The 144179-nt window shown below is 36.7% G+C and overlaps 3 protein-coding genes and 1 non-coding gene across 6 annotated transcripts; all 4 read right to left on the bottom strand.

Moving 5' to 3' along the window:
- Positions 1-29204: 29204 nt before the first annotated feature.
- Positions 29205-29352, bottom strand: LOC149087803 (U4 spliceosomal RNA). The gene has a single exon (XR_016192622.1). It is a non-coding gene; the product is annotated as a U4 spliceosomal RNA (small nuclear RNA).
- Positions 29353-52239: 22887 nt separating this feature from the next.
- LOC149087802 (uncharacterized) lies at positions 52240-52749 on the bottom strand. The gene has a single exon (XM_089231969.1). The coding sequence runs from the start codon at positions 52747-52749 to the stop codon at positions 52240-52242; it is 510 nt and encodes a 169-aa protein (XP_089088095.1).
- Positions 52750-54652: 1903 nt separating this feature from the next.
- Positions 54653-118243, bottom strand: LOC149087801 (uncharacterized). Of its 2 annotated transcripts, none has more exons than XM_089231718.1 (9): positions 99196-99777; positions 72350-72599; positions 68562-68671; positions 66711-66806; positions 65402-65509; positions 63306-63368; positions 63114-63186; positions 57508-57598; positions 54653-56290 (listed from the first exon to the last, which is right to left on the bottom strand). In XM_089231718.1, the coding sequence occupies exons 1-9, from the start codon at positions 99265-99267 to the stop codon at positions 55942-55944; spliced, it is 1212 nt and encodes a 403-aa protein (XP_089087844.1). In that variant the 5' UTR covers positions 99268-99777; the 3' UTR covers positions 54653-55941. The 2 variants fall into 2 exon arrangements, with proteins under 2 accessions (XP_089087844.1, XP_089087843.1); XM_089231717.1 differs by lacking the exon at positions 99196-99777 and adding an exon at positions 118093-118243 and having other exon boundaries at positions 55845-56290.
- A 4692-nt stretch (positions 118244-122935) lies between these two features.
- Positions 122936-142134, bottom strand: LOC149087800 (uncharacterized). 2 transcript variants are annotated; one of them, XM_089231876.1, is made up of 7 exons: positions 141880-142134; positions 137009-137081; positions 133649-133734; positions 129106-129201; positions 126569-126652; positions 126426-126486; positions 122936-123144 (listed from the first exon to the last, which is right to left on the bottom strand). In XM_089231876.1, exons 1-7 carry the CDS (start codon positions 141952-141954, stop codon positions 123080-123082), a joined length of 540 nt encoding a protein of 179 aa, XP_089088002.1. In that variant the 5' UTR covers positions 141955-142134; the 3' UTR covers positions 122936-123079. The 2 variants fall into 2 exon arrangements, with proteins under 2 accessions (XP_089088002.1, XP_089088001.1); XM_089231875.1 differs by having other exon boundaries at positions 122951-123144; positions 129094-129201.
- Between the last annotated feature and the right edge of the window lie 2045 nt (positions 142135-144179).

The raw sequence follows: 144179 nt of genomic DNA, 5'->3' as shown, positions 1-144179 counted from the left end.
TATTTTCTTTCTTCACTAGTATTCAAGCTTTTCAAAACTAAAAAAAAGTGCTATCAGCGCATTTTCGGAAAGTATCAGAAAATATGTTTGTCCAAAGTTAATAGCGTCTTTTTCTTATTTTTTTTCCTTTTGCATTTTCTCTCAAAAGATGGGCATTAAAAGGAATAAAAAAACTTTCTTTGCTGCTTCCTCGTTTCTTTCATTTTGAACATAAATTTATTCTTATAATGTAACTATAAAGTATATTCAGAGAGAAGGTATTTTCATTACAGAAAATTTAAGGAGTATATATATTTCTATTGGAATATTATAACGATTACGAAATACTTACAAAATTATATTTACATGTACCTACAAAAGGATAATGTTTAGAAGTGTTTTTTTTCTCTGTGTTGGGTAATTCATCGCTCGTATTTTGTAGGACTTGGGAATAGGCTATCGAGAGCCATTTATTTTAATATTTTAAATTTCATTACTACTGTAATGGTTGATAATGTTTGTAAATATTTGGAGGTAGGCAAAAAAACTATTGCTAAATTTATGACTTTATATTTTCATTGTATTTTGTTAGTTTTATTTCATAAAATTATTTTTTTTCTATTGAGAAATGTTTGGGGTCGTAATCTGAGAAGTCAGTGTTTACAATAAAATGCAGAGATTTCGTCACATGTTGCGTATCTTTCTAATTAATTGGGTAATTATGATTTCTTTTTTCTTTTCATCTTCTAAATTCTTTCTTTAAATATAGATCTTTTTCATTAGTTTTCGTTTCTTAGTTGACTCAATTTATGTTGGATCAATTTTTCTGCAGTTTCAGATTTGTTTTGTTATAGTTTCCCTGCTGATATTTTATCATTTTTCTAATTTTCCGTATATATATCTTTTTTATTTCCTATTTATTTTTTTAACTTAAATTTTTAAATAGCACTTATTTTCTTTAAATTTCTTTAATTTCATTTTTTCTTTAAATTTCTTTATTTCACTTTTTATCTTTTCTTAATTTTTTTCTTTTCCAATAGAATTCACTATTCCCAAAAAATTGTAATCCATCTCTGCATCCACAGACTGTTTCAAATTCAGTTTCTTTCCTCGAACAATAACCGATCGGAACAACCTCTTAACATTATTGATTGTGCAGCAGTTTCTGAATTTTTTGTAACGTACAGCGTTACCTCTGTCTAATTTCAACACCGCCTTTTCATGTGTAGGCCTCCTCGGCCAAACAATATCGAACAAATAAAAGGAATTAATAAATATTCATTGTAATTTTTAAATTTTGTGTAACTTTTAATTATTTCTAGCATTTCTTCCTTGTTTTCTTTTTCATTTTTCATTTTTTCGGATTTCTCTAATTTTAAATCTTTCTACATTTTCTTTTATTGATATTTTTTACTTCCTTTTTTTTATGATAATTTTTTCAAGTAATAGTATAGTTTTTGTGGTGATTTTCTCAAATAAATTGATCACAGCTTCACTCACACCTGTATCTTTATGGATTTATACTCAAGAATTTTTTCGAAAAAAAAATTAGTACTGTATATGCTCGATATAAGCCGAGTTTTTTTTTGTTCAAAAAATCTTTCTTTTATTGGAAGGGGGTCGGCTTATACACGGATCAGTTTTTGAGGAGAAAAAAGTTCAGCCCGAGTTTTATCACACAACCCCTTCTCTTATAGCGAAGTTCACTAATTCTGGCCCGCAAAGCGGGTTCAACTCAACACACGAAATCAAAGCCGTGTTTTATCATCATCATGGGTGACTTCTGACCTAGAAATACACTGAGACCTTTGTAAGTTGGAAAAGAATTTGTGGTAATTGCTAGGCAAGGTCATATAGCCCCCTCCCCCCCATATACCGACATTCGTCCTACAGACAGTGAAGTTCCTTAGACGGTCCTACATCAAAGGGGTTTCCAAAAACAAAAGCACCAATCGATCCAGCACGATAATTACAACAGTTCGTTGCCCGCGAACGGTAACCATATCTTATATACGGCCTTCAGACGGAAAATTTTGTACAACCGTGCATTTTTGATCACGCTGAAGGCATCTATGAAATAAAAAACATTTTAATGCTGTCTCGTAATTTGCGTGTAGTGGAGAATGACTAAGTGGGGAAAGAAAAATATATTTGGAAGATTTTTATCGTTTTTCATTGTAAAAAACTTTCATATTGAAATTTATTCTCCCAAAAATGTGTCAAATTTCTTGGAATCGACTACTACACAAAAATTTCTAATTTTCTATCGTTTTTGGTGGTCCTCAAGTTGGGGGGGGGGGGGAGGGGGGGTCGGCTTATACACGAACGGGCTTATACACGAGTATATACGGTAATGTGTTTCATTGTTTAAAACTCATCATAAACTATAAAGTTATCACTTGGGTGTGAGCGTTCTTAAAATTCATTTCAATTTGATGTACAACTTAAGTTCTTTTACTACTTAGGTAGTTACTTATCGCGAAAGAAAAATCTTTGCCTACATTATTCGTGTGATGAAAACGCTGAAATCATTCAAATTATTACTTATGTTATATCATGTTGTTCATCTCGTGTTTTCTGCGTTGTAAAATATAGTTAACACTCTTAAAGTTACTTCACGTGTGTACTCGGTAAACATAATTACGCTGAAGTTAATTTTTTGTGAATTGTTTACGCTCCATAAAACTCAGTTCCTCAAACACACCGAGACGCAAAAACTATAGTGTGTCTTCGAGGACAGAAAAGAACGTTAATTGCTTTTTCGTAAGTGTTTTTTCACAAACAAACAAAAAAGCGATGCATCGTCATCGCATTCCCAAGCAGTTATAAGACTAAAAACAAAAAAAAAGGCTCACCTTATGAATAATTAATCAAATGCATATGAGATTCAAAATTTGACGAATTTTCCCGGAAACTTTTTCTTTTTATAATTCGCTTTAACTTTCGAGAGAAAAACGTTAATTACGAAAACGACGTGATTTGATTCGCGAAAAAAGAAGTCAGATTTTTAAAAAAATTAAAATATGGAAATTTTATTACATAGTTTTATCTGAAGGATTTTTTGTTTTAGTTTTGTTTTCTTCGAATATTTTAACACGAGATGATGATCAGAACACATAAAAATAGAAGGAGTAACAAACAATTATGATTCATTAGGACACATATTTCTCAATGCCTTCAATAAAATTGTAGAAAAACGATTTTTTTCTAATTGTTCTGTAATAAAGGTATTGAATACCTTTCTTTGCACTTTTCTATAAAATGGTACTGGAGGGATCTTTAATAGTATTTTTTGATATAAAGTGTCTCAAAATGGTGAAAACAATAATAAATTTTGAATTACATATTTTATTTTTTATAAAAAAAAAACTCATTTATATCAATTTTTAAGCAAAATCCATGTAATATTCCAATCGCGATTGCAAAACATTCTACGGATGAAATATTTTGTTATTTTCACAGTATAATCAGCTATCAATAGTGCAGTATATGAACTTAAATTTAAAGAATTTTACGGTATGTTCTTAAGTTGCACCTAAATCTGTTGAAGTACGTGTGAGTATTTTAGAATTGCATTCAAGACATCGTGTAATTAGACAAATACATGTGACAGACCTTAAATTTTAGTTCACAACCTTAATTAACATTATAAAGCAGAATCTGATTTTAACATTTTGTAATGATACAATCAATATAATGTACATTTCTAGAAAAATCGCTTTTCAAACTCAAGTAAAATGTCAAAAATTGCATTCTTCGTAAAACACGTTTAAAGTTTTTATTCACGGATTACTTTTATGTAAAAATTCCACGCTGAACTGAATTGAACTTCGGTTCTAAGCATCATATAAACAAAACAAGGCCTGTTTTGGAAATACAAGAAATAGGGCTTTCAGAAAAAATGAAAAAATAAAAATCGATCTTTGCATCTGAAATTACGTTTTGAAGCACCGAAGGCACGTTAAGCACCGAAAGGCCACCAGTGGGCAAGAAGGCTCGAAATTAAGTTTACATTGGGCAGGTGCTTACAAACATACACCCTTCACCAGCAGGGTCGAAGGGGTCAGCGAAAAGCTATAGGCATATATACACTGTATATACAATATTCTATGTGCAGTTAAAAAATAAACACAAATGCAGAACAAAAACGCTATGCTAATGCTAGGGGTTACAAAATACGACGAGTGAAAAATTACATGTAGAAACACGCTATGCATGTAAGAAGCAGGCGAGAACACGGATTCGAACCTTACCGTTGCCACAGTGGTGGTCTGCTGAAGTTGGTTTTATGTAATCCCGAACTTCGAGGAGCGAACGCCATCCGATCTCCCCGTCTCGCCACAGAGACCAACAGGCTCACAATGACACAATTATTCAATCATTAAATTTTACTCATAGTTACAAAAATTTATGGCACATGAGAGCACTACACATAACAAGCATTTATACAGAAACAAACTTCATGCCAAGTTCAGAACACGTACTCACTGCTCATTCCGGTGTGTGCCAATTCGTTAGAAATTCCATAGAGGAATGTGTACTAGGTGCATGTCTACTGCCTTTAAGCAGCAGTAGTAGTCGGATACCTTAAGAGAAATTAGGCTCCTTTTATATTTTTCTTCGGATCGCTTATTTTCGCAATATCCTAGGTAAACAAATGTCAGGGATCCTACAAAAACTTACTATTCTTTTCGAGGAGCCACAATCATAAACGTCAGAGATTCTGACCCGTTTCCCTTCCTTTTTCATTCAACATTTTTCACCTGACCCTATCATTTCTTCCACCATTCTAATATTATACTAGGATTTAAACTTAAAAATATGAATACATAATAACTCTGCTGATACTATAGTGGTTTTATTTATCTTTTCAATTCTCGGCACTCATAGATCAAAAAGAATAGCCACTCCTATGTTTTGGCTCACTGTTATAAGCCACTCTCCCGATATAATCAAGTTATTCAACAACTATATCAAGTATTTTATACTTGTCCTCGATGACTAACGCCCGGGGTAAATTATTGAAATTTTCGGGAAAAGGCGGCTTTTATGATTTTGTAAAACAAAATTAGTCAAAAATGAGAGGTCGAAGCCTTTATCGTAATGCGATAATATTCAGCAACACTCGAAGTTTCTTCTTGCTAATTTCACGGAGGTGATTTTTCACTCGAACCAATTTTCTGCCACTCGTGGCAAAACGTATTTACAGCGTTGCCGTCAGTGGCAGTTGTAATTTTTCAACAGAGTCGGTCAATAAAAATGCATGATACTGGTGGGGGTCAAATCACCATCGCCCTCTGGAAAAGCCACACGTGAAAAAAATTTGACGCTATTGAAGATCGTGAAAATCCCTAATTGCACCTTCGCCGATCCAAGCAAGAGGCTTCAAAAACTAGTGCGTCAAGGCGCCTAAATGATGAGTGATATTTATATTAACGATATGCATATTCATGTTTCCAACAGGTCATGAAAGTAACTTAATGAGAATAACATTGCATTTGTCATTTATAGCTAATTTTTCAAAAAATTCCATTTCTTTTGACACAATGATTTCATCATTTGTATCGAATCATTCATTTTTAAGTCATTAAATATTATTGCATTTGATTTTGAAGAGCCAATCAGGGTATCAAATACAGTTAATTGAAGAACGCCATTACACGCCATCCTTTACAGCATACATGCTCAACCCTTGGAGTCTTCTGATGTGAACTCAACACTAATTTTTTATAAATGAACTAAGAAGCATATTTTTACAGCTAGCTTGTTTAAGTGGCCGCGGCACATTTACACTTAAGGGATCTGTGCAGCTTACTAGATGACTGAATCTACCCGCCACACATTTACAAATCCCTTTAGTGATCCCCGACACACTTCCATGACAATCAAGCGATCCGCGACACAGTTTCAGAGCACTTGAATGACCCACGGCCCTTTTCCAGATCACTCAATTAATACGCGGCATATTTACGTAGCACTTAAGTGGCCTGCGGACTGCTTCAGATGACTTCAGCGGCCCGCGGCACATTTTCAGACAAATAACCCAAAAGGTTGAGCAACCTAACTTTACATGTTACACTGGATTCTGCTTCGAAAATTCTGAGAAAATAATCTACATCTCATCATATCTGTACGCAATGGTTTATGTAAAAACAGTTTTCCAGCCCTCTAAAACGCCCCCCCCCCACAATTTCCTCCAGTGCATTGGCGTACGTAAACGGTGATAGGGTTTTTTCTTGGGGGGGGGGGGGGGGGGTAGTAAACGTCTCCCTCCTGCCAAGATTATTATGTATCTTTTGCAGTAAACAACGTAACCCCCCCCCCTCCCTGTCCTTGGGGATAAAAAAATGTTGAACCCCGCCCCCACTCCTTGAGAGAATCCCGCGCACACTACTACTTCAGTGTTCATGAAAAACCTAGTGCACACCAGGTTTACATTGCACTCGAGAAGGACTATCAAACCACTATTTCATGGTCATCAAGTGTGCCCCCCCCCCCATATACTTAAGGGTTGGCGACTAGATGCTCTTTCAACTGAGAAAACATGCATTATGCTCCCCCAAGCTTAATTTTTAATAATTTCTAAAGAATTTAGCGTCCGCCCCCCGTTGCAGCTCCCGGAATTCCATATCTACTTGCACCCTTCTCTTTCTCACGGGAGGAGAGTTCTGTTAAAACTCTAGGCCAGAGGGTTCGATGTCTGAATTTGAGAGGTCTTGGAACAGAATTTTAAGCTATTGCTTCGATAAAAAGTCAAGGTCAAAATATAATCAAACTATTTTTATCCCGTTTTGCGGCCCCTAAAATTTAGCGACCCGGTACGGTTACACCCTTCGCACGTGCCCAAGTCCAGCCCTGGGTTTATGAACATACATATGCATATTTAGTCTGCACAGAATATTTATTACACATTTTTCTCCATAGACATTCAATGTCCAATGCATGTCTGTATTATCAATACAATAAGACATTCCTCGCCATATCTTTTATACGGCGAAGTATATATATCTCTATTTTTATTTTATTTTCTCCCAAAAAAAGCCAGAGATAGGCTGTCATTTCCTTTGTACAGTACGTGAGAATGATTTATGTCCAAGAAGGCGAAGGATAAAAAGAAAGACAAATAGCTTGGTGCTTTAAAACGTATTTTGACTGTAGATAAACTTCGTATCAAGGGCTCTGAATATCACAAGCGTCAATCAAATTCTGTTCTCTAAGAAACCGAATTCGCCATATCCTTGAACAAAATCTCGGTCATAAATCAAAGTCTTCTTACTTCAGAAACATCTTATACATCCATACATAAGAGATTCTTTCCTTGCTCGATATCTTCCATCAAAGTCAGTCCACAGTTTGCTTTAAATTAATTAATTTTTTTTTTAATGATAATTAATAAAAAGTTATAATTAAATTGAAAATCACTTCTCTCTCAACGCAACCGGAACAGACAGATTTCCCCTTAATTGCCATACGGAAATTATGAAAGAGGAAAAGTTTCGGTAAAAGTGGAAAAAAATAAATCCTTAAACAGGGCGTCCTGTAAGTCATAATTCGGTCTTTATCTCATCAACCATTCGTTGTAGAGATATGATTCCAATTTAAAAAATGCTTAAAATATGTTAAAAAAAATCACCTTCTACCAGTTTTGAGGGTGAAAACACATTGTCTCAGAAAATAAAAAATCCATATTTTTTTTATACGGGACACCTTGTGCTCAAAAAACCCAATTAGAAAGTTGTTGCCCTGTCTTCCCTGAGGCCCAAAAAAATAATCCTACGTGTCTAACAAGAAAAGGGTCCCAAAGTGACGTCTCTGAAAAGGTTTGAAAAAAAAAATACCCCCACTGGGATTCTACAAATACAACTACAACACCACAACAGGCAAAATGCCCGAGGAGGTGGCTGAGGAAATAAAAAAAAATCAAGGTCCCACCAAGATTTGAACTCGGGTCGCTGGATTCAGAGTTCTAACCACTACACCATAGAACCAATCTTCCCACGCCGGGAATCAAACCCGGGCCGCCTGGGTGAAAGCCAGCAATCCTAACCACGACCACATGTGAGTTACATATTTAAATGTGCACAGAAATATAAAATATCCGGTGGACTTATAAAGGGTCACTCAGAAAAAAATTTCCAAATATTAATGTTTAGAAACCCAATGAAAGCGAAGAATGAATCTAAAAATCCAACAACCCTAGAGTGACGTCATTCAAACAACACACGATCTATAGCCACTAAAGTAAGGGTATCAAGTCGCCTTAACACGATCAGGTACAGTACAGAAAAAGCAAAACCCACTTTCTGTGGTTCCCAACTTCAAGGCGCAAATGCGAGCCGATCTCCCCGTTAAAAAGTCTCGCCACAGAGAGCAACAGTCCTACAACGGTAAATCATTCAACCATAACACTTCACTCATAGTTAGTAAAACTGGGGGCAGATGACAGCACTACACATAACAAGCATTACACAGAAACAAACTTTACGTCAGGTTGCACTACACGTACACGCACATTCCCGCATGTACCGAGTCGTTGGGGGGTTCCGCGGGGGGGGGGGGTGCATGTGTGGTGTAGCAGTAGTAGGTAGGGGCTCGGGGATCCATGATGTTCTTAAGTCAGCCACCTCGTTGGGCAATTTGCCTGTTGTGGCGTTGTATTTGTATTTGTATTTGTATAAAAGAAAAAAAGAGAAAAGAATAGAAAAAGGAGAGCCATAGAGTGTGTAAAAATAGGGGAAAAGAAATTTTTTATAGATATCGCCAAGAAGTGCGAGAGGCGGTAAGTAGCCAAATGTTGTTATTTTAATAATTTTTTGCGGCTTTAACTCTTTTTACAACTTTAAGAATGCAACCGCCGCAAAATAAAAGTTTTTTTTGTTTTTATGTGTTTCTAGGGTTTTTTTCCCTCAAACTACAATAGCCCAAGAGTTTTGTGTGTAGTCTTTTTCCTGTCTTTTTAATATTTTTCTCATCACCCTTCACAAATCCAAAACATACCCATACTCCCTAACGGGGCCACCTTCGGGCATTTTGCCTTTTATAAATACAAATACAAGATATACAGAAGACTGGATGTTGTATATCTTGTATTAACAAGTGGAGAGCGACATTCATGCCAAATACAAAAACAACGCCACAACAGGCAAAATGCCCAAGCAGGATGACTATAACAAAAATATGGATGTCATAAATTCCAAAAACACAGCAACCTAATTAAAAATGCAATCGCCGCAAAATAAATGGTGTTTTTTTTTTAATGTGTTTCTAGGTGAGATGCATGTACTTGATTTTTTTCAAATTTTTTGAGGATGACACCTCGGGTCCCTTTCTTTGTAAGTGCAATATTTTCGTTAAGATTTTGTATTTCAAAAATTGGAGAAAAGTTTGAAAAGAACAGCATAAAAGAGGGGAAAGGAACGTTGTCTGGAAGTTTTCGCTGTTCTTTCCCAACTTTTCTCCGATTTTAGAATTCGAATATCTCAGCGAATATTGCATTTAGACACGTGATTTTTTTTTTGTTATCCTCAGAGGAATGAGAGGGCAACAACTTTCTATTAGGGATTTTAAGGACAGGATGTCCGTATAATAAAATATATTTTTTTTATTTTGTGACACATTGTATTTTCAATCTCAAAACTGGTACAGGATGATTTCTAACAGCCTTACACTTCAGAGAGCCAGCAAACATCTGCGAATGTCTTGGCTTGAGTGCATCCTGAAGCGGGAAGATTCAGAAAATAAAATAATATAACAATAATATATAACAAGTCCGCTTCTTGGAGCCACATCCTGAGGAAATCAGTCACAACTCTGGAACTGGAACCTAATAGAGAGCCACTCCTACCTGTTAGGATATCTACTAGAATAAGACGTCAAGTGCACCCAGACAGCGACCACATACAGTTTAGAGAGGAGGAAGAGCGTGATTGGAACAACCCTGATACAGCTGATTCAGTTACCATAGGAGGCCGCAAATGAAACCACATTCATATATAAGAATGCACTCAATGAAAATCCCTAAAAAGATTTTCAAATTATATCAATTATTTTCAAGGTCTATTCCCGATTAAGAGGCATTGTGGGATTTACAACCCGTGATTTATATCTGTGTTTCCTGGAGGCACTCGAGTCCTCTAGAACAATGTGCTTTTATCACTTAGTGTGACAGAGTCTCTGCGTGTCTCTCAGTTCCTATCACTACCTCTATCATGACCTATTTTAAAAAATTCACAAAAATTAAAAGAAAAATTGTAATAACTTTTTATGGCAACAGATCCGTTCTCACAGCATTCTAGAATATACTCACCTAGCATGTTTCTGCATTTATCGATTCTTTAGAGGAATATGTACGGGGTGCACGAACTGTTAAGTAATAGCAGCGTTGATAATGCTCATCCCACATATGTTACAGCAAAACTTGAACGTGTCAATCTTCTCACCAATTTCTCTCGCTGCAGGAAAGTACTGGAACATCCACTTTAAATCCTGACGTGCTCACCAAATGACTTCCACTTGTTAAGTAAATGATAGGGATTGTGGCATTGGAATATGAAGTGAAAGACACTGGGGGAAGGATTGGTAGCTCTCATAGCATAGAGTTTCCTTTGAAAAGGACATACCTTAAAAAACAATGGACTATCTCTTTTAAGCTCGAAGTAGTTGCTTCTAACAGAGACATATAATTTACCGTCCGGCACTCTCGTCATATTTAATTTCGCCAATCCACATACAACGATGAAATTATTTAACGAGATAGGCAACATAAAATAGTAATAAAAGTATGCTATTCACTTACAAACACAGTCAACACCTCTTATTATACATTATTCACGGATAATGCATTATTCGGGTTTTAATCACATTGGCAAAGTGAGTAACGGATCAATATAACAGCATGGGAAAAATTCGTTTAAAATTATCCGGACTTCGATTTATGTTATCAATTTTTTACTGTCAAAAATATTTCTTTTTTACATATTTTGAAGCTAAGTTCGTTCGAACCAGACACATTTTTTCCCTATAAGTAATGGTTATGAACCTGCATGACTACATGGGAGGTCAGAAGGCTCCTTTTGTTGACGAAAGTTCCCATACATATTCAGTTCATAATAAAGCGCTAAAAGTTTCAACATTTTTATACCAGTTATGTGGGAAAGTAAAACAGAATTGTCCCGTTTTCATTCGTCCCGCTCGACCAAACAGGACGCATGGTCATCGTACTTACTAACAGGATTTTTTTTGGGACATTTATCAATCGGTCATTGTTATCAAAAACCCGATGTAATTACATTAAAGTCCCGTTTATATGTGCAATATTCCGGTGGCATTGGAAGTTTTTTTCACCCACTTGACGATTTTTTTCCCTCGTAGGGAAAGAGTAGTAAAGAAAGAAGAGTAAATATTTACACCTTCTTTTCTATATGAGGATTTTTGTGGTGCATACCCCCCTTTCCCATAACCCTTAACGATTTTTCCCTATCGCAGAGTGAAGGAAACCGTATTTTTCATTTCCGATGTAAACGGGGTGGTGTACATTGCATTAATTTTCAAAGAAAAATGATACGCTCGTAATTGTAACGCGATTCCACATGAATTTAAAAGCGAAAGAATTCGAGGAACACTATATTTGTTGCAATGATATACGTTCTTGCATGTTATGATTCCATTTTCTGCCAGAAACTTATAGGGAAAGTAACTACTCGAAAATTGAAAGATGGAGTCGAGTCGAGAAGCAAGACATTCATTCTACTATAGTATTCTTCTATCTCAAGAGAGAATTTTCCAAAACTCGAAAAGCGTCAATTCGTAGCGAATGAGACGCCGATGCAAATCTCCGATTCCATTTGCAAATCAAATTTTCATTCATCATTTGAAATGGGTGTTCACCCCTTCACTGTATCACGTTCACATCGAATAGAAAGAAAGAAAGAGACGAGAACGTTTCACGAATGTGAAATCACGAGAAAACTCTCGGTTTCGATTCTTCCTCGTTCAGTTTTTACGATTTCCTCCAATATTCCCATTTTCGTAAAAATTCAAATACATTCGCATTCATCTAATCGGTAATTTCATCAAAATTCTCAAGTTTGTTTTTTTTTATATTAGATGTGTGACAAACTGTTTATTCCGTATGTTATTGCGTATTTTATATTGAATGTAATAAAAATATATCTTAGTCCGGGATGCACATTTTTCGCAAGTGCACCGCTATTCCACGATTGTACGATTTCTTTCAGTGAAGAGCCATATTCAGCCAATCACGTCGCTTCTTGGTTTACAATAATTCCCACGACCGTGATATCGTATGATCTTGGGCTTTCTGTTACAAGGCTTCGTTATGTAATTACTGCAATGTTATTCTAACGGAATATGTGCCATGCAAATACTGTTTACTTGAATCCGCGTGAAGAAAAAAATTAAAATTCCGTGGTGTGTTAATTGGTAACGAATGACGAAGGTACCACAATGCATTTTGAAAGAAGGCAAAAGTTTCACGCTTGTAGGCTACTAAAAATGTATGCTTTTAGTCAGGTCCGTAACTAGAGGGGGGAGGCAGAAGGGGCAACTGCCCCGAGCGACGGAATTTAGGGGGTGGCAGTTTTAGGTGGGAACAAAGAAAATATTACAAAATTATCGATTTTTAAAGCTGTCAGAGTGGCAAAATAATGTTTGCTCCGGGCGGCAAGTCTTAGTTATGGCCCTGCTTTTAGTAGTAATTAGTGTTAGGTAAGTACTTGTGAATTGTTGTAGGTGGTAGTCAGACTGTGAACTTAAGACCGTGAGAGTTATCAATTTGTTTTTTTTCACTCTTCATCCGAAAATGATTTAAATCTTTCAATTTTTCTTTGCTGATACAATACGTTACAATATATTTTGCCGACTCTTAAAATGTGAATACATAATTTCATCAATTAAATATATTTTTTCACAAAAACATGGCGAAAATGTTATCAAGACCAATGATAATATTCTAAAAAATGCAGTTTCTTTTCTAGCATCTTTACTCTTCCGATGTTCGGATATTTAAATAGATGTTCACAAATATTTTATAGCTGTTTGCGATTATTAACGAATGCATGGTACGTTTCTTCATACTATAATTTATCTGTTCATTTTTAGTCGATTTGCTATCGAAAAAACTGGTTGATAAATTGGAAAAAAAAATTCAAAAATTTCCAATGTTTTTCTATTGCATTTTCAGAAATTTGAAATCATGATCCACCTTTAACTGTTTGAATATTTCAGTTTGTGCTCTCAGTGTATAAATTTGTTGGTTTAAAAAATAGAATCGTTTATATTGCGTTGAAAACAGCACGACAGCGCGTTTGAAATATCTCGGGGATGAGCGATGGAAATAACCACCTTGTTTGCTCCGCTGTTTGGTGATCAAATACTAAAAAGGAAAATATATCGTAGAATTACGCAAATTACCGGAATTTGCACATTGAAATCGCTGAAAAAGTTACGAAAAAAAATCGTACAACCACGGAATAGCGGTGCACTTGCGATATATGCATCCGGAATCGCACTATCAAAGTTTTATAAAAGAAGCTCTTTTCTAAAACTTAAAAAGAACGACCAATAAACCTATTAGTTACATTCGAGCAAATGTAAACGATACGCTTATTGGCTGCATTTTCAAGTTTTATGAAATACCTTTTAGCAAACTTTTATAGTGTAATCCCCGTTTTATACCAACAGTGTTCAACCTTCACAAGCATGCGAGCCACTTCATTGATTTGAAAATGTATCGTGGGCCACTTAATTATCTGTACTGTAATACCAGTGCAGGTTATTTAAGATATCTAATCCAGCACCGCAGGTTATTTAAGTGATCTGTAAAATGTGCCGCTAGTGACTAAAGTTATCTGAGACTATGCGGCAGGTCATTTAAATGCTCTGGAATTGTGCCGCGGCTGGTCTTTAAATTTGCCACAGGCCCCTAAAGTAATATAGAAACTGTGTCGCAGGTCACTCACATGATCTGTAAATGTGTCGCGAGTCATGGAAATGTGCCACGGATCACTTGAGGGCTCTGAAAGTTTGCCACTGTGATCTGTGAGTATAACGTGTGTGACAAGTAATTAAATAAATAAATAACGTGATCCTAACGAGGATCGGTGAGGTCTGTTCAGGGAACTTCTTAGTGTTAGTAGACAGCCATGCCCGAACCGAGATTTGAACCCAGACCTGCACAGTCAGAAGCTAGCTCCCTAACCAGGGGGGTTAACCTGCTAACTCTGCAGAGCCCCAAGTGATCTGGGTATGTGTCGCGGAACACTTAAGTGCTCTGGAACTGTTCCGCGGTGGTCTTAAATGTGCTGCAAGTCACTAAAGTGATATATAAGTGCAACGCGGGTCACTTGAGTCCTCTGGAACTGTGCCACGGGGATCGGTAAATATGGCGCTGGTGACAAGGGATTTGGGGAATGTGCCACGAGAGATACCTAAGTGTTCTGGAACTGTGCCGTGGTGGTCTGTGAATACGCCGAGAGACAAGTGATCTGGGAATGTGCCGTGAGACACGTACTCTAGAATCGTGCCACAGTGGACATTAAATGTGCCGCAATTCACTAGTTATATGTAACACAGTTACAGGTCACTCAAGTGAACTGTAAATATACTGCGAGTCATGGAAATGTGCCACGGGTCATTCAAGCGCTTTGGAACTGTGCCACGGTGATCTTTAAATGTACCGCAGGTTACTTAAGTGATCTAAGACTGTGCGGTGGGTCACTTGAGTCCTATGGAACTGTGCTACGACGTGAATATGCCGCGAGTGACAAGTGATTTGGGAATGTGCCGCCAGAAACTTAGGTGTCCGGAACTGTGTGGCATTGATTTGTAAGTATGCCATGAGTAAAAATAGATCTGGGAATACAAATACAAATACAAATACAACGCCACAACAGGCAAATTGCCCAACGAGGTGGCTGACTTAAGAACATCATGGATCCCCGAGCCAATTTTTTGGAGGCCCTACCTACTACTGCTACACCACACATGCACCCCGCCCACACAACCCCCCCCCCCGCGGAACCCCCAACGAATCGGTACATGCGGGAATGTGCGTGTACGTGTAGTGAAACCTGACGTGAAGTTTTTTTTGTTTCTCTGTGATGTGTGTCGCGACGCACGGAATTGGTCTGGAACTGTGTCGCGGCAATCTCTAAACATTCTGTTGGTGACAAGTGATCTGGGAATGTGCCGCGGGCCACTTTAGTTCTAGAAGTGTGTTGACTCAAGTGATTTTTAAATGTGCAGAGTGCCACTTATGTGATTTGGGAATATGTCACGGGCCTCTCAAGATGTAGAACTGCAGCACGGATCTGTAAATGTGCCAATAGTTCATTCTCACAAAATTATTTTTGAGATCACAGGCCACATCAATCGACTCCATGGGCCACATTTGGCCCGTGGGTTCGTGTGTGAGTTGAACATATATATTTCTTAGACAAAATCTTTATCATTTTCTTCTCAACAGAAATTGAACACGAACATTTCGAAAGAACTCATGAAAATTCATGTTGAATATATAATCATGATAATAACAAAACCCTATAAACGAACGGACGAATTTTTCACTAATTAATGCATAAACTGTGATCACACAGTTGACGATGAATATTTCAAAATAAGCGATGGAATAATTACAATAAATGATTGCGAAACACTGAACCAGATGCGGAACGAAACGTGAATAATTAAACACAAAAGAAAACACCGATTAAAAGGTTTTCCGACTTCTAAAAAAAAAAACTGAAATGCAATTCTCGTAATGGAGTCTGTAATAAACAAGATTAAGACTCTTGAACTGTGTAAGGGGAAAAATCGGTTCTAGAGATAATAAGCTTCTGTTTGATTGCGCCAAATTAAAATACAAAACCCACACCATATCTGGGGAATGTTCAGAATTAATTTATTATACGTTAATTACTCCACTTAAGCAAATTTAAGATACTTGTGCCTTGATTCACTTTTTTTTTCCAGCCTAAGATATTTCAATCGTTCCTTTCAAATTTTTAATAATTTTATGAATTAGAATATACTAGGGAAACCCCTGTTCTCAGGAAATCACGTGTATTTCAAGACTAAGTATAATACAAAATTTTTCCTTGGCGGAAACTCTCTCAAAGGGTTACTCATTATCAAAGAAGGCAACGAATATACAATTTCTTCGTTGCAATCATGTACAATGAAAAGCAAATAAATGTAAAAATGTTCACGGTGTTTCAGAAAAAATGTCCAACTTTTAAAAATGGCATAACTTAGTAACAGCGATAGATGGAAAGATGAAACAAATAGTTCGCGCGCGTTTAATGGGCGGGTTTGGAATCTCAATTACGCTGACTTTTGGAATTATTACACGTTTGACTAATAGATGGCACCCCAGTCTCTGTGCAATGCAAAGCTGCTTTAAGAGTACTATACACTACACTACACCAACCGAATTCCCCTGCTCCGTCGTCCTCGTCCCCATATACGTATTATTTCTATTCATAGAATAAATAGAATGACCCAAAATCATTTTTCAGGTACATCAATAATGGATAAGTTGGCCTCTTATATTAGAAGGATCTAGGCTAGAAAGCAGTGTAGGCATGTTTGGTGCTTTCAATGGTACAAATTCGCAGTATGGATTGGTAGCAAATTCGCAGATGACGTGAAACTAAGTGGGGCAGTAGGAAATCAAAGCGATAGGGAGTTGCTTCAGACTAACTTAAACAAGATTGCAGCATGGGCAAATGAATGGAGTATGACGTTTAGCGTTGATAAGTGCATGGTTGCTCATTTTGGTTCGAACAACCCACGTTTCACTTACGAGTTGAATGGTATCACTATTCCGGATGCAACTACGATTACCGATTTGGGAATTGTAATTGATGAGTGGCTTAGGTTTTCTGAACATTATTCAGCGGTTCTATATCTATATCGTTGGTGTCTTCTTAATACAATAGATAGAGTGGGATAAATCGAGAAGCTATCCATACTTAGGTAAGACAATCATAATTTTTTTATGGGTAGTATATTATATATTTTTTGTTTGGTGATATATGTTTTTATATTGGGTCGCTGTATTTTGGTTATATTTGACATCCATATTTTTATAGGCATAATGTTTTCAGCCACCTCATTGGGCAATTAACCTCTTCTCTCATTTGTATTTGTATTATATAATTACTTTTTATTCATTTTTTTGAGAGTCCGCAAAATTATTTTTCCTGTTTATTTATTTTTTGCCGGTCCACAAATAATTTCTCATATTTCCGTTGGTCTGTGAAACTGTATAACTACTTTCGAAGGTCCGGAGCTGTAAAAATGCTGAAGAACACAGCATTGTACGATTGGTAAAAAAATTGTGCAATCAATGCAAGCTCCTACGAAGCTCTCATCCCACTTGATGTTTATTACAACCTTCACTCGTTATTCCATGCACTTTCACAAGGAAATATCTAACTTTGAGGAAAGAAAATAATTTCAAAATAAAACTTTTTAAAAGTCAACATAGACTATCAAAGAAATTTAATTTACAACTCCAATACAATGAAACCTCGATATAACAATACTCTGTAGTCCAAGAAAAAATATCGTTGTATAGCAGTTACCATTATATAGGTATCATTATCACCAGGCCTCACTGAATTTATGATGTTGTCGGCATCTCTTCTGAATTGGCGTTATTAGTACCACGATGAAATACATTTATAAATATTTATTCGCAGGAACTGAATTTATTATTTTTATAATAAATTTAATGAATAAAATTCAGTTAATTTTTCTATCCTGTAAAGTATTTTCTTGCACAACACATTTTGTACTATACAAAAAGTAGCTTCATGGCAACTTCATTAACACTTTCGGGTGGTATATAGGAGACGGTAGATAGTGCAAATTACCGATGCTATTAAATACCCTCGAAAGAACAAACGCTAGTGAGGAATTCAATAATATATATCGAAGGTGTGATTTTGAGTGGAATATAAAAGATATCGTTGAAGAGAGAGATCGGTTTCGAAATATCCTTAAAAATGTATCGTTATAGAGAGATTTATCGTAGTAAAGGATATTGTTATATCAAGAGGAGTTTCATATTAGACTATAGGTAATTCCAAAAAAAGATTTTAAAAAATATAATTGTAGAGTTGTATCGAGCATAGTTTTATATAGCAGATTTCACTATACTGGATTTCAGATTGAACAATTAAAATTTCAGCTGTCTGCTATTGTTTAGCTTGCCTAACCATTTTAATTTATAATTATTTCTGTTGATCAAAGTTATGGACAGGAAATAAGAATTTATAATTCATTCTATCAAAGAATGATATTATTCCTATAGCTGGGATTGCACTATAAAATTTTGATAAAAGATCTTTTGAAAAACTTGAAAAAACAACCAAAAAGCGCATCGGTTACATTCGAGGGAATGTAACTAATAGGCTTATTGGTTGTTTTTGTTTCAGGTTTTGTAAAATATAAAAAGATCTTTTATTAAACTTCATAGTGTAATCCCGGCCTATGCTTTATTTTATTATTTTATCAAAAGAATTGTGAAAGTTTAAGAATGTAAAGCCAGGACGCTGGGATTACAATATAAAAGTTGGATAAAAGATCTTTAACAAAACTTGAAAAAGAAAACAGTAAATATGACTATTGGTTACATTCACTCGAATGTAACCGATACGCTTATTGGTTGCATTTTTCAATTTTACCTAAAAGTTTTTCTAGAACTTTTATAGTGTATAATGCCGGCATTAGAAATAGAAACTCCTCTTTCGGATTAGCTTACAAAATTTTCTCGTTCTATACCATCAATAATCTATATGAAATGACATCAATTACACATTGTATTTCAAAGATTGAATATCGTAACATAAATCTTTCTTATCATTAAAATTAAACTACGTCACCACAAACACAATATTCACTCCATTTTTTGTGACTCCCATTTTACGACACATTAATAATCTTAGTTAATTATTTTGAACCAAAAATATAATTTAAGCTCTTAAAGCTACTTCAAATTTAAGTAATAAACATAATTACAGCCTCGTTAAACTTTAATTTTTTTTCCCCTATGTTGTGTTTACGCTCCATAAAACTTGGTTCTCGAAACACACGAAGACGATAGTATTTCTTCGAAGAAAAATGGCAGATAGAGAAGAAAAAATAACAAAATAAGAACCTTAATTGCTTTACTTAAACGTGGAAGAACAAAAAAAAAACCAATCCCGTCATCACATAATTCTCCGAGAAGATACGAAAATTTATTTTAAAAAAAGAAAAGAAATAAACCGCCTTATGAATGATTAATTAAAAGAACACGAAATCCAAAATATGACAAATTTCCCCACGAAATATTTTCTCTTTTTTTACTCCCTAATAATTCGCTTTAAAAGTAGTAATTACGAAAAAAAAATACGACGTTACGGGATTCATAAAAACAAAACTAAACGGTAATATGATTTTAAAAAAATAATTAAAATGAAAATTGCATTTCCTTAGTTTTTTTTTAATATTCCCCGTTTTGATAGATTTGATCGGATATTAAATTCGCGTAAAAGTATTTCTATTAATATGTTATTTATAAAAATGTTGACCTGCGTGAAAGATTTATATTTTTAGCGTTATTTTTATAACTTTCATTTTAGAATAAACTCATTTTTATGCCGGTTGTTTTTCCACATTAGATAAAAATGAAATATGCGAGTTTTTTGTACTTTTCCCTGCATTTAACACTCATTTTGATCCGGGGCTGTATATTAATATGCCCGCCGACCAAATGCGGAAAGCTATGGGGTTCAGTCTGGCCCTTGGAAGGTGTTTCGGTAGAAAAGTATCAATACACACAACACGATAAATACACAGCTGACCATATTTCCTTCATAAAAATGCGGGAAATTGGGGCTTATGTAGGATATCGCCAATCATCACCAAAAAATTTTCTAAGGCCGGGATTACACTACAAAAGGTTGATAAAAGATCTTTTATAAAACTTGAAAAATCCAACCAATAAGCATTTTGGTTACATTCGAGCAAATGAAGCTGATGGTCTCATTGGTTGCGTTTTTCAAGTTTTATAAAAGAATTTTTCTAAAATTTTTACAGTGTAATCCCGGTCTAAGGCAAGTAAAGTTTTCAATTATCGCCAAAAAACTGTCTAAAGCAAATAAAGTTGCCATTTATGGCCAAAAATTGTTCAAGGCAAATAAATTCGCCAATTTTAGCCGAAATAATTGTTAAATACAAGTAAAACAAAAAAAGAAAATTGTCAAAGGCGAATATTGTTGCCGATTAGATCCAAAAAAAATGTCAAAAACAAGTAGAGTTGTCCATTGGAGCCAAAAAAGGCAAATAAAATTACAAAATATCGCTAAAATGCTGAAAAATCGCTATTAAGAGCTACTGCAAGTCGCAAGATGCAAAAATGCAACTCACCAATTAAAATAATATTTTTGGCAAATATGTGAAATGAACTTATATGACTATACTTCATTATGGTAATTGGAGTCATAATTATCAGAATATAGTTTATAATTTGTGACAATAATCTCAATCATTTATTTCAGTAAAGAATAAAAATTCAAGTGAGCTTCGTTCACAATACGGAAAAAAACAAGACATTTAAAAAAAAATTCGGGATGTCAAAATTTCGAGAAGGTCCGTAAAATACGGGTCACGGGGTCCATTCTATATATTCCAGTTTCTGGCTCGCCCGCGGCATAAAAACCGCATACCTGTTCCTCGCGGACAGAAAACGTTGTGCACCCCTGTATTAGATCGTCCCGAATGTTAGCGTTAAAGCTCTCTTAAGTTATTGCATTGAAGAAAAAAGTTTGAGACTTTTTTAAACTTGAAAGAGATGACTATGCCTATATAATATGCGTATATGTAGGGTGTCAATTCCAAATGTCCCTTTTTTTGAGCAGCTCCTGCTCTGCACAGGCAGTTTGAAAGAATGAGAAAAGTACATAAATAGAAAGCAACACTTAAAGTTATTGTAAAAAAAAAAACCTATGTAATGTAACACGTGTTCCTTTTGTTCCCTGGATGAAGTATAGCCCAATGACCATATTATGCGAAAGCAAGCACCACGCATTGATTTCCAGATTTTTTATTTCTCCTTTGAAGATTGCACGGATTTTTTCTGAGCTCTAAATTCGTCGATTGTGATTATTTACCGTGTTGGACATATATGGAATGCTGCCTCGTTTTTGAAAAAAAAATATCCTGGAGAGAAATTCAAGTTCATCGTTGACGAGAGCCATAAAAACCCCGCAGAACAATTTGTGCCTTCTCCTGCGACACCGTTCTTCCCTTTGTTTGCCCGTAACAATGGCAGCTTACGTAATGACGCTTTCAGAACATTTGTCGTCAAACTTTCAGAGTTGAACAGTCAAATTTCTCTAATATCATCACCCTACATGGCATCACTGATTTGTAATCGCTATTTGAAATTACAGACATTTGATCCGGATGCTCTGATCTACCTATGCTTAAAAAGTGTCCTCTCTTTTTTTTCCTATGACCTTCAAGGTGCTTTTCTTCTTTTGATATTCATTCCTTGTAGAAAATTGCTGGTTCAGAGGTTTAAAGGTCATCTATAAAGGCTTTACAGCATTACATCATACAGTATTCCGCTGTACTATATTTACTTCTACTTAAGGGATTTAGAAGGAAGTGAAAGTCGCAGATAATATAATGTCTCGTGAAAATGATTATAGTAGCATGATAGTAGGCCTAGTCCAGTGGTTCTGAAACTTCTGTCACCCGTGGACAAGCCTTTTCAAATTTCCATATTTCGTAACAATACTTATTGAAATATATTTTTATACTAAATAGAACCCGAAATTATAAATATAACCAAGTACCTTCGTACGTGAAGAAATACAGCTTAAAGAAATGGTAACTGAAATAATTTTTTAAGTATTTATAAATCTATGATTAAGTGTACTTGTATTTGATGCATTTTCCCGAATGTCTCATTCGTACTTAAATAGAACTCTCAAGTCATTTACTTCTGCGAATTTTGTGATTAAACCAAATTAAGAAGCAAGTGATTAAGGAAAAACGCTATGTTATATCATTTTAAAGCCATTAAAGATCATCTCGTTAATTTTTTACTCCATTTTTATGTAGTATTTACGTTCCCCATTTTTAAATTGCATTAAAAACGCGTGTTTTGCAGCTTGAATAATATAAAAAAAAGATCAAATAATGATGAAAAAAAAATGTTTTTCCAAATTACGGTTGAAGTACGTTAAAAAGCTAATCTACCTCAACTATAAAATAACTTGTTTATTATGTATAATCCAACGAAATTAATTTATGTATTAATGGAATAAAAAGACACGACCGCAGTTGAAAAACAAGCCTACCCAGAAACGCTCAGAATTTTTTTAATGACGACGATCAATATTTTGCACTAGTGAAAAATAAAATATTCTATCGAGTTTTCATCAGAATCACTCAGAAAAATCCCCTATATTGAAACTGTTATTGATCACAAACTCTAGTGATCTAAAACTTAAGAAAAGAAATTATTTACCCAGAAAATACATCCACTTTCTCCAATATATTTCTTTATTGATAAGTAGATAACACAGTAGATACCTATTGATGAAGTTTTGCACACAAAAATCATAGCAAAACCAATTCTTACAATGGCTAATTCTCTATATGATGCATAAAAAATTGCAACAATTTAGGAAAAAAAATTATTATTTTATACTAAATACAGCTTGAAATTATCATCAAGGCATCATCGCAATTCAAGAAATACAATGTAAACAAATGGTAAATTAAAAGATTTTTTTAAGTATTTAAATTTATGACTAAGTGTACTTCTATTTGATACATTTTCCCCGAATGTCTCTCATTCGTACTTAAATAGAACTCTAAAACCATTTCCTTGTGCGAATTTTGTGATTAAACCAAATTAAGAAGCAAGTGATTAAGGAAAAATGCCATATTACAGCATTTTAAAGACATTAAAGATTACCTCTTTAAATTTTTTCTCATTTTTATATATTTACATTTACATTTTTAAATTGCAGCAAAAACGCAACAACGCGTGTTTTGTAGCTTGAATATTATAAAAAAAAAAGAGATGAAATAATAGTAAAAAAGTGAAGTGTCGTTCCAAATTACGGTTGAAGTACGTTAAAAAGCTAATCTACCTTAACTAGAAAATAACTTTATTAGGTATATAATCAAAGAAAATTAATTTCTCCCCACGCGCGTTATGTCGGCCGTTTCCGAAACAGCTTTAGAAATTCTGTGAAACAAGCGAAATTAGATTTCCCTTTTTTTTTTAATATATACAAATGCATTTTTTTCCTTATTCATATTTCTTTTTTCTCATTTATTTAAAAAAAATGAAATCATTAAACGCATGTGCGTATGTATACGTCGGTGACTCTCACTGCTGTTGCTAATGAACCCAGAGGATATTTTTGTGCCCTTTCATCCCAATTTAATTACTTTATGGAAGCTATTACAATTTTTCCAAAAAAATAATAAAAAATTTCTTCGACGAGGAATTTTTTCTGTCTGTTATTATTTTATTTTTTCCTGTGGGAATGAACTTGATTTAATGATATGGCTTTGAAGACTAATGATGTGAATCGCACCTGACAGAAATCCGAACATAATTACTAGTAATAAAAGGGAACAAAACCAAAAAAAAAAATCAATATCGTGGTTTTTTTTTCAACAACTCCGAGTTGTTTCGGTTCAATTATTAAGAATTTTTGTATTAATTTTTTTTTTTTGGTTTGAATTTCTGCTTTTAAAGTATTCGTATGTTGATATAAGTTGTGTGGAAAACCAAATGTACCTGGTTTGTTTAATTGGTTAGGGGATTTTAGTAGGAGAATTTTACAGTCGACGCCGCTTATTAGAATCATGTTGATTTTATTTTTGGTTATTGTTATCAGTTTTGCAAAGAACGGAACGTGCCAATATCATATCAAAGAAGAAACTCATTTATAGTTATCGGGACATCGAATAATGTTACCATTTTTTCCACCCGAAAATTTTTTTGCGCATTCTAAAGCTAAAGTTTAACAAAACTTTTTTGTTTTTCATGGAAATTATCGTTATCAGGCTGCAAGACTAGGAAAGAACAGCATAAACTAACGGACAACACCTTTCCCTTCAAATTTTCTTCGACTTTTGTATTCAAATATCTTTGTAGCACTTGATCTCTCTGTAGCATCTCTTATGTTGCCCTTGAGAACATGATAATATTTTTGTTGGGCTCAGGAAAGACTAAGCAACATTAAATTTGTAATTGGGTTTGACATAAAAAAAGAAGGGGGGTGGGCGCATAAAAAGTTAATTTTTATATTTTAATAACTATGCAACCCTTTGCAATATAAATGACATATCTGAGTTCTAAACGTTATTTAAACACCTTTTCTAATTGGAAATGAGCCTCTACGATCATCGGTTCGCCAGTAAAATATGGCAAGTGGAATTACGGAATCACCCTGCATAGCAACCGAAAGAATGGTATCGTGATGTTTTTGTTACATGGATGATATGGCTAGAAAGTGCAACGTACAGCGTAATGATAATGAAACTGCTTGGGTTGAGCAAGGTGACAAAAGGCGTCATAAGCTTATTGTAGGGGTTTGTTACAATCCACCGAATAGATGATCCAAACTACAGGATGATTAAAAAAAATCATTGGATTTTAAAGTAATATACAGTAAAACCTCTCTTTTGCGGACCCCGGTGGGACAAATAAATTTGTCCGTAAAAGAGGGGTGACCGTTAATCAGGGGTTTGAGATGCATACTTTTATTATAACGAGGAAAATTATAATTTGGCCGTAAAAGATGGGAGACCACATCTGATGGTCGTCCGTTAAGGGGGGTGGGGGGGGGGGGTTTAACTGTATTTCAAAAGTATTACAGATAGTAAGATGGTAAATACCTCGTAAGCAGCAGAGATATTTCAAGTTTTGTTTTTTCCCACTACTTATAAGTGTTATATGTGTTTTCCTTTCGTTGCGCGGCACACACACGGTATACACGGTAATCCAATTCATCCCTGATACAGCATGTCAGTAGCCTATTGATGTTCGTAAAAGAAGTCGTAATTCGGTTCGTGAGCTCATTCAAAGTGGCTGGCTGTGGAGGCGCGTGCACAGCGTCTTAAATAAAACCCCAAAGGATAAACTCAAAAACAGTAAAAGATCCAGGAAACCTCCAAGTCCAATCCGATGGTGATGGGACGGCGACTGTGCTCCATATTTTCTTCGGTACGCTCGTTGTACTGAAACAAGCGATGAAGAGAAGTCGAATATTCCAGTACACAAAACACTTTTGGAATATTTTGAATGTGTGCGATCAAAATAGTTTAAGCTTTTCTTCTCCATTCCCCGTTTATTACTAAACAGTACAATTTATGTTCCAATTTAAAAAATTTTTTTACCTGATGATTACTTTTAAATCACCCTGTATATATACATCGCTAAACTTCATGATGAATCACGTTGTACTGCTTCTGTATATTGAATCGATTTTCCTTTTTTTTCATTTTTCATGATAAAATTTGTCACTGAATCGAATCCTAGAATACGATCAGGTAATTTTTTAAATTGGATATCGAAGTTTAAGTCCTGAGAATATGAAACAAAAAATTAATGAGCAATGACATATGAATTTTATTTAGCATTTTTGAGCATTCAAATTACTATTAATTCAGTATAAAATGATCGATTACTAGGTATTTTAGATCTGCACATTGTGATGAAAGTTTTCGTTCCATTTGAATATCTTTCATAAATCTTTCGCTAATTAGTCAAAATCCTCAAATTAAGATGATCTTCGACGTCTTAGTGACATACAACGGGAGGTGAAAAGAAACTTTATTAAAACGTTTTTCTTGCGATTTGTATTATTATATTAAAATTTATTAAGGAAGTCTTATTAGAAAATATTCTTCTCTCGTTCATTTTTCTGAATTATGAAATGAAATACCTCACCTAATTATCTCATTCTCGATGGGTTTTCCTCGAAAGTTCTTTAGGAAATTCATTTTCTAACCAAAAAAACAACTGTTTTACTGTCCGTCACAAATAATTAGCCACAAAATTTCCGACGTTTCCTTAAATTAGCCGCAAAAACTGAAAATTTATTTGTATATAATTTCTCCTCTCACAAAAGTTCTACGCAATTATAGTTTGCATTTCTAAAGATTTTTTCTGGTTATTTTTCTGAATTTTGTTGATAAAAGTCTTGGCTAATTTTTCTAATTAAATAAATATACAGGGTAATTACTTAATTCCTCTTGTCGCATTTTACTGACGAACCATTGATCCTAGAAGCAGACTTCGATTTAAAAACTATCTATAAATAACGTTTAGAACTACTTCATTCATTCATACAGAAATGTCCTCTCCACTTGCCAATACAAGATTCATTGAAAGACTGGTTATTTGTGGAGATGAAGATTTTGCTGTTATTATGGAGATCTTCATCCTAGTCTTTCAATGAATCTTGTACTTCATTCATGTTGCAAGGGGTTTTACAGTTACTAAAATAAAATAAAAATGACTTTTATACGGACACTCTGTCCTCAGAAACCCAATTAGAAAGTTGTTGCCCTTTCTCTCCTGAGGACAACAAAAAACTTCACATTTCTAAATGCATTCATTGAGATATTTGAGTACAAAAATTTAAAAGTATGGAAATAACAGCATAAATGAGGGAAAAAAGCGTTGTCCGTTAGAGTTTTTGATGTTTTTCTCCTCAATCTTTCTCTAACTTTTCAATTCAAATCTCTCAGCGAACATTGCAAATAACGTGGAATTTTCGTTGTTGGCCTCAGGTGAGAGTTCAACAACTTTCTAATTTGGTTTTTCGGACAGAGTGACCGAATGAAGCGTCACTCTTATTTTATTTTCATGACTATACAACCACTTGCATCATGAATGACGTATCTGAGTTCTACACGTTATTTGGATACATTTTCTAACTAGAAGTATGCCTCTAGGATCAACAGTTCACCAGTAAAATACGGCAAGGAGAATTATGGAATCACCCTGTATAAATCCCATATTTTCTAATATTCCCCCCAAGTATTATTATCATCAAATTATGTTGTTTTTTCTAGTATATATTGACTTTGGCATTTTCCCCTTCTCTGAGCATAATAATTTCATCATACCATTCTGACACTTTTTATGACTATTTCAGTCCATCTAATCATATAGGCAAATTTATATGTATGTGTGTTTTTTATAATTAAAGTAAATAATTACAAAACTACATTCTTCCATATCTGTAAATATTTCATATTCAAGAAATCTCCGTGTTTGATAGATAGCCCAATAGTATGACATCCAGTGTGTATTAGATAGTCCCTTTATCCTGGAATAGCTCGCAAGCTCTGTTGATCTTAGTAACATACTTCCAATTAGAATAAGTAAAATGTTAACTTTACATACGTCATTCATGTTCCCCAGAGGTCATATAGTTATAAAAATAAAAATAAAAAACTTTTATTTGGTCATCCTGTCCTAAAAAACCAAATATTCAATCATTACACGCAACTCATAGATGGCAGCACTGAATATTCAAAACACGACCCTAGATACGCACTCAGACTGTGTGTGTTGGGTACCTATACACACACATACTTCCACCACAGTTCAGACGGTAGTAAATAGCCCATGGCGATAGACCGGAGTTGTGCTCGGTTTGAATGCCCCAAAAAAAAAAAAACATATATATATATATTTGAATTCGAATATCTCTGAAAATGAAGGAAAGAAACACGAAAACTAACAGACCGGCTCACACACACACACACTCTACGCTTCCTACGCTGTTCTTTCCTTCATTTTCAGCAATTTTTCAAAATCAAATACTTCAGTGAATATTGCACTTAAAATCATGAATTTTTTTTAACTTCTGATCAGTGCTCCGGAGCGACAAGGCAACAAATTTAAGTCTCGGTCGAACAAACAGATCGAATGTAAAGTTTGCTGTATTCAACAGTCGTTGGACACGATAGAGGATTCGGGCCTCAAAAGTTATTGTGTATGCCACGGTAGTGAGACTTTGCGATTGAACTCGCTCGCCACTAGATGGTGCTTTCATGTCATGCTTCACTCGTGATGGTGCTTCACTTCGCTTTTCATGTCGTGTATTTAAAAAAATGTTAGATGTTAGGGCTGCTACGTGGTTAGCGGTTCAAGCGGGAAAAAGAACTAATAATTCATTCCAGTGAAAGCGGGTTGAGTGGGTCAGAGCAAGTAGGCAGAACACTACGACCGTCTTCAATAAGTTTTCGCTGATTTTTTTCCCCTGCTTTTTTTCCCGCCACGATAAGGCGAGAAGCAGTGCACTATGCATTACGTCAGTGGTTATTGGTCAGTGGTTGTGGTCGGCTGAAGTTGGTTTTCTGCGGTTCCCAACTTCAAGGCGCAAATGCGAGCCGATCTCCCCGTTAAAAAGTCTCGCCACAGAGAACAACAGTCCAACAACGATAAATCATTCAATCATAACACTTCACTCATAGTTTGAAAAAACTGGTGGCAGATGGCAGCACTACACATAACAAGCATTACAGAGAAACAAAAAACTTCACGTCAGGTTTCACTACACGTACACGCACATTCCCGCATGTACCGATTCGTTGGGGGTTCCGCGGGGGGGGGGGGGGTGCGGGGGGGATGCATGTGTGGTGTAGCAGTAGTAGGTAGGGCCTCCAAAAAATGGCTCGGGGATCCATGATGTTCTTAAGTCAGCCACCTCGTTGGGCAATTTGCCTGTTGTGGCATTGTATTTGTATTTGTATTAACCTTTGAAAACCCGCGGCACGGTAAATCGCTTTTGCGTAAATAAAAGGCCCATTCATACACACAACTAACGAGGAATGAATGGAAAAAATGAACTGCAGATCACTCACGGTCCGGTGTGACTAGTTTTAGGGCCCGGTATTGGGCCGCAGCCTGGCGATCGAGAAACACTGCATTAGGTCACGTACCCTTAAGAATATGCGTACACGTTGGAAAGTTTTCTTTGAGTTCAGTGATCGGCGCTACAAAGGAAAGAAAGTGCAACAGGGTGTGTTTTTTCTCGCTTTGGCATCAATTGTCTTGGGGGTTCAGAAGAACGTGCGTTGTATAGTCCACGAAACGCTGCACGCGAAAATACACAGCAGAATGAATGCCACGATTACTCTTGTGGTATATTCACAAGCCCATCCACCCCACACAGGGGGTTCCGAAAATTTTCAAAGCCGATGATATTTCACGCCGTCGTCGTGGCGGGGTATTAGGAAAAGATTTCAACTATATAGCAATAGTCAGGCCTAGGTATGACCTCATTGGTTATGACACTGCCTCTGCGCAAAGCTAGATGTAGGTCATACATGGCAAAATGTGGCACTTGGAATCATCTGATGGTGGAAGAATCAAACCTCAAACCTCATTGTGTAAAACTGAACTTTCGTGAGAAATAAACATGTCCCTCAAGTGAATCGTGGCACAGTTCCAGATCCCTCAAGCGACCTATTACACATTTTCAGATCACTTCAACGACCCACGTTGCAATTCGACATCACTTAAGCGACCCACGGCACATTTCCAGATCACTTAAATGTATGTGACGAGGAGCTCCAGCGCGAAAATTCTCGATCCAGGGGGCAGTTCCGGATCACTCAAGAGTGGTCCGCCGCACATTTACATTTCCCTTAAGTGACCCACGATGCAGTTACACATCACTCAAGTCCATTTTCGGATAACTTAAGCATGCCGCGGTACATTTACAGATCATTTAAATGACCCGGGCCACCGTTCCATAGCACTCAAGCAACCTGCAAGGCAGTACTTCACCAAACACTAACTCTAGCCATATCACTATATTGCAATTTAGTGCCATCAATGAGATGGGTTGGAAATGAAGGCGCTGTCTATCGGTGGTCGCCTCGGGTTCATTAGGGAGAATATCTTACCGATATCCTTCTTCGAGTTCGAACCCGGGACCGTGACAGCAACCTTGACGGTGGTAGACGAGCATCTTACCACCACGCCACTCGGGGGTGACCTGCAAGACATTCATTCATTCATTCAAACCGAGCACAACTCCGGTTTATCGACATAGGCAATTTACTACCGATTGAGTTGTGCCGGAAGTATGAGTGTGTGTGTGTGTGTGTGTCCCCCCAAATACCCCGGGCCACGAAAGCGACTGTGTACTAAGTGTACAACACACAGAATGCATTCAACTGCCTGACACCTGGCCAGCCGCCACCTAGCCCTCAAAGTCCAGCCGCTCATTCGGCATGGTTTCAAGGAAGCTGCCTCGCGACCTTTGCCTACAAGGAACAGCTTTCGCCCTCTTATTTAATTAAAGACTAATTCGTGACTTCCTCCTTCTTCGCCTCGTCCTCATTGGAAGTCGGAGTCGGAGCCTGGATCGTCTGCCTCTAGATCGTCGTTTTCCTACTCAGTCCATTCTCTCTGTCGTCCTGTCTCCTGACGTCTTCTGATTCTCTCACTCCTTCTCCTGGGTGCAGGTGGGCTCGTCACTCGATCTGCCGCTCCCGTCCGCTTATTATGGAGCCACTCCATGTTCTCTTCCAAAAAGCCGACCAGTTAGTTCCTTGGATTTCCCTGAGTGCTTTATCATCCTTGGCCATTCTTTTAAACCCCTCGTTCTCCAATTGTGGCTTAACTAAGTGGAAACGACTGGTGTGGACACATTCCGCGGCAAAGTGAATTGGACTTCCCACTCCTTCGCATATACATTGCTCGTTGTCGGAAATTTTGAAACGCTTGAAGTTGGTGGGAAACGGTCCATGGCCCCGAGAAGAAGATTGTCTTTCCCTACTCCAGTAACGTTCTTTCCACTGGACTTTTGGGATGACTGACCTGCAAGACAATCACAGATCACTTGGGCGACCTCTGGTCAGGTTGCAGAGTATTTAAGTGGTCGGGGGGGGCACATTTCTACATCACTTAATCAAGTGGCCCGTGGAAAGTTGAGCACCCTTGCTGTAGGTGGTCAGAGCGAATCGTTGATGTGATATTGCCTTTGAGACGGATGACCGTTACTGAAAAAGATTCTCGAGCGTGTTCGTGAGCAACAAATCGGGGGGAGAACTTCGACCATGGTCGAATTTTCGGTCTCTCAAATGGGTTTTTTTGGACAGGGTGACCAAATAAAAACTTTATTTCTTTTCTTTAATAACTATAAACCCCCTTGCAAAATAAATGACGTATCTGATTTGGTCTACACGTTAATTAAATACTTTTTCCTAATCGGAAGTACGCACGCTTCTAGGATCAACTGTTCGCGAGTTATTCCAGGATAAAGGGGGTTTCCTATGGGCCCTGTATATAAATAAAGTCAGACACACAAAAACAGGGATTTCTATGGTCTTGGTTTATTTCTATAATATTTCGGGGATGTGTTATGAACAGATTATTTGGCACGCGATGGTGTGTCTCCATAACGTGAAAACGATGTCGCTGTCATTGTAACATCCAGTTGTCGATCGCGATTTGCTCATATTCTCAGGACTCATATCTAGCAAACAACGCGGTAACGTGTTTGCGCAACCTGCGGGTCACCCACTAATGGAACTTCCCCCACAAATGCAACTGTCTGAATTTCGGCCAGTGGTCAATCTCAATTTTCCTCCTCGTCCACGACAGTTAGATTATGCCGCACAACATATTATCCCCTATACAGCTGCTGTTATATGCTTCGATATTTCGAATACATGACTAGGTGACATCCAAACATTTTCTATGTATTTGCATGTATATCTATATATAGTAATTATCCATAAATTAGCCACATTAGATCGGTATGATAATCAGTAACTCGAAATAAATTTTTATACGTTTAATAAAAACTTCCACGAGACATTGCTTTCAAGGGTCTCATACCTTTTAACATGATCAGGTAGCCTAAAAAAACATGATCAGGTAGCCTAAAAAAACATGCTCTAATAGTAATAGTAGCATTAAAAAATATATTTAACCTAGATTTATTTCAAATTTGGTACATCCTTACACATGTTATGGATTCTAAATTCTATGCTAACACTATTTTTTACTTGTCTTTGATACTTAACTTTTTGCAAATTTTCAAACATTGAGAAAAAATCGCATTGCTTACATATTGTGTTCAGGATAAATTATCATGACATCAGTGTAATTGAACAAAAATTGATTAAAAATGAAGAAAACACTGTTTATAGGTCTTGGAAAAAAGGCAAAATATTGAAATTTCATTGACTTAATGCTAGATTTAAAAGTGAATTCAAAATTTAAAAATTTAAAAAATTGAAACAACCAAGAATAACTTTTTTTAATCCGGTATTTATTTAACTGATCCTAAATATTTTGCCTTATTTGATGAACTGAACAGTTTTCTTTATTTTGAATCAAGTTTTATTCAGTTACATGACGTCATTTTGTCATATTCGGCCCTCAGTATTCTTAGTTTTTGTATTTTGTCATGCATGGAAGGTGCTAACCCCTTTAAGCGGCAATTAGATATCAGTAAACAGCCCCCTCAAAATGCCATATTTTTTTAATGGATTAGTCCCTCTTTCAGCAGCCGTAAACTGAGGGGTGTAAGGAAAGTTTTTCCATCGAAAAATCATTTTTACAAAAAATCTGAGTTTGTCAATGCTAAAATAGGAGACTTTTATGGAGGCGAGATACCTCGTGGTTGCCGCTTAAAGGGTTAATGAAATATTTTTTCGGCACCGACATTGGCATTGAACTTCCGCAAGGCGTCAGGACGGGTTTCAAATAATACATTTAAAAAAAGGCATACGTATGAATATTGCATATCAGTTGGAAAAACGGGGGGGAAATAAAAATAATAATTACAGAAAAACAGAAGACAAAAATTAAAAAAAAAAGTCAGATCTATCGAATAAAATCTCACTGACCAGGTAACATATACAGGGTGGTCATAAAATAACTTTTCCGATATACAAACTCCTAGTGGTCGCAAAAGTCAATGAATTCGAATGAAATTCGAAATATAGTTGGTTTAGCGCTCGAGAATGAGAAGAAAAACAAAAACCTTTCTCTCTCGGTTATGGTTACAGCAATAGAATTTGGGAAAGTTGAAATTGCAATGCTCATTTTTATTCATTGCAAAATGATCGGAGCAGTCAAAAACCATAAATGACGGTGAAACGATACCTGTAGCACTATAAACGCTGGCCGCAGGACGCAGACAAAGAATGATCTCACCAAGTTGTCGGTGTGCTAAAAGCTCGGTCAGATCTACATACAAATACAACGCCACAACAGGAAAAATGCCCTACGAGGTGGCTGAGAAAAAGATGCCCATAACAAATATGGATGTCATATATTCCAAAAATACAGCAACCCAATTAAAAACACAATCCCTACAAACCCTACGTCTCAGAAATGTACACATATAGACAGTTAACATGCAGTTTTTATTTGAGTTAGTATTCTAGGGTTAAAAAAAATAAATACTTTTTTGTTCACTAAAAATCAGTTATTGCGACTGACACATTTTTCTTAATTGCAAAGTGAAGTGATGAGACAGACAACTTTGTTTTGTCTGTGATTCAAACCATGGTTGGAGATACGGGTAAGACGGCATGGCAGAGCAATGCCTGATTATGTGTCGGAATAAGGTAGAAATATTCTAATAACAAAAATGATGAACCAAGCATAAGAAGGATACTCAAGGTCAAAATACCATGTCATAACAAAAAAAAAATTTGCATACAGTAGACTCTTGTTAATCTGGCCACGTGCTAGTCCGGCACATCCTGTTATCCAGCGTTTATAGGGAAGTTTACTTCAAGCATATAGGTGGAATACATGCGCGGCATGTCTGGGCACAGAAGTTTATATTATTTAAATGAGCTTTTTCAATTACCTTTCAGTAATCCAGCAATTTCGGTAATCTGGCACACCTTCGTCTGATATGTAACAAGATCAGCAAGACAGTGTCCGAGTGGCACAGTAATGATGCTCGTCTTCTACAATGAAGGTTGCCATCAAGGTCCATGGGTTTAAATCCAGCCAAAAGAACATTAGAAAAAGTTCTTTACCTATCGAGCCAGGGGCAATCACTGATAAATGGCGCCTTCATTTCCCACCCAACTCCACTAGCTGGAAATTGCCATATGGGGATATATGTCTGGAGTTGGTGCGTGGTAAAGTAGATCAGCAAGACTGTGTTTGTGTAAATTATCTGTAGAAAGTTCCCGACCAAAAGGTTAGTGCACCAACCCATTGATGAGATCTTTCTTTGTCTGCATCTTGCGCCAGCGTTCATCATGCTATATGCACCGTTTTAACGCCATTCGTGGTTTTTATTGCACCGTTGATTTTACGATGCATAAAAATGGGTGTTGCAATTTGAATTTCTCGAAATTTTGTTGCTGTAACCGTAACAGTGAAAAAATGTTTTTTTTCTCATCATTCATGAGCTCACCTTCTGAAAATCTATGTTTGGAATTTCCATTACATTCGGTGATTTTTTTCCAGCCGATAGGGGACTCGTACATGGACAAATTTATTTCATGACCACCCTGTATATGAGTTTCATCACCAAAATCCAAAAATAAATAAGGCAAACAAAAACAAGGTACCACACATTTTGGAGCACACCAAACAGTAATTGCAGAAATTTTGCGTCAAGCATAAAATATCAACTGGTATTCCATTGATGTTTTACACCGGTTTAAAACCTACAACCAATTTTATTTCAAGAACTTTAACAAATACAGTCGAATCCCGTTTTAACGAGTATCGTTATAGCGAAAATTTCGTTTTAACTAACACTTTTCTAATCCTCCAGATACGTTTAAGTAGGGACATTTTTAAATAACCTGGAATTCTTTTATTACGAAATGATTTCTACGGTCTCTTGGAGTTCGTTATAACGGGATCCGAGTGTAGTTTTGTTTTTATTTTATGGGTTGTAGCAGAGTCCCAGTTCAACGTGATTTCTCGCATGGATAATAATATAAAGCATAAATCTAAATTTAATTACTCAGAAGGGCCGGTTTTATCACCGGATCGCTCATTGATCATTTTTGTCGCACCGCGGTCATTTTCTGCACACGAGGGCAAATTAGACCGGGACCTACAATTTATTGCCGATTCCTAACGGCAGCCTTTTTTATGCTCGCCGAGAGGTTATTGCGCTAACCCTCCCCACCTCAATGTGGGATTCCCTACTGTAGAAATATTTTTCTGTGGTCATGTCGTCGTTTCTGTTGTATCCATGACGGTATCTGGACGAACCAGATATCAAACTCACGACACGTCTAAACATCCTTTGGCGACACCTCCAAACATGCACTTTAGGCGAGTACCTTATCGATCTGGGCTACCGTGCCCTCACCAGCTCGCAAATTATTTCTCCCATTCTTGAAGGTGTTCAATTAATTTGCACGCTTGTGGCCGGTCCCCGCAAGTAGAAAAAAGGTCACTCTTGTATAAGAGACCCTAAATACTGAACTAATAATGTGACTATACACTAAACACCAAAATCCTAAATAAAAATAATTGCATGGTATAGTCCTTATTCACTTGTCATTTCGTCTCTCCTAATCTCTTAGCTTTTAATTTCATCGCTTATATGGTAAATATGTTGGCTGTATTTTTGTGTTCATATTTAAAAATTTCCAAAAAAAAATAAGTAATTGGGACATGAATCACATTGTGCTGGAATAGTATACCACATACAATAGAAAATATGTGTATAAAATTTCAAATAAATCAATATTTTCAGAGATATTTCCACTTGGACCGTAGTTTTTGAAGACTTTTGGAAATGTTAAAAGATAAAAGAGAACGTTCGTTGGAAATGGCAATAAGAATAATAAACTGATCAAATCTAAATTCGTTTCAAAATACATTATTTTCAGATGTATCGTGTAATATAATTGTTATATATCTCAAGTGAAGGGAAAAAAAAGGAAAATTGAGCGAAAGAGAAATAAATGGTTACATTTATGACGGAGTTAATTCCCGAAACTAATTTATCTTATTTTATAGCATAAAAAATGTTCGTCTTTTCAGATTTCCATGATTCAACATTCTAATATAATTTGTGAAAGCAAAAGAGAAATGCAGAAATGATTTTTTTTACAGGTTTGTGTACTACTGCATAGAAAGGAAAGAAATTCTACGTGTAAATGTAACGTGATTATTCTGCTAAAAGCAAATGAGGAAAATTACTCCAATCCTGATTTAATGTCTTTTTTTGCAATTTTTTTTCTCTTCCTCTCTTCCACAGTAAATATTCTTTTTTTTTTCCAAAAAAAAAAATTACTTTTTTTCCAAAATTAGTCTTTATTTATTTTTTTAACTTAAATCAGGGAATTGCGAAGAAATTTATAAAAATGTTCTCCAAAGTGAATGAGGATGATAAAATTTCAGTGCGAGAAAACTCGTCGTATTTCCGATTTTTAGACTTGAAAGAGTTGATTTCATCAAGTACCATTTCCTTAAAACTGGAACTATCAAAGACATAAGAACTAGGGTTGCCTATCTTGAAATCTTGTCATATGGGGATTTCGTGGACACGAGAGTCCCCAGAGGCTCCAACCCCGTGAAAAAATAATATGTTTATATTTTTCGAATTCATATTGCGCATTATTTTTTGATTTCAGAATGTAAATTGTTCCACAAGAACCAAGTGACACCCCCCCCCCCTTTTTGTACTCAGGGGTTTCCATACAAAAGAATTAAGGTTTACTATGGATGCCAGACATCTTGTACATAAGGGAATCAATAAAGCAGTCGGGGGGGGGGGATTGAAGGTAATACATACATTGGGGACCGTTCAAGTATTACGTCATCATCGATGGGGGGAGGGGTTTTCCGATTTGCTGACTCTTGATGACAAGGGGGGGGAGGGTTTGGATAATGCTTACGTCATCAACCACCCTCTATGAAAATATGAAATATTTGAATATATGAAAAATATGAAATATTTTTAATGGCATCTTACTCGGTGCGCCAGAAACGAGAAAAACTTTTCGATAGTGTGTGGGCAATTGAAGTAACATCCCCCTATTGATAAGTGCCCTACAGGAGCCACTTTAGTGATCTCAATGTTTCGCGGATCCAAGTGATCTGGAAATGTGTCTGGGCCGCTTAAGTGCTCTGAAAATGTGTTCGGGTCAATTAAGTGCTCTGGAACTGTGCCACGCATCACGTAAATAATCTGAGAATGTGCCGCGGGTAATTTGAGTGATGTATAGCTATGTCTACACTGGTGCGTCTTTTCTGCGTCAATGCGCTTTCCACTGGCACACCTGTCATCAAGCGTGTCGTAAATCACTCAGGCGTGACTCAAACTTGTTGAAAGGCGGCCATTTTTTAAGAGGCATTCCTTTTCCTTCTGCTCCACCAGGTTTGGATTTTCGTTCAATTTCCCTTTCCTTTTCGTGAAGATTCAGTGTTGTTTTCATAAGGTTTTTCTCGATTTTTGACGTCAACAAAAAAAAAAACATTGACACTTTTGAAGGCTTCAGGTCACGTAGTGCATTACGTGATATTATTGAAGGTAAATTTAAATTAACGGTAATTATAATTGTAAAATTATAAATTAAATGATTGTCTTGAAAATTATTTTTTGGTAGAATTTCATGTTAAAATGCTGGTCGATTTCTTTTTCATGTTTTGGCGAAGAGCTCGCGTTACGGAGGTTTGCTGTGTAATTATAAATAATTCACGAGCTCTTCGCGGGGCCACCCAGACACGGCGTTAGAACTTTAACCAGATGTGTTGGAGGGCTATTTATAATAAGATCTAATGGTATGATTTTTCAAAGTATATAAATTGGTACGCCCTCCGAATATCACTTTCATCGAAGGTCCACCGTGCTGTTGAAACTCTTGACTCCACATTTTTCTAAACATTTCGTGGAGGCACACGAATAATACTTAGTCAACTGTTGGAGGATCACCCTTACCGGATGCAAGACCCCTTTACCAGTGCCTGTTTCTTGCATGGGCAAACGAGGGCAAGTGCCCTTCGCCCTTGCAATTTTAGGAGGCCCACAAATTTGGATTTTCTTTCCTTTATTTTTTTTAACCTTCCTTTCCGTAGAATATTTCCAAACGTGGAATTTAATTTGAGAGTAATTATGTAAACTTTTTACATAATTGTAATCTGTAGCAGACATATTCAACCTACTGCTCGCGGGCACTGTGGTGCTTTCAAAGTGCTTGATGCTCGTGTCCGATTTCATGTTTGCGAGTACTTGATTAACGTCCCAATTTGAACACTTTGTACAAATTACATTCAACGATTAAAATCATCCTGATTTCAAGCAGTCGTATGCCAAACTTGATAAGGGTACACCCTTTTTGATGATGGGAACAAGCATTGTGCTTGAGACTGGAAAAAAGTTGCTTCAAAGAACGTTATATAAAAGGGTGGGGGGAGGGAAAAGATTAATGTTTGCACAGGGCCCGAATTTATGAGGAACAGACTGTGCCCTTCAGCACAGTAATAATCTTCGCTATTTTCTCAAAAACTGTACAGTTTTATACAGATTTTATTTTCATGAATATTATTAGAGCTGCAACCGGAAGCGTACGCAGGACCAACCTTTCGAGTAGCACGCCGAGTTTAGGGATGAGCGTACAAGAAACTCTCTTCTAGGGAAATTTTCTGTTACTGACTGTCGAAAGTACGGTATTTCAAGTTTAAACATTGTTTGAAACAACATATTAAATAATTTCCTTTTTGATATTCGAATTGTGTGCGAAAATGTTTTAAATCTGATCATCTTGGGCTATCATATTCTGCTACTTTTTATTATGAAAATTTATTTAATTTGGAAATTTCAAGTTTTTCACTTCTATTACCACGGATTTAGTGCTTTGATGTATGAATAAACACTTGAGAAAAATAATGCGCTGACTATAATTTTGAACGAAAAAAATTATTTAAATACGTATTAGATTGCGACTTGGCAAAATAGACGTATACAGTTTTCTTAATTTCTTTGACTCGACTATATTCGGGTAAAGTTGACGAAAGACTTGATTTAGTTTTTAATTTATTCCGAAGTTGAGTAATTTTGAGAATGATTTCGTCTAAATATTCCGTCTTTTATAGAGCAATTTTCCCCCCACATATTTTCACATTAAAATGTGGAAATTGCATCCACTGCGACAGTTGCATCGGCATCTGAATTGAAAGGTTTAGCCGTATAGGTGAAGACAGAAAAAAGGCACGCCACTTGAGGCATGCGATAGAGTTCAGCGGTAAAGAAAAAAAAAACGAGATTGAAAGTTGAAAGCTGCTGAAAGAAGACGCACCAGTGAGGACATACCTTATAACCGCACTGGGGGCCAGTTAAGTGCTTTAAAACTACGTCACATGTCACTCAAGTGATCTCTAAATGTGTCACGGATCGCTTAAATGTTCTGGAACTGTGTCTCGGGTCATTTAAGTGATCTGAAAATATGCCACGGGCCGCTTAAATATTCTGGAATTGTACCACGGGCCGCTTAAATGTTCTGGAATTGTACCACGGGACACTTAAGCGATCTGTAAATGTGCCGCTTAGTTCATTTTTACAAAATTAGGTTTGAAGAGGGCAGGCCGCATTAAGTAACCCCAAGGGCCATATTTGGTCCGCGGGCCAAGGAACTTTATGTGATTTATCATTAGGCTAAGAGGGTGGGTCGCAATGAATTTATTAAGGATAAATTTTGAGTTCATAGCCTTCAAATGACATTGAAATTAACAGAAATTGATTATAATAACATATAAAGGTATTTTCTTCCGAAATTTCAATTTTATATGGAGGTCTGATTTCAGATCAAATAGGAAGAAGTTATTTCGTGGGTATTCGGAAAAATTCGTGAAGTCCGAGTTCCTTATATCCTGTTCAAACTCTGCCCACAAGTAAATAATAAATCTTGCCACGACAATGCGTCCAATTGATCGTATTTACCAATATGAAATAGCGATTATGCATAGTTACCGGATTTAACGCATTTACCGACTGTAACATATTGATTTTATAATAAATATTGACTCCATTTTGATTATTATTAATTGATAATTAAACTAGAGGATATTTTATAAGTGATAGAAACAAAAACCCAAACACACACACAATTTCTTTTCCCTTGATATTAGCGTGTTGTGACTTTTGGAATATCTTGAAAAAGATAAAAAAAAAACTTTGATCTCAGGACATGTAAAGTTAGTCATTTTACTGTATTTTGAAAAATCAATTTTCCTAAAACTCCATCATTTTGGCAGTTCACCCCCTCCCCAGTGTTTGCTTTCAGAACGGATCGATAGTTTTGTGTGTGTTGTGTGTGCATAAGGCGACGGTTATGTTTCCTCGCTTTCCATGACCACCATTAATCATTAATTAATTTAATTAATATCCGAAAATCGTTATCTTTAATTAGATACCGTGTCACCGCAATGCGATCAGAATATAGATGATGATAACGGACTTTCGCGCGTTCCGGAACAAGGTTTACACTAGCCGCCGAAATCAATCTGCAATGTTTGCATGTACAAGAATCGGCGATGTTGTATACAGAGTGATTATAATTGAAGTTCTGTCTACATTTCTTTTGTCGGAAGTTTTGCTCTATCTCTCTTCGTTTTGGTATCCAATGGTTAGGTTCCAGAATTTGTCTTTGGGAAGGGGGGTCAATTTACTATAACGTTATCCGAGTTGCATAGCTGTAGCTCTTTCCGTTCTCAAATGAAGGTAAAAGGACCTTTCCTGGATATATTTCATTCATGTTTCTCTAACATTCAAATTTGCGGCTCCTTTTCACTTGTGCGATCACATAGTACATGATAGAAGTAAAAGTTTAAGATAAAAGGTTGCATTTTCGTTTATCAGAGGCATTTTTTTTTCTCTCGGCACATATTTCTTGATAGAAGCTTTTAGCAGAAAAAGCTAATGGGCGAGAAAGACATGTTTCATGTTAAACACATGTTTACTGAATTTATTTACATTTTCATTCAACACACTGAAATCTACATCTTTCGTACGTATTTTTACTCCACTGATTATTTCCGTTTAATATTTCGAGCGTTACTTTTTTTAAGAAACTTCAAATCATATCGACGCTGAAGAAAAACATTGAAAACACGTCTTTATGTAAATTAAATTTATAGATGCACTTTTTTTTTTTTTCATTCCACATTTGCGAACACGCGAACTATTTGCGTGAACAGGTAGTAGCCGTTTGTAATGGCGTGAGCTCTCTCCATCGTATTTCTCTTCCATGTATTTGTTATCGAGGCGCATGTTTGGTGAATTTTCATATTGGTAAACGAACTGAATGTTCGGCTTCATATTGTGTTTTGGGGAAAACATTCGATACCTTTTCTTATTCCCGAATTTTCTTTCGGCTTCCTCTCTCTTTTCCTTTCAACGGATGCTTTCTTATCTCGTGTGTGTATCGTATCTCAAGAAAAAGCGAAGAAAAGACCCAAAATCCAAGCGTTGCTCCGGGTAGAATTTATGCATAACTTTTCTTCCTAATTTACATATTTATCAAAAGAAACCGCATAAAACCGAACACGAATATGTGGCATAATATGAGTTATCTGAGGAAGACAAAGTTTTCCACAGCATAAAACGTCAAAACTTTAAATAAAAATTTATGAATAAGAATTTTTCTTTCCTTTTCAATTACATTATGCATTTGCTTTTCTCTCATTTTAGCTTCAAATTTAATTTATATTCCAGAAATCACATTTCAGTGTTTGCCTGATACGTGGTTAAATTCAAAAGATCGGAAATTCATGTTGAATATTTATCACTGATTTTTTTTTCAAAGATATATTCAGATTATATGTTATTATAATGTACATTTATTTATTCAAACATCTATTATACTTATTCGAATGATGAAAGATGGCAGCTCATTTAAAAATTGAAAATTTATTTTCCCAAATATATCTCTAATCTAATATTTTAATAAATTTACATTTTTGATTTTAAAGGTTAATTTATTCCATTTTTAAATATTTATTATACCATTTAAATTAAATTACAAAAATCATAAAATGAAATTGAATTGGAAGAAAATTTTTTCATTGTTTTTGATCGTTTTTTTTTAATTATTCATTATAGAAAATTTCTGAAAGTTTATTTATATTAAATTAATAAGTAAACTTGATCATATGTTTTCAAAATAACAGTGAATCTTATTAAGGAATGTTCTATGAAAAAATAATAATAAATTGAAATAATTTAATTATTCTATTCAAAAATGATATTTTTATTATATCAGAAATAGTGTTACCAATACATAAAATACCGTAATTCTTATAATAAAAATTCACTGGAACATAAAATTGTTTGTTATTCACACAATTTGAATTTTTCGAAACTATCAGACATGATTCAATTGACATCAGTAAGAAAATTAAATGTTGGTTCAGTCCCAATTTCGAAATATATATGTTACGGTAAATGTGATAAAAACAGGTTATTGCATATAATAACCGGATATTATGCATACTTACCAATTGTCTTGGTCAGTTTGACAAATTTATCACTTTTACCGGAGACTATGCATAATACCCAAACATTTCGTTCAAATACCAGTGGAATAAATTCAACAAGGTTCTGTGTATATTCTTTCCTCTCTTATCATCATCGTGAAGTTTTATTGTAACCCTATGAACCAAGGTTGTTTTTTCTCTTTTTTTCTATACTCCTGTTAGTGATTTTTCCCCCACACATAATGAATTTTTCTAAAATAAACACGTGAGTGTGAAAGAGAGCACGTGGGGGTGAGGGTGAAAACAGAAATCTCTACTGTATTCGTCTCTTATTTACTTATCTATACTGTTTGGCTTTTTTATTTGTCTTTGTTCCTATTTTACTTCATTTTTCTTCTTTTTTTTCTTCCCTTTTCCTTCCTATTTCTAACGCGCGGTTAGGTTAGGACGAGGTTACCAGATTTATCGCTGATTCGTCAAATAGAGATCATCCAAATTCGCTGCCAAGAGCTTGTACGCGAACGGGCTAAAAAAGCCCTCAGCACTACAATTATTCAAGGCAACACCAACCAGAACACGAAATAAGCACAATTCTGTCAATATAAATATATACACGTTATGGCCCCACACACACACACACTCAGGACGTACGTTCCGCATGTACCAATTCATCAGAAATTCCGTAGAGGAATGTGCTCGGGGTGCGTGTACTTTTAAGTACTGCAGGCGACGCTCGTTAATAACGACTCCACGTTATAGTCACCACTCCATTCTAACGACCGGTAGGATAAGTCCCATATATTTTCATAAAACGACTACCATATATTTTACTTTCGATATAACGACCCTCCCAATATAACGTCCGTTTCCGACGGGGACGAAGGGGGTCATTATATGGAGCGTAGACTGTATTAGTTATTCAAGGCACGACACTCTTGAATGACTTCGTCGTTCCTTTCACCATGCATATTTAGACTTACTTATACAATACAGGCTCGTATGTATCATACTAACAAACAACTTACGCTATGGCATACGACGACCATGCTTTATTCCACGTGAACATTATGAATACATAACAAGCAAATGCCTATATCTCTTCTCCTCTTTCTGAGAAAGCTTAGATCAGAAATCCTTTACACTTTGCACATTCCAAAGAAAAGCATCCCTATTTTTTTGTACGATTTCCGGGTTTTTTTCCCATCATTTTTTTTATATATATATACATATAAATGATCTTGGTTTTTCGTCTCTCTCTCTCTCTCTTGAACATTCGTTTCCTCTTCTATATCATCAACCGCGTGCGGATCTCAAAAGCACCTCCTTATTTTGCATCAATGAGTTATGTATGAGGTTTCTCATTTCCATATTCACAAAAGAAAACAAGACACGAGAAGAAGAAAAAAATACATATATAACTAAAGTAAAATGTCAAAGAAAAGATAAGAAGATGGAGAAACGAGAGGTAATCTGCACAAAGCGATCGCTTCGATGTTATCTTTGGAGAAAAAAAAGATATCTCAAGTCATATGTCATGCTTTGAATAAAATTTTTGCCTTATTTCTGTGGTTTTTTGGATTTTTTTTTATCTATTTTATTTATGTTAGCTTCTTAAAGGAGTGAGTTGTTTTTTTTCGCACCATCCGATAAGGGTTCAAAATACAAATATTTTAGCTTTGGTGGTTCTTTCGTAACCGAGAATACCATTAACCAAGACGTTTTGTTCCCGAGTCCCTTTAATACTTCAGAGGACTACTTCAAAATGATGCAATGACTATTTAAGAAGATGGAAAAAAAAAATAATGGAAAAATTACTCTTTGAAGTATATATAAAACTTAGAAGAAAAAAATTTTTATTCAATAAATTTGAAATTTCTTTAAAATTTTTTTTTTTTGAATCAAAGTATCTTTCGATTTTTTTTTTATGATTCACTCGGGGAAAAAATATGTTTCCAAAAATCTGATTTTTTTTTCTATTCACCATTTGTTCAGAAGGTTCCGAGAATTAGTGACGTTTCATTGCTTCTATCTTATTTATTCCACTTAAGTTTAACCTATTCTTAAAAAAAAAAATTCAAGATTATCTTTTTATGTTCGATTTCAATTTATTAGCTTTTTTCATTGTTACCGAACATGTACTTAAAGGGTATTTACGTTGAGGTAAATATAATAAATCCGGTAATTATGCATTGTCGCCAACCGTTTTGGTAAGTTTCATAAATTTCCCTAAATTTCGTCATGTTTACCGGCTATTATGCATAATACCAAGCGTCGTTGGTAAACGTATTAAATCGTACTAAATTTATCACATTTGCCGGTTATCACGCATAATCACCATTTCGTTTTAATAAAAATGATAAATCGGTCCGATTGCCGTAATATGATTTATTATCTAAATAACAATAATTTTTCTACATCTCCCCCAATTCAAGTCAACCCATAGGATCCTATGTAATTTTTGTATCTTCAACCACCTCCGAACAATTCCACCTCCCATTTTGGGACACCGATTTACATGATCATATTTGTGAGCCAGAGTCTGAACCGGATATAACGGACTCTGGTTTAACGAATTTTTCCAAACATCCTCAGAAAAACTCCTATATGACGAATTCTAAGAGAAATCAGCTCAAAATATAAATATTTCAGCTTTGGTGACCATAAGCCAATACGTTTTGTTCTTGATTCCTTTCAATACTTCAAAAGTCTTGAATGATGCACTGACTATTTACCAAGATGGAAAAATTACTTTTAAGTAAATATAAAGCTTAAAAAATTTTTCATTGGGTAAATCTGAAATTTATTTCAATTTCTTCTTTAAATAAATTTTGTTTTGATTTTTTTTGATTAAATAATGGAAAAAACAGATGTTTCGAAAAATCTGATTTTTGTAAATGTGTTTGTGTTTTTCAATTATTCGTTGTTTGTTCAGAAGTTTCTCAGCATTAGTGACGTTTCATTGCTTCAATCTTTTTTGTTATACTGAAGTTTAATCAATTCTCCTAAAAATTATTTTTCACGTGATTTTTTATGTTCTGATCTTATCTCCTTTGCATGCTCGATTTTGATTTATTAACTTATTTCAGAGTTGTTATCTGACGTGTACTTAAGGGGGGGGGGGGGGGTATACAGTGAAACCTCGCTACAACAATACTCGATGTAACGATAAACCCCGCTACATTAATTTTAACTACATCCCGTGTTTTCATCCTCCCAAGAGTACCTAACTAATAACATCGGTGTTTTGCTCCACATGATCATCAAAAATGTTGATGAAGCTGTTGGTGTTGTCACTTTCTCTGTAAGGCACTATAGTGCAATACGTAAAACTTCTTTACAGGGATAATGCACCTGAATGAATTTCATTAATCAACTACTTAATAACAGTTTTTGGCGATGAATTAATGCATTAAAGCATGTTTACTGAGGGTACTAACAACCCAGATTTAGAAAACATGCCAACATCAGCATAACTATGGTGGCACTTGATGACAATGTTGCCTCTCTATACAAGGATGACGTCACTCTCCTCTACTATACGAAGGTATTTAACAACTGGCAGTTGCGAAGATATATTTCGGAAAGAGAGAAAATTCAACTGCCCCTGCGGGGAATCGAACCCACGTCCTTCGTATGTTGCCTCTCGTTATAAAGCGATATTTTTTCTTGGCCCGCAGAATATCGCCATATCGGGGTTTCACTGTCTATGTTAGATATATGTATGCGATAAATCCCGTTATAACGCATAATAATCGGTTATTATGCATAGTCAATGACCATTTTGGTAAGTGTTTGATAAATTTCCCTGATTTCATCACTTTTACCGGCGATTATGCATAATATCCAAGATTCGTTGGTAAACATGATAAATCTCGGGAATACTACGAGAATCTTCTCGTACGAATGAATTACTAATGAATTACGATCTCGTACTAAATGAATTTAGTATGAGATCTTCTCGTACTAAATTCATCACATTTGCCGGTTATTATGCATAATCGTCATTTAGTGTTGGTAAATATGATAAATTGGCTCCATTACCATAATAAGGATTATTGTTTAGATGACCGTAGTTGGGAATTGAGTCTGAATCGTATATAATAGACTGGTTTAACGAATTTTTCCGAACATCCCCGATAAAACTCCTATATGACAATTTTTGAAATCGTGTCCTGATGTAACGAGCTCCTATTTAATAATATTTACAATCTTACCCCGTTATAACGCACTTTCATCGAACAAAATCTTTGATTTAACGAATTTTCAAAGGTTTTGTGAGCATAAAAACAGACAGCAATGTAACAAACTCCTATTTAACGAATTCTACAATCAAAACTCGATATAAAGAACTACTATTCAACAAATTTTACGATTGTCCTCCGATATAATGAAACTCTCATTAAACAAATTTCACGAGACGAATTACCCCGATATAACGTATCATTTCATCAAATTATTATTACTTGAGCCCGGAAGTTTAGGCACAAAAAATGGTCAAAATAAACAGGCAAATGGCACTAAAAATCCCTTTAATAGGCACTAAAAAGACAAAGAACAGAGAAAAGACATTTATTTAATGGGAAAAAGAGGAAAAGTATCTGTTTGCGATATTAAGTGTCCGAAAATTAGAAAATAAATTGAATGCTCTCACTGAGATAATAATAACTGCATTATATATTAGCTAAGTTGACTATTTATGCCAAAAAAAAGGTGTTAGTCATCCTTTAAGGTTAGGTCATAACTCTATTCAATCGAATACTTACTATTTAATTTTCTGACATGCAAAACAGTGCTAGGTGGAACGAAAGAATAACTACATGAAAAGTAAAACATTTTCATATGGAATTATTTAAAAGAAATATTTAATAATAACGCCATTTTTTCTCAATTTTTTTAAAATATCCAGCTTTGTATTCGGTTTGCATCGATTTAAAAAAAAAACATCTCTCAAATTCTAGAGATGATTTTTGCACATCTAAACAACTTGTCGTGGTTGTTTGCTGTTTGCAATGCTTTTATTTATTATGCAAAAATGTGAAACCAAGATAACGTGGGCCTCTAGTGCTACAGCCATGTCAGCTCCCACCCCTCTCTGTTGAATTTTTTACATGCCCCAGAGGCAATAGATTTGCCCCTTCCTCCCTTTCCGCATTTTTGGTTCCTACATACATAAACGCTACGAGAGAGAAATAGCATACAATTGCAATGACCACCAAATCTTTTCAGCGTTTTTTTTTTAATGGTTGTGGCTTATTAAGGCAGAAAAAGCATCGTGTTGACAGATATTTAACTATATCCGATTATTTTATAAGTGAGTAAAACTCATCAAAATAATCAGTTATTTGGAAATTATTGAGAAACTGGTTTCTCAGATTAAAAAAAAACGATAGAAAGTGAAAAAAATGCTTAATAAACTTATACGTAAAATTTGAAAATTGTATATAAACTCAAAGATAGATGGCGCTAAAATATAAGTCTAATTTACTTCGAGACGCACAAAATCGAAACTTAAACTGTCTCGAAACGGAACAAAGTTTGCCCAATTCAAAAATATTAGAAATGTATTAACCGATATTTAACTGCAACACAAATTTCTTCATAATTAAGCTTATTTATGATAAACTTAATCAAAATAATAACTTGAAACATAATTTTTTTCAAAAAAAAAAAAGAGGTAATGTATTCCTGTGACATGCATCAATTTAGAAATTAGTGTTTTAAGTGAACAGCAGAGGACGCTAGTAAAAAACATTTCTTCTCGCATGCGCATCAACACATCGTCCTTCCAATTTTTTAACCAAAAATTGCGCATATTTTTTATATATTATTAATGATTAAAAATACATAACATTTTATAAGTCCCCCCAATCACCTACAATAGCGAAATGCGACTGAGGGCAATCGGCTTATCGGCGGGAACACGGAAATTCAAACTTTTCCATTTTTGATGGCAATCGACCGAGCACCTTGATTCGTACTAAGGGTAAGATTTTAAACATAAAAATTATTTTTAAGTTCTAAAGAATAAGGCCTCTAAAATTCACGAATAAACATAAAACAGTATCGAAATAGGCATTTATGGCGAGAAATTTTCAAAAAACGCATTTTTACAAACAAAAAAAATATGTTCGAAAATATTCAAAAAAAGGCATTTATGGCATTTTGCTTCAACTTCCGGGCTCTAATCATTACGTGCAATATTTTTAGCATTTATCAAATTTACCGGTCTCCCATTTAAAAAAAGTATCTACGCAGAGAGCAGGCAGACCAACAACAAGATACTGAAAACGTGAAAACTCAAGCTTTTACCTTCTAAATATGGAAAGTAAATGGCAGCACCAGTAAGTTGTCTCCTCGAAGAACAAACAACGGTATTTCATTGTTAGAATGGCCTCCTTACGACAATAGCGAAGCCCGTTGAATTCGACTTCTCGGCAGAACTCATAAGCGATACAAAATCTGCAAAGGAACAAACTTCCATGGGCCAATTACAAACTGTACCAAGAAAGTGACAAAAACAAATGACAGCAAAGCGTTAATCTTATTTTTAACCCAAAATCGATTCTTGCGTTGGTAGCAGCAGCGTAGCGCTGTTACTGTGAGCAGAGCAGCAACTAGATGCTTGGTCAGCCGCCAAACACGTATTTTGGCTGCCCTTGTAATTATAAAGAAGGGGTAAAAATAAAGGGTAAAATTTGTGCCCTCCCCTTTCTTCCCGTTGCCGGGACCCCGAGTCGAATGGAGTCAACCACAAAAAAAAATTGCAATTATTTTGCATATTTCTTAAAAATTTTGACAGTTTTTTGTTTGAAACAATCTGTAAAATCGGAGGAAAGAGGAGGCACCCCCCCCCCGTCTTCCCTCCTTCAAGGTGTGGCCCCCAAGAAAACGCCTGCTTCGAGACCAAGAAAAAGCCACGCTAAAGCACTGGGATACGGCTTTAGGATGGCAACGAAAATGAGGACAAATCTGGTAACCAAAGTTGGATCAAATAATCCTAAAACAAACGCACCAAATTTAAACTAAATTTCATATTTACTGTAGTTGAAATTTGGCGCGTTTATTTCCCAAATAAAATTCAAACTCGTGCTGACATCTATTGAAACGTTTAGGAAACTAAATTGTTGCCATCTGTCGAGCAGAATTTTCTTAGAATAACCACATTCAGGAAATATTTAGTTCGAAACTGAAAATTTTCGAGGGCTGCTGGGCCGCAACTAAAGGAGGAAAAGATGGCATGATGAACTTGGGGCCGGACCAGAAGGGCGCAGATTTCTCTCTCAACTCTTTAACCTCTCTCTCACCATTACAGAGAAGGGAGCAGAATGCGTTCTTGATTAGTTGGTCAAGCATCTAGTCGTGGTCCTGTTCAACATCTGTTTGTGATCTGCTTATATAAGTGCAGCGGGTGCATAAGCTTTTCAGTCCGTGAGCCATATATGCGGCTAGCGGGCCAGAATAGGATAACCATGTGTCCCGTGTTTGACGCGGCGTTCCAGTAATTTTGGCGTCCCGACTTATTTATAAAATGTGTTTCGTGTTTTTTTTTTCGATTTTGAACGAAACTTGAATTTTTAGTCTTTGCGGAAATCATGTGATTAGTTCCACAACTTATAAATTGTATTATCATAATTATGACTAATTATTATAATAATTGATAGTCAATGTTCATCTCACATATTTGTAATATGAGGTTTTTTTGGTGAATTAAATTCTTGCCTATTCTTGCCTTGTGAAATAAACACTTGCAGTTGTCCTCGATGTCCAACTATTGGCTATTTTCCAGCAATTTTAGCGATGGTTGGCAACTTTATTTGTGTGTGTGTGCGTGTGTGATGTTTACTATTTTTTTTCACTTGCCTTGAACAATTTTTTGGCTATATTTGGCAACTTTAGAAACATTTGAAAATATTTTTTTGGCTGTAATTGATAACTTCACTTGACTTAGACAATTTTTAGGTGATAATTGGCGATATCCGGTATTAGTCCCGATAATTTTTTTTTTTTTTTAATGAGGGAAATATGGTCATCCGAAGCATTTGTCGTGTTGCATGTGTATTGATACCATTCCACCGGAACACCTGCCGCTGTTCCACCAGCGGTTCCGCATTTATCTTGCTAACCATAGGTTGTGCACCCCCTACAAAACACTGGTTACCCGAACACCCGGAGCAGCCCCGATTCCGATGGATTAGTGATAGTAGCTTGTCAATTTCAATCGATTTTTTGCATTTTATTTTGATCAAGCGAAAAGGAAAACGTTTTCTGATTTGTGCTGCCATCTGTTTTTACAAATATAGAACCTTTGATTACACATCTACAAAGATTGAAATGCTGTATTTATTTTTGAAAATAAACCTCCTTCCCCGGGGTAAATAATTTCCTATTGGTGTGTTGTTGTTGGTGGTTGTTTTTTTTTTTTTCAAAAGTATGGACAGTTGTTTTATTTTGAGGAAAATTTTCGTTTTTTCTTCTTTCAATAATACTTTAGTGCTGCCATCTGTGCTCCAAGTCTACAACTGATATGTATATATATAAAGCCAAAAAAAAAATTTTTTTTTTCCTCAGTCCAACTCGATTATTCACGTACTCTGTCACTTACGTTGTCGTTAACTTACCCGTGAAAATTGGTAGGCAGGCGCTTTTAACGTGGGGAAGGGGGCTAAAAAATTACTTTGCTTGGGGAATGCTTTTGAGACGCCCCTGAGCTCTGTCCATCTCAATAGCATTATGTCCCCGCCCCTCAAGAAAAGTGATTCTTTTAAGCCCCTACTTGGTTGAAAATGCCTGCCCACCAATTTACATTCTCAAAAATTTTAACCAGACTGAATTTTTCAGAGCCCCCTCTGCTCTGGAGAACCCCGTCCTAAGACTTAGTATTAACTTATGTATTAAGGGGTTCTACCACGTCCGCAACCGGCTGAGTCCATGCGTCAAGGTGACACTGCTCTGGAGAAATTAGGTATGGTCTCATATTTTCCTAATATTTAAAACTAATATAAATTTTATGGAAAATCGATAATATAGTCAGCTAAAAGTCTGTGGTCCTGTTAAAAATCAAGGCCTCATTTAAGGATGATGGGGGAGAGGGAGGTGGCACGGATTCACCGTGATGGGCCTGCGTATGTCTGTTTGTAAATCGACATACTTTCATCAATAGATAGACAGAGCTTCAAGTTGCAGTTTTTTAAAGCAGTTATATATAGAGTTTTAAAAAGTTGTTTTACACGGCCCTCAACAGTTTGCGGCCCGGTGCGATCGCACCTGCTTATGTCCGGCCCTGTCCACGAGAAGAATCACTGAACAGCCGACTTGACTCATAAAATTTTCAAGTTGTCAACGAATTTTCTCGAAAAAAAATCAATTAAATAAGCTGGAAGGGTTTCTCTCATTGATGAGGAAGGTCCTGGATAAGACAAGGAGGCCACGGGAATAAAATAAGATTCAAAGGGAACCCACGGGTGTAAAAATGTTAAGAAACACTATCTCATAAAACTTAAGCTAAAGTTTTAGGCTAAAAATAAAACAAAAACTTGTCCAGTTGTAAAGATTGTACTTTTATTGTTATCATTCTGTACAAGAAATCATTTCTGTATAATAAATAGCTTTCAACGAGAAGTCGGACGAATTTGGATGCATCGTTATGTTGAGAATAAACGCGCAGTCATATCATTCGAGGGATAGATTCTCGGTACTGGAATTCTACATAGGGTCATTCGGTGGCGGAAATATACATGATAGACACGGATATCGATTCGAAAACGATGCCATCAAACAGGTGAAGGACCGTCATCGGGAATTTTAGCGAAGCAGTCGGTGTAGAATCGCGCCATCCGATCATGTTCTCGTTTGTCCCTCAGGTACAGGGCCGCGATTTCGCCTTCCAGAGAGTCGTTGGGATTGCACTCTTCCATCAGGCAACTTATGGACAGGAGCACTTTGTTTATGGTCAGCGAAGGATTCCACTTCTGCTTGAGTATGTCCAGGCACACCCTGCCTTCTCTGTCGATGTTGCAGTGGTAGATGCTCGTCAGGAACGTCACTTTGGGAGGTTTGTAAGGGTAGTCGGTGGGTAAGTCTATCCTCACCTTGAAAACTCCTCCTTCGTAAGGAGTGCCCGGAGGACCGTGGACTTTGGCCTCCCATTCTTGCAGGTTTTCTGCGACGGGTGTTGCCGTGAAGTTGCCGTTCGGGTCCAATCGAATTTCTTCCAACTCTCTCTGGATCCTCTTGTTCGGTTTCAGCAAGCACGTGGAAGAGGAGGCAGTGATTTTCGGCATCGTGTCTTCTCCGATCTAAATTCTGGAATTCAGCCTTTCAAATGAAAAAAAAAAGTATGAAGAGAAGAATTCCGAAGAAATTGGAAGGCGTCGAAACGTTACCTAACCTGCAACAAAGACGATCATCAACTCGACGAATTTCGTGAGATATTCCAAAACAACATCCTTGCCCGTGAAATCATGGCCTTTTTAACGGCAAACGTCAACAGTTTATTTACTGCATCTATTTCACGAGGATACAGTCAACAAATTCACGAAGAAATGTTTTTTTTTGTTGCAATGCCACAGGAAAGTACGCTAAGGGTGGACTCAAATAATGCACAGACAATCACCCTGTCGTGTCAGACACGACAAACATTTTTTAGCATAAATATGTCTGCCTGCGTTTGCGTAGCCACGATACGATAGATATGAATACGCTCACTGGTTTTATGTTCAAGAATGTTTGCTATGTCTGACACGACACGGTCAGTGTCTGTAGATGTGAATCTACCCTTAGATGATTTCATTCCAGAACCACATCACATTCAACGAAGGGGACTTTTCTTGACACCGATACGCTACAAATGTGTCATGAAGCAATCATGTGCAGTGGTGAATCTGAAGACAGCAATGGGGTCGTGGTAGTTTTTTTTGTTGTTTTTTTAAAGAATTATATGCGGCATGAATCCCGAAATGAAACGGTGGGATGGAATTCCCTAATGCACTTTTCACCTTTTACCAATTCGTCTGACCAAGAAGAGAGCTATATTCTTGTAACCTTAGGCAAGATATCTTAATTATCGTAATTTGAAGCTGCATTTAGATACATAGATCAATCATGCAAAGAGTCACAGCATGGATGAAAACGTTAATTCGTTATCTTAGTTCTTGGAGGGCAATCCTCTGCGACAGGGGTCTTCAACCCAAGCCTTTTAATGTATCAAATGCACAACGTTAGTATATTGAATCTGAAAAGTATCTCAGAGAGAGAGAGTTCCTACGTAATTCGAGGGACCCTGTGCCAAAACAGATTTTGATTCTTATGATTTCATATAAACTACGTGTGTCGAAAGGCCATTCGTCGGAAGAGCAAGCGGGTCTGTGGTGCTCTGTGTTCCGAATTTCTTTTTTTCTATTCAGAATCACAGAGTGGAGGATGCCAAAATGGGTGCTCGCTTCGAAAATCAGAGCATATTTTTGTTTCTGGTGGTGGGTCCTAGTCATTCAACCTTATTGCACTATTCACAGTGGAAATTAAAATTAAAAAATAATAGCCACTAAGAGAGATATCCAATCATTTCATCACACAAAAAATTAAAAATAACACTAGAAATTACAATAACTACGTGCTCTTTTGATGTAGTTGCTCTTTTGACTATGTTTCGGCTCGCGGTTATTAGCTCATTCCGAACTCAAATTTTACTAATGATCAAATTGGGTTTTCTGATTCCCATCAGATGGCCACATTTGGCTTTCGAGCCATAATTTTAGCACGTATTCTCTAACGCAGACTTTTTCAACCCGTTGTTCGCGAACACCACAGTGCTCCCTGAAGCACTCAGAGTGCTCAATACTTGTGTTCGATTTCGTGCTCGCGAGCTCTTGATCAACGTTCCAATTAAACATGTACAAATGGCGTTATAGGGTTTAAATCATATAAATTTTATGCAGTCGTATGTCGAACTTGCCGAAAAGGGTGCTCTTCTTTTGATGATGGATACAAACAGTGCTCACGACTAGAGAAAGGTTGAAGACCCCGTGCTCTCTAGCGTCTAGCCTCATGAAGAAAATTCAATTTCTACAACTGTGTCTTTGCTGCTGATATTTTTCGCGTAGGTGCAAAAATGCGTAAAAATATATGAACATAAGAAGATAATCGTAAAGAATTATTTTACGTCACAAGTAAGAAAAAAAACAAACATCAACACAAAAAAATATCGTTTTATTTGAATAATGTTTTATGCCACAAAAAATAAATAATCGCTTTATAACAAACGTGAAATAATTACATAAATTAAAAAGCTCTTAAACAATAATCGTTTGGTCGAATAATTACACCAAAATGCATCGGTGAGAACACATTGTTCATTTGATTGGTTTTCAAATTCGAGTTTGTGACGGAGGCATAGAAAACTGTTCGCATAAGTTGGTGACGAGACGCCGTGATCCCCCAAGGCTATAGCTACTGGAAAAATCCAGGCTGGCTCATCAGCGCCATTGATGCGCAGTGCGAAGTATTATCGCTACAGCCAGTAGCTACTATTTTACCGCACGCCAACTCTGGTGTCATATACTGCCATATAGCAATTTACTACCAATGGCGTTGGGTGTGAAATTAAATCACCATCTATCGGTGGTCGCCTCAGGCTCGATAGGTAGAACTTGTTACCAATGTTCTTCAACCGGATCGAGTCCGCGGACCCAGACGGTAACCTCTATTTTAGGCACACAAGTAAGAAAAAAACAGGGTTTTTTTTTTAACCAATTCGTGTCAGTGTTTCGGTAAATGTGACAAATGCAGTTACTATACATAAGTCATTGGTTATTACGCATACTTACCAAGCATTTTAGTAAGTTTGATAAATTTCCCTAAATTCATCACTTTCGCCGGCGGTGATGGATAGCCCGATCGCCGTTGGTAAATTTAATGAGTACTAAAAAAAATTATCCCTTTTACCGGTGATTATGTATAATACCAAAGCATTGCGTCATTGGTAAATATGATAAATCGCACTGTGTGATACAATATATATGATTATTCATACATGTATTGTATCATTACATCGCGGTACTATCGTAAAATTTGTTATCATTATATTGGGGATCCGTCTGTATCCATCATACATACTAAACTCATTTGTAATATTTTTCATATTTATCAATTATACTAGGGTATTATGCATAATCACTGATAAAGGCAATAAGTTTCATGTATTTATCAAATTTACCAACAACACTTGTTTTAATATGCGTTTTCACCGGTGAAAGTGGTAAATTTATCAAACTTACCAAGACTTGTTAGGTAAGCATAATAATAACCGATTTTTCACATTTACCGTAACACCTGCATCGCTTGTATTATCGATTCAGTGTAGATTACGCCCAAAACTTCGGATCAACTTGGGATTCCGAAAATACAGCACCAATGGCGGTCAATGATCCCGCCGTTTTCAATTAAATATCGAAAGACAAAAACGGTAATTGTTTCGGTCACGTAGACCTGTAAAGAAGTATGGTGAGGTCCTTACACGACATCCTAATGTAGCACTGCTTTGAGTGAGTGACGCAACTCCCCCAGTTCCGACCGACTATGCAATGCCATGTCGGGTGATACATCTGGTCAAAGTCTTGCTTAATGCTCTCGGCTATGTGCTTCTCGGTACTGTACAACTTCAAGGCCTGGGTAGCGCTGAACATGGCCGCCCTCTGCATTTCCATGGGCATATCCGCCGCTTGAATCTTCAACTCGGAAGATTCCTCTTCGAACTGCGTCGAGCCCGTCATCGATCCGGGTCTGCTCCTTTCACCTCGACTCATGAAAGCTCCGTTTCTTTTCGATCTGTACATTGAACAACAAAAAGAATGGTTCAAATAAATATAATAGTAGCAATTTTCACTTTAAACAGCTTTACATTACGATGCGCGTAATGTACGACGGAAATCAAGCATACACTGTCTAGCCAAGGGTTTCAAAGGTCTAACCAAAGGAGCTGATGTTTCCTGAATAAGAAAACTGCTATTCACAGTGAAGTAAATTCATTTTGGGATTTTATTTTAAAACTCCCCTCCATCAAACTCAATTTGGAATTGAAATTCTCACCAGTTTTCGTTGAATCAACTTGTGTTTCCTCGTGTCGAAAAATTTTACCGCAATACGGATCCAAATATTTTTAAATATTGTCCCTTATCTGAAATGTTGATAAATTCAGTTAAATTATAAACTTCTATTGAAAGTTTTAATTAAATTTTAATCGGATTGTGTGTGTGTGTGTGTGTGTGTGTGTGTGTGTGTGTGTGTGTGTGTGTGTGTGTGTGTGTGTGTGTTCTACTTGATTAACTCAACTGAAATTTTTAACTGCGACCAACAACTGATCGATTTACCGACCCGATTAATCGATTAATCGGACCAGTCCTACTGTTTATGCATTTGAAAGACAAACTTATACATCAAATGTATCTTTAACAGATTTCAAAAGAACCGAAATGAGAAAATGAATTTTCTCGTAAACTCAAAATAGTATGCAGATGCATCATATAATAAGTACAGTAGACTCTGGACTATCCGGCCTAATGGAAGGGCAGGCCGGATAACAGAAAAGCCGGATAGGCCGGAGGTCTATAAATGCTCACGTTCTACCCCCGCTCTTCCCCCATACCATCAAAAACACCATTTTAATTCCAAAAACCACTCCTATTCATATTTTTGGATATTTGGTACGGGTCAGTACTTTATACATAAATGTATACATGATGTAAATGTTTGCTATGTGTTGTACTGTACGTTTTAAAAATTTATTACAGAAAAAGGAAGTCCAAGAATATAGATATTGTTACAAAAATATGTAAATATTTCTTATTTACCATTTATCATGTCATTTTTCGCCTGTAAATAGTCATTATCTTATGTAAAAATGAAAATTGACGCATTTCTGTGTAAATATCGCCAAATTGGCAACAAATTTAGCGAAGTTTGGTGAAAGCTCAAATGATTTTGCGACGTCATGGCGCAAATAGACTAGGCCGGATAGTCGAGATTCTACTGTAATGAGATCTTACCGAGGAGCAGTGAACGATTTAGGTCCGTAATCGTCCAAGATTTTCAATCTTTCGATCCTCGAAGACGCTTCGGAATCTCCTGTGGCGTTTCCTGTACATATCGAAAGAAAAATTTAAATTTATTTGTACACTGCACATACAATTAGAAGCATTTATAGCTATCAAGTTAGAAGTATGAACTGCTTATAATATCCATAAGTAGCTATCAGTATATGAGGAGGTTAAAGTGAAAATGGTGTAAATTACATTCTCTACAATTCTGATTCTAGTCCAGAAATTCAATCTAGAAGTGATAAACTGTTGAAAGAAAAATTAACCAAGTCTCAGCTTCAATAGTTCGCCTCTAGATTATGAAATCATAATACTTTTGACATGGGAAACCTATGACAACAATATTCTGGAGAAGCCTTCTTCTCAAAACGAGGATTAATCGACTTACGCCATTCTGACTTTATATATAACCCTGTTAACAACCTCATATAATCTTAACCTCATATTATGACGAATGGACAACGATTTTTTTTCCTGCTTTTCGGGTATTTTTCTTTGAATAAGATGCTTATACAAATAATACGAGAAGCTTATTTTCTAAAGGCAACATTTCCTTTGTTGCTAAATTTACAATGAAAGTAAAAAACATATTCCTCCGGAATACGTTTGCTTTAAAAAAAGTAGAAAATAGCCCAACAGGTAACATGTGCGAATGATAGAATATTTAAATATTTAAATGCTATGTTTCTTGATCAATATTCAAGAGAGTTTTTCACGTATGAATTTTCAAAATGTTTCGTACTAAAAGAAAATTAGTTCAAATGTTAACTTTTAATTAAAATTTGTTCTGGTCACACAAGTGTGAAAAATTGGAAATTTCTACGTCGCCTGTTGATTCTAGATTTTAACTAGGTTTTAACTAGCCCATTAAGGTACCCTTACTGCCCTCTCGTCATTAACATAAGAAACACGATCATTCAACGGTAGAACCTCCCATAGCGGACACTCTCGTTAGCGAATACCTCCACGGGCGCAATTTTGAATTACATCGACTGGACACATCTCGTTAGAGAGGAAAATTTTCGGTCCCATGCTTGTCCGTTATCGAGAGATGGTAAATATCGAAATGTATGAAAAAACAGGAGGATATATGTTTCCTTTTGATAGAAACGACTGACTTCACATCGTAATTTCTACCAAAAATATTTCCGTTTGAATAATCCCAGTTGCATAATCTGACAGAGCTTATTCCAAAGATTCATAAACCGCAAAAAGGTACATTACGGAAAAAAAGTAGGCATATTCGCTTTTGAAAATAAGCTCCTCATATGTGCATGTTATAAGGTTATGCTAACGCTTGCAGGTTAAATATGTAGATCATCTTTCAGATCAAGCACGAGATCAGTTTTTTCAAGGTATGACTACCTGTTTTCTATACAGGGTACACATGAACGTCCTCTTGTAAACCTTTCAACTCGCAAACCATTTGTTGATCGTAGAAGCATCCTTCCAATAAGACAAAGGTTTCAAATAATTCGTGGATTTCTGATACAGTATGTTCCTTCATTTCTCAATGGGCTGTACATGTATTAAGATGCAAAATTAATTTTTATATGGTACTTACTTACAGCTTATGTCCATAATATTTTAGTTTCGCATTTCATGAGTCAAACAAATCACCTTCTATGTTTCAGAGTGAAATATTCACGGCAATATTTAAATTTAAATCCTGATTTTTACCACTTTCAACACACACATAATTCAGAGAAAGAATTCTGAGATCCACGTGTGATTTGAATACTTTGAATAAGAAATAAAATGCATCAAATTCTCTTTTAATTTTATGAATAAATAATGGAAATTCCCAGATCAAAATGTTATCCTTGCGTTATGCTATAATCATAAGGTGCATGAAAGTAAATTGACATACGGGCTTCAATAATTTTAACCGGTTAAAATTGTTTTTAATGTTTCTTTTTTCAAGATCTAAGGTACATATGAGGGGTTCTCAACCATAGTAGATCAAGTCCATTTATCTTTATTATATAATAACACCTTAAAGTTGTTGATAGATAATTAATTCAGTTCAAGTGATGTAAAGTAATTAAATATGCCAAAGTTTAGCTAAAACTATCATTTTTTTAGCGCCCTGCTTTTACAAATAATGAATCAGCGTTTCTGTTGTAAATTTATAGTCCTTCTTTAATAATGAGGACTTGGTTCACTATGGTTGTGAATTGAAGCTTCTACGTGAAAAAGCATGATGCTACAATGTAAGTGAAGAACATTTTATTATGATTTATTTTACATTATGAAAAATTCTTGATTGTAATATATTTGTCATTAGGTATATTTAAACTACAAATCAATTACAATGAATAAAAAATGTTTCCATTTGTCATAAATCAATCACTGTGCAAAATATTATCATATTCATCAACTTTGAAGGAAGTAGCTTGGAGCCTGGTATTTGTCTCCACTGGAAGATTCTTGAAATATACATAATGAATAGACGGAATGTGTATGGGAGAAGATCCATCATGTCTTTCTTTTTGGTCAAAAAAATCTTCCTACGGTACGCGTACAATACATTTTGACTTTCGTGAGATAAAGAAAGCAACTTTCGTCCACGAACCTGCTTTTCCAAATTTATTTTACGAAAAAGTAGATCCTCATTGAGGGTTTCTTTGAACTCTTACACGAAGGAACAACCTCTCATAACTCGCAGCCATCTGATATTCAATCAACCGACACAAACTCCCTCAGTGCCCTTTCTATTAGTGACAGCTTCTTCCAAAGTAGTTAGAAACAAAATCAGAATTTTTAACTTCTGTAAAGCAAAATTTTGGGCATCTCCTCTTTGTGTTCTTAATTATTTCCTTACGGTCACAAGGAACATAGATGTGTTATTTTTTGCGACTTGCTGCTTCAATCAGGGCAAAGTCTGCGTCGTTCGGAAGTAAAAAGAGTGGCCAGACACCTCATGAGTTTGAGTTCAATTGATTATGCCGCTATGTCTGTACTATTGATTAGTTTCAACAGTGTAAGAGACGTTTTGATGTTCCGGCTTTGGCCATCACATGGATCGGAACATAGAATTATTTCCTTATATTTAGAGGTTTTTCTCTCTTAGGTGTCTCACAACAATGCTAGAAATGTCTTGAGAACCTCTTCCCCTTCCATTTCATCCCAAACGTAAATGTATCCAACATTATCATTGAAGGAATGTACGCGGAAGTTATAAACATACAGATTGCGTTTACAATAAGCTATGGAGGCTGAAAGATTAGGACGGGCACCTTCAACCCGTTGCTCGCGAACACCACGGTGTTCTTCGATGCTCTGGTCTGATTTCGTGCTCGTGAGCACTTGATCAACGTCGCAAGTAAACGCCTTGTACAAATTGTATGAAAAGATTGAAATCATCCTGATATCAGTCATAAATTTGCCGTAAGGGTGCTCTTCTTTAATGATGGGTGCAGGTAGGTGCTCGCAACTAGAAAAAGGTTGTAGTCCTCTGGCTTAGGGAAAGGAAGTGCTTTTCGCAAGTCGAATGTACAGCAGTGAGTGTCATTCGAGGCTTTATCCTTATCGGTTTTCATTTTTCTTTTCATTTTTCACTTTCAGCCTGCTCAAGTGAAGCTCTCGTTTAGTTTCAAGACTTTTTCTAGTGATTTCAATCATTTTCTGTTAAAAGCTTCGTGGATATGTCATTGCATAATTTACATGTATCTAAACTTGGTGGCTTGAAGTGTAAATTAAATTTTGTGCTGAAAATTTTGTAATATTATTTCTCTTTCACGGAGATCGTATTCTTTGCCCCACATTCCTCTATATAAATGTCGTGCATCTTCCAAATCGAAAGATCAGGGTGAAGGTACATTCTATTAGGATTATCTTGCCTGGAATAGCGACTTTGATAGGCTGGAAATGACTTTATATGATTAATAATGTCTGTAATGTCAATTTTGTTTCCAGGAGTATGTCTGCCTCTAGAGTCTGAAGTGGCTGATGTGATGCAATCCTTATTCAAACACTTTCAAACACGTCCCCATCTAAGTTGCAATATTACGTACCTACTGTTGACAATATTGTCATTCGATGATTCATATGATGAATCAGGAACATATTCCTTTCCAGAAGACTCAAAATCGCAACTCGTTTTGACTTGAAAGTGATTGATGTAATGAAAAATATCAACGAGGCCATAAAAAATCTGATCAAAAATGGATTTGGTTCAGTATGGCTGTGAAAGTTTTATGTATGACTTCACAAGCTGTGAAAACAAACGCCGACTGAGAAAATGCGTGAACTGCGAACTTGGCTCACTATGGTAGAGCCGACAGAGCAGACTGCTGCTTTGCTGCACCTTCTGAGCTAACTATCCCTTTTTTCAAGGACTTGGTCTACTATGGCTGTGAACCCCTCATATATCAATCAATCATATATATTGCTGTCCCGCCCCTAGAGGCTGAACCCCTCATATATGCGTACCTAACTCAAATGGTCCTGAAGATATTGGCCCAAATTAATTTATTTATTTATGGATTAACGAAATAATTTTTTTTTCAGGGGCATTTTGACGTACGATAAGCACAAATAAATCAATTTTGTTTAAAGTAAGTTTTGACTCAAGTGCAAAGAAGTTACGTTGTTTTCCAAAGAAAAAAAAGCAATATAAGATGGTTCATATCATGGTGATGATTTTTGAGATGCTGGTTAGTATGGAAAAAAATTCTAAAGGGAAAAAGAACAAGGTATGGCCGAGAGAATTATTTCTCCTCAACTTATCAATTTTAACAAATCAGCAAACTATTTCTACTAGAATCATTTTAATGAAAAGAAATTCCACAAATTTAAGTAAAATTTTGATTAGATAAAAAACTGCAATAATGTGTCAATTTATCAAGTTCAGACAAAAGTTAAAAAAACAAAAAAGAAATTACAGATGTTTTGAATGATTTAAAATTCTTTATATGCAATTTCTTATTGAAAAAAAATTGGGTAATATTCGCACATCTGCAGTGAATATAGTCAACCTGAATACAAAACAAACGAAAATCATCAACCTATTCCCAAAAAAAACCGATGTTTCCTGAAATTTCATATGGAGTAAAATTATGAAAATTTTAGTCGGAGAAAAAACTGCATGTGCAGTGAATTGAAATGAATAAAACATGATGAAAAAAACAACATGAAATGAAATTGAAACATGAATAAAAAAAAAACCAAATATAAAAAGGAGAAAACAACAAAGTAATTTTTTAACGAAAATTTGGTAAATAAATGGCGAACAGATGCCGAACTGTTAGCTTTCCAACTGAAGTTAATTAGATCACATATATCAAATCAAATAGCTGCACAGAATGTAAGCACCATCCGTTGAATTATAATCGAAATATTAAAAATACAGAAATTTATGCAAAACAGTACTATCAGTTTCCTTATTATCTATTTTTTGTCCTTATATTATTAGCATTTAGCATTTTAAGTAAAGACTACAATTCAATGAAATACAGTAGGTCATAGTTTTATCTAAAGCACCAATTATGTAGTGAAATCAATATTTTATCGTTTTCGTTTGGTCATGAATATCATAAGATAAGAAAACTCACTATGATCAAAAAGATCCAAACTTCCATTTTTGGCTTTTTTGTAATAAGAAAACACGCAAACGACACTGTAAACCTGCAACGAAATAAGAAACAGGAAGATAGAAAAAAAAAAATACTTTACTATAAATTTTCAGCAAGTGAAGATACTCCGAGATGTTCAATTAAGAAGCTAGATGTGTCTCATTTACTTACCCTCAATCCAGTGAGGAACCCGACCACGATTATGACCAGTATGTCTATGCTGCCACAGCTTGACTGAAATTTTTGCGAGAGTTAATTATCAGTCTACTGAATATATGAAGATTCATTTCATTAATAATAACGAAAAACTATGGAAATTATCGAACGTGACAGGAAGTTTGACAAGCATTAACGAGGGCTTGATTGCATTAAATTTTTAATTGCTATCCTATTATCTAGAGCGTTAATTATGTGAGACAGGGAGAAAGAAGACATTTTTATCTGCTCGACAAAGTTCCATAACAAAAGACATGATTCGGGATCATCGACAAGTTGGCGTATTTTGTCATGGTAATTATGTCTACGTTAGTTATGGCAGTCCATCAAACAGCAGTCACGATGCGGAAATCATTTTTTTTTCTCCAAAATTTGGCAGAAAAACTCGATATATGTGTATATAATTATTTTAATAGTTTTTCTCTCAAATTTCGCTCTTTTTTTCTCTCTCGTCACATGGAGCTAATCCAATACAGCTGCTATATATAATCACGTATCACACGTTGCCGATTAAAAAAAATGGATTTGGGTCCTACCGGGCTGTTTTACATCAGCGCATCGAGCTTTGGACAGGGATCTCCGACCACTTCGCGGAATGGCCGATCAAAGTCCGAATCACGTCTTCAATTCGGACTTTGACCAAAACTCTTGGACAATTCGCGAAGTGGCCGACCCCATCACGAATTGGCCACACTTCGGGCTTTGGCAGTAACATCTCTACAACCTACAGTTTTCGAATAGAACGGAGAAAAAAAATTATTACTGTTTGTCTATCTGACACTCAGAAAAATGCATTGTTTGGGAAATGCAGGTCACTAAAAAGTCATCAAGTGTGATTCGATGTGCCAGTTTCCCAAGATGGTATTTAATAGAAAGAAATGCATGCACCATAGGCGAAGATAGACTTGGAAGTCTGGGGGGAGCACGATCAGTATTGCTGGGGGGGGGGGCACAATGATGATGATGTCAATTCATCTGAACATATATGCATCATATCAGTCGACTTCACTTTTGATGGTGGAGGGGCAATGCCAAAGCCTCCTAGATACTACAAAGTCTCTCTAGGAGGCTTTGGCAATGCTCCCCCCCAATGCCCCGTATCTCCACCCATGGCATGCACGTAAGTTGCATTTCACAAGCAAAGGATCCCAAGGTGTCATGCTCAAAAAAATTATGAACAAATTTGTGTACATTCATCTCACCCATAAACACATTAAAAAAATTAGCCACGGAGTGCAATTATTAAATCCGCAAAAAATTATTAAAAATGACAAAATTTGGCTACTCATCACCTCTGACACTTCTTGGCGATATCTATAAAAAATCTTTTCACTCTTCTCAAACACACCCTAGCTCTTCTTTTTCTTTTTTGCTCTCTCTCCAGCTTCTCTCTTCTATACAGGGACTAGTTATTTCTTTTGTTTTTCCTCTTTCTTTATCTGTGCTGTACCTGATCATGTGTCGTTTGAATGGCGTCCCTCTATTATTCTATGGTTGCGACATTATCAAATTCATTCATGGCCTCCATTGGCATCCAAATATTAGTATTTTTACTTTTTAAGTGACCCATGATACCGGATTTTTTTACATTTTTGAGCATATTCAATCTGAATATCACCGATTGGAACAACCTCCCGTCAAACATTATTGATTGTACAATAATTTCTGATTTCCTTTGTAGCGTCAATCGTCTCTGTCAAATTTCACTACCGCTTTCCCTTGTACAGGCCTCGGCCAAGCAATATTGTATAAATAAATAAATAAATGTCTTGCCAAATGCTTGCACGTCAAGTAGTTAAATGAGTAGAATAAGTGGCAATTTCTTCAAAACTGTGTGAAGACGACACTTCGGCACTCTTTCCTTGTCAGTACACATTAAACCGGACATCCAAGTCCAATCTGGATGAAAATAATGGGTCACAGAGTTATGATCCCTCAAACATTTTCTATGCACTCTGATTATTCTCGTTTGTAAGAGTGAATGTTGTCCATACGAAACGCCCTGCACATGTGAAAAACATCAATTTCGTAGAATGAAATGTATTTATTACCTGTATGCTGAACAGCCTGAGAGCTGCATATGCGGCAAGCTGATCATGTTCCAATGACGGGATCGGTCTTCTCATGTCGTGAGGGAAGATGCGATCTTTTCTGACATACTATAAAAATAGGGAAAATTATTATTAAGATTCCATCATGAAAGAATGACAAAAAACATAAACGCAAAATGAACCATAAATCAAAAAAAAAACCATGCATCAAATGAATATTTAATAAAACAATTGTCACCAAGTTGAAATTATACTTTCGGTATATGCATCGAAATGTCATTGAAGCATTTTTAGTAAGAAATATACAGTAATAAGAAATTTACATTTGAACATCATGTGTCCCCTTAACGAGACATTTCCTAAATTCCGAATTTCATAGGAATCGAGGTGCCCACTAATTTGATGGCCGTTTTCCATTGCCGCATGGCTGGCGGACTGCACACTTAGCAAGTTGGATCGCACGAAGTGGAGACGATCGCTTAGGGTGGATTGATGTGCATAAGAAAACGTGACAAATCCTGGAGTCCATCAATAAAAACCGGGACATTTTCGAAACCCTCATTTGATGGGCATAACAGTGTAAAATTGCAAATTTACAAGGGAATACGAAAATATCATTACGCTACTTCTACATAGAGCTTCCAAAACAAGTAAAACATCGGGGTGGGGCTTTCGTTGTCAGACGTCCCTTATAAACAGGATTGAAGGTGTACGCTATGAATGGGTCCCTTAGGACACACCTTCATGCGTTGGGATGGAATTGGGGTTACCCTTGGGAAAAAATCACTCATCCCTGCCAAAAATAATTCTGCATACAAAAAAATTCGGTGCTGTGGTTTTTTTTCGGAAAATAAAATTGTTGTTCTTTTTCCGTATAATTGCACCATCTGTTGCAAACATCTGTGAGTGACGTTGTCGAGCGTGCGTGCGCATGCGTCCTCATTTCTAAGTTTCGGAATCTGGTAACCCTATATAAATTTACTTTTGTACATTAAAACACATATCGCCATCTAATGATCCTTAAATGCATTAAAAGTTGACGAAACACTTAAAATTTTCTATTTTCTTATAACACTATATATAAAGTACTTCAAGCCACAGAGCGCAGGCACTATGATAACACTGTACCGCTATAAATTAGAAAGCACGTTTATACAGTTTGAAATTTATGAATGCAATACTGTAGTTCCATAACATAAGATCTTTGATTCGCAAAGAAAAACCTGGACAAACAAACGTCCCGAAAGCTCTTTTCGGGACAATGAAATTAATACCGAAAAACTGGGACATATGGTCACCTTATGCTCACCATGATTATTCTCAAAAGGATGAATCCTGTGCTGGCTGCCACATCTACAGCGGCGAAGACGGCCAATAAGAGCACAGTTCTCAGAGACACGCCACCCTAGAAAAAATAATTTAGAAATGAATTAAAGAAAACTGATAAAAAAAATTTTAGTTATATTTGTAGGGTTAGAAGATTTCCAACTGGGGCAAAAGTGGATATTACGCCTTCTGGACCAAGGGCGGTACCGAATCCACTTTTGTGTTGACTAATGTTCGATTATACGGGAATGGTACGAAAATAAAGCTTTATAAACAAACAAATTTCAGTACCTAGTTGGAGTCCTGAGCATATGATTCGATAGTTTGGTCCAATCAAATGCTTTGTACAGATTATTCTTTAATTAGCAACTAATACAATATAGTATGTACGTACCAGGGCCGCCCTTTTCACGACGCGGGGCTTGGTGCGAAAAATATTTCGTAACTCCTTAGCCCCGATTTTATATATTTTAAGGACGTGTCGAAATTCACAGATTTATACATTATTACAATATACAGGTACGCTAAAAAATATGTATTCATCAATGAAAATTCAGAATTAATCAAAGAAAAACAACCCGTAGTTGTTGAAAATTCAGAACTTATCAGAAAAATAATTCCAAATTGAATAAAATTCTTAATTAATGAGAAAAATTCCAAAATTGATTAAAATTCAGAATTAATAAGAAAAAATTACAGAATTTATGGCAATTCAAAATTAAAATGGGAGAAAAATCCAAGAAGTTTGAAAATATATTTGATTTATGCACATTTTCTTCACTTCTACTACCGTAAGTGCATCACCACCACCCCCTGGAACCAGTGTAACCGAACCTATTGCACCCCCTCCCCGCACTAAGGGCGACTCTAGTACTTATGTCGTGTACTGTATTAACCTTCTGACATTTCCGCAGTATATGTCTAAATGCGAGACGACGTCCCCACTAAAAAGTCCCGCCACAGAGAGCAACAGGCCCATAATGGTAATATCTTCAATCATTACACTTCACTCATAGTTAGAAAAATTGATGGGAGATAGCGGCACTACACATAACAAGCATTACACAAAAACAAGCTTCACGTTAGGTTCACAACACGTACACGTGAATTCCTGCGTGTACCAATTCGTTAGAAATTCCGTAGAGGAATGTGTATGAGGTGCATGTAAGGTTAAGTAGTAGTAGTAGTAGTGTATGTCTAAAAGATCTTTTGAAAAACCTTCACCCGGTAGGAGTGTGAGGTGACACGTACAAACTCGAATTTAATTTTAAAGCAAGAATTCGGCCACAGGTTCGGTCAAAATAAATTTCGATCAACTCGTACGGTCTGCCGGTTATATAGAGTGGAATTTCATTAAAATTTCATTATTCTTCAAGATTACCCATACATTATGCACAGAAAAGGTATGATGACCATAAATATGCAGAATTTCTCTTGGTTCTCACGCAGAAAAGCTCAATTCGTACGAAGGGTTCACCTGCTGCTGCTGCTCAAAGGCTCGTATACACTAGCTCGCCGAGCTTGCAACGCACGACCCCCCCCCCCCCACCTTCCTGCAGCAATTCTAATCCGCTCGTGGGTACACAAACGTCCTTTGTGTTCCTTAAACAAACCGATTCCAGTGGATCCAGTGAAAATAGCTCAAGAATAGTTCACAACACCGTACAAATTACTGAGCAACCAATTGCGAATGCTTTCATTGCATGATCTTCGCGCTAATGTATATATGCACCTTAATATGTATTCACATACGGCGTTAATCATCTTGTAAAGACTCGTTATATTTTTTATATCAAGTGAAATTTTATGCGGCTTATTGAAGAAAAATACTTACATCAGCACGGGCCTGTTTTACAGCGAAAGCCATCCACCACCAGCTCAGGATGAAGATTCCGACGAACACAATGCTCAGAATCAATGTCATCCGTGAGGCATCCAGCTCCCCTTTGAGTAAAATCAATTCAATTCAATTCAAAAATACGTATTATATTAGCACAAATTATTCCAAATTAGAAAATGTGTAGGTACTTGAAAGTTTTATACGAGTTTAATTTTTTCGAAACTTTTTTGAAAAGCAAAACTTCGCATCCCCTTGCAGTTAATAACAGATAAGAATAATAAATTTGTATTTTTCCAAAACTTTACGTAACAAAAAGTTCATTCAGTGAAAGAAGTTCTAATCTTTTATTCCGATTTGTGTTCTTTCAGAGGGAAAAAATGATTTATCAATGTATTTTAGAAACCCTTAATAGCAATGCAGTGGTTCTCAAACTGTTAGGCAGACTTCTCTCTCTAAAGAGCAGTCGGGCGCGGTAACCCACGTCGATAAGATACTCGCCTAAAGTACCAAAGGATGTGCAGAGGCGTCGCGAGTTCGATACCCGGTTCGTCCTTGTCAGAAAACTTTCCTGACAGAGGGGCACAGCAGAAACGGCGACATGGCCACAGAAAAAATTGCTACCGCAGGGAGTCCCCCATCGAGGGGTTAGCGCACCAATCCCTCGACGAGTATTAAAAAAAAACAAGCCTGCCGTTCGGAATCGGCAATAAATTGTAGGTCCCGGTCTAATTAGCCCTCGTGTGCAGAAAATGATCGTGGTGCGACAAAAATGATCAAATGATCAAAGAGCAGTCTTGCGGGGAAAAAAAATCCATCGCCCATCACCCCATAGCTAAGAAAATTCCATGAAGGCTCCCATGCTGTGGAAACTTCAAAATACAACAATGGGAGTTTGCAAATGCAACAAATTATCTAATCTGGATCAGGATAGAAGCGTACTCAGGGAAGGGCACAGGGGGACTCGTGCTTCTCTTTTCCCCCCACAAGATGATCAAAAATTTAAAAAAAAAATCTTTATGCAATGATACCTCGTCTGACGAAGTTAATTCGTTCAGTAATCATGTCCGTTAGCCGAAACGCAATTTCCTATAAGTTTCTATGATAAATCGTTTAATTCGTTCCTGATATGGCCAGAATTTGAAGATAAGATTTTTAAAGCACCAAGGAGCCTTAATATAGAAAATATAAAAACTGAGCGAAGGATAAAATGAACAGCTTCAAAATTGCATAAATGACAATTTACAGGAAGATGAGATTTTTTAGGATCTTTTTCATTTCACACTGTGTACAAAACCAACACCAGCTTTGGTAGACAAAAACCGGTGTTGACACGACCCAGTCGAGTTCGTAGGTATCCCCATCCACACATTTGTGTTTAGGTCAGTGCGTTTCTGTGTATCGTACATGCAGATGGAAAAATTCAAAAGATGAGCTCCTAGAACGTTCAGACTATTCAGTTTGATGCTGATTCTTGCATTCAAAGAACGCGGGTTCTGTAAACGCGGGCTCCTTTTTTTTTCAATACATTTTCTATTAACTAAATCTTTCATTTTACATGAAATGGTTCAGTAACGTTCAAAAAAAGAAGCGGAAGTACATCTGAAAAAAGATTCCGAGACGGACATGAGTTAATCGGGCTCGAATTATAGTAATTCTGATAATGAGTGATTGCTAAAATTGAGCTCACAACGCGGTTTTTTCACGGTAGCACATGCATCCATATCAACGAAAATTAGCTGAATCCGTATTCGTTAGCCGAAGCAGAAAAATCACGAAAAAATATCTTCTTTAGCCGAAAAATTCGTAAACCGAGGTATCACTGCATACTATCTTCATTCATCATTCTACTTTCATTCCTGCATAATTTTCTTTTAATTTAGAATGCATTTTGACGGTTAGTGACTGAAAATTCTCTGGAAGAAATTCCTTTCGCACCCTCCCATAGGTCGATCCTGCGCACGCTCAAAGCCTCCGAGGTATTGCTCTATATCTAGGAGGCTTGCCCCTCAGACCTAGGGTAATCTAAATATTGAGAGCTCAAGTGAGAGCAGAAAAACGTTTCAAAATTTCCTCTATATGTAGCAAGTTTCCTACAGGGAAAAAACTTATACAAAATAATTATAATTTATATAAATTTCCAACTAAAGCTACAAAAATCTTACATTTTTGCATGTCCTTCCACTCTCATCTCATTCGATTCAGGACTCTGCGTTGGTGCAGATGTTACAAAAATGAAACTCCTATGCCAACACGGCTATTTAATGACCCAATCGTTACTCTTCTCTTCTATCCTTTTATTCTTTTTTCTCTTCTTCTTGAGAGGCGATGATTTGCATCAATTCGTGAAAGATAATGACCGTTATTACGTCCTTAACGGGGAAAACGAGTAGCGAATGATCCTTTATCGAAGAGGCTATCGAATAACAATTCCAAGTCTGTAGGTGTGACTCGACAAAGATGGAATCTCTGTTGGTATCAGTCGGATGGGACAAGAAAACAGAGAATGTGTTCGCATGCCAAACCAACTGGCAAAAGCGCGTGAATCAGTTTCTTGTTTAATTTCAAAACGGTGTTGATAACTTCTCTCTCAGAAGAACCTTCAATTTATAACTTGTCATAGTTAGTTATCAAACACCTTATGTAATACAATAAAACCTCTCCGACACCAGCGAGACAAAAAAATCCGTCCATAAAAGAGGGGGTGATCGTATATCAGGGGTTCGAAATGAATACTTTTATAACAAGGAGAAATTGTTATTTGGCCGTAGGGGGTGAACGTTAAGAGGACCTTTACTGTATACAGGATAGGGTGTATAGCTAAGTTCCCTTGCCGCAAATTACTGGTGAAAGGGTGATCCAAGAGGCGTACTTTCAATTGGAAAAATTATTCAAACAATGTGTATATAGTATTCAGATACATCATTCATATTGCAAGGGGTTGTATAGCTATTCAAATTTAAAACAATCAACTTCTTACACGGGCACCCTGTTCTAAAAAACCCAATTAGAAAATTGTTGTCCTGTCTTACCTGAGGACAACAAAAAAGCTACACGTTTCTAAGTTCAATATTCGCTGAGATATTTGAATTCAAAATAGTTGAAATGCGCGGAAAACCACATAAACTAACGGACAACGCTTCTTTCACTCTATGTGATTCTTTCCCCCCGCATTTTCTCCGACTTTTGAATACAAATATCTCAACGAATATTGCCCTTGGAAACGTGGAGGTTTCCTCGATGAGAGACAAGGAAACAACTTTCTAATTGGGTTTTCTAGGACAGGGTGTCCGTGTTGAAAGTTTAATTTTTTATTTCAATAACTACACAAAACCCCTTGCAATATGAATGACGTATGTGAAGTCCACACGTTATTTTGATACTTTTTCTAATTAGAAGTATGCCTCTAGGATTAACGGTTTGCCAATAATTTGTGGCAAGGAGACTTAGCTATGCACCCTGCATATCATGCGTATGAATGTGAACTCATGACGCCAGTTTTCATTCTCCATCGGCTATGGCCAATTTAAGATACGGCCAGCCAGCACATACGCCTGAAGGTATTAGAATATTCATACTATTTTAATGGGACCTTTCCCAACGAAAATAATAAAGATGGATAGACTGTTTCATAGAAAGAAATTGCCCGTGGCGATGCACATGAGTTTTGTGCTTGGTTTGAAAGAAAGAAAGAATGTTTCGTAGAAATACCGTGGAAATTCTAGTGGATGACCGTAATTTTGATGGATTTCACAAAAAAAAAAGAGATTGAAAACTAGACTCACTTTGGAAATGGCGCACGTCATCCCGAAAGGCCAGAAGATTTCTTTGCGCCTGTTCGCTGAGGACAATCAGCTGTTTCTGTTTCTGGATGGAGGATGGCGTCGCGCCGGAATTTGCGGAACCCGAGGCCACTGCCATAGGAGGATGAGGTTCGCGGAACCACGTGTTCAATATGAATTCCAAGAAGTTCTCTTCCTTGTCCACTTGATGCAACCGGCTACCGAGGATGATTAGAGCTACGAAAGACAGTCCCTGAAAAATGGAAAATAAACGCATATGTCATATACACAGCATATGCAGAAGAATATAAAACCAACCTTTGCACACCCATTCCGTATAATACAAGCGAATTCGTGAGAAAATAGAAAAATAGTTTTTGAAAAACTGGAATATATATGGATACGCCATCTATACGTCATTTCGAGAACTTCGCGTTAAAAAGAAATAAAATTCAGATCATCATAGGATGATCAGGCTGCTATGCTGATCATCTGAGGATGATGAGAGAATTCTGAGGTTTAAACACGTGACAAAAATAATAAAAAATCATTGTATTATGATTCTACTGCAAATAGGTTATCGGACGAGTCAGTTAATAGAACAGTGAGGTGTCATCGTGCCCTGCGGTACCAACCACTCCTGCTTACAGAACGGCACCCTTTTCGGCCAACCCAACAGGTCTGAGACACCATATTTCTTACTAACCGGTATCTGTCCATCCCAGATTCTTTAAGGATCTGGCTTCATCTAATCCCTTTATACGATGAGCGTGAATGAAAAAAGGATTCTTATGCATAAATCTTAATTAAACGATTCTATTGAAGAACCTCATCAACTGATCGTCTTCACGCACAATCAGTCAAGTCCATCATAAAGGATAGGAAAAAAAAAACCAAATCTAAATAGGGTAGGGGTTTTAGTTGATGCCTAGTTTAATGTTCACCTCGTGATTGAGGCGCGTCTTTTGAAGAAGCAACTATTAGACACCATCATCATGTGTTTGTCGCCTCGCTTCGATTCTGTTATTATAAAGGGAAAACTTAATTAACCGTAGCGATGGCCCCGTATAGTGGCGGACCATCAACGTCATTACGCAATCTCGTCATCACGAAAGTTGATTAAATGAACTCGAGGTGGTTGAAGTCATAATTGGATATTCTATATATACGTTATATGTACATATAATTCTGATGTAAAGATTCGCTTCAACCATAGCGGTCACAGATCAAGGACTTTTTTTCTCCTCCGGTTGAAAAAAACTTACTGCCTCGACGATGGCTATTTTGAATATGAATTGACCATCGCAGTCTTATTCAAATTCTTCTAGCTATTTTTCGGATCGTCGAATGAAAAGCTTCGGTTCAGCGGATCATAACCGCTAATTAGTTCTGATATCGAGCTATCCAATTATTTTTAATAAGTAGGTCTATTATTATTCCGAACGTGTTATCGAACTACTGACGATCGAACGATGGCCGGATCTGATGCTCGAATAACTATGACAGATGAATGCGACCGTCGGAAAATATTTCGGTTTTGCTCCATGTTATGCAAACCATATAAGAGAGTATCTATACAGTGTGTCCCAAATTGTTTGCACGGCCAATATCTTTGCAACTATTGACTTTACAAACATATTTTTGATTACAACGAGTTTTCAAATAACGTGTGGTTATTTAAAGCGTCTTAATTTTCCCGGTGGGGGTCTCCCATAAAAAAATAGATATTGTCTTTTCCGTAGAAAAAAGGAAAAATTGAGTTTTATGTAGTTTTCTCCGTGTACTAAAACTTTCAACTATGTAGTTAAATGTAAATGTGGTCATTTACAAAAAGTTGCATATTTGCATATTTTTATTTTCAATAAAATCGGAATTTTCAGCATTCATCATCAATGATTGTGTGTCACAAATTGCGAAACGTAAATTAAATTCAAATGTGAAAATTCTGTAATTGTAAAAAAAAAATAGTCAAAAATTTGTAATTCATTGTAAGTGAAAAAATGCAAATACAGGACACACAACAGGCAAAATGCCCAACGAGCTGGCTGAAAAAAGATGTCCATGAAAAAATACGGATGTCAAATATATCTAAACCAAATCAAAAAAAAAGCAACTTAATGAGAGAAATAAAAAAACACAATAATTATGATCAAATTTAAATATACTGCCCATAAAAATTATAGTTGTTGTCTGATTTAAGTATGGATAGCTTCTCGATTTATCCCAATATGTTTATCGTACTTCTTTTTAAACGTGTTGAATTCACAGTTGTGTTAGAATTCTCGGCCCTCGGAGGTAAGCTATTCCATTTACTAACAACCCTATTAGAGATGAAAAATTCCCTGCAACACCGCAACCTAGAATTGTCCCGTACCAATCGATATTAGTGTCCGAAGCAGTCGATTGGCAGTGTATTAATAACTCGTGTTCAACTTTAATCCATCCCGTTGAAAATTTTGAACACTTATATCATATCTCCCCGACACCTGCGTTCATCCAATGTGAACATGTTCAAGGAATGAAGCCTCTTCATAACTCAATCTCCGTGGAATGCGGGAAAACCATTTTACCCGCATTTAACGCTGTTCGTTCCCAAATTTCCTCCTTTTTTCGAATTCGAATATCTCTGCGAATATTGCACTTAGAAACATGCAAACTTTTTTCGCATCAGGAGAGACAGGGCAGCAACTTTCTAATTGAAAGTTAGTGCACAGGGGGACCAAGTGAAAAATTTAGATTTTTTTTATTTTGTTACACACTATTTTCACTCTCAAAACGGTAGAGGGTAATTTTTGAATGCCTTTTGAGCATTTTTTAAATTGAAATCATACCTCTACAGGATACCCTGTATATCCCGTATGTACTGCAGGTATGTATGACCTGTATTTACTTCACAGCTCCAAAAATTTTCAAAATTCCTCAGGAGATATCAACCAAAAATTATATATATTCATGCAATATTAAATTTAATTACGTTCTACATAAGCTTACTTTGTCCGGGGCAACCTCAATAATGCACACATACAACTGCTATCTAAGCTAATTTCAAGACTTTGCTTATAACATATAATGCATGTCGGTTATAAGATACACTTCTCAAATCACCAAGGGACTATGTTATAAGTGAACTCGATTGTACTACTCGTGAAATGTTACGAGCATGAGTTGTTGGTGATAGTGATGTAAGAAAGAAATTGATTTGGATAACCTCTGCCGAATCTCTCACGTATTAAAAGCGTATGTGTGTGGGTGGTAAATTCATTGACTAATTAAAGTTGGCGCTTCTCTATTTCGGTATTTCCGATTGAAAAGTTCGTACAGTTGAGTTTACAGGAACGAGAAGCTTGCATATATGGAGTGTAGTTCATGGTTCGGTGCATGGGGCCTCTTTTTCAAGAGCCGCAATATTACATCTTAAAGAGTTCACGGGGAAACAATCATTTTCTCCTCTTGTAGTAATGACCGAACCAATTACGGATACATTGATTTATTATTTGATCATCACGCGACGATATAATAAGAAAATAGTTATAATGAGGGTTTTTTCGAACCGAATTCCTTTCGCGAACATAACTAAAAAAAGGCGTCGACGACGGTAAACTTCTTTTCCAGAGTGCATTTCGTAAGTCGAGCGCATCAGAGCGTGCGCTTACAGTTATTTCTAGTCTTCTTCGGGAACTTCTAAAACTTATATTTAATATAACGGCACATTCCTAAAATTCACTAAAAGGAAAATAAGGAAGACAATTGTTTGCACAATTAAGCTGAAATTGTGTTATTGGCAGCCATGTTCGGAACATTTTTGACTCCGGAAATTTTAGTTTCATCTGGTTTTTTCCGAGGAGCGTGTTTTTAAAGCGAACGAATGAGGAAATAATTTTAGACATTGTAAACAAATAAGGAAACAAAAACATAAATTTTCTAACTTATAAAATATCATTACGTTATGATCTCGTTAAAAACTAATAACGAGGACCAAGAGACGGAATTTTCTCGACCCGGAACCAACTTCAAAATATCTTTGTTAAATTTCAAAGCGAGTCTTTGGGCTGTCTTCAAAACATTCTGGTAACTTCTTGTCATATGCTTACAACCAAACTCGGTTATAACAGGACCTCGATTGTAACGACACGTCAATTATAACGTCAATAATTGCAGTCTGGACTGATCCCCGTAGAGAATAATGTTAATGTACCTTGTTTATAACGGCGATGAAAAGTGGCCTCTTTGGATATTACGACAAATTTTTCGTCTCTTTTGTTTCAATTACGTTTTTGCAAGAAATTCCTAAGATAGAGCTGATGAAATCCATGGAATGTTCGTTTGTTGTTGTATTCACGCCTAGCATTGGAGAAACGATTTATTACATGTTTGACGCTCAGATTGCTCATTGACATGACCACTACACATTTCCGTATGTTGCCCTTCCCAACTTTTTCTTATAAAAATTTATCTTTTTTTCTTATAAAAACGTCTCCTAGTAGAATCAGGAATGAAGGTAATTTTCATAATTTATAAATTGTGTAAAAAATAAATATGACAATAAACATTCATTTCACATATTTACCATGTTAATTCTTTTTCCCCGTGAAATACATTTTAACAAACTTGCTGTAGCAAGTATGTAGCTATATTTCTCGCCAAGGGTTATTTATAAGCAATATTTGGCTATTTCGTAGGTATTTGGCAGGATGTTTGGCAAAAATTGGCGATGTCCCGTCTTAATTATCCCAATTTACTGTGTTTTCCGAACGATATGATCACCCTAATAATAAACTAAAACACAGTATGTGATTTGCCTCTAAATATATTTTTCGTTGAAATAGGTCTTAAAAACATCAATGTCGATTGTAACGATACCTCGGTTATTTACCGTTATTATTTATATACGGTATACTCCGTACAAATAACACATTTTCAAGTTTTATGATGATTTCAGTTTAAGCCATATATAAGAGTTAACAATATATAGTAATTCCGCTCTTCTTCTGTTGATAGGTATAGACCTACTCTGTAAACAGAGGAAAAGATCTTAACGACCAAAAACAGGCTATATCACTTATTACTATTTAATAGCCTTTGCTCCTTTTCAATGGTCAGATTTTATCTGAAGATTTTTACTTCAAAAATGGAAAAATAAAAACAATTCGATAGAAGCATTGTCGTGCCATCGCTGTCGGCTTGCAATACCATATAAAAACTGAAATTTGATTGCATGAAATGTTGTTCCCAACCCCGACAGCATCCTCCGAAATTTTAGAAAATTCTTGGATATAAGGTGTCTGATGTTAATATGGACAATACCCTATTTATTATTTTTTTTTTTTTCATTTCCAACCGAATTCGAAACTTGATGTACTTATACTGTGTAGCTATACATTTTTTTGTTTGGACACTTGGCCTAATTATTTTTTCTTGGGTGATGCATACTTTCTCGCCAGTTCGCCATATTAGGCCGGACGTGTCACACACACACATTCGGAAAATCATATTGTTATTTTCTTACGACACGTTTGTATTTCTTCTCTGGTTCCATCATTCGAAAACTTTAGTTAGTTAATCATGACGTGCAGTGATGCTTTTTCAACTGTATTGTAATTTCATTTCGTATAAAATTCTGTCTGCATCTTTCCCCCTATTCCTAGTCACTACGGAAGGAGAAAAATAATCCATTTGTCCGAAAAAAATGCATCTTCTTAATTTCTGTAAGAATTTTTCAATTTTTGTGATTCGTTTCTTAATTCAGTTAAAGATTACAAAATTTATTTTCTGTGTGAATCATGTTTCTTTTTTTTATGTTCAATAAAAAGTTTTCCGTGTTAAATAATTTCTTTTATTTTCATAAGTTCTCTTGAAAATGTCTGTTACTTTGTTGAGATATTTACGTAGAGGACATTATGGCCATATCACTTGTTGAGAATATAGCCAGGAGGTAGACTTTTTGAAAAAAAAAATTATTTTTTCCATACTCTTCAGTTGAAATATATACCTATTATTTCATTATTTATTTTTCGATCTTTTTTTTTCTTTTAACAACGCTTCAAAGTATTTTTTAACATCACCTGTTTTTCAGAATTTCTCATACAGGCCTCAGCAAAAATCACTGAAGTTTAGCATGCCCACTTGCCTTGCATAGAGTCACGTGCCTATGTTAATCCATTTAATGTTTCCTCTAAAAAACTTCTGGCTACTTTCTTGGCGATCAATGGGTCTCCAACCCAGCGTCCAGGAAACAACAAGAAAGTTTAGTTGTTTATGAATTTTTTTCGCTAGGCCACTGTCCTCGTGAAAAAATTCACATTCATATGCATCCCAGGTACATAATGGTTTTGAACCACGGGCGTAGACGGTGCTCGAGACTTGAAAATGGTCGAGTTCTCTAAAATTTTCTTCACCAAAGAAATTTTCACTTTCATTTAGACCCATAAAATTCATTCCTGTCCTAATATTATTGTCACTTTAAAGCCTGATTAACTATAACAGACAAAACACATGCATAATGATACCGTTGTTCAGGAAAGAGAAAAATTATATATTGTCTGGTCCGTATTGGTGTTAGTTGTACAGTTTCAGGAACAATAGACGAAAATTCAGTGAATCGGGGAGAACAGAAGGAAACAATAAATCTACAGTAAATATTTGGACATTTGTACATATTTCGCCCAAGATCGATGGAAATAAGAAGAAAGGAAACACAGAAGGCATATCCATCTCGTAATTTGCACGTGGGTAAAAGGAAGTGCATCGACCCGCCATCTGGGACATGTCGCCATCCAAAACAACACAAATCGTTGTAACAAAACTAAAATAAAGGCTAACACAAAAAAAGCAATGGGATCATCGTATTTGATACGATCTCTTCTTGTCTTGAAACAAATGGCAACCCGAGAGGAAAAACTCATTTTTTATTTGGTAAAAAATAAAGAAGTTGCCCGCTTGGTCCTCCTTTACTGATCTTTAGCGAGATAATGAGTATGATTTCTGAAGCGTACCATAATATAGTACGGTGTATATACGCCATCAAGCTTCTGTGTTCTCGAAACCAGATCTTTTTACTAAGGCGTGTTTTTCTTTTTCCTCTCTATGATTTTTCTTACATATTCTCTCTTTTTTTCCGCGTTCTTCGAAGAAAAACCACAGAAATTATTATTAATATTATTCTACTGTAACGCAAACTTCCTTTGTGATTCGATTTCGGACACTGTTAATAAATATGAACCCTTTTATTTTCTCGTTAGTCTGTTTCAAAAAAACGGGTGGAAACTCCTTCTTCAATTAGGATCGGATCTGTTTCAATGAATATCAATTTTGAGAACCTGTAACCGCGGCTTTCATTCTGTGTTTTGCATTTTATCGTGTAATTTCGGACGGATGTATTTTGTATCTTTGGAGGATCTCGCAACGGTCCGTGTACAAAACAGCTGAGATCCTTCATAATGGGAGCATCGGAATCCGTGAATTTTCTGCAGCATGTAATTGTAGAAAACATTAAAATTCCGGACAGAGAGACAGAACTGTCCTTAAGGGTGTGCGAATGGTTCTGGTTGTGGTCACACCGGGCCCCGCGCTTTGAGAAGCCCAGCACTCACGGTAATACAAATAAATATATACATATTATATATATATCAATTTTTTTTTTAATTTGTTTAGTAAGTAAAACAAGGTTGCTTACCTTAAAGAAAAACGAATGAAAACGCATTCGTTTCGTAAAGGAAACTTCGCCATCTAGGGTGAATAACTTCATTTTTTCCCCCGTTGTGGGCCAAAGGGAACTGGAGCCCCAAATCTAAGGGTGGCCCTTAATTATTGAATGCTTTTTTCAATTCTCAAATTATTCGCGTTTTTTATTAATCCTGAATCTTCATTATGTGGAATTATTTCTTTCATTATTTCTGAATTTTCATTTACTCTTTCAATTGTCCACCTCATTTTTAAAATCAATATCTTAAATTTTCATTAGTTTTAGAATTATTTCTTGCATTTGGTTCTGATTTTTGTTAGTTCAAACTTTTCTTTCATTCTGACTTTTTATCGATTCGAAATTTTCACTAGTTTTTCTATTAATTCAAATTTAAATTTAAATTGTGTACTTATATTTTTTTGTATGAATGTTTATTCTGTAATAATGTATGAATTTATGCACCTATCCAGGTGCGAAAACAATTGTGGAATTCCGCGGTCAGGGACTCCTTATTGGGTTTAATGGTTGGGGGGAGTATCGGCATGGAAAAATTCATACATTATTACAGGATAAACATTCATACAAAAAAACATAAGCACACAATTTAAATTAACACAAAAATTAGTGAAAATTTCGAATCGATGAAAAGTCAGAACGGAAGAAAAGTTTGAGCTATTAAAAATTAGAACCAAATGCAAGAAATAATTCTAAAACTAATGAAAATTAGGATCTAATGCAAGAAGTTATCTGAAAAACTAATGAAAATTTAAGATAGTGATTTTAAAAATAAGGTAAATAATAAGATACGCCTTATGATAAAAATCTTCTTTTTCATGATAAGGTGTCCATGATTAAACTATAGATGCTGCTCTGAACTGTTTGCAGGTATAACTATGTATTTATCAGGTTATCATAAAATCGTGACTTCGGGAAAGCCTTAATACTTTATCTACCACATTATGAAAAGCGGAATAAGAAGAAAACCATAATAAATGAAATTATACGTATAATGACAGAGTAATAAATTATTGATAGCAATAGGTAAAAATTATTTGGTAAATGATTTTGGTTATAATTTAAGACGAAAACAAAATGTAAATAATACACTTTCTTCAAACAGTTAGCTAGTACATAACAAATTATCTAACCTGATGCTTTGAGCAAGTTGGTAGATAAATGGTTAATAAAAATAATTTTAAAGAAATTTATAAAAAAAATGGCGAAGAAAAAAAATAGTTTTAAAGTTAACAACAAGAGGTTGCATTTACCATTTTATTAAATTTGCATCATACTACGGAGTAGAGGTTTTCGTTATCATGGCAGGCAAAACATGCTCAAATGCGATAACTACTACTTATCCATACATGCACCTGCGGAATATCTAAGGAATCGGTACTTGCGGGAATGTGTGTTCCGAGTGTGCGACCAATGCGCATTTATGTTGTCAAAGTTGAACTTGTTTCGTATTCTTACTACTTCACCAAACACCTTCTCTATCCATATCGATATATTGTAATTTACTGCCATTAATGAGATGAATCCCTTGCAACATCAATGACATATCTCAGTACACAACATGTTATTTTAGTTCTTTTTCTAATTGGAAGTAAGCCTGTAGGATGAGCGGTTCGCCAGTAAAATGAAATACGCTCTTTTGACTATGCATCCTGTATATTAAGCAGCTTTTTAACCAAAACGGGAAGCGAGGCCTTACGCAGGATCGAGTTTTAAGTGGGGGGGGGGGCTCTGGGTTTGAAGGGAACACAAAGAATCTCTTTCAGAAAAATTTTGAACTGCTAGCCTCCGAAAAGCATTTTAAATTGGCATAAATTGATTGAGATAGCATATAAAGGTGTTTTACTTCAATATCCTGATTTTCGGTCGTCTTGGGGAGAGCACGCCCCCCCCCCCGTGTCTCCTTCTCCTATGTACGCCTCTGTTTTGAGGAATAATATTTTGCATAAAACTGTTGTTAAAGCACTGATACTACTACTACTAAATTCAACATGCATCGCGTAAACACTCCTCTCAGAAATTTCTAACGAATGAGTGTATTCCAGGAAGTATGTAAATGTAGGCCTTAACACATTTTGTGGATATCTGAGTATATGCGTGTTGTGTGCTCGAATTGCTTCCATTTGTGTTCCAAATTGCAGGTGGATGTAGCAGGTGCATGAGTTACGGTGTATGTGAGTGAGTGAGCCGCTGCGCAGTCAGGTGGGCATCGCACTAGACTTTCATCGTGAGGATCCAGGTTCGAACCCCGTTGTCCGACGGTACAGTGGTGGTTGCGGACATAGCATGAAATTCCAAGCATTTGCTATCTTTATTTCAAAATATGGAAGATGGCAGTACTAGCAAGTACACAAAACAAACACAACTCTGACAACATAAATATGCTAGGACCACACATACACTCAGAACACACATTCCGACAGGTACTAAATCGTTAGAAATTCCGCATAGAAATGTGCATGTGCATAGTAGTACCGATTTAAAGCCCACCTGCTCCCTGGATAAGAGACGTTTTACCTTTCAAGGAGCGAATCAATCATTCTGGTGCGGAGAATCACCGATTCGGTAAAAGAATTTCCCCCCAGCAAAGCACCCTTCTTGTAAGTTCAACGTCATAGTCACATAAGAAAACATATAGTAATGAAACGTTCCGCTCAAGGTGTTTACATTCTAACACCGATGTTAAATATTTAAATAATGCCATGATATGACATTATGTGATATATCAATTTTCGTAAATGAACGATCACAAACGATGAGAAATGATTTTTAACGAACCGTCTGTGCGTAGAGGTTAAAAAATATATCCTTTCGAATAATTAACATCTAGCCTTTTGTTGCAAAAAAACATTTTAGCAATGCAAAATTGCGATTAAACGCAGCATCAGCAAAACGCCGAATTGCCTTAACCCCTTTACGATCACGGACGAAATATTTCGTCCAAACCAGTGGAAAAATTCAATCTAGTTCTCCGTGTTTTTATTTTCCTCTTTCCTCATCATCACGAAGCTTTATTGTAACCCAATGAATCGGAGTTTTTCCCTTTCCGGTCTTTCTATACTCCTGTTAATTATTTTTTGTTCGCATATAATGTTTTCTACTATATACATGTAAAAACGAAAGAGAACTCTTATAGGGTGAAAGTGTGTGTGTGTGAAAGAGGACTCTACACTTTATAATCTCTCTCTCTATATACATATACATATATCTATTTCTAGCTATCTCTATCTATCTGTAGCGACCCTTTTTCAACTATATTTATCCGTCATATTTATTCTTGTCATATATTTATCATTCTCTTTATTATGATTATTATTTATGTCAGTGTGGCAACATGTGCATTTTTATGTAGTCAAAGCCGACTATCATTATTGTTTGTTTACATTCGGCTTATCGGCACGCCTGCACACGCTGTTGCTGTTGAGTTTTTAATGGTTGTATAAATTGTAAATAAAACATGTAAATGTTTAAGAATCGATGTATTCAACTTGTGAGCTTGCCTATGGAACGACGTTGCGCCCCCCTCCAACACTAATTATATATATATATCTAACTCTATTCTACACTATACTGTTTACTCCCTTTCCTATTCATTTTTTCTTCCTTCTATTTTCTCCTTTTCTTCCATTTTACTGAAACGTGCGAACAAGGTTACCAATTTTATAACCGATACGTCAAATAGCGATCATCCAAATTAGTTACCAAAATCCTGTACGCGAAGGGGTAAATTATAACTTTCGAACACAAAATCTGCGCGTTTCTTCTTCCGGAAATTACAATAATGTTTTGTTACTTATTTAATTTTTTTTCCCAGTCATTTTTTTTTTTTCCTGGTTCATTAAGACATTCCAAAAGTTACGTAACTATCCGAAGAATAGTCACGACTATGGCTCGGAACAAATGAATGATACAAATACCCTATATATATTGGCGGCTATGGCCGTTTGTTTTGAGATCGTTCGTAGTCCTAGAACAAATCCCAAGTAGAACAGGATCGAGACAAATTACACGGAGAGCGTCTAGTTCCTACGTACAAATCTGAATATCTTTCAAAGACAATCAGATGTCTGGAACCCACCCCGACAGTAAATTGTACGTCGCACTGCTTTTTATAACACATCAAAGAAAAAAAGTTATATTATTATGCATATATAATCCTAATATCACAGAACTTATCTCTGCTGAAAAGACCTAGCATTAAATCGTTTCTTGTATGTGTATTTTGTTGAATATCTTTTGCTCGAATGACAAAAAATACAAATTACAGTGAGATAGAGAGAGAGATATGCGCGTATTTCAGGTTATACTTCAGATGCAGAGTGTGTATAACAGCGTGCATCCGAGTCATCTGATGCATTCGGAATCGAAGGGAGATCGCCGAGAGATGAATTCGTAAACAGTCGCTACAAATAAGAAAAAGAAATGATGATGACGGGGAACGTGTAACTTTGAAATACAGGAAAAACTTTGTGATGTCAGTTAGCTGAACATGATGGAAAAGGTTACTCCTTTGAAATCTCACGTCAAATAAAAAAAATGCATAAATTGTTATTCAGAAAACACTCGAGTAATCTTCTTAGTCTTCCGGAGGAGCGGTCAATCAGATGTCTTAACGAATGACGTTCCGGACATAACATATCTTTATTTTCCTCTCTTTCTCTAAGCTCATTAAACATGAGGCTTTTGGTGATTTTTTTTTTTACGATGTGAGTGACGTTTCGGAGATTGCTTCATTTAAATATTCAAAAAATGTAATCCCTCCCGTGATCTTGAACGCTCTTCCGCGATATCCTCAAATCCTCTAAATACTACGTGGACAGACAGACTTTTTGATGTGTAAACGTCTCTTACATCGGTAACCTGACCAAATATGCTACATTTACGAAAGGTTGAACATAACGTAACGGGATGAAAATGTGTCTCACTGTGAACTGTCATATCTTACATAAGATATGGCAGTTCACAGTGAGACACATGAAATTTTTGGGTGTCTGTAGGTATATCTCGTTCAGATGAACCATTTATTATGAATACGTCTTCGTTTTCGAGTACCGAACTAAATGTTCCAGTGTCGTAGAACCGGTGTTGTGGAGCGCGCTTATAGGTTTTAAACACTTTCCGGCTCTACTGTATTTTAGCAATATTAATTTGCGCGCTATCTCAAGAAGCACATGGCGCAGTAGTCAGTATTTTTACGAACAGATCTCGTTTGAAACAATACATCGATCCATGTGAGTTCGTCTTCGGGTTTGGTTACCTGATCGTATTGATATATATTCAACCGTTCATTTTCAAATTTTATAAATTTGACCCTGTTTTAACCATTTTACGATAAAATGACGTAATATTGCGTTCCACTAGTGGAATGAATTCAAACAAGACATCACTGTGTTTTACTTCTTCTCTCCTGATCATCCCTAAGCTTTGTGTGTGTTGCAACCTTACAATTTTTTTTCGTTTGGCTTTTTGTATACCCTGATAGTGATTTTTTCCTCACACATCTTTCTTATGAGAGTGATAAGAACAGGTAGGTTGAGGGGGAAAAGAAATCTTAGTTTGTACCTACATTCTTATCACCTTATTTATATAGTGTTGTCTCACTCTTTCCTTTGTTTTTCCTTTTTTCTTCCCTTTTTCTAGTGTGCGATTAGGTTAGGACAAGGTTACTATATTCATTGCCGATTCGTCAAATAGAATTTCGGAATTCCTTGTCAATTCGCTTGTAAGCGAAGGAGTTAATTTTATAAATGGTAATCTCAAATAATATAATTCAAAGAAGCATTTTGATATCATAATCGTAGTTATTTTAGTTTGTGCTGCATGGGGAAAATCCCTAGTGTTTCATATAATTTCAAATTACAAACGTATGTGGACATACATTGTGTACTAGGAAATTCTGATCTCATGGTTCAAAATTAAAAGTGGACCGAAGCACACTGAAACTAACAATTTTTTTTAATACCACGATGCAAGTGGCCCCCGTTTAAGCTTTCTTTTTTTTCACTGCCAGAGGCACTGTTTGGCTTGGCATGCTCAAAAATGGCGTGTTTGCCTCCTCTAAACTCGTCGCTACAATAGCAAATGATCACCCTAAGATAGCGGTTCTCAAACTTTTGCCACCCGCGACTCCCTTGCTCCAGTCAACTTCGCGGTTCGTCAGCGTATTCTAACAAAGAACAAGTCATTGCCCTGAACAAGCACCCCTCAATAGCGACAGCTCGCCACGACACCCCTTATATAGGTTAGTGACGCCCCTGGAAGTCGCTGCACACATTTTGAGACGCACAGCTCTAAGAATATCGGAGTAACGTATTTTAAAAATGCCAAACCAAACAGTTAACCCCCCCCCCCACATCTACTTTTAAAGGGGGGGAAAACGCCCATTGTTAAAATTGAAGTAATTAATAAGAGAGAGAGAGGGGAACTTCACCCACACACAAATGATGCTGTAAATAAATAAATTGCTGATTTCTCATGATGTTCTCACTCCAATTTAACAGCGCATTGATAGAATTTGAATAGTCCGCTAGAATCTAAATACATCACTTACACCCGTGCGTTTTTTGAAAAAAAAAAAAAATTGTGTGCCCTAGCCCCCCCCCCCCTTTTACGAATCACAGACGAAATATTTCGTCCAAACGCCAGTGGAGGAAATTCAATCTAGTTTTCTCACAGAGAAATTTACAACTATTGTTATTATATTGTTATTTTTCTCGATTGTTTCTATATTGCTGTTAATGTTTTTCGCCTACATATAATGTACCTTTCTACTGTATTCGTGTAAGAGCAAAAGCAAACACGTAGGGGATGGTTGTGAAAAAGAAATCTGTACTATAATCTCTCTCCCTTATCTACTAGAAGCTCCTTTATAACCCCTCTTTTTTTATTTTATTTTTCTCCCTTCTTCCTTTTCCTAAAATGTGCGAAGAAAGATACCAATTTATCGCCGATATTTCAAGTAGAGACCATCCAAATTTTTTGTAGCCAAAAGTCTGTAGGTGAAGGGGTTAAAGTTTTCACTAGCACTTCATAAACCCTCAGTACATGCGGCTGTAGTTTTGCAGAAATTTCTCAGAAGAATGTTTATGAGGTGCATGCGGTGTTTACTAGGAGTTTTGCAAAGCTATTGGAAAACTCTTGTTCTGGTGGTTACGACGATTAACTGTAGAAGAGCATTTGCTTATTAGCTTCGCATTTCCACCGCCCATTGTTAAAACATATACACACATTTCACATACCTCATGAATCACAAGCTATACGAAGACCCTTTGATGATGTAAATGAGACTAAAACGAATCAAATACAAATACAACGCCACAACAGACAAAATGCCCAACCAGGTGGCTGATAAAAAGATGCCCAGAATCGATGCAAGAATCGATATTTTTTTTTTTTCTTCGGTGGCTAGTGATCCTAGTTTGTAGCATTTCAGTCATTGCCTCGATGCTGGCCATGTAACAAGTTACAGTCGGCTGGTCGCTATTGCACATCGTCATCATCATCATAATAGCGTAGGTTATTCGATGTATCATTAGGCGATTTAAAACTTTATCGATGAAACTTAGATATATAAACGTTCCGCAATTTTCTCTCTTTTTTGGAATTTTACACGCTTCGTTCACCCCAAATTTCTCTGCGGTCCTCCCTCTTTGTACCTTTAGGACAGGTGCGTCCGAATTGTATAGATGTTAGTCAGAAACGTTTTTTTAGGCTTTCGGGAATCGAATACGAATGAGACAACATAAACGTTTCCTGATACTCGGGGCGATGCGCTGCTAAACACTGAACAAAGCATTCTCTTTTCTTAAAATATTTCATGGTTATAGGATCAGGATTGAAACTGATCGTTTATCGCTAAACATAAACTTATTATTTTTCCTCTCGAATGCCAGAAGAATTGGATTCGGCTTCGCTTGCTGCTTTGCATTCATAAACTATAGGCAAATATTCTTTTTATTGTTGGCAAACAAGTAAAAGATAAGCAATCGGAAATCATACCATTACTTCTCAAAAGTCTCCGGTGATTTTTCATCGGTCAACTATAGTATCCATAACAGAGATTTTCAGACGTTTTGCTCTGATAGCTCCGAGCTTTCAAATCAGCATTCCCTGGGAACCCAAAGTTTGCACCAGTCTCTCCTGGTATCCCTAAGTCTGCACATGAGAACTCACCCTCGAAAGTATATTGCACACTTTAAAAAAACAAGTTATTACAGTAAGATCTCTCAAATCGGGACACCCGTGGTCCGGACACTTTGGTCGAATTTTTTATTTTTCACCCGAGGATTTTTTTTTTCGAAAAGTTTTTCTTTACCCTAATTATAAATTTTATATTTAGCCAACTTTTATAAATTTCTTTCGGCCTTTCCTAATAAATCCGACGGGCGGAGTCGGAATTGACCAACAGGGGACCCTCGGTGCCTCGATCTTCACTATCGGGGCTCCACGAAATGAAATGAATTAGAAAACACTGGCATATAGACGGTGCTGGAGACGAAAAATGTCGTAGACCATTTTTGAAACCGTGATGACACGAAGTCGCCGCCTGGTATTCGAGTAGTTAGCCGCTGTGGTAGTCGAGTGGTCATAGTGACGGACTCGCCCCGAGTTCGAACCCCTCCGTCGCCACAGCAATTGACGGCTGAAGTTGGTTTTCTGTGTTTTCGAAATACGAATGCCGAGCCCATCTCTCCATTAAAAAGTCTCACCGCGGAGAGCAACAAGCCTACAACGGGAAAATCTTCAATCATTACACTTCACTCATAGTTCGAAAAAATAGATGGCAGATTGCAGCACTATAGCGAGCATTACACAGAAACAAACTTCTCGTTAGGTTTACAACACGTACGCGCACTTTCCAACAAGTTCCAATTTGTTCCGCAGAAGAATGTGGACGATGCGCGTGTGTGTGTGTGGTTTAGTAGTGAAGTCGAGCGGTTAGCATGCTAGCCTTTCGCTGTGCAGGTCTGGGTTCAAATCCGAGTTCAGCCATGGTGGAATGTGTGAGAATCACGTTAAGGCATCTGGATCGCTTCATCTTCTTCTGCAGAGAAACTTCTGTGACACTTGACCAACTTTTCCTCTGTTATCAGCTCAAACATTTGTCATTTTGAAATCCTTCTTGGAAGAGTTTTATTTTTTCCCGTTCATGTTTTTGTTCAGAACTTGTGTCTACATCTCATTTCATGCACTTCGAAATGGTACGGAGTGGGAAACAATAAATACAATGGAATATTCTGGCACAAGCATCTTGTTTTGTTTCTAGTCCACTTCTCAATCAAGTTGACGCGTCTAGTCTCTTTCTACTCAAGAGTCATATATATAAAAGGCCGGCCTCGCCTTCTCTTATTTTCAACTACTTCCCCGTTGGAGTTATAATTATGTCCGGGAACAGAAAAACGCTCTGTTTTATAACTAGAATGAAATATTTTGAGGTGAAAATAAGCCGAGTGAAAAATAAACAAAATTTTTATTGACTCAGTTTTTTTTACCGACTCCTCCTGATAATGTCAATGATTTCATTGACTCTGCAAGTGAATACAGAGTTCTCATGATTTAAAAAAAAATGAAATAAAAACAAACACTCTCTTAAGCCGTTCGTGTCCGGAAATTTCACCTGATGCCTAGTATATATTTGATGTTTAGGAGGTCGCAGTTGACAAGGAAGAGAAACAAAAATTTTTTCTTTTCCATTTCTTCTCTTTACTTTTGTGAGCTTCTTAAAGCTTTTATGTTTGCACGAACACGAGAAAGAAAAAATTGCCCGAAGGTGTTCGTGACCAGCTTTATGGAGCTGATATTTTTACGGGTGCAACTGAAACATTCCAATCTCTTCTTTTTAATGACGCCTTTTATTTATCTCGTTATATTCAATCAACATTTAATTCAGTCAAACCTTGTTAGTGGGTCACCCGGATAATGCGCCACTCCGCTTACAGGGGCATTTTTTCAAAATCCCGATTGTCTTCCATGGTGCTATTATCAAACTCCTGATAATGCGTTTCCACACTCCGCTTAAGAGTTCTTTTCACGTTCTTTTGTGAAAGTACGTCTTTAACACAATTTTCTTAGGAATCGAAATTCTTCACAATACGTAAACGATGAGCTCACTGCTGAAAACCTCTAGGTTTTGCTGCCGTTCGATAGAGCATAGCCCCTCCCCCACTATAAAAGAGGCTGATGGACCGTCACTAACCGGGGGCCCAAGCTCTAAGGTAGAAGGAAGCCCTGTGAGACGGAGTCTCTTAATTTCTACTGAACTGCAATTGTTAGTCAACAGCAATTAAGAATCTTGTACGCTGTTAAAAAATCAAACATTAATTCTTTTGCATTTTCGTCTCATTATTACGATGTCAACCTGAGCCTCTAGGCCATACTCAGATGGACGCATTCGTTAAGGCGACCCAGCAAGTACGGCCGATTTTACCCCCGAAATAAGGTTTCCACTTTTTTTTAGCATCAAAACTTTTTTTATATCAAATAAAATGTATTGCTATTCTTTCCTCTCACTTCTATACTTTCTCATAATTTTGAAGATTCTACCACTTCTATCTTCGAAAATGACGAATTGGATATTTACATAAAAGTTATTTTCATCGACAATGTTTTGGTAGATATTGCAACCCAGTAGCCTATAACGTTCTCTTCATAAAGAAATGATCACAGAAACCCATTAATTCAAAATCTTCGACAAATAAACACAAATTAGGTTTTAAATACAAATACAAATACAACAAATACAAATACAACGCCACAACAGGCAAACTGCCCAACGAGGTGGCTGACTTAAGAACATCATGGATCCCCGAGCCATTTTTTGGAGGCCCTACCTACTACTGCTACACCACACATGCACCCCCCCCCCCGCGGAACCCCCCAACGAACCCCAACGAATCGGTACCTGCGGGAATGTGCGTGTACGTGTAGTGCAACCTGACGTAAAGTTTGTTACTGTGTAATGCTTGTTATGTGTAGTGCTGTCATCTGCTCTGCCCCCAGTTTTTCTAACTATGAGTGAAGTGTTATGATTGAATGATTTACCGTTGTAGGACTGTTGCTCTCTGTGGCGAGACTTTTTAACGGGGAGATCGGCTCGCATTTGCGCCTTGAAGTTGGGAACCACAGAAAACCAACTTCAGCCGACCACCACTGTGGGGTTCGAACCCGGATCCTCGCATCACGAGTCCGGCACTATAACCACTCGACCACCACAGCTGAGCCTAACCCTCTTCCTTCTCATGGCACCCTTGCCTTATCCTGCCCCCCCCTCCTCATCCAAGAGCGCGACGTGTTCTACACATTGAATTGAATTAAATCAAAACTAAATTTATAATGTGACAACAATTTTATAATTAAGATCCTTCTCTCGAACCCTGGGCCCGTGCACGTATCCAGAAGGTGGATAATCATCCCTCCCAAGAACCGAATTATATGGGAAAAATAGATCTGTGTGAAACAGGACGATCCAATGAACCTACACAATAAATCGACCCTCTCAACACATCACCCTGGATCCGTGCTTACCCTGGAGTAAAGTTCGGTGAACATTTTTTGTGTGTGTGTGTGTGGGGGGGGGGGTATGCATGGCTGTCTCAACACCACAGGTCCTCGGGCAAAGTGATGTTTTGGGGTCCCCATACTCAGCTGGAAGTAACAGCTTACATATTTTCATACTCGGTACGTTCAAAAAAATCATAGTACCAGATCTTACCATAGAGGTCCTCTACGGGTATGAGGCCCCGAGCCGTGCAAAATGGGCATGTGGGTTGAGATGGCCCTGGTTCTATGGACAGCTTTTCTGGACTCAGAAAATTGTCACATTTTTTCCCACCATATCCCAATTAAAAGTTGGTTCTCTCCGTGCTCATCGTGGCTCCCTTTCCATTTGACTTTTACCCGCGAGCCCCCCTTCCCAGAATATACCCGTACCGCATGGAAGAGCCATATAGCCCCAGGTTGAGAACCACTGCCTTATGTCAGCGCCGCTGTGGTGATCGAGTGGTCATAGTGACGGACTCGCATCGCAGATCTGAGTTCGAACTCCACCGGCGCCGCAGTGGTGGTCGGCTGAAGTTGGTTTTCTGTGGTTCCTAATTTCGAGGCGCGAATGCGAGCCGATCTCCCTGTTAAGAAGTCTTGCCACAGAGAGAGCAACAAGACTACAACGCTACAAATATTCAATCATTACACTTCAATTACGCACAATTTGAAGTATAGATGGCAGCACTGAAAAATCAGACACAACACCTCATACACACTCAGACTGTTAGGTGTGCATACTTTATTCCAGACTCTGCCACGAAATCGGACTGGAAGAGATCTCGGCAACGGGATAAGTCCGGTGTCTTTGAACTAGAAGCTAGTTCTAGATAAAAATACACTGAGAGTGTGAGTGTGTAAAGCTTGGAAAGTGTACGATGTTCTTTGGCCCGTCGCTTAAGACTTTCAGAACAAACTTGAGATCTGAATGGAACTGACGTGACTCTAAACAAGAAACAGGAAAATGTTTGTCTCATTCCCCAGAGCTAGAAAAACGAATTTATCATTAAAAGTCTGTCATGCACTACTTAAAAGTTCGATCTCGTCTTTCCAGTAATATCAATCAATAGTTGACTTATAAATGCTTGCAATTGTATTTTGTAGAAACAGTTCGGTATAGTTTGTGACGTCGGATACCAGAACTCGAATGATGAATAAGAAATTCTCAATTGTGAGGCTGTCAAAATGACTCTAAAGATGAAAAATAAATATTGAAAATAGGTAGAGTTGTGTGTATTTATAGTAATGGATTTATTTATAGCGAATGGCGGTATCAAGCGACTCCGTATATCTCAGTTGTATAATTACACTTACCAAGGTTTCAGGAAATCACGAAAATACCGAGAATAAGCTTAGTTCATAATAATTACAAATTATGGGATGCAAATAAAAATTATTCAGATTATTTTCATTTCAGTTCCAATAGCCCCCCCCCCCCCCAAATTGTAGGCTTCGGTTTCAATCACAAAAATTTTACATTGCGAAATTGAAGCATCAACATTTAACATTTACAAAAACATTAAATTTCAAATAAATTTAAGAATTTCACCGTTGTAAAAAAATTTAAGGATAAAAAAGAACTTAATTTTATCACGAAATTACCAAGTTCTACCCACTAAAAGAGGTCTTCAACGCGTGGCTCGTGGGCCACTTTTGGCCCTTGGAGATTTTCATGGCCCCCGATCATTTCCAGAAAATGGTTGAAACATTAGAAGACAATTAATTCTATAATTTATGAAAGAAATACTTTCGGAATTAATGAAAGAAATAATTTTCTAGATTTTGGATGTTTTCAAGCAAGTAATTTTAAAATGATTTTTGATATTTTGAATATTACTGTACAAACATCTCTATTAATTCACCAAATCCCTTCTGCCAGAAAAAAAAGCGATGTTATGAAAATATTATACGGAATATTTGTATTTGAAAAATTATAAAAAAAAGTGATTGAGCTTTAAATAAAGCTTCATATATATCCACTTATTCTCAAAATTCTTTTATATTTGTTAATGCTAAAGAAGGCGAAAATATGCAAATTCATATGTACATATGCATTTGCATATAATCCGGGCTCTAGTTACGAGTTTGTGACCCACTGGTTTCGTGGGTAATTTTAATTTGGCCCGCGATGTGTTTGAAAGGTTGAAGACCGCTTCTGTAGCTGGATTCAAAGATGTTGGGTCAATCTACAAATATTTGTTTATAAAATTTGGCGGGAAGGCTCAAATTATGTTGGCCCTGGGTCAAACGTCAGACTCAATGACCACGCATAACGCTACTTGACTTCTCGTTTCACAACGACATTATAATCTCGTGTCTTATGCCTGCATCCTGATGCAGTTCGCATTAAAGACCACTTTATTATAATTATGATAACCCTGTTAAAATAAGAGTACAATGCCATTATTACATTATAGTAACTGCCATAGGTTATGCCATTATAGTAACATTATACCGAAACTGCGTATTCGTAATATTTTCACTATGTATTCTACTGTAAATGTGATAAATTCGGCTTTTATGCATAATCGCCGAGCATTTTGGTAAGTTTCATAAATTTCCCTAAATTTATTACTTTTACAGATGATTGTACCCAAGCGTAAAGGATAAATTTGATAAAGTTTCTTAAATTTATCACTTTTACTGGTGATTATGTATAGTACCCTAGTGTCATTGGTAAATTTAATAAGTACTAAAAACATTAACGCTTTTACTGGTGATTATGCATACTTCCCAAGCATGGTATTGTTGGTAAACATGATAAATCGCACTATACGTATGATATATTGTACATGATAATTAGAGCCCGGAAGTTCAGGCAAAATGCCATAAATGCCTTTTTTTGCCTATTTTCAAACTTTTTTGGTAAAAATGCCTTCTTTGAAATTTTCATGCCATAAGTGCCTATTATCACATAGTTTTAGGCTTATTAGTGAATTTCAGAATCCATAATCTGTAAATCTTGGATATTTCGGCCATTGAGAACTTCAAAAGAATTGCTCTTTTTAATATTTTCCAACTCTCATTAACTATTAATTATCATCAGATAGTCCCTCTCTTCCCCCCCCCCCTTTCATTTCAGCCCCATTCAGAAGCAACCAAGTGATCTGAGAGATTTGCTACTGGTGCATTAACTTCGCTTTGACCGGATGTTAGACGTGAATGATTTTGTTTCAGATGAACGCAGCCCATGTTAGAAAAGCAGAGGAAAATTAGAAAAATTTATTTTTTCCCACAGGCTTCACATAATATGTCTCACTCAGGCATTGGACTGCGTTGTATGTGTATAGTGGACCGATGATTGTCCCAAGAGGTCTTGAATTGAGGTTATGGTAGGAGCAGACGGGGCTTTGCGAACCATGATCTTGTTTTGTTTTGTTTTTTTTGCACCAGAAATACACTGCAAGCATCCATGGCTATTTATTAAACATACATATTCCGTTTTCGATTGAATTGACCAGAGTCGCCCTCAGGGGTGTGTGACAGATGCGGCCACGCAGGGCCCCGCACTTGAAGGAGTCTCGCATATGTGGTAATATAAAAGAAGTTAAATTTACAAAAATACAAGATGGCCATGTTTCAACTATACAAATGATTATTTCAAATAATATAACAAATAAACCAGAATTATTGCGCAACTCGAAGGAGCCCCACAGATAATTTTCACTACCGACTGGTAATAGTGTCGCTGGAATGGGCCTAATCCTGAGGGTCGTCTAGTAACATTTTATTTTGGACTTGAAATCGATTTAACTTGGATAATAATACAGTTATTATAAACTATAACTAAAACAATACACGGTTTAAATGCAATTTCAGCTAGGTTTTGGACTCTTAATACCGCTTTTGTTTTTAGTTATTTTTTCTTCCTTCCAAAAATTATAAATGCGTTTTTGCCCGCCTATTTCGACTGTTTTAAGTGCCTAAACTTCCGGGATCTAATGATAATTCATACATGTATTGTATCATTATAACGGGGTACGATCGGAAAATTTATTATCATTATATCGGGGTGCGACTATATTCATACACATACTAGACTCATTTGGAATTTTTTCCACATTTATCAGACTCACCAATTACACTTCGTTATTATGCATAATCACCGGCAAAAGTGATAAATTTATCAAACTTACCAAGACGATTGTAAGTATGCATAATAACAGATTCGTGACATTTACCGTAACATATACATATTCACGAGTTATCATCATTATAAAATCTTCAGCGCGATTACGAAGAAGATAAGTGTGACGGGTCCAGGCTAGGACACCTCTCCTCAAGATCTTAAGCCGGAACTCACTCGCATAAAATCAGCATACAATAAATTCACGACTTTATCACCTGTTACATCGTGACACTGCGGCGACATGACGACATGGAAAGGGGGAAAAACGACTTGGGTCACAATCCATGAATTTTTTTAAGAAATAAATAGTAACTGGTTCTTTTCTGTTTGGAAAAGAACTCACACACTTTTCTAAAAATAAAAACCTTTGATGTGTACATCAAAGGTTTTTATAAGAATAAAAACGATTATTATATTTATTCGTACTTTTCTATTCATTTATTCATTTTTTTACGTGTTTCAGTTGATTCCGAGGAGATTTTCCAAAGGATTGGCGTAAGATTAATCGATATGAACAGGTTTGGCTGAAATGGAAAGAAAATATCACGAATCTTCTAGTGAATTTCTGTTTAAAGCAAGGAAGGAGATAATTTGTCTCATCAATTAAATCATGAGATCCCCCCCCCCCCCACACTCTTTCTGATATATGAGTTTCTCATGAAATAAATTTTGGGCTTCTGAATGCTGTGTACGTTCGAAGTGTATTCTTTCATGAGTTCATTCTTTCATTTCTTTTCATGAGTTCAATGGCTTAGAATTAGGAAATAGATGATAAAGAAACAATTTCCATGGACTTTTTATTCTATTTTTTCAAGTATTTGTGTTATTTTTATCGTTACTTATTTTGTTTATTTATTTATATATATATATACACACACACATATATATTATTTACTTAATTTATTTCTCTTAATTTTATTTATTTATTTTATTTTGTTAGTCATATATGATTATTTTTGTCGCATCACGGTCATTTTTTGCACACGAAAGCTAATTAGACCAGGACCTACAATATATTGACAATTCCGAACGGTAGGATTGTTTTATACTCATCGAGGGGTTAGCGCACCAACCTTCTTCATGATTTAATGATTATGAAGAGGGCGTAAAAAATAATTTATCCTTAAATCTCTGGAAATGAAGCTTGATCTTTCATGATGAGAGTTCCAAAATTTTCATATAAATTTTTTAAATAATTCAAAATTTTCATCATTACTTTTCAAATAAATTCATTATTGTTCCGGAAATAAGAAATTGATACATCTCATTTGAAATTTAAAACTCCCCGATTGATTCAGACAGTTTTAAATTAATTAATTCTCAAAATTCGCTCTACATGATGGAGTCTGACAAGGCCCCAGGTCAGAAGCTTTAAATTAATCTCGTCACTTTATTGTTTTAATACACAGTAAATGTACATATTTAGTATAGACATTGTGCATACATTCTCTCCCAAGCAGGAGTTTTCTATAGGAAAATCCTTGTTTTTTGGACACCCCGTTCAAAGGCTCAACTCCAGGAGACGCTGGGGCCAGTGCCGTCTTAACGCATGGGCCCACCCGGGCACGGCCCGGGGGCCTCAAAAGAAGAGGGGCCTCACAAAAATGAGATTTGATTGAAATTTTCTAGAATTTACCTGTTAGGACCTCACAAAAACCACTTTGCCCGGGGGCCCATGATGCTCTTAAGACGGCCCTGGCTGGGGCCCTAAATTTTATACAAGATACTGGATATCATGAGCGACTCGAACTCGTGATTACTATATCAGAATAAACGCCACACACAAGGTTCGTCGTCTACATTTTATCCAAAAGATCATGTTTCAGATATGAATGCTCATTCATCGGCTTCGCTTTCCCAAAAACCTTATGTTCCCTAGAATATGGTACGTAAAACTGGTTAATGTGTATTCCAGTCAGACAAAAATCCGAAGCTTGAGAATAGGTACATAAATTTTATATGATAATATTGTAATATCATAATTATTTATAACAATTCCTGGGTAGTAACGCTCAAATTCATTCGTTTATGCTGTGTGAAAATTTTATTTAAAGGAGTTATTTATTCCCAGTAAAATGACTGAACACAAGAAAAAAAAAAAGAATAGCAATATGAGAATAGCAAATGAGGAATTTTCACTGAAACATCTGCAGATACGCATAAAATGATTGTGTATCAGAGTACCCTTATTTCTAACGTAGCAATATAAATGTCTCAAAATCAAGTAACAAAAATAGCAAGGTGAGGCCTATGTGCAGTCAAATGTCAATAAGTCGAATATGCAGCGGCCAACAAAAAACTTGGAGTTATCATCAGTTCGACTTATCGGAAATTCCGATTTCTCAGAGTGGGAAAAGAAAGATTTATTAAAATAACGGCACTATTTACGAATATATATATCATATTAGTACGTAAAACACTACTAAAGATGAAGAAATTCGAAAATATGTTATTCTAATTTAATGATATTTAACTATTGAATGAGAATGTTTAGACATTAACTAGACGTACATACTGTATTATGAAAACAAACGCATACATGAAACTCGTGTAAATGAAACGAATTATAAAGTGTATACAAGATTACTTTCTGCCAAAAAATGCAGTGATTTTTTAGTTTTGTCCTTTCATAAGAAAGTCATTCACTTTCTGCTATTGCTAAATGCTAAATTCTATTTTACTATATATATAAATGTTATTTTTAAAATTTTTCTCACTTCCCAAAACTTCGACTTAAAGGAAGAAAACTTCGTGTTGAGGAAAAATGGTCACTAAAATACAGAAAAAGTTTTGGGCTGAGTCAAAACTTCGGCTTGAACAAATTTTTGAGTTATCGGAGTTCGACTTATCGAGAATTGACTGCAATTTTGCACAGTCAGACCTCGGTATAACGTCTATCACTTTCAGTGTCATCACAAAATTGTTTTTTAAAGTCATACTCTTAGTATTTCTAGCTTACTCATTATCAAGTCACCCCACTTATAACATCATTTTTAAAGGTCTCTACCAGCGAAGTTAAAATTTCGTGCTTAATTAAGTCACCCCCTCTTATGAAATCATTTTCATTCACTCCCCATAAATGACGTTACACCAAGGTCTGACTACGCTACCAATATAAATATGTACATAAACATTCAGTTTTTATGGTACAAAAAAAATTTATGGTAATTTCGGAAAGATATCATCTTTACGAAATTACCTTTTTTAATTATTAATCTTTACCCTTTCCATGGTTGAATTTAATAAATCCAGGGCCCCCAACATTACAATTTTACCGGATCCTCCAAAGTAAATACATGGAATTTATAATGCAAAAAAGGTCCATCTTCGGATTCCCGGACGAAGATCAATCAGCCGCCCCCTTGTGGGCTAAACCCGTCTTTTTTGTTATTTATTCAGTATTTTTTTATTACATTTTGTACGGTCGTTTAGACATTCAACTCATGCCTGTTTGTGTAGGGTAAATAAACAATTAGTATGACTTACCATGGCGTAGTGACAGATGACTATGCTGCCAGACCGCAAGTCGGAAAACCCACTGCAACTCCTCATCGTCATGATCAGCTACGTTTTTTAGTACTTCACCAATGTACTAATACTACCTCGTAGTGTCTAAAAAAGATTTCGCACAGGAGCTGATATTTAGCATGTGAACAGGGATTGCTTCTCTCTTGGAACAACATCTCGCGATGCTGCGAATTCCTCGGCATTTTGTTAAAAACGAGAGTATCGTTTCGAATGTCCATGTCGGCAAGTTGGCCGCGATTACGTCGTCTTCGGGTAAAGCACGTTCATTCCGTCTAAATTTCTCGGATCTCCCTCACAGTCTTAGAATATCCTCTGATTACGACTCTAATCAAAGAATATCTCTCATCTTTCTTGGTTCATTATGGATTTTACAGCTAGCGCATCGAAAAATAACTTCACACATGTCGAATAATCGTATATATATATTTTTTGTGTAGGGATGACAGCGACTTCCGTATGCCCAACAAGGCCGACGAAGGACTTGCCGTCACGGTGCCATGAACTTCAGCAACGACCGGTCGCGTTTCTTTCTTCCTGAATGAAAGAAATGATCGGACACCTTGTTGACCAGACCGGATTGCGTATCAGTCGCCAACAAATAGGTTAACTTTGCCAAACCGGTAGCATCTTCATCGCCAAAAATACCTTAATGCATGCTTATATAATACGTACTTATATATAAAAAATATACACACATAATATACCCTCGAAAACTGGTTTTTATAAAAATTTTATTAAAGGGGGAAAAACATAAAAACATTTTTTTCGGAAGTTAATGTTCCTCATCAATAAGATATTCTGTATGTGTTGTTATACGGTAAATGTGATAAATCCGGTTTTAATGTATAATCGTCGAGTATTTTGGTAAGTTTGATAAATTTCTTTGAGTTAATCACTTTTACCGGCTATTATGCATGCAAGGGACAGAGCGGGGGCCATATGTTTGGTGTTATGGCTATTATGCATAGTACCCAAGCGTCGTTGGTAGATTTGATAAATATCCCTGAATCAATCACTTTTGCCTTCGATTATGCATAATAACCAAGGTGTCGTTGGTAAATTTGATAAGTACTTCAAATTTAACACCTTTATCTGTGATTATCCGTAATACCCTAGTGTAATTGGTGAATTTGATAAATATGAAAAGAAAATTTCGAGTGAGTGTAGTATTTGTGATGAATATAGTCGAACCCTGATATAATGATAACAAATTTTCCGATCGTACAATACATGTATGAATTATGTATAGTACGCGTGCGTGCGTGTGTGTGTGTGTGTGTGTGTGTACTATCATGAATAGTATGTCATATAGTACGATTTATCATGTTTACCAACAACACAACGCTTGGGTATTATATGCATAATAGCCGGTAAAAGTGATAATTTCTTTAGTACTAATTAAATTTACGCTTGGGTGTTATGCATAATCGCCGGTAAAAATGATAAATTCATCAAACTTACCAAGACAATTGGTAAGTATGCATAATAACCGATTTATCACATTTAGCGTACCATATGTATCATAATAATAAAATTGATTTAGAACTAATTGAGTCAAATATCCAGGAAAGTGAAAGTTTTCCTCAGCACCTGAGGGAATAGGTGACTTTACGAAGTAATAATTGCTTCGTAAAGAATAGATGGAATTATTTCACCGATTCAATCGGAAATACAGTAAAGGTCCGGTTATAAAGTTGTTGAAAATTGCTGCTTCATCAGCAAGAATGTTTACGTAACCACGTTGGATCTGCGGGACAAATAGAAGTCATAGGCATAACGAGGATTTTTCAACGATCGCAGAATGTTCGTGGTGTTCGATATACCGGGTAAAACATACCAAGCCAGCATAGAGAGTTAGCCATATGGAAGCGACGTGGACATCCAGAAAATAGAATGTGTTGGTCACGTTCAAAAGCGTCTCGGCACACGTCTTAGAAAGTTGAAGCAAATTTCAACTGGGAAGAAATTGGAAAACGGCAAGGAACTCGGGGGGAAAAATCGTTTGACCGACAAACTGATAGACAAACTTACAATGTACTATGGCAATTCTTTTCGGGAGCATAAGGATTTCTTAAACGACATGCGTAAAGCCGTATGGGTCATTCATTTTCATACTAGAGACAGTGAGCCAACTCATAACTTTTGTCCCAGAGATGTTGATTCTTGGTGTTCCTACCAAAGGGCCGTTGAAAATAACGAGCTCTCACCATATCGACTCAAAAAATAGATTCCTGTTGCTATAATGAATGCTATAAAACCTATATTTAATGACTTATCTCATCCAAAATTGCTTACCAGGTGTCTTGGAGGCAAGACTCAAAATGCAAACGAATCATTCAACGGCTTAGTATGGAAACATTGCCCGAAGACTTCAGGAGTGGGTCGCACAATTGTTGAAATCGCTGTAAATGAAGTCGTGGTATTGTATAATGTTGAAAATTGTGAGAAACTAGAAATCATGAACCTTAACATTAGAACTGGAAAAAATGTCACTAAATGCATGTTGAAGCTCGACGAAAGGCGCGTGAAAACATCTGAGGTTAGGGTGCTCCAAAGAACGAAATCGTGTCGTCGACAAAACGAAGAACATTTAATGTCGCCAGTAAAAATTTAAGCAATAGTGAAGGTGTTTCATATGCTGCAAGAAAATTTTGACGTTTTTTATCAAGAATTCTGGTGAATAATTCACATTTTATGGAATTTTTTCGTCTTTTGCGATTTCTGAAAATTGACATTTTTGATGCTCGCGCGTGCTATAACTCAAAAACTAATTAACCAATTCACTTGAAATTGAAATTTTGCAGTGTTATAAGTACTGGTATGGTGAACCAAAAGATTTCAGATATTTCCATAAATACTTGATTTATAATTTTTTTTAAATTTCGCATATTTTAAAATTTTCAAATTTAAATTTAATTTTAAATATCATTGAGTCGATGAATTTTAAATATTTTGGTTCATCTTCAGAAATTAATTGTTCTCTTCATTTTCAATCTGTTTTATTTTGTTAAAGGGATATCAACTCATTAAATCCTGCGCGAAGGCAATGATGCGTTTTCACATTTTGTGTTTTTGCTCAATTTTAAAAAAATAATAATAAAGATATCAAGTTACTTGAAATGATAAGTCACACTTCATATATTATGAAATGTAATAACCAAGTTTCCAAGGTATATTGGTTATTAAATGATATTTTTAATGTAATTTCTAATAAAACATACTTTTTGGGGGTAAAATCGTCATGTTAAAGGGTAAAGACCCCTTAAATTAAGGCGAACGAAATGTAAATTCACGTAACAAAAAAAAGTTGAGTAAATTTTTTAGCTATTTTAGTCATTTTTCGGACACTTAATATTTTCGTTTTTAGTTATTTTTCCTTTTCTTGCATTAATTATAATGCTTTTTAATGCATTTCAGTGCTTATTTTAAGCATTTTAGTCCCATTTTAGTCCCAAAGTGTAGCTCTTTACCACTTGGGAGGTCGAGTCATTAACCTAGGGAGGGTCACGAGATATTCTCCAAAATGAAAACGTGCAGAAATTTATTTTCATTTTTTCGCAACGTAAATAAAAAAATTACTTTACTCACTTGAGCTACCATGTACCATAAGGTACAATGTAATTTTATCAAGGGCGCGGTAGTCCAGGTCTATGAGATACTCACCTAAAGTACCAAAAGATGTTTAGAGGTGTCGCGAGTCTGATACCCGGTTTGTCCTTGTCAGAAACTTTCCTGACACAGGGGTACAACAGAAATTGCGACATGACCACAGAAAAAGATTGCTACCGAAGGGAGTCCCACATCGAGGCGTTAGCGCACAAACCTCTCGATACATATAAAAAAAGAAGACTACCATTCGGAATCGGCGATAAACTGTAGGTCAAGGTCTAATTAGCCCTCGTATGCAGAAAATGGCGGTGGTGCGACAGAAATTATCAATGGTAATTTTATCAAATTCTACCTGTACAACAATTAATATATATCAAATTAATACTTATGCAAAGAGAATCGTCCAATTTCTCAAAATTATATATTTTTTAAAATTAAAAGCACAGAATGTTATGATAAGTTATATGTGAATGTAAAGGGTCTACGTTTAATGAACAATATTATTAATGGTGAATAATAAATATTTTTGCTGCATATCAGGAACATGCACCTCACTACACTTCCGACTTGCACAAGGAACGCTAACCACATAAAAATAAATAAATATTTATGTAATATATATAGTAATTAAAAATAATAATAAATATTGTTAAAAGTTAGTACCGTCAAATTAAAACCAAGAGGGAACAGGTGATCCGAAAAGTGATTACGGAGTTTGCTAGCAAAAAATCAGGAATATGGTCACCGTATGTAGGGTTCGCCGATAAATTTCTTGTCAAAAAGGATTTCCAAAAAGTTTGGGAACCACTGGTTCAGTGTCTTTTTGCCTGCATATTTTTACAATTTTTAGTGCCTAAGCATTCATAAATCTGGTTAGTGATTATTAAGGGGGAGAGAGAAGAAAGAGAAGATTCTAAAGCGTTACTAATAAATAAATAGCCGACAAAAAAATGCACTCCGCGTACTCCTCCCGCAGTTATCCAACTGTACTAAAACTTATTACAGCCTGTGTATACCAGTAATTTTAAAGACGCAAGCGCCACTTCCGTATTAAGTTATAAATTGCTTCTACGTCAATTTTGTACATCACTCTTTTTTTTTCCTTTCAATTTGTGACGAGCTGCAATTTCTTTTTCTCCCTTTTGATTCGCGTGAAATTCCAAAGAAATTTCTTTTCCCCATCTCACAATCATGGTAGTTATAATCAACTCCTTAATAGAGGACGAGCGGTGAAAATAAAAAATATAAAAACACGTAATAATATTCCGTACATTGCAAACAAGGAAATACCGGTAGAGAGAGAGAGAGAGAGAAACATATGCGTACGCGTATAATAGGAATACATATGATGACTTTTCTGCCTCCTCCTTGTCAAACATCCTCCCTCTCAAGAAATAGAACCAAAAAAAAAATCATTTGGTGAGATGCGTATCTCATGATATGACGTCATCGTAATACAGTGAAATCTCGTTTGTACGTCGCTCGGTTATACGACTTTTACGTTTATACGACGTTTGGTTCAATCGCAATCGATTCCTATACATTTCAATGTTAAAATTATAGGCTGAGATAGACTTGAAAGTCTCGATGCGCACGATTGCTGGGGGGCACGATAATGATGATGTCAATTCATATATACTCTAATACATTAGATCAGTCGGATTCACCTTTGACGCTGGAGAGGCATTTCCCCCAAGCCCGCCCATGGTTAAAATAATTAATTTATTCTACACAATACCTCAATTATTCCATGTTTACACTTCGACTCGAACTCAGAATCTTTTGAGAAAACATCATTTTATATCCATGAAATGCGCACAATTTTTGTATGCAGTGAAAACGCGTTGCTTCTGTGCTCTGAGGGCAAAATGTGTTATAAGTCACTTCTTCAAAATTTCTGAGGCAAATTTGTAAACAATATTTTTCCAAAATGCGATACTATGGTTTTTTTTACTTATTGCAATTTTTCTCCGTTGTTTTCCTCATAAACTGAAAGAGAAAGAGGAAATTTTGTCACCTTCCAAAATTTTGATTAACGAGACTCCGGAATGCGAACAACTGAATTTTTTTTAGAAAAGTGACGACATTTTGCCATCTGCACACTTCTTCTAGTATATTATCACAGCAAAAACCATAAATTTTAAGATGATTGCTGGAGTGTATAAAAATAAATCGCAAATAAGTGTGGCCATTTAGGGTGGATACTTAAGTGATTTGTTTATTGCTTGTTTCTGGAAATACGCAGACGCGGCGAACTCCAAAGAAATGGATTTCAATTGTTTAGACGGCCATATGTCCTTTCAGAATTTTTTTTTTTCCCCCTCCAATGTTTTAAGCGTTATCCCCAGAGGGCACAAAAGTCCAAATGGTAAGCATTTGGAGGGTACAAGTCTGTCGATAAAAGACATATACGGTACACATACACAGTAAGTTTTTTCGCCCATTTCCTGTAAAATTTTCTTTCGTTGCGATGCTTTGCTTAGTGTCTGTGTCAAAAAAAATTTTGGAAGAATTCGACAAGAATTTTGAATTAATGACGAAAGTAGATCTTGCAAAAACAGTTGAATATTTCTGTGTCAACTTTGAAAACGATTACAAAGCAGAAAAACAAAATCAAAGGCCAAGCTGCTGTTGCAAATCCTCTACTGCTAAAATAAAAATTTCCCAAGACGGGAAATTTTCCCAAATCGAGAAGATTTTGTTGAATTTTTTTACCCAATAATCCAGATACTATATTTACAAAGATTCTACTAAAATTTTATTTCTTTAAGTAATTTGAAATGCGATTTAATTTTTTCTTCTCAACTATAATTAAAATGGCATTTTTTTACAGCAGAAGTAAAGAGTGGGAGAAGAGAAGTCATTTTTTTTCTATAAAGGCTCGGTTATTCGACTTGCACTTTTATACGACATTTTGACTCGGCCTCTTGTACGTCGTATAAACGAGGTTCCCCGTAATAATAATAATGTGTGCTGTATAAATATAAAATCATGAAAGACCTTTCGTGGACACCGGGTGCGGGGATTGACGGTTGTTTTTAATGAACTGGTTTGCTCTTGTCCTGCCGCAGGCGTCCTTCAGTCCTACTGCTGCAAATTCGTTGACCTCCACACGCACAAAAGATAGTTATTTCTTTTTCAACACATGAGGGAGATATTTCAGTGATCTTGACCATGAATTCCAGCCAGGTAATGACGAGTCTTTTTACGTAACCAGGTACTTATGGGCTATTAAATTCGGATCTTTTTGATTGCTCGTTATAATAGTACCTGGCACTTCTTAGTTGCTGACCCCGTTACGATTGTATTTTGATCAAACAAGTTTTCTTTTCTTTTATTTGTCAAACTGATATCTTTTCTGTACGAAAAAAGAATGATTTCTCAAGATTATTCTCCCCGAACTATTACGATTTCACCACACACCAACTACGGCCGTACGCTATAATGCAGCGTTTCTCAACCTTCCTGAATCCAGGGACCAGGAAAATGTCTGGAACGATTCGACGGACCTCTCGCGTTCCGTATTACGGTACCATTCCTGTATTTGTAGCTGTTCGAATTGTTTTACTCATTTCCACTGTTTTTTCAACGATGCTCATTTTAATTTGTAATGCTTACTAAAATCTGGAAGAAACAACGTTTTCATAACTTATTATGATACTCTCATAGCCTTATAAATACAAAATATATTCATCCTACATATTCGTCTGGTTCTTGGGGATTTTGCCGACTTATGGCAATGTTTTCGATGGCAATTGTTGTCGTCCCGTATTTTACCTTATTTAAGATCCCAGTTCACCTTATTTTTGGCAATGAAATATGGTGATCTATAGCCATTTATTGGCGTACGCAAAGGGGGGGGGGGGGGTTTGGGGTTCTGACCCCCCCCCCCCCCCACTAAAGCCGAGATTATAGTGTTATTTTGCAGGAAAAAAAACGAGAAGAAAAAAAATTGAAAACCCTCCCCTTGAGAAAATTCTGCGTACGCCTATGTGGCCATTTGAACGTTTTCTTTCGTCAAATATATTTTTATTTCCCTACACCCTTCACCCATTTTTGTAGTAATTACTGAATTCTTCGTAAACTGCATTTTTTTATATACAATAATGATATCCTGCATTTAGGACACAATTTCTTGCTTTTGATTGATGAAGTGAAGGTTTGAAAGTTTAATTTTTATTCTAACCCCTGTGAATATTGTTAATATAATTTACTGTAATTGAATAATTTTTCATTCAGTTAGATCCGAATTACCAAGTCTGCCTGCGATGCCATCGTCGCTGACCATAGGTTTAGAAACACGCTGCTATGATGCAATTTGCTTCCATTAAGGAGTTAGATTGGAGATGAAGGCGCCATCTATTGGTGGTCGCCTCAAGATCATTAGAGAAAATGTCTTGTTATCTATATTTCCCCTCCCCCCTCCCTCCCGTTTTGAACCTGGGACCTGATGACAACCTTCACTGTGATGGACCATCTTATCATCACGCCACTCGGCACTTCCCCGTACTATTAGGTCGTCCAGAAAGTTTTGAACGTTTTCCGGAGGTGCGTGTTTCAGCTGCTCTAGTATTGTCTTTCTATCACATGTGGGGGTTAAAGTTAGAGTGTTGGAAGTCACATTTTCAACATTTCCAACTCAAGTCCAGAAATGCACTCCAAGAAGAAAATGCACTAAGTTTCAGCTTCAATAGTTCGCCACTATATTGTGAAATCAGAAATTTTTTAACATATGTTGGGACTCTATGTAAACACAATTCTAGTAAGACCTTCTTTTTATCAAATCAAATGAGTATTAATCAACTTATGCCACTCTGACTTTAACAACTTCATATAAAAATAAGAATTTTATATCAACTTGGAGAACTGGCCACAAATTTTGAGTCAGTATGCAAATTGATAAACGCGTATTTTGGAAGTATTAGCAAATACAGGCGCCCCAGAAAAACTGCTTTGCCCAGGAAGCACATGGTGCAGCTAAGACACCCCTGGATAATCGTTCCGAGTTTTACCGTATTCCATGTAATTTTAATACTTTTATATATTGCTCAATATGGCTGATCAAAACAAAAAGTTGAATGAAAGTAGTGTTGCTCAAACTTTCTTCTTTTTTTTCAATATTCATGAGATCTAAGGAGATGAACATTTTTGTGAACCACCAGTTCAATGAGTTCACAAAGTTTTATAAATCCAGGAAATTCAGTCTAAAAGGTTATGATCAGAGCGCATGATGACGTAATGAAGGTGAAAATCGAAGAATACCGAAAACTGACCTGTAGCATAGAATGCAACCACTCCTAAAAGTGCAGTTCAAAAATATTTTGGCCAACTAATCGCCACCGTGATGGTTGCCGTCAGATCCCAGGTTCGATCCGGGGAAAGAATAGAGATAACAAGATATTTTCCCTAACGAGCTTGAGACGACCATCGATGGATGGTGCCTTCATTTCCAACCCAACTCGTTAAAGGCAGTAAATTGCAGTGTAGTGAGATATGACCGGAGTTGATGTGTGAGATGAAGTACTTGGAACGAGACTACGTACAAATGTGTCGACAATCCGAGGCCACCTCGGATTACTGAAAACGCAGATTATCCAAAAAACAAATAGAAATTGGCTTTTAGGGGATCAGGGGGCCCCTTAGCAAATCCAAACATCTCTCAATTGTAGCCCCCCTCCAAAATCTCTTGTTAAGTAAACGCTGATTTAGATTAGGTACACTGATGTAACTAGAACCGTTTTTTTCCCATTAGTGCGAATTCAACCTAGCATCCCCGTAGAAGTCAATGCACAACCTTCTCGAAACTACGGCAGCAGGTTTTTGAAAAACGGAGGAAATTCGGAGGAACAGCGTTAAATGCGACAAAACAGTTTTACCCGCATTTAACGCTGTTCGTACCCAGATTTCCTCCTTTTTTGGAATTCGAATATCTCTATGAATATTGCGCTCAGAAACATGGATTTTTTTTTTTTTTTTGTTAGCATCAGGAGAGACAGGGCAACAAGTTTCTAATTGGAAATTAGAGCGGGGGGGGGGGGAACCGTGTAAACATTTAAAATTTTTTATTTTGTTACACACTGTATTTTCACTCTCAAAACTGGTACACGGTAACTTTTGAACACCTGTTGAGCATTTTTTAAATGGGAATCATACCCCTACGACGGACGGTTGACGAGATAAAGGCCGTGCCAGTACTTATAGGACACCCTGTATATCAAGCACATGATTATACGTATGATATCTTTTATGATGTGCCTCATTTTGGGGCCGGTTCTATATTAATCACCCGGTACGACGACGGAATTTTGAAAATGCGTGGAGAGTAGCTCAAAAGTGAGAAAAAAAAAACGAAGTAAGCTATATGTTTCCATAGTCTAAGCAGCATGGGAGTGTCTTAGACCTTCTTGTCATATGAGTCGTGCATGGTGTTCGTTCATACTTATTAAAGGAAGAAAATCCATAATTTGTGATGAGATATCGATGATGTATCTCTTCAAAGAAAAAAAGTAATATTCTTTGTATCACGTCTCATTTAACTGAGGAAAGCACTTTTTGATCACTGTCATGTCCTCGATACGCAGCGTTCATTTGCTTGTAAAAAAAAGCTGTTTTACAAATTACTCTGTCAAGATGTACAAATTCGTTTTTGATTGACTTGAAAGATGTATATCTTCTTGTAGGTAAATAATTTGCTTCAAATGAAGTTCGTTATTTCCTAAAAAAATTAATTGTAAATTGCTTTTGGTTGGAGGAAGAGGAGGATATAGCGTGTGGTTAGTTTTTTTGCTTTTATTTTTCTTTCTCTTTCCGATTTAAGAAACGTGACCTCGACACTTTGCCTTGGTTCTGTATGCACGACAACCATTTTTTTTCCCCTGCTGTGTTAGATTATAATAATGAGTCGCGCCACCTCCTGAGAAACGGCCTCAGTTGCCCCCGACACACACACACACACAACACAAAAAAATATCTTCGTAAAAAGCAAGGAATGCGTCTACTACATCCACTCACGTTCCTGTCAAAATATATTTCAGTTCCCACATTCAAAAAAAGATGCATCTTGCATCGTCACCACCACCATTAGCATCGCCGTTTTCGCATGACCTACCGTTCCATACTTCCCAATACATACTTTTCCAATGGTCGTTAAAATTTCTCATTAGAAGGAAAAAGGACGATGTCCATCTCGGGAGATGTATGAGGAAACCGGAAGGCAAACTTATCGTGGTGATCCACAAGCAGCATGTCGTACAAGGAAGCGATCAATACTGATCCATCTCAGATAAAGTGCTATTCACCGTGCATCTATCTGAATTCAATATATTTTTGCATATACGTCTCTTATCGGCGTTCACTTCAGGGGAATCTTCACGAACATAATGAGGAAGCGTAATATGCAATATGCTATAAATAGCCATCACAACTTCAAATAAAGCAGTGCACAATCTCCGGCTCGTGGGTCAAATACGGCCCACCAGAGAAGGGGAGGGGGGTTACATCCGGCCCGCGAAAGGTGTTCCGGTAGAGAAGTATCGATAAACACGATAAATACACAGGCTAAAACCCATATTTTGTTCATAAAATCATAAGGAAATCGAAATCCGTACGGGACATCGCCAATTGTAGCCGAAAAAAAATTGTTGAAAGATATTAAAGTTGTCAATTATGGCCAAAAAAATTTTCAATGTTAATTATTGCCAAAAAAAATTTCAATGTTAATTATTGCCAAAAAAATTCCCAAAGTCCATTGTAGCCAAAAAAAATTGTCAACTGAAATTGTGAGTAAAGTTGCTGAAAAAAAAAGCCAAAAATAAGTAAAGTTCCTGGGAAATTGACAACTGTCAGGAACGACAGAGTTGGTGCAAGTCACAATGTATTAAACTGTAATTAACCAAAAAAAACTTATGCCTTTGACAAAAATTTACGATGTGAATATATTAATATAATTACTATATTTAGCTCACATATTTTTGTCAAAGATATACGTTTTTTTGTTGACTATAATTAATTACGATATAAATCATATTATGATGATTATGTCTCTAGTCACGAAAATAATCTTAATTCTTGATTTCAGTAAATTACCAGATAACACGAGATATTTGATCACCCTATATACTATACAGTGAAACCTTACTACAACGATACTCGATATAACGATAAATGCCTCTGAAACGATATTTTTGAAGTCTTGTTTGGAGATGTTGTCTTGTAATCTAATGTCAAACTACTGCTCTCGATAAAACGATAATCCTTGTACAGCGATATTTTTTTCACGGTTCGTAGAGCATCGTTATATGGAGGTTTCACTGTATATTTTTTCTGACCCGCGAATGACAGAAATACACCGCTTATCAGGCCGTGCACCCTGAAGTACAGTATGTTTATCCGCCACACTAGATCTAGCTCGACATGGGTGTGATCCGGTCGAAACTACTGGGCCTGGCAATTTTCGGCCGAAATTGAATTAGGAAATTGATCACTATGGCCAAGGAGTAATAGTGTGTTCAGATATCATGCGCAATGGCCGAACTCCGCTTCATATCTTTGATGGAAGTATCATAAAATCTAAGCGATATTGAACTGGCCACATCCATATTTTTTATGGGCATCTTTTTTCAGCCACCTCGCTGAGCAATTTGCTTGGTGCGGCTTTCGTGTTTGTATTTGTAATTTGTTTTTCTTTCTATGTTTCCTCTTCATGATAAATCACGTGTATTTATTTGTCTCCTGCATGTAACATTCAGTCACTTTTCCGAACAGATATTTCGTTATTTTAACTTATTTTAAATGAGGCTTTTGGTGAATAAAATGCTGGTATCCGAATAGGGAGGGCCGGATAGTGAAAACGATAAAGTTTGCGGATGACCTTGTTCTACTGGCAGGATGCCCGGCAACATTGTCGAGACTACTCTCGAGGAATCGCTGAAGACGGGATGAAAATAAATATAAACAAAACGGTTCACAACAAAAATCAAAGGTCCACAACTACAACAAGTAACATCGTTTAAATACTTTGGTGATTTGATCACGGAAGTTGGATACTGCAGCAATGACATAAGATCTAGAATCGCCCTTTCTAAACAAGAATTCCGCGCTAAACAAGGATTGTTAACGAACAAAAAAAACGACATTTAAACTACGAAAATGCCTGATTAAGATATACGTGTGATCCACCGCACTATACGAATCAGAGACATGGACCATAAACAAGAGATACGCGAAATGACTAGAAGCGCTGGAGATGTGGCGCTGGAGACGCATGTAGCGCATAAGCTGGACACTGAAAAGGTCAAATTCACAAGTACTAACACAGGTTGGAAAGAGTCACCAAATCCTGAAAAAGATTAAATACAGACGCCTACACTGGTTGGGACATGTGTCCCAGAGCTGCTCTCAGCGTCTGGGGCTGATACTCGAGATACCAATTAACACCACTCAATTATTCAACCCTTGTCCTCAGGTCGGAGTAAATTATTATTTATTTACAGCTATAACAAATAATGTATATATGAGGATGTATTTAAATTACATACTTATAAATCAGTACATTTGTTTTATGCTACTACTCCTTGAGCGAGAGAGGAATGGAGAAAGCAATAGGTCAAGACTTACCCCAGACTTTCGTCATCTTCTGCTCCTTCCACTTTCCTCCAAAAAAAACCCCGGACAACCACCTCTCATCAAGACTTAGTTCGTTCTGTCTCTTTCAACCACCTTCTCTCGTCCAATTTCCGCCTGTTTCCCTCTCATTGGTTCCGTCTCCTAAACGTCACACCCCCTCCCCTTTGGGTCCCAGACTAGAATCCCTTACTGGAATCTCGCTGCTGCCCCGATGTCTACATACCAATGATAAATCCATCTGCCACTCCTTCTCAAGGTACCACTGCCCAAAGGGCAGGGTCAATTCTGAGAATCTGCAAAAGGCGTTGGAGGTAACACCTGTGCATATAGGTGCCTCACCTATTTCTATACACGATATCTGAATAAAAGTCCAACCCAGTTCCCAGACTGTCTGGCGTCGTAAATAAAATTATATTCTAAAAGGCTTCATTAAAATTTAACTACAAATTAATGTAACAAGTTAGCGAGTAGCTTGTTACACATGTTCTCCGTCACGGCGGATTGCTACGAGACGTGATGGAAGGCAGGATAGAATGGAAAAGGCCCAGGGGAAGACCCAGGATCACCTGGATCTCATCGCTACTAAATGACACAGAGTGTACCAGCTATAACCAACTAAAGAACAAAGCCCAAGGCAGAGATGAGTGGCTGCTGCTCAACACGGGGGCGAACCCGTCTTAGGACTGATGTACCATTGTTGATGATGATTTTGTTATTTGTGATTTTTTTTATCTTTGTATTGCCAACTCTGATTGGCACATATGTGCAGATCAATAAAATTTTCATTCATTCATTATAATTGACATGCCCATAACTGACTGACCGGTTCCAGTAAACTTACTGAATTAGTTCCGTTAGATTCAAGCTCGTTCAAACGAATGCTAGCACATAAAGAGACAGACATAAAAAAATTCTATTCCAATGGAATCCACAAATAGTCTCATAAGCACTTGAAACCGGTATCTGAAGATGCGCGAACCATAAAAAGTCAAGTGAAAAAAATTAATATTCCAAAAAACGTTTATGCTTTCAGACATTTCGATGCCTTTTTTTAGATTCAGATAGCCATAAAGACGTCGTGACACATAAAAAGCGCATCAACGTGATTTTTGACCAAGTGAACAAAGGCCGATACGCACTCTCGACACGACTTAGTGTGACACGAAATACAAGTGTCTGGTTCCAGATAACCCAATTTAAATTCACTGGTTTTTCTGTTTTCTCATATCTACATATTGGACTCATTTAACCCTTTAGCACTATCACTGAAAAACGTTTCCAAATTTTACAAAAGCTTATATGATTTTACATACGCAAAATTTGTAGGATATAGCTACTGGAAAATTTAACCTAGTTGTTATAAATAATCACCAGAGCCCGGATTATATGAGCTTAAAAGTCACAAAATATGCGCTAAGAAAACGCGGTAGAAATATGCACTAAAGAAACTGAAATATGCACTAAAGAAACTGAAATATGCACTAAGAAAACGCGGTAGAAATATGCACTAAAGAAACTGAAATATGCACTAAGAAAACGCGGTAGAAATATGCACTAAAGAAACTGAAATATGCACTAAAGAAACTGAAATGTGCACTAAAGAAACTGAAATGTGCACTAAAGAAACTGAAATATGCACTAAAGAAACTGAAATGTGCACTAAAGAAACTGAAATATGCACTAAAGAAACTGAAATATGCCATGAAATCAAAAATAAGCGCGAAAATTGAGAGCAAATCCATCTAACAATGTCGAAGTTTTAAAAATGAAAAATATACATAAAAATTAAAACATATGCATTTGAAAATAATAAAAAAAATAAAAAATATGCATTTAAATGTACAGAAATTTGAAGAAATTCACCAAATTTGTGAAAATACATTTTTTTTAAATTTCAATATATGTTTAAAAGTACCGAAATATGCATAAAATAAGAAATATGCCTTAAAAATACTTGAATATGCTCTAAAGAGCAAAGACCATATATGTTTTAAGGAATATTGAAAAGTATACGTAAAATGAGGAAAAGTTTCCCTGAAGAGAGAAAATATTGCATTCAAAAACGTAGAAATATGACCGAAAAACATAAAAATATGCGTAAAACAGAAAAAAATATGCATGTAAGAACTGAAGTATGGCCTAAAGAAAAAAGAAAAATATGCAGTAAAACTATGTAAAAAAATATGCTCAAAAAAATGAAAAAAACATGCATTTAGAAGTGTAAAAATATGTATTTATAAAAACCGGAAAATATGCTTAAAATGAACGATACCCAATGGTAAAATATTTCCTTGCAAAAATTAAATAAATTTGAAGAATAAAAAAATAAAAATAATCTTGAAAACATTAATACAATGCGATTAAAATACTAAAAACATGCACTTATTCCAAAATTTCGGTGATTTTATGCATTTATACATATACTTACTATAAAAAGTGCTAAAATATGCAATTGCTTGTGCACTTATTCATTTGCATATAATCCGGATTCTAATAACCACCAATTGTTTCGATCGTGTTCGTCGATTTATTAAACTATAAATTTATCATTTTTACCGGCGATTATGTATAATACCCAAGAGTCGTTGGTAAATTTGATAAATTCTAAAAAATTATACGCTATGATAATTTGACAAAATGATACGTAATATCGGAGAACGATCGTGAGATTTGCTGAATGAGAGTTCATTATATCGGGGGGTACGGTCGTAAATTTTGTTAAATAAGGGTTATATCGAGGTTTGAATGTATAATTCGTCAAATAGGGGTTATTTATATCGGGGTCTGATTACAGAATTCGTTAAATAGTAGTTTGTTATGTTGGAGTGTGATTGTATACGCAAAGAAACTTGCAAAAATTCGTCAACGAATTTATTCTAAATGAGAGATCGTTATATCGTAAAATTTGTTAAATAGGAGTTATTTCGGGGATGTTCAGAAAAATTCGTTAAAAAATTTTTCCGGTTTACAATCTGACGCACAAATACGGTCATCAGAATGAGAAATCTTATCACAGCAATGGGACCGATTTATCATGTTCACCAATACGAAATGGCGATCATGCATAATATCCGGCAAATAGTTCAATTTAGTTTGATTTATCATGTTTATCAACAACGCTAGGGTATTACGTATAAACGACAGTAAAAGTGATATTTAGGAAATTTATTAAACTAACCAAAATGGCCGTCGATTGTGCATAATAACCGAATCAATCACATTTACCGTGACATATATAACACCATACTTCGCTGACTAATCAGAATATTTCTAAAACCAGTCATTGGGACTTTCTAGTCTTTGCCTTGCCCGATGCCCTGCGCCCACCTTAAATCATAGTCGTCTAAACTCGAGTGACTTTTTTAAACGGTATAAGAATCATAAATGACTAACTAAAGATTGTTAACCTTTTGAACGGCTTTTAAAATTTCCCTGATCCACATTACTACTACCACCGTGTAAATCACTAAGCCCTCTGCAAAACGCCGCACCTTTTGTTAAGAAGAATCATGGCGGAGATACGCCCCCCCCCCCAGCATCAAAGGTGAAGTCGAATGATCTAATGCATATATGTATAGATGAATTGACATCATCAGCATTGTGTCCCCCCCCCCCCACAGCAATAATGACCGTGTCCCCCAGACTTCCAAGTCTATCACCGCCTATGAGAAGAATATACTTCCGATTTTCTGCAGCTAACAGTGCTTCCTTCTCCCCCACGCCAGGAATAATTTTGAAAAAAACGATGAAGAGAAATACGCTTGCTTCTTCCATCATTTATACTGTATGCGTATTCCTATCCTACCTTGAAGGGGGGAGAAACACTATCTGTAAACTTTTGTTATCAAACCTTGAACAAAAGCTGACTCCGCCGCCCACTGGCTGTTTATCTGATAGGTTTGTGAGGGGTAAAACATATTCATCTGTAAAAAAAAAAAAAAATACTACGCTGTATCTGGACTCGTCATTGCCGAAATAAGAAGGTTTTAAGGAAGCGAGATATACAAATGCAACCACAAATGCCACAACTGGCAAATGCCCAACGTCGTGACTGAAAGAAAATGCCCGTAAAAAAATATGGATATCCAATAAATGTCGTAGGTGACAAAGCATTTGAACCAAGCTTATGTTTCCTCTACGAATTTTCTGATGTAAATGAGATTCATGTATGAAAAACTATTTCCACTGTATCTCATTTAATTGGGCTATGCGTCGTATCAAATGGCTTGGCGGAAAAACAAACGTCGATACTCATTCAAAATCTCAAAAGAAATAGTGTTATAAAAAGTCCTAGGGTAGAGCAAGTTATTCTGGCTGTAGATGGGAAAATTATTCGTAAAAACAACCCTTATCCATCTTATCAGTCCCGTTGAAAATCTTAAACACTTCGATCATATCCCCCCCTACACACCTGCGTTCTTAAAATGTAAACATATTCCAAAAATCAAGTCTATCATCGTAGCTCAAGCCCCGTGTGCCAACAAGAGTACAAGTAGCTCTTCTCTGCACTTCCTCAACCAAATTTATGCCTCTATGTAGGTACGGTTGCGGAAACCTAACTGCATAATCCAATCACGGACGAACTATGCCCTGGAAAAGTGGAAAGATCACTTCAGGAGAACGTGGAGAGACCTTTTAAGAATGAAAAAAACCGAGCATTCTATTCGCTATTTTCACCACCGCTGAACAATGTTAAGAACACATAAGCCGCTCATCAATTAGAATTCCGAAACCGGTGACCCTAGATGCATAAGAGATGGTAATACCATTCAACTCGTAAATGAAATAACGAGAGAAGAGAAACAACTTCATAAAGAAGGAGATACATCTCAATAATCATTGGAGTACGCAAGGGCCCCCCCCCCTCCTTCAGCCAAGATTATAGTGTTATTTTGCAGGAAAAAAAGTAAACCCCCCTCAGAAGGAAAAAAATCTGAAACCCCCCCCCCCCTCCCAAGAGAAAATTCTCAATACTTTTTCATCATGAAATCTCGGTACCACACGCACAAAATTTATTGGTTCATTCAGCATGTAAAAATTCACGAATGGTGACACAAGAAGCAAAAACATATCCTGCTGAGTTGCCTGCTTCCGAATTCGGAAGACAGATGACAGCACTACTTGAACACTAACAAGCATTCCAAAGAAACAAACTTCACATTTGTTCACAACACACACGCACACACATGCACATTCCAACATCAACTCATTCGTTAGAAATTCCATAAAGGAAAATGGACGAGATACACGAGTGGTTCAGGAGAAGTAGTTATGATTCCTTGATTCTTTTATCGGATGTGAAATAATTGCGGAAAATCCTTCCATAAAATAGTGATATCAATTCAAACCTATAAGTATTTAATTTTTAAATAGCAAGTGCAGTAAAACCTCTCCTCCGTGGACACCAGTGGGATAAAAAAATTACGTCTGCAAAAGTGGGTTGATAGTTAATCAGGGGTTTGAAATGCATACTTTACACAGGGAAATTATTATTTGGACTTAAAAGAGGGGTGACCGTTAAGAGGGAGGTTTACGGCAATTTAAAGCTACAATTTTTGTGTGATAAGAATATCAAATCTAGGAATAAAAAGACATATAGTAGAAAAGAGAGTTTTTCCTTACGATAAAATAGACGCAATTTCCAGGACCAGGTCTTCGGAGACACTTCCACACCAATGTCCAACCCGGGGATAAATTTCTCGCAGACATCGGACATTATGCAAAAAAGCCGTGCAAATGCTCGTTACATGGTGATCGCGACTAAACATCGCGATCGAAGATCATCCAACCGAACACGAATTAATAAGATTCGGAGCTGTTTCTCGTTTGAGAGAAGAGCGACCATCTATCTATATGCTCGAAAACGAGAGCCCACACTCTTTGCTCAAAAAGGTAATGTTATTTCTTCTCGCGGTAATGCATCAGTAAGTTTTTACTTCATTTTTTTAATGCCAGGGAAAGTTTGACAAGGGAAGAGAAAAAAAGAACAAAAATCGTGTCTCTTCACACTTCCTTGAGTTTGGTTTAATCGAATGTGTTCCGAAGTAAGAACCGTAAACTTAACAGCGAACGAACGAGTTCCTCAATGAACCTCACTCGTCGAATCGAACCAGAAATGAATGGCAATGTAATTGGCTCTGTAACGGGAATGAAAATACCAGTCAAAATCCCTCGTAAGCTTTTTTTTCCGACTCAATGGCATTATTACCGGACCGTAATTTAATTATCCAGTTATGATGACAGAAGAAAGAGAAAACTAATTTCACTCTTATGCACCATACATGCTGTTTCACCAAAATTGACGGAACTGGTTATAAATTCTATGGTTGATTTTAAAATTCAACAAATATGAAAAATTATCAGCAAAGCGAACGGAATTTATCTGCGATAGTTGAAATCCCCAAAGCATCGTTATTGGGGGTAATACCAAAAATTTAAATTTGTATACGGTTCCCAATCACTAAGTGAATTTTGCTTCTTTCTCTACGAAATTCAAAGAAATTTACCCGTAAAATTAGGATCAAAATTCACCGAGATATTACAGTTTATCTCATCTAACAGTATTTGGGGGATTAACCATTACGTGAAAAAGGGAAACACAAAAAATATATATGTATAAATAAAACATTACTGAAGGAAAAAAAACAGAATTTTTCTGAATGAACCATATAAATTATGAATAATCATTTTGATGACTATTTCTTTGCTGTCGACAATTATAAGACAGCGATTGAAGACAGCATCTTTGGCATCAAATCGTCTCACTTTTCGTTGTTTTTGCTCTGTAGCTGCATTTTGCTCCTGTTTCCACCTTCTATCACCCAGCAAGTCTGGATGAAGACGGTCCAAGACGGTGGTCAGCCTTCTTCCCATCAGCAGCTCAGCTGGATTGGCGCCTGTTACTGAAGATGGAGTGATGTATTGATGAAGTAGGAAATTGGAAAGACGCTTTCTCTAGGAACCTGAAACGATGCGTTTTAGAGAGTCCTTCACCGACTGGACAGTTCTCTCTGTTTGACCATTTGCACATGGTCTGTAAGGAGCAATCAGTGCTTGACGAATACCATTACTTTCTAGGAAACGGCGAAAATCGTTAGATGTGAACTGGGTCCATTATCGGAAACTACAACATCCGGCAAACCATGAGTAGCGAAAATCTCGCGCAGCACATCGATGGTTTCGGTGGTAGTAGTTGATGTCATTCGTCGTACTTCAGTTTACTTGGAGTAAGAGTCAATCAGAATCAGGAAGTTTTGTCCTTGAAATGGTCCAGCGAAATCTATGTGAACTCGGGACCAAGGCTTTGTCGTTATTTCCCATGGATGGATTGGAACTCTGGGAGGTGCATGCCTTGTTCGTTGACAGTTCGTACATCTTCTTACGTAGTTCTCAATATCAGCATCCATGCCTGGCCACCATACGAACGATCTTGCAAGAGCTTTCATGCGTTCAACGCCTGGATGCGCGACATGCAATTCACTTAAAACTCGAGATCGACCTGGTACTGGAATAATTACTCTATTTCCCCATAATAGACAATTCTTATGCACTGATAGCTCATTCCTTTTTATTAAATAAGTTCGGAACTGCGAATTTTTCATCTCAACAGGCCAACCTTTTAGTACCCAGTTCAACACTCTCCAGATCCAATACTCTAGAGAGTATTGGATCTCTAATAGTCATTTTTGAGATATCCACAGCATGAATTGGTGGATTTTCTAATTCTTCTATGAATAGCACTTCTAATGGAGAAGTGACCATGGATTCGGGAGTTTTTGCATTCGGTAATCTGCTTAGGGCATCCGCATTACCAATTTTCTTTCCCGGCTTATGAATTAACGAAAAATCATACGCGTTGAGAAGCAAACTCCACCTTAGCATTCGCGGAGATAAAATCTCTTTCGTGGACTTATTTTTATTGAAAATTCCCAAGAGAGGTTGGTGGTCAGTAACTATAGTGAATGAGTGACCATACAGAAAATGATGAAACTTTTTTACTCCAAATACTATACCCAAAGCTTCCTTGTCGATTTGAGCATAGTTCCGTTCTGTAGTAGTTAGAGTTCTCGAGGCATAATCTATTGGTGCTTCTGAACCATCAGGAAGTACGTGACTCAAAACCGCACCAACTCCAAAAGGTGAAGCATCGCATGCCAACACAATGGGAAGCTTTTCATTGAAAGGTACTAACACACAATCTGAACTTAACAATTCCTTCAGAGAATTGAAGGCATCATCGAAATAAAAAAGTAGAAAAAAATTAGAATGAATATCATGTTTTTAATGTTGACAGTTCAGGCTCGTGAATGCAGAAGAAACATCTAATTAACCGATATTCAACTGTTTACGGTTATTTTATAAGTGGGCTCAACTTATCAAAATAATCAATCATTTTTTATATTAATGAGAAATATATTTCTCCGAATAAAAAAAATCTATAAATATGACCAAAATTTATACGTGTAAAATTGGTGATTAGTGTTTAAAAACAAGGATAGATGACGCTGTGAAGGCAAAAGAACAAAATTTTTGTGTGTGTCCTCTGAACAAAATAAAAACTATAGGTTATGTTAAAACCGATATTTTTTGACGGCGTCAAATTCCTTTATAATTGTGTTCAATTAAAATAAATTATATTTTATGAATGAAACATTATTGTTTCTAAATAAAGAGACTATAATATACTTAGACCATAAATAACTTTTTTTTCCATTTTCCAAACCTTTGTGGTCCCCCTTCTAAGGCCGTTTGAGTATTACGTCAGCAGATTTTTAGCCTTTTTTGACCCCCCCCCCCCCCTTTAGCAAAATTTCGTCAGCTATGCTCCGCCAAACGATCAAAAAAAATTATTTTTTCGATGCGAAAAATGCTTTCAAACAATTAAAATTTCGAAAGAAAATACCTTCATATGTTATTGCAATTAATTTCAATGCTATATTTGAAGGCTAAGAACTCAAAATTTCTCTTTACGAAATTCATTGCGACCCACCCTCCAAGCCATATATGCTAAACCCATCGCACGCGGGCCAAATGTGGCTCTCGGGGTTACCAGATGTTGCCCGCCACCTCACACTAATTTTTTAAAAATGAAAGCGGCTCGCGGTACATTCCCAGATTACTAAAGTGATTTCGGCATAGTTACGGATCACTTAAGCGGCCCGCGCGCGACACATTTCTAGATCCGCATAACATTTAGCGATCACTAACGTGGCTCTATGGAGGACTTATCAACAGGGAGAATGTTAGTTGAGGTGCCCACAAACTATGGAAAGGTTTTTCTCGTTTTTGGCACACCGAGTAAGAGTCATTAAGAATATTTCATATTTTTATAAAAGGTGGTTGATGACGTAAGCGTCATTAACATTAGATTATAGTCAATTCCAACCAATATTCGAAAAAAAATCGTTGTACATGGTTTAATCGTTATATCGAGTATCGATCTAGCGAGGTTTCACTGTGTTTCGAAAGCTTTTCCGCTTAAGGTCGGGATTACACCATACAAATTTGTTCTTTTACAAAACTAAGAAAAGCAACCAATAAGCCTGTTGGTTACATTCGCTCAAATGTGACCGATACGTTCATTGGTTGCATTTTTCGAGTTTAATAAAAAATCCTTTATCAAACTTTTAGTGTAATCCCGGCCTTATAGACATTACCATAAAAGTGCAATAGAAGTGTGTTATCACGGCTGTCCTTTTGTGAGAAACGAGTTTCGTGCAATCAAAGAAGCTTCTATTTTCCGTGAAATAAATAAAATGTTTTATCCTTTTCCACATCAAATACTGTCAACGGCCCGGATTACGCTATAAAATTTTGATAAAACTTTTATGAAACTTGAAAAATTCAAACAATAAGCGCATCAGTTACATTCAAGCGAATGTAACCATTTTCTAATGCAAGGGTGCTTAACATTATTCACAATCCACACCACATTTACAGAGCACTTGAGCGGCCCACGACGCGTTTTCAAATCAATGAAGTGGCCCGCAGTCTCCCAAAGGTTGAACACCGTTGTTGTAAACATGCTATTGCGCAAAGTAAACGAAATAATGGGAACTTTTCTAAAAGCTTCCTGATGTCACCGCAAGCACCTTGAGGCACAATCTTGATCTCTGAAAAATCGACTTGGTATTCGTTGTCATCAATGAAAAACCGCAAACCATGTGACGAACCCTCAAAACGGTCACGCTCTGGGTACACAAAAAACTCTCATTACGTTCATTCATCGAGACTTTAACAGTGGAACCAATTAATGAGACGTATCTTCGAAAGTTACTCGAATGTGAAACGATCGACGACACCAAAGAGTGGTTTCGATCCTTTATATCCGTAAATGGAGTCCCAATGGTAATAAACTCCTTTCCACGGTGTCACCCACACAAAGAAGAGGATTAACCTAAAAACCCAGAGGAAAAAAAACTTGCAAAACAAAAATAAAAACACGTGTCGCCAAACAACGAAAATTAACGTTTTTCTTCCATTTTATAACCTTTACAAAAAAGATTTTCTTTTTACAGAAAACGTGAAAAATCCATCACTCGGTGATTTTTATTTTATTTTTTCCATTACGTGGTGATGAGTTTCCTTTCTTGAGAATAAATCCTATTGGTTAACCTTCGTATGAGGATATGCAACGAGCTTGTTCTCCGGGAAAGGAGTCACGATCGGACATCTCTGTAAATAAAGAAAGCATATATATGTTACGGTAAACGTTATAAGTCCGGTTATTATGCATACTCACCAATCATCTTGGTGAATTTGGTAAATTTATCACTTTTACCGGCGAATATGCATAATAACCAAATGTCGTTGGTAAATTTGATGAATACTTGAAATTTATCGCCTGTATTTGGGATCATGCATAATACCCTAGTGTAATTGGTGAATTTGATAAAAATGAAAAACATCGCAAATGAGTATAGTATGTGTGATGAATATAGTCGGACCCGGATATAATGTTAACAAATTTTCCGATCGTACCTCGATATAATGGTACAATACATGTATGAATTATCATGTATAGTATATTCATGTAGTACGATTTATCATGTATAGTATATTCATGTAGTACGATTTATCATGTATAGTATATTCATGTAGTACGACTTATCATGTATAGTATATTCATGTAGTACGATTTATCATGTACAGTATATTCATGTAGTACGATTTATCATGTATAGTATATTCATGTAGTACGATTTATCATGTACAGTATATTCATGTAGTACGATTTATCATGTATAGTATATTCATGTAGTACGATTTATCATGTTTAACGACGACGCGACGCTTGAGTATCATGAATAATCGCCGGTAAAAGTAATAATTTTTTAATACTTATTAAGTTGACCAACGACGCTTGGAAAGTATGCATAATCGCCGGTGGAAGTGATAAATTTAGGGAAATTTATCTAACTTACCAAAATGCTCGTCCATTATGTATAATAACCGGATTTATCACATTTACCGTAACATATATATGTTACTGCCAAATCCCGAAGTGGGCAGCCCAGTTGACCCGGCCAATGTCCGAAATTCGTTCTGTCGCCGGCACCCATATGTCGATCCCTATATACGTATCATAATATATCAATATTCAGATTCCTTTGATCGTTAGTGTTGCCATAGCTAACTATAATAATTATAGTTAGCTATGGCTAATTATAAAGGGTCATAATCAAAGCCGAAACTAGGGGAAGCAGGAGGAGGCAACTGCCCCGGGCGGAAAACTTTAGAGGCGGCAGTTTTAGGTGGGAACAAAGAACATCGTGACAAAATTATTAAGTTTTAATGCTGTGGGGGCGGCAAAAAACCTAGATCGATATAGAGATGTATAGGGCATCGATAGATAGAGGCTGTACAAAAGCCCGGATTTCGGACATTGGCCGGGTCAATTGCTCTGGCCACTTCGCGAAGTGGCCAACTTCCGACTTTGGCAGTAACATATATAAAATAAGCGAAAAATACAAATTCTATTCGGATCATTCTCACGAAATTGGACATAAACTCAAAAAAAAAAGTTATCGAAAATAACTGTCAGCCAAAAAATTCAAAAAACTTTTTCTGCTGATAAATTAGTGGAGGGTCATCAACGTTTTGCATCCGACAGCCACATTTAATTTTACATACAGTGTATAAAACACTGTAATTATCAAACATACAGGGCACATAGCTAACTCCTCGGACCGCAAATTACTGGCGAACCGTTGATCCTAATGAGGCATATTTTTAATTAGGAAAAGTATCCAAATAACGTGTGGACCTCAGATGCGTCATTCATACTGCAAACAGTTTTATAGTTATTAAAATACAAAAATTAAAACTTTTTATATGGTTACCCTGTGCTCACCCAATTTGAGAAAGTTGTTGCCCTGTCTCACCTGACCCCAAAAAAAATATTCCATGCCCAAATTCATTGTGTTCTAAGTGTTCACTGAGATATTAAAATTCAAAAAATTGAGAAGAACTGGGAGGAAAAAAACCAGCATAAACTAACGAAAATTACTCCTCCTCCCCCCCCCCCCTCATTTATACTTATTTTTCTCTTTCTTTAAATTCAAATATCTCAGCGAATATTGCACTTGGAAACGTGGAATTTCTTTTGTAAAAATACATTTTCGTCCAAAATGACGTTTTAAACGTAGTCAAATGAATCTCAAAATTTGAAAATTTTCCCATTGCTACTTTGGTTATGGCTTATCGATCATTTATGACCTCGTTTCGATTATTCAGTATTTACAATGAAACGGTATTTTAACCCGCACGCACGAATAAATTTTTCCGAAAATTGCTCAATCGTGGTGATGTACGGCTCGTCAATTTGCGGAGAAAGTCCCGAAATTTTGTCTCTTCCGTATGATTTTTTTGGTGAAAGAAATCAATTTCGAACACATAACAGTGTAATAACAGTGACCTCTATTCCGGAAGCAGAGGAAAGAACAATTTTCAATGACGACGGACTTTGTATACGAACAATACGCAATCAATGATCTTCCTGCTTGCCGTTTCCCGATTTATTACCTGGAAACTGATAATTATCTTTTTGACATTAATTATAATTAATGTCAAAAAGAGTTATGAATAGCTCCCAATGTGCAGCGCTGTGCCTTGGGTTACAAGAGCCCTGAAGCAGATTAAAGATCCAGGGGCCCTATGGTTATCTTTCTACATCTAATTATCTTACATGGTCGTCCCCTGGAGGACAGGGCATTGGCCCGTTTACTCCTGCCAGTACGCACAGGGGACTCGTTTATAGAGTTACCGTTTATAGAGTAAAACATTAACGTGATCATTATAAACGGCTGTGCAAATATAGTGTCCCATAATAATAATCGTTTAGAAATTAAGAATATTTAAAAATTCAAGGAATTGCTATAAAATGCGGTTTGCGAAAAAGTTATTCTCACGAAGGAGGATTTTTTTGATACAGGAAAAGAATTGTTCAAATTTTTGTCGATAGTGAGTGCTGCACGAAAGCTTATTGCGATTCTGGATCTGAACCTTTCTCCGATCTCTTCCGTGTCCGAAACATTCGTAAAGTTTCATTTCCCCCGCGATTCGTGAATGAGGTAAATGTTAATGTTTTACTCTAAAGCAACTTCACTAAAAATACTTAGTGGACCAATGTCACCATCACAATATAAACCTTATGTGAGTACCAGTAGCAAGAAAAGTAACAAATGAGCTGTTAATCGCACACCCAGCATTTTATAGGACTCCGATTTTCATATTTCCAGTGATTTCTTTTCGTGCAGCACCCTCTATCAATAAAAATTTGAACTAAATTTCTTTTTCAGAACCAAAAGAACCCCGCCTTCCGTGATAATAACTTTTTCACTATGACCGCGTTCAAATATGCCAATCCCTTCAAATTTTTATGAATTTTTAAACACTATTTGGTATGTTCTGAATGTTTTAACATAAGTATGCTACACAAAAATATTGTCGTTTACCTTCTGGATGATCTTCGCCCATGTAAAGCCACAGTTCGGATACGCTCCATACGCAGTAGACCTGTCGAGAAATAAAACGTCTCTTCCTCAGAAATACAACTAAAATGCTCTTATTAATGAAGCTTATTACATCAATCACTTACCAGAAATGTGGCAATGAGCAAGCAGAAGCTAGGTATGCCGATTGCCGTTGCTCTCTCGATGTCGTTGGTACGAAACTTGCCGCTCTATATGATAAAAGTGAAAGAATATGTTATTGGAATTCGAGAAGCACAAGAAATAAACACATTCATAAAACTTTTATTGTGAGGTAGGTGTATAATTCTAACACAATTGACGCGTTTAAAAAGAAATACGATAAACATGTTGGGGTTAATCGAGAAATTATCCATACTTAGAATTAGACAATCATAACTATTCTTTATGGGCATTATATAATATTTCATCATGTATATACATATTGTTTGTAATTGCATTGTTAATTGGGTTGCTGTATTTTTGAAATATGACATCGGTATTTGTTATGGGCATCTTTTTCTCAGCCACCTCGTTGGGCATTTTACTTTTTGTGGCGTATTATTTGTATTAAATCTACTTGTTATTGAATTAGTATTAGAGGAACATATTTATAATTGCTTCAATAAGTAACCACTCCGTAAAGCCAATTCCGTTATAAAAACACAGTTGGACCCGCTTACGACGAGCTCACTTTTAGCGAGAGTCTGAATTCAACAAGCAAACTGATGCAGTTTACACTGTACAATGTTAAATTGGTGCAATTCTGTCGCTTTTAGCGAGCAGGTTTTCACGGTAGCTCGGATTTAACGAGCAATTTGAGAGGTCAACCAAATAATTCAAAAAAAGCCTATCACCCGGGCATCATGGGTCCCCGGGCCGAGTGATATTTCTGAGGCCCTACCAGGCAAATTCTTGAAAATTTCAAACAAATCTCATTTTTGTGAGGCCCCCTTTTCTTTTGAGGTGCCCAGTGGGCCCATGCCTTGCCTAAAGACGGCAATGCCTATGATTATATATATCCTATGATTTGTTGTCAATATCACCGTTAACTGTTGTATCAGAGCACCGGGCCTCCAAAGGGCCACATCTTCATGAATGGGATCAGAATGATCTCAAAAAATAGGTATTATCATGCTCTTTTTATTTAATTAAAAGAGCATATGAGAAAAAATTTTAGAGAGAAAAATTTATTGAAAAAGATATTTTTCATTAATTTAATTTGCTCTCAACAGAAATGACTTTTTTTCCGTACTCTTGGTGGATGACATCAATTATCAGTACTGCTTATATTATATTTTAGCACAGGGGTTCTCAAACTTTGCGCCACACTGCCCTGGTGCGCCTCCAACGTTTGTCAGGGACGCCTCGGAGCGGTGGTCCGACAAAGACTTTTCGAAGAGATTAAACTGCTCTAGGGAGCCGCGGATAAGCGTTAGTTAGGGTAATGGGGGGGGGCGTGGGTTGAAAAAGTTTGAGAACCCCTCTGTCGCAGCCCATTATTTCTCAAAGTGTGCGTCGCGACTTGCTGGAGGTATTAATTTGTGTGTCTATCCATGCAATAGGGAGTCGACTCAATTATGTATACGTGATTATGTTTAGTATGTATGTCAAGTGATGACGCTGTCCTCGCCACTTGCATCTGCGTATTATCACGACGCGTCAGAGTGTGACGTGAGAATTGGTAGTGTAACATGTCTGTCTTAATATAATTCGTTTTATAAATAAATCTTATAAGTTGAATCAGTTCTCGTTCTTAAATGGAGTCAGATAATTCGACGTCACCACCATCATTATTTCATCACCTACGACAACTCGAAAATGCTTTGAAATGGTTCTTTTTTACGGGAAAATATTTACCAAACAATGCCGGGGAACCATGAATTGGGCAAGAGAGCCGCGGATGACAAAAGTTTGAGAACCACTGTCTTAGCTCCTTTATGTTACCATCAATGCATTTTTCAGCTGTCTCAACCTCTTATCTCTCGCTTAGTCTCATGAATCTTATCTTTGAACTTGTTTTGCATTTTTGTGGATTTTCTTTAAAATCCAATACATTATACAAAAAATGAACTTTTTTTTTCCTATTCTCAAAAGAATATTCATTATTGAATGGGAAATGAAGGAACAGACCAATCAGAATTTTAAAAAATGACAAATTAGCCCTCGTTCAACTTGCCATACATGTTCCATGTGTTGAGTGTGAGGAATCATTAAGCAGAATTTTTTTTCTTTCCCATGTAGTGTTTGGGGAAAAAATGTCCAAAAGCAAAGTTTCAACTGTTAAACGTAAAACAGAAATTATAACGTTGCTACAAAAAATAAAAATTAAATATCTTGCACGTAAAATATCTATACCGTGTTATATATACTTGCTGTAAGCACTTAATTTCCGAAGTTTTACCTTTTTTTCACTTAAATACGGATTAATCGAGCATTTTCGCTAAAGACGGACTCGCGTTTTGTTATAAGCATTTGTTATAAGACTGCAGTTCTTTCAATGTCATCAAAAATTGTAATCTTTCTTTTCTGATTTTTAGCTAGACTCTGGCTATTTCACGTCACATCTTTCAACCCGTAATCAAAAGCATAGAAATGAATGTATGAAATTCTCAGGTATTCGTAACATTTCAAAATAACTTTCGATACATACGTTGAGACTTACCCCGAAACTTACGAGAACAAACAGGGAACCAGAATACAGGAAAGCGATGGCCACAATCGTCATTATGATCCACAAAACCAACTTCTCGCGATTGTCCTGCGCAAGAAAGAAGATAAAACCGATGCGTGTTATATATGGAATTGGCCTCCATTCTCGATCAGGCGATAACCATCGACATTTTCAACATACGATATTACAAATACGAGTGTGAGAATTTCCAAATTACTTCAAACTCATTGTAAATTTTAATAAATGTGTCTCATGACACAGAGCAACCTCGTACTTATGTTTCAATCCTGAGAAGGTGCTTATAAAGGCAGATGAACTCGACGTCCTCCATGTTCGAGACTCATCATCGGCTATCAATGCGCAGTGTGACGTTAGTATTATCGCTACAGTCGATGGCTGTCCCCCTATGCATTTTTTTCTAATGATTAGGCATCATAAACAAAAAAAATGGTTTTCCACCCTCGATAGGCCAGCCATGGATTTTCCAAAGCGTCTTAAGGAACAGCGATTTGCCTATAGTGATAATACTGACGTCTCTCACTTTTGCTCGGAGATGGCGATAAATCAGAAGTATTTCGGGGAGCTCTACTCAGAAGTATGACTGATAATACTGCATTCCTATAAAATTTATACACTGATAACTCTACCCCCTTAATCAAAAGAAACCATTTTGATCCTTGTCAATATGTTGACATCAAAATCATAACTAAAGCCAAAGCCTCCTAGATGCTACCTTGTACTGAAGCCTATCTAGGAGGCTTTGCTAGAGCCTGGAAGTTCAGGCGAAATACCATTAAATGCCTTTTTTTGCACCTAGTATAAAACTTTTTTTTTTAAATGCCTATTTCACCGTTGTTTTACGTTTATTTGTAAATTTTAGAATCAAAAATCATCTCCAGAACTCGCGAGATCTTTTTTTCATATCGATCAAAACCGATTGCAAAGCTCAGTACTGTATTTGAGTATCTATAGACTGTAATAAAAACTATATATTATATATATATACGTAACTGTAGTAAATAATTATTAAAAACTATATATACGTTATATAGAAATTATTTTTTTTAATAATTCTATGTTTGTGTATGTGTCTGCAGTTTTTATATAATGGTTTATAATGGTAAAATTATAAGGTTTTGGAGACCATACCTACAGAGGGACATAGACTTGATTGAAGGGGTGCAGAGAAGAGCTACGCGTGTCCTTATTGGCACACAGGGCTTGAGTTATGAAGAGAGACTTCATTTTTTGAATATGTTTACATTGGATGTACGCAGGTGTCGAGGAGATATGATCGAAGTGTTCAAAATTTTCAATGGGATGGATAGGATGGACCATGAACTTTTAGTACACCGCCAATCAACTGCTTTTACAAGGGGACACCAGTATCGATTGGTGAGGGACAATGCAAGGTTATGGTGTCGCAGGGAATTTTTCTCCAATAGGGTTGTTAATAAATGGAATAGCTTACCCCCGGAGGTAGTAGATTGTAACACAATTGACACGTTTAAAAAGAAATACGATAAACATGTTGGGGTAAATCGAGAAGCTATCCATTCTTAGAATAAGACAACCATAAGTATTCTTTATGGGCATTGTATAATATTTTATCATGTGTATATATTGTTTATAATTTGTGTTAATTGCACTTTTAATGGGGTTGCTGTATTTTTGAAACATGACATCCATATTTTTATGGGCATCTTTTTATCAGCCACCTCGTTGGGCATTTTGCCTGTTGTGGCGTTGTATTTGTATTTGTATTCTTTAATTTTGGCCAGCACTATCCTACATTTTCAAAAACTGCATATTAAATGTTCGATTTAATCAAACTACGGCCTAACCTAGAAATACCTCGGCCAGTTTTTTTGGCATAATGATAGCTTTGCTGATAATGCAGTTATCATAGGCTACTATTGAAACAGTAGATTCAGTAAGTGCAGTCAGTTTTTCAGCCAGATTTCGGACCCTCAACATCGCAGGTTTAAGTTGCTTTTCCTTTTTTCTATTAATTATAAATTCTTTTTTTAGTGCTTATTATAAGCATATTTAGTGCCTAAACCTTTGGACTCTAATCATAACACATTCACACATGTTTATCAAAAAAAACCTTTGTCATGATTTTTCATGATTAACCACTTCATGTGCAAGCTTTTGACAAGAAATTTTAGTTATCTCGATTTGAGGAATCGGCGATAAATCTAGTAACCTTATACTAACCACACGTTAGAAAGAGAAAAAAGGGGGGAAAGAAAAAAGTATAATATATAAGAGTGGTTTTTTAGTCCTCTTTCACCCTTACATGCATGTAGTATAGAGATGCATTATATGTGTGTGGGAAAAAATCATTAAAGGAGTAGTATAGAAAGAAATGAGGGAAAAATAAAAGGCAACTTCCGTTAGAATTACTATAAAATTTTGCGATGTTGAGGAAAGAAAAACACAGAGCTTGTTTGAATTGGTTTCAACGTAATATTACGCTCGTGATCGTAAAAAGGTTAGAATGCGTTTTTGAATAGCGTTAACCTCTTAACACTCACTGTATTCATTGGAGTACTGCTTAACAGAAAAGCGTATTTATTGAAAATTTTTTTGGAAACTCGTGTGCACAAATTAAGCGGAACTGACGAGATATCTCGCCTTTTTAAAGGATCCTTATTTCAGCATTGACAAGCCCAGATGTTTCGTAAAGTTGATTTCTCAATGGAACACTTTACCCTATACCCCTCCCTACTTCGTACCCGTTGGCAAGAAAGCCTACCTAATTCAAAAAGCTATGGCATTTTATGTTAGGGTTTAGAGATTTCTGTTGAGCCGCATGAGGGTTTAAAAAAACGCGACGAAAACTAATCTTTGCTGTCCATTTATTCCCTTTCAAACAAACAGAAATGCCCCCACCCCCCAGAGTCGTCCTTTCAGGTTACGAAAGGCGCGGTCGCACCGTGCCCCACGCTTTATGGGGCCCCGCATTCCTGGTAAGTTATTGGAGGCTTTCACCAATTCTTAAATTATTTCTTGCATTAATTCTGAATTTTCCTGAATTTTATAATTTTTTTTCTTCTATTAATTCTAAAATTTCATCACTGCTGGAATTATTTTTAATTCCTCGATTCTAAACTTTTCATTATAGTTTCAGGAATCATTTTTCTCATAAGTTCAATATTACCTTCAGTGAGGAATTTTCATAAATATCCGTGTTAATTTACATTTAATTGTGTGTTTAACATTTTTTCTATGGATATTTCTCATCATTACTGTATATTCTGAATAACGGATGCCGATTCCTTTTCCCCTACAGAATATATAAAATCGAGGCAAAAAAGAGGGGGTCCCAAATTTTTGACTGCCCCGAAATTTTTGAGACGCACCGGACCCTGCGCCTGGTAAGGACAGCCCTGCCAACCCCCAGGCTGACAGTGCTCTAGCTTGGAGGGTCGAGTACTAGGTTTTTAAATACGTAGGGAAAAAATTACACTATAAGTTCACTAGAAAATCATTATTGGAAGAACGGCTAAAATCCCTGAACTTTTCATAAATAAATAAAAAAAACTTGGCCTGGGTCTCTGCTCTAGGATGTATGAGTAGGATGGCCAGATGTCCCGGTTTTCCGGAAGTCCCGCTTTTTGCCTATGTCCCAAAAAGGGTTTTCGGGAAGCCTTTTTGTGTCTCGGTTTTTCTCTGAGATCGAAAGTGATTTTCAAATACAGTCTGTCCCGCTTATTTGGTAAATAAATAAACGTATACCCCTCTTAAACGGATCCTCCGGAACCACAATTTCTCTCATGGAGATAATATTAACGTAGAATATCAACTTTTCTCCTCCAATCGAATATTTTGATTTTCACGGCAACTATAAATGTATGTCGACCATGTTCATATTATTTTATTTTAGAAAAAACATATGAAAATTATGACAAATATATTGCCAGTTAAGACGTTCAAGTTAGACGATTCATTCATTCATGCCAGTTGAGACATAAAACCAAGACTTGAGGACTTTTGTTCCCTGTAGAGTCAGTCAATAGAGGCCACTAGAATTTTCAATGACAGTAAAAATTTCAAAAAACTGCACAAATGCCATAGCTTCATGAAATAACTTGAAATTTTAGAAAAATGATCGCGAAAAGAAAGGATTTCTGTTCGCGCAACTAAAAAGAGTTTTTGATTCAATACAAAAAAAAATCCGCCTTCACGGTGTACGCCCTTCAATCCCGTATATACGGGACCTCCGACATCCACAGTCCTTTAATGATGTTTTACTCATTTTGGCGCTTTGTGCAAAAGCAGTGTGATAATATATTTTCGTAATACATTATAAGTTTGCAGTTTTATACTGTAATGTCTCCCAAAAGAGTTTTTGAAATGTCTCGGTTTTTAATCAGGAATTCAGGATTTGTATCCCGGTTTCTCAGCTGGCCACCTTATGTATGAGTCTTATTAAAGGCTGCACGAATTCCATTGTGTGGCTCTAAAAAATAATAATCATTCAACAATGGTTACAAAAAATCAGAAACAACGAGAAATAGCAATTTACATCTTTGATTCCTCTGACCACTTTTCTACAAACGAAGATGTAAGTCACTGAAAAACATAAAACTCCGAATGACGTCAGCTTCGAATCTGAAAAAATCGAGAGAGAAAAAAATGACTTTTTACGAGAAAAAACTTAGTTTTCATGAAAAATGATCATATCGAAACAATAAAAATCAAATAAAGAGACAATTATGATTGAAAAATCGCATTTGTTCACTCTCGTTAGTGCCTTCACTATCTCGCACTGCGCGATGATTTAAGTTATCTATAGTGAACGTGCAAGGTGGTCGTAAAATAACTTCACTGATATACGAGTCTCCAGCGGCAGCAAAAATCAACGAAGTCGAATTAAATTCTATACACAGTCAGTGCCGTCTTAACGCATGGGCCCACCCAGGCACTGCCCGGGGGCCTCAGGGGAAGAGGGACCTCACAAAAATGAGATCCGGTTGAAATTTTCTAGAATTTACAAGGTAGGGCCTCGGAAAAACCATCTGGCTGGGGGGCCCATGATGCTCTTAAGACGGCCTTGTACACAGTGTGTCCTGCAAGTGCTAATGCAGCCTTTATCTCATCAACCGTTTGTGGAAGAGGTTTCAATTTAAAAAATGCTCAAAATATGTTCAAAAATTACCCTGTACCAGTTTTGAAAGTCAAACTACAGTGTGTCACAAAAAAAAAAAATCCAAGTTTTTATACACCCCCCCGTCCTCTAATTTCCAATAGGGAAATTTTTTACCTGTTTTTACTGAGCCCAACAAAAAAATCCTATTTTTAACTGCAATATTCACTGAGATATTTTAATTCAAATACAGAGAAAAGTTGGGAAATAACAGCAAGAACTAACGGACAACGCTCTTTTTTCTCAACTTTTCTCAGATTTTTGAATTCGAATATCTTAGCGAATATTGCACTTTGCTGGAATTTTTCTGGTTGGCCTCGGGTGATACAGGGCAACAACTTTCTAATTGGAAGTTAGAGGACAGGGGTCCGTATAAAAATTTAGATTTTTTGTGACACACTATACTTTTACTCTCAAAACTGGTTCAGGTTAATTTTTGAACGCATTTTGAACATTTTTTAAACTGAAATATAAATCTACGACGGAATGATGAGATGGCGCATTAGCACTTACAGGACACCCTGTATATAGATGTTTCAGAGTAATCGAAAATGAGGGGTAAAACAAAACCCTAACTCTCGTGGTTTTCGAAAAATAGATGGCAGATCACAGCACTATAACAAGCATTACACCGAAACAAACTTCACGTTAGGTTCACAACACGTACACGCAGAGTCGGATTTGACGGCGGACTCAGTGGGTGTTTGCCCGAGGCCCCGACTTCTAAAGGGGTCCCAAATGTCACACTTTTTCCCAGTTTAAGATGCCCAATATATTATTTTGCGCCCGGGGCCGCGACCGACTTTCATCCGCCACTGCGCACACGCACATTTCAACGTGTACCAATTCGTTAAAAGTTCCGCAGAACGTGGGTGAGGTGCATACGTGGTCACTCTCGTGATAACGGTTGCAGGAACAAAATTTCGTAAAATTCAAATGACAAAACTCACGTTTATGCATTGCAAAATGATCAGCACGGTAAAAAAATCCATGAATAGCGTTGAAACGGTACCTGTATCATAATAAACGCTGGTGCTAGACGCGGTCGAAGAAACATGTGAAAACAACCAATGCAGATCGAGTTATTACCGCGGGACGTTTCTCTCCGAGATGTTAGCGACCAACACCTTGTAAAATTTTCCTTTGTCTGCATCCTGCGATGGCGTTCATGCTTTATGTACTAGAAATACCGTTCCAACGCCATTAATGGTTTTCCACCACACCGATAACTTAGGAATGCATAAAAGTGAGTGTTGTCATATGAGCTTTTCGAAATTTCGTTGCTGTGGCCATAACCGCGACAGCTAAAAAAGATTTTTGTTCCCCCGCCCCCTTCATTTTCGAGCGCATACAAGAAGCACATATACCTCGAATTTCATTCGTACTCCTTGATTTTTGGGGGCCACTAGAGACTTGTGTGTCAGCAAAGTTATTTTATGACCAACTTCTGTATCGGGGTGCACAACCTTTTCATGTTTCAGTCCGCGAGCCAGATATGTGCGGTAATTCTGCCACTCGCGGTCCAGAAAACCCATGTGTAGGGTGACCTGTATTTTATGGGGCGAAGAATGAAGATTATGAAGATTGTATGATATGATATATTGATGGTATATTATTGATATGTGATATTATGAAGATTACTTTCATATCTTTTTAATTATTGCCTTTGACAAATTTTTGGCTGTGATTAGCCAACACCAACGAACTTTTCTTGCCTTCGAAAATTTCTTGGCTGTGCAATTGGCAACTTTGTGACGATTTTTTGGCTCTGTTTGGCAACTTTGCTTGCGTTTGAAAATTTCTTGGCTGTAATTAGCAACTTTACTTGCGTTTACAATTTCTTGTGGTTATAATTGGCAACTTTACTTACCTCTGAGATATATGGGTTTTTTTTCCGCTGTGATTGGTAACTTTGCTTGCATTCAACAATTTTTTGGCGATAATTGGTGATAACTCGTATGGATCGCGATTTCCAGTATTTATATGAAGGAAATATGGTCAGCCTAGGCAGTTTTCGTGTTGTGTATATTGATACTTTCTACCAGAACTCTTTTCGTAGACTGGATAGAATCTTTTCGACAGCCGCACTTGACCGTGGGCTGGAGGTCATGAACCCATGCTTTACATGAATACAGGGTGCCCCATCAAGACCCCTAAACTCTGCACAGCCAGATTCCCCGCTTGGAATACATAAAAATGCCCAAAGAACTGTACCTGTACGGCCCATATTTTTCAAGAAAAATGCGAAAGAAATGACGTCATATCCGGTGCAAGAAAAAAAAACTTTATTGAAAACATGAACGTCGGTATTTGCATGTTTACATAGGAAGATGTTCAAAATATCCACCACGCATATCGAGGCACGCGCCGTGGAGTGACGTGAAAAGTTTTTTTTACTCTTGCACCGGGTATGGCGTCATACTTTTCTTTCGCATTTTTCTCGCAAACTATGGGTCGTACAGGGACAGTTTTTCGGGCTTTTTTTATGTATTCCAAGCGAGGAATCTGGCCGTGCAGAGTTTGTGTGGTTTTGATGGGACACCCTATATACATTGGAAGTTTCGCCATCATAACGAGTAGTTATGTGTTATAACATCTAGTTCATACCTAGTTTTTTTTCAAGGGCTATTGAAACACATGAAGCAGTTTCTCGTTTAGGCTAAAAAACTCCCGTCCCTGCTTCATAATATTCCCACAGAATATGCTGTACGTAAAGAATACAATTGCCTATGTACTTACGGCCGAGCTCTTTTCCTTTCCCCGATCCGAAGAAAATAGACGCAGATACTGCGCACGACACAGCTGCCATTATCTGTTCAAGCAAGAAAATATTTAGGCATTATGTAATAATTATCTTTCTTATTTAATACATACAGATTTTTCTTCCAACCACATTTTGCGTGGCCTACATACGAGCAAAGTAATCGTGATTATTTAGTTTTTCACACTATAAATTCACTATGGAGGGGGTCCATCAAAGATAACACTCAGGACCTTGCTGCAGGACCGGGGGGGGGGGATGTTTCCTTCATCCTGTCTCCGTTCATATTAATTGCACAGTAAAACCACCATGGGTGATAACGGACATTGGATTTTGTCCGCTAACGAGGAGTGCCCGTTAATGGGTAGTAAAATACATAGAGGCAATTCAAAAAAGGTGTCCATTAACGGGAGCTGACCGCTAATGGGGAGTATCCGTTATGTAAGGTTCCACTGCAATACGAAATCATCATAGAAACCCCACGGGGCAGTACCCGGAAATTTCTCTTGGGGGGAGGAATCCAGGCCGGGCTTAATCATTTAGCAGCCCGGTGAAAACAGTTTTGTGGCCCTCTCTAATACTAAATTTATATGCCTGTGGCGTCCCCCACGAAAGACATAATTTGGATTGGGCCCAGAGATTAACTTTTTTTTTGCTTTATACATTCGACGAAAATCGATATGGGAGCCCCCTCTAAAAGATTCGGAATTCTGGTCCATTAAAGAACTTGTCAAGGAGGTTACAGAGTGCAGAGCCGTCTTAACGCATGGGCAAAGGCCCATCTGAACTACACAGTGGGAAGACCAGTAAGACCATGCCACACCATAAGAATGATTGGCTGGGTTCTGGTGGTCTCTCTCTCTCTCAGGTATTGGTCTTATATTTTTCCAAGATTTAGAACGACAAATTTTCTTGAAAATCAATTGGAGCCAGCTAAAAATCTTAAGGTCTGTGCTCCTGTCAAAAAATCATGGCCCCGTTTATAGATAATGTGGGACAACGGTTTCATTATCATAGACCTACGTGTCTTTTAATAAATTGACATATTTTTCATCGATAGATAGACAGGACTTCACGATTTCCTGTTGAATGTAATACGTAATCAAATTCAGTTTTACGGCCCGGTTCAATCGCACCCGCCTAAATCTTTTCCTGGGGGAACCAAACTGACTTTACACGTGACCATATACTGGGTGTTGCCTTGAAGTGACGACAAACTCTGAGGGGTAATATTAGGCATCAAGAGGAACAAAAATTGCCATAGAACATGGTTTCGCAAACCACGTTTAGTCGGTGAAAATCGCAAAAATACACGTCGAGAGAACAGGGGAAGACGCTGTCGGCACACCCGTTATCTTTAAGCGCGTCCGGCAATCATTGCACCGTCGCCAAGTCATAAAATTCTAATAAAAGTCATCCAGTCTCCGCCGGGGTCTCGATCCCAGGCCCTTTTGCATATATGTATTACTAATTTTCTAACATTTCGTGGCAACCGGAATACCTTGAGAGCCCTTGCAATAGAAAGAATGAATCCAAAGGAATGTTTTATTACTGTATAACGCAACATTTCATTATAACGATTTTTATTAATGAAGGCGTTTAGATTCATCTCAGTCTAGATTATTAAAAATTTATGTCTTTAATGGTTAATTCACACATGTTCAACCCATGGCCCGTGAAACAAATGTGACCAGGGCCGGTTCTAGAAATGTTGTTGCCTTAAGCGAATTATAGTTTGCCGCCCTTAAGGTACGAATATCTGCAAATAGTTTTTCCTTCACCTCTAGTACCTTGATACAGTGGGTCCCAAAGTGTTGGTCATGACCCCTTGGGGATGGGGAAACGGTAACGATTTAAGACACCGCGAGAGAATTTCCTAAATGAAAACGTCCTGGTGAGAGTAAATATGTACTGTGTTCATCAAATCAATATAATAGCTCATCTTTGAAGACAGAGGGTGATCCCATTGACCGCACCTGTTTACATTTTTTGCTATGGGTTTTGGAAAAATGTCTGCCCTTTAAAGGATTAAATGAGATACATATATGTCATATAACGCATTAAAAAATTCTGCACAAAATTTACAAAAAGTAATTTGAAGAAAAATCTTATTCAGTCAAATGCGCTTTTGCACACTTTTATGAGAAAAAAACGTTAAAATTAATAAATTAATATTTATTTTGAATCCAAAGACAAAATTTATTCATTGAAAATCCAAGAATCGCTCTCCTCATTTTCTAGTTTTTAAAATCGTGATTCTGCACGTTATGTTGCTTACATATTATGTAGCATTTTTCCTACCTTTTTATTTATTGGGATTGCATATACGTTGCTGCTAAATTTTCTAGCGAAATAACGTCCCTGAGACAATTCGTTTGTGACCAGAGGCATACGAAACAGAGAACACAAGGGGGCTTTTGTGCCCTCCCCAAGACGATCGAAAATTAAAAATATTTTCAAATATTTTAGTAAAACATTTAAATATCGAAAATACCTTTACACAGTATGTTATCTTCATCAATTTCTGTTAATTTAAAATGATTTTTGAAGCTCAGAATGTCTCTGGGAGAGATTTCTTGTGCTCCACAAGCCCAGTGTGCCCTCTGAAGGTATTTTGTGTATACCAATGCTCTCGTGACCAGGGCAAGGTATTGTAATGTGGTAGGTCTTCTCACGGTGCAACTTGGGTAAGGCAAATTCTACCACCAATCATTGTACCTCTCGATCATTGTTTAGCGCAGCTTGATGGTCCTTGCACCAATAAAAAACAAACTTCAATCCAATCCGAAGGTGCATATGCACCCTGGAATGGTTGGTGGCACATATAGCAGCAAATCCGACGAGAAAATATGATACTTGTTTTTGGTGAAGTGCTATTGTGCACTCTCTCTAAAAACACCCTCTGCCGCCTTTGCTGTTGTGATTTGACCGCACATTCTATTATCGAAAATGTTTGTTTAGGTGTCTTATATCACCTCTTAAAGTTCGTCCCATGAATTCAGAATCATCCTGTATTACGTGAGAAACCATTAATAAACTGGAACCCCTTCTGCCACCTATCAAATAAAAATGTTAACATTATTCGATTAAAATCAGCAACCGGATTTTGATTAATGTGCTGCATGAAAAAAAGCAATAAGAGCATCATCCCCTGGGCCAAGTGACTTTTCTGAGGCCCGACCAAGAAAATTTATGAATGCTTACTCTCAAAAATTTCAACCAGATCTGATTTTTCGAAATTAACATCCGAATAGAGAGACAACGTCTTAATGACCGTACATCACAAATTATTTTGTAAGGATGCTCAACCTTTAGGAGAATGCGGGCCACATCATTTGTTCGAGAACGTGGCTGGGCCACAGAAGTAATCTGGTACGTGTGGCCCGTGGCATACTTAAGTGATTAATAAATTTTCGTGGGACCAATAAAAATACACTTGAGTTTTTTTGGTTATTTTTCGTGGGCCACATCAGATGACTCTCAGGGCCACATTCAGGGCCCAGATCTGTAAATATGCCGTGGGTCACTTTAATCATCTAGGAATGTGCCACGGGCATGGCCCCACAAGAGCGGGCCCGTAGGGCTCCAGTCCTGGAACCCGGGGCATTTACTATAATTTTTGTTTTTCATGCTACAAATCCACCATAGAAGAGCCTGTGAAAAGTCTGGCTTGAGAGTGGCCCATTGAAGACCCCAGGCTAAGCGACCTGCTATAGGAAGTGCGGGCATGGCCGCATTTCACTTAAGTCATGTTGAAGTGTGCTGGGCCTCTTGTGATCTAGAACTGTGCCGTGGGTAACGTAAGTGGTGTGGAACTGCAACGCGGGTCACTAAAGTGCTCTGGAACCCTGTCCCACATCAGTGATCTGTAAATATGTCATGGATCAATTAAGTCATCTGTAAATAAATATGTCATAGATCAATCAAATTATCTGTAAATATATTACGGACCACTTACTAATCTGTAAATGCCGCGGGCCACTTTAATGACCTAGGAATCTGCCACAGGCATGTTCTTCCCCCCCCCCCAAAAGGGTGGAGGTTCCAGTCTTGAAGAACGGGACAATTACCATCTTTTTTTTTTAAGTGATCTATAAATCCACCATAGAAGAGCCTGTGCAATGTCTGGCTTGAGGGGCTCGAAAAAGAACCCAGCCTAGGGACCCTGCTATAGGATGTAGGCCACTTGATTGATCTGAAATTGAACCATGAGCCGTTGAAGTGCTCTAGAACACTGCCACACGTCAGTGATCTGGAAAAGTGTCGCGGACCCCTTCTTTAGTGCTCTGGAACTGTATCGCAGATCAGTCAGTGATCTGTAAACATGTTTCGGGTCACTTTAATGATCTGCAAATGTGCTGCTAGTACCTTGAGTGATCTGCAAATGTGCCGCTAGTACCTTGAGTGATCTGCAAATGTGTCAAGGGTTCCTTGTTTAGTGCACTGGAGCTGTGTCGCAAGTTACCCAATGATCTGCAAATGTGTCAAGGGTTCCTTGTTTAGTGCACTGGAGCTGTGTCGCAAGTTACCCAATGATCTGTAAATAAGCTGCGGGTCACTTAAGTGATGTCGAACTGTAACGCAGATCATTTAAGTGATCTGTAAATGTGTTGTGGGTCAATTAAATGATCTGTAAATATGTCGTTGATCACTGGAATGATCTGTAAATGTGCCACTCAGTTGATTTTTACAAAACAAGGTTTGAGGTAGAGGGCCACTTTTGGCCCGCCGGCCAAGGTTAGGCATATGTGTTCGGTATAGCATACACCCGTACACGTATAAAACAAAAACTTAAAAAATCATAAATCCCACGTAATTAGGGGGAGCTTCGTCAGCCGAAACCACCTACCGATGTGAGATGAGCGATCAGGACTCCTCCTTTCTTCAGTGACCAACACACACAAAACCGTTTCTCTGAAGCCATGCGATCAGTTTATTACGAACAATAATATCTCGAGCTGTTGATTAGCAAGACGTTATAAAACGGGGAAAGTTTTCTGTAAACACGGTTTACTCACGCAAACTATTCATATATCGTGTGTTTTCTTTTCACTTTGTTTTCTTTACCTTCACTTGTTTTTTCGTTTGGTTGATTCAACTACACGGGCTGCAACACATCTGAACGACTCGAACCGCCAATGGTCATCACACACGTCACCGTTTCATGTCTCTCACTTCGTAAAAATCCGCGTTTAATCTCATCATCGTTTCGTGAGAGTCCATTTACTTCATGGAGGTTTTTTTTAATTTTTTTTAGCTTCTGTAATTATTTCTGTTTTATTTATAATCATACTTCAGATCATTTTATGCTGATGGGACAGCCACGGCCAACTCAACACAAGGCCAACGAAGCTAGAGATCACGTAACTTTATTCATCTGGACGACGTAGGGAATATATTCCCTACTCCAGGGGTTCTCAACCTTATTCCACCCCGTGGCGTTCCTCTCCCTAATCAACGGTTATCCGCGGCTCCCCAGAGAAGTTTAACCCCTGGGAAGTCGGATAAAAGATGCTCTCAAAATGGCCGTACAAAAAAATCTTTTTTTCACTTGCCTCTTGTGAAAAATAGGTGGCATTCAAACTCATATGTTGCAAATACAGTGATACTTCGGCTAACGACGACAATTCGTTATGGAATTACATTCGTTAGCCAAAAACTTCGTAAGCTGAGTAATCACTGTGCAGTGAAACCTAATCAAGACGGACATTATATGAGCAGGGCCCCCTAGGCTGGGATCTTTTGCAGGCCCCTTTATGATGAATTTATAGCGAGCAAAAAAAAAAAAATGATGCGAATCGTTCCAGGCCCTGTCAGCCCCACCCTTGTGGCGGCCATGTGTATGAGACGGAAAACCGTCTTTGACGGAATCAAAAAATAGTCCTAATTCATTGATTATTGCTTTTATGTATATATGTGTGCGTGCAGCTTTATAAACTGGAAACCTGTCTAAAATGGAAGATGGCCTCTTGACGTTCCATTTCGTAAAGGTTTCGTTGTATAATACAGGGTGTTTCAAAAAGAATTATCCGATTTAAAAAATCATAACTATTCAGCTTTTAATCCGTTTTGATCGAATAATGTATAGGTAGAAAGAGGGAAATCCCGAGTTTCACGCAGTTGCCGACAGGTAGCGCTAACGCTCTTCTTTCGGCTGCCACTTCAGTGTTTGTCATGATTGGCTTTTCCCACAGTTAGAAACCGATTCGGATGACTTCATTTTCCAGCAGGACGGGGCGGCGGCACCACCACACTGGAGCTTGGACGTTCGAAAATTTTTGAACAATCGCATTCCTAAACGATGAATCGGCCGTACGGGACATGATGATTGTTAAACATCACTGGCCTCCAAGATCGTCGGACCTCACAGTGTGCGATTTCTTCTTGTGGGGGGTTTATAAAAGACTACGTTTATGTGCCTCCCCTTCCAGCTACATTAGCCGAACTGAAGATACGCATAACAGCAGCCGTGGAAGCAAACATGCTGCAAAAGTTTAGGGCGAATTTGACTACCGTATAGACATACAAGGTGAACATATTGAACACCTTTAATTTGGTTTGTAGAAAAACGATTATGTTCAATATTTTTCGTAATATAAGCATTTCGAATCGGATGATTCTTTTTGAAACACCCTGTACAATCTAAAAACACACCCACAATCACCAACAAAACAGTGATTGAGGAGAGACTGATTAATATGTCCTAATGCTTAGCGATTACATGCATCAACTACGGAATTATTGGCACGTTCATTAAGCCGATTTTATAAGAATCCTATCCCCGCCCCCGTATATGTTGTGGGGGGGGGGGGGATCTAAAGCGCCCGTGAGTGTATGCCTCGCCTTGGATGAAGTTCACTAATTTGAGACTGCAACACGAGATGTGTAGAACAATCTTTTTCATTTCTTATTAATAGACCCCGGATTATATGCATATGCACTTGCATATTTTGGCCTTTTTAGTATAAATGCATAAAATCAAAGAATTTTCAGCATATGTGCATATTTTTGAAGGTTTATTTAAGCTAACTCAATTTTTTTTAGAATCTTTTAAATATATATTGTTTATAATATTTTCAAAACATCGGTTTTTTTCCCCGCAGGTGAAATTTAGTGAATTAAAATACATACTTATAAAGTATTTTACGA

The sequence above is a fragment of the Pholcus phalangioides genome, unplaced genomic scaffold (assembly GCF_987345545.1).
Source record: "Pholcus phalangioides strain wild (caught in Gottingen) unplaced genomic scaffold, Ppha-v1.0 ptg000004l_1, whole genome shotgun sequence".
Lineage (NCBI taxonomy): Eukaryota > Metazoa > Arthropoda > Arachnida > Araneae > Pholcidae > Pholcus > Pholcus phalangioides.
Note: the sequence above shows the minus strand (reverse complement) of the source record. Positions and strands in the feature narration are given on the sequence as shown.

Excerpts from the sequence above, each read along its gene's own strand:
- LOC149087802 (XM_089231969.1), bottom strand. The coding sequence starts at position 52,749 with ATGCCGAAAATCACTGCCTCCTCTTCCACGTGCTTGCTGAAACCGAAC.
- LOC149087801 (XM_089231717.1), bottom strand. The coding sequence starts at position 118,179 with ATGTCTGCGAGAAATTTATCCCCGGGTTGGACATTGGTGTGGAAGTGT. Across the intron at positions 66,807-68,561 it reads TAAAACAGGCCCGTGCTGAT|GGTGGCGTGTCTCTGAGAAC; the intron begins GTAAGTATTTTT and ends TATTTTTTCTAG. Across the intron at positions 65,510-66,710 it reads TCCTTTTGAGAATAATCATG|TATGTCAGAAAAGATCGCAT; the intron begins GTGAGCATAAGG and ends CTATTTTTATAG.
- LOC149087800 (XM_089231875.1), bottom strand. The coding sequence starts at position 141,954 with ATGGCTTCAGAGAAACGGTTTTGTGTGTGTTGGTCACTGAAGAAAGGA. Across the intron at positions 126,487-126,568 it reads TGCTCATTGCCACATTTCTG|GTCTACTGCGTATGGAGCGT; the intron begins GTAAGTGATTGA and ends ATTTCTCGACAG. Across the intron at positions 123,145-126,425 it reads GGGCGAAGATCATCCAGAAG|AGATGTCCGATCGTGACTCC; the intron begins GTAAACGACAAT and ends CTTTATTTACAG.